At 35.4% G+C, this 144179-nt stretch overlaps 1 protein-coding gene across 3 annotated transcripts; it reads right to left on the minus strand.

Annotated features, from left to right (window-relative positions):
* Positions 1-25193: 25193 nt before the first annotated feature.
* LOC145673353 (transmembrane and coiled-coil domain-containing protein 4-like) lies at positions 25194-102310 on the minus strand. Of its 3 annotated transcripts, none has more exons than XM_081742986.1 (12): positions 101705-102310; positions 87934-88188; positions 83237-83403; positions 78869-79013; positions 71128-71260; positions 62920-63161; positions 50668-50952; positions 46473-46675; positions 41016-41152; positions 35153-35277; positions 33791-33930; positions 25194-27971 (listed from the first exon to the last, which is right to left on the minus strand). In XM_081742986.1, the coding sequence occupies exons 2-12, from the start codon at positions 88031-88033 to the stop codon at positions 27735-27737; spliced, it is 1914 nt and encodes a 637-aa protein (XP_081599112.1). In that variant the 5' UTR covers positions 88034-88188; positions 101705-102310; the 3' UTR covers positions 25194-27734. The 3 variants fall into 3 exon arrangements, with proteins under 3 accessions (XP_081599112.1, XP_081599111.1, XP_081599113.1); XM_081742985.1 differs by lacking the exon at positions 101705-102310 and adding an exon at positions 101337-101683; XM_081742987.1 differs by lacking the exon at positions 101705-102310 and adding an exon at positions 100951-101152.
* Positions 102311-144179: the final 41869 nt, after the last annotated feature.

Here is a 144179-nt window from a genome sequence, read left to right on the forward strand (position 1 = left end):
ATACCGATTAAACTAGCGATGGGTTTTAATAAGTCTCTCCTTTTTCTATATGGTTGTTATTTACAAATATTGCATAGATATTGGCCAAATAGATAATTTTATTTATTTAAAAAAAATAACAAAACGTCGGCAAAATTGAGTCTTTTTGAAAAATATGCAGTCAAATATCGACAATGAAAATGGTGTGAGGTATAAAATGTTAAACAACATTTTCCGATTATAGGGTAATGTATTTTCGTATTGTAGTGGGCCATTCCATTAACGTTATATATATATATATATATATATATATATATATATATATATATATACGCACCCTAATTAAACAAAAATGGAAGTTAGTAAATATGTTGGGTTGTACAAGCAAAACAAATAGTAAAATACTTCAAATATACAAACAAACCCTTTTTATTGCTACACAATTGTTATTAAAAGGAAACTAATAATAGAAATTCGACTTATGAGTCACCATCTGCGTCCGATAGTTGCATTTGATCATTTTTCACTGTTGTCACAATGTTCTTCCTCTGCTCTATATTTGCACAGTTCTGTACATCTAAATGATTGAGCACGGCATTTGCAGTTGACACAATTGACAGCACATCGTCCTTTGACACAACCGCAACGTACGGTACTAATTTTAAAATAGCTTCTGGAGGGCATGATACGTACATAGAAAAATACTCAGTTTCCTTCTGTTCCCATACAAACTTAGATGAGCAGGGAAATCCAGGTGTGGAAGATTAGTCCGTCGCCACTCCATCAATTAGTAGCGAGTTCTTAAGATGTGTTGATGTAAAACTATCCTTGTTGGTGGCAAATTTTCACTTTGAATGTCTACAGCAACCACTGGAGCTCTTACCAATGTCTGCAAATTGTTTGTCTTGTAAATACACGCGACAAATGAACCCTTCTATCAATTTTTCATCTTCAGATGTAAAACTTTCTGGGGAGCCTACTCTATTAAAACCTCTAGAATATTTCCTTCAGAAGATTCAGAAACTTTCTAGAAAGATTGTTTTCCTCTGTTCTTGAAGCAATCTACTGTTACACCCAGATGGGGTCTAATAATGTCTGTACTTGCTTGGGATTTAGGTAACAATAAATACTATTAAGTTCTATTGATCTTCTATTAACTCCAGTCTCGGTCACAAACTGTAACCACCACACTAACAAAACAAACACGTCTGTATCTGGTGAATAGATGTGGAGGGTAGAAGCACGGGCCGACACATGTAAACAGTGTAAAATAAGTTTTGTATCGTGACTACTTCCACGTGACTACTTGCAAGTTGTGTAACATTTCCAACCGAAGATTCGTTCCTCCAACAACTAACAACTAAATTTTGCTTTATATTCTGTGCATGCAATAATACTGTCTGAAGGAGATAAGCTGTCAACTCATCCTTAATGCTGTGACGAGACAGTAAAGACCTCAAGGTTACTTTCTTCATATCTGTGGAATCTGTGATTTTATATTGAATAGGCGTTGTTTGACTATCCCTTTTCTTTCCCATTGAGTTCTTCAGTGAATGTTCGATGTACGTGTCAAACACTAAGTGAGTTTCGTCATATTTCGTTAGATAGCGATCCATTTTCTTGATGAACTCAATTGGCAGGTCCCAACATGTCTTTACACTTGAATCCTTTTTGCATACGGTGTACCTCTGCCATGCCATCAATGACTGCTACAGAGTGTTGTACGAGAATGGTTTGTTTTGACGAAGTTGCTGATTCATTGTATGTAAGTGAAGCTTGTTGATTTGTATTGTCAGAGATTGGCGATATAACGCGTTCAGAGAATTTTCATCAAATTGCTCTTGTTACAAGGTAAAATTATTGACCCCTCTAAATCAAACATTGATCGGGAAACAGTTGAAAACTCTCAACCACTGAGACATTGCTGCAGATCAATGTTGGCTCGACTCCTCGAAAGAATTAGTAACCTAGGGAACAGAGAACGGTCTGCCTTTAACTGCAAGATAGTACCCGACAATTTCGTCAATACAACTTCATGGGCTTTACTACACAATTGAATATTTGCTTTCTCCATGGGTGCCCATAGACTACACTTATCTGATTCAATCTTTCCTTGTTGTGTCGTTCTGGATAAATTCGGGAAAAACTAGTTTTGTTGAGATATTAATTAGTTCTTTTCCTTCAAAAGTTACGGGATTTGTTGTTATCAAAAGAGAGTCATAAGTCTTTTAAGCATCTTTCTGTTGGCGAGACGCTTTGCATGATGTAAGATGATGGTGTTTTGACCTGTTTTCATCCGTCATATCCAACATTTCTCTAGCTTCTGTAGACATCCTAGAAAGTTCTGGAGAAGCTAAGAAAAACGTATTAGAACTGGTTTTGGTTGAGTGATGTTTACCACATCTCCAAGTACTTTCATTACTCTGTTTTCTTGTTCGAGAACTTAATCTGTTCCTAAAGAACGGCATTTTCGTCTTGTTAACAACCCAACTTTCATTACTTATCTCACTCCACACATTAGGGTCTTTCATTTCAAGCTGATTCATTTTTACCAAATACCAAACTAACATATTGTCATAATTCAGAAATTCCAAGGCAAAAAAAGTAGCTACTTCACAAACTCTTCCAAGAATGCAAGATTCAACGTGCAGTTTCCACTCAAACAGATCTAATAAATAGAAGCGTTGTATCAACCACGGTAATATACTTGAGTAAAACTTTAAATGTTGGATTTTCATGGGCTTTACTAGCTTGGAATGCGTCTAGTTTGAACAATACATGAACATTTTTCAAAACCTTCATTATTTCAAAATGAGTAGTTTTAATGTCCTGTATATTTTACCCTTGTAAATCTGTTAATAACTTGTGTGATTTAATGTGTTCGTCTATTTCACGGGTTATCCTTCGCAAACTCATCAAAAAGACACTTGAAAAAGATAGCCTTAGTGATATATGTGCATTGATTGCCCTTTGTACGCACTTTCCAGACAAAATTTGCGATACAATAGTCTTATCACATAGTGTGGTCAACGTAGTGTCTAAACCTGAACCGTCTATAAATTTGCCAATGCATCAAAGCATTGCAGCTCTCCTGGTCTAAGGATCCAGTTTTTTGATAATCCTTTTTTTCCTACATAGATGGCTTCAACATAAGTCTGTACAACCCTATATCGAAAGTTACAACAGTTTTCTTGCCGGCTGTAATATTAGATGTCACTTGTTCCAACTTGCTCATAATAGGAGTTAGGCTAGAATCTATGAAGAACACACATTCTCGTTTCTTTCCTTGCTTTGTCATTTGTAATTGGATTGAAGACTGAACAAGTTGGAATTGAATCCGATAATTTTGAGTTATTCTTTTGTGTCTCAAGTTTTTGGTTCAGGGTCATCCTTCTGTATCTCATGTTCTTGGTTTATAAGAATCAAATTTATGTCTTGGTAATAGTTTACCAGCGAGTCTACATAAGCTGTCAGTGATGAACTTTGTGCTATCAACCAAATGAGATATTCATTTCTGTATGACCACAAATTGTATACACTTTGATCAGAAGGAGATCCTTCTTGGTTTAGCACATAGTTTTTTGGCCTGCATTTGGGAATGCTGCCCGTCCCGTAATAGTTTCAGAAACAAACTGGAGAAGAGTCTGTAAAGAACAAAGTGAGGATTTTCCTAATATTTCTATTGGATTCAGAACGTTTGATGCCTCCTTTGCTTGATAAATAATCATGATTGTACCATGAAACATTCCTTTGTCATATGGAGTATCCTCTTGGAAGTCTACGTTGTCTACAGCACAATACACTAAACTCCCTTTCACCAAGTCAGAGGGAATATACACTCTTCTATTTTCCTCACTGTCACTTAAGCCGAGAAACTATTGAATAATCTATGGATACATCCATTCCATGTAGAGTTTGAATTCCAGTAGAAGTGTACATTGTAAGCCCAACTGCCACTTGCAAAGGTAATTGGCTGGGAAGGTATGTCGACTGGCAATTGCACTTATGTTAGAAGCTTGCCTTGGCGAAAGCATTTCATACATAAAAATGTGTGGCAATTTTAGAGCAGTTCTTGTAATGTTAACGTCCCGATTTTGTGGGGCACTCTTCATGTTTATCTGTCCTTGATAACACTATTTAAAAAGAAGCAACTTTTAGTGGAACAATTTCTACATTAACATAATCAAAACTACCAGTAAATGTCCATTTTTCGCATTTTAGCACAGCCTTCCTTAAAATTGCTGATGCTTCATGAAGAATTCTCATGTCGTTCTCAGCATCCTTGTAATCTTCCTCGATGCTGGCCAACGTAACATCTGCAGTTGTTTTTAGTGGTATCCGTTGCAGCTCGTTTACTCTTTTTGGATTATTAAATACAATACTAAGAGCTTCTAACTCTTCCTCTATAAAACACTTAAGTTGTTTCCTAGACATCCTTTGTTCTTGTAGTCAGCCATTTTGAGAAGTGATTATGTTGTAGAATTTTTCAATTTCACCTGATGTCGTTACATTGCCTTCAAGAAGACGATAGCTGAGAGAGGCTAGAAATTAAATGTTTGTTGCTTGGTAACAAATCGAAGTCAATGGTTCACTTGTAGATGGCTTTGGTTGTAAAACATTAACATGGGTATTCCAGCACCCCTTGTGACTGGGAATATCTCGTGCGTAACAGTCTTCAGAATCAGAGCCATAATTCAGGCGAATCTTCAAATCATCTCTCTGAGACATTTCTACGGCACTTTTCAAATGCATTCCTGCAGAATGAGTTGCCATTTTACGTAACTGATCCCTTTTGGTATCAACTTCGTTGCAAAGAATACACCTGTTCTTGTCATATACAGGGATGTTTGACCTTAAAATTTACTTTGTTTCTACGCATTCAGGGGTTGATGGGATAGGTTTCAGTAATCGTTTTTGGTACAATCTTTCACTTCTTTCCATGTTGCACTTAAGTGTACATTTTTATAGCAGTCTGAATGCCACTTCGCATCCCCGTTTTGTAGACTAGCAGGAGAAAAGTTGCTCAACTGGCTATAGATATTTACATATTCGATTTCGTCCCATTCCGCTCTCTTTATAATGCACTCTAACGCCTTTTCGTACGATTTTGGAACCATTAATGGGCTTACTCTTCTTTCCTTGACACAAAATATACAAGGGAAAGTCCGAGGTCGTCGTCTTCTTCCTTGCTGATGGTGGAAGTTCCAACCTTCAACTTTCTGATGTGAAGGCATTTTATGGTTAGAAATGCAGGTTGTTATTCAAATAATATTACTTGCGTTGTATACTTTTAAAATCTTTTCATAACATCTTCGCTATTATAAGACATCAGTTACGTACATCCTGAAACACACAAAAAAACTGCATTAGAAGGCACAAACTCGTTTGTTTTTTAATATGCAAGTTATTAACACAGACATTAAAGTGTTTTTTTTTTTATGTCTGACAGTTTTTGTTCTTTATGCTATTAAGAATATTTTTTTCACAATTTTCATAAAATCAACCGTAAAGAAGTTATAGCGCTAAAGGGACATCAATGTCAGCATTAGCGGCCATCTTGGAAGTATGACGTCATACACTTGTCATTGAACAACTATGTTATATATAGGTATTTATTATTTCATTATTTGTGGATGCGAGAGTGGACGCGGATCGAGAGGGTTACGGATGCGACATTTTATATCCACGCACAGAGCTCTAACTATTCTGTCACAGAAAGTATGAGATTCCAGTCACGATATTTAAAATGTGAAATAATCTTTTACAAAATAGCATGAACATTTTCAAGTAATTCGTTAGGATAAAGATTACTCTGATTTGAATTAGAACATCCTATTTGCAATTCACAAAATTCAGCACTTCAAATTTTATGATATGCAAAGGGTATTAGAAAAGTTTTGCAATCCAGTTTTTTTTATTATTATTATTTCAAAATAATTTTCATCACATTCAATACACACCTCCATTCTCCGAAACCAATCGTTAAATCAGATCTGCCAAGTTTCACTAGGGAGTAAAGAACACTCATTGACCCAAGCCCTCAGAAGACTCGTCACTGGAAAACCTCATCCCTTTCAGCTTCATTTTCACATACGGAAACAGTGAGAAGTCTCAGGGAGCAAGGTCTGAACTGCAAGGAGGATGCTCTAGAAATTTCAATCTTGTAGTGGTCAAATATTCGGTCCAGGCTTTCGCGCGGTGAACTGGAACATTGTCATGATGGAAGAACCAGGTGTCCATTCTTGCATTTGGTCGCAGGTTTTTCGTAGATTCAATGACTTTAGGCGGCCATTGTTCAGTGTACCAGTTATCTGTGACTGCCTTTTTTGTGTCCGAAAGACACGCTCCACAATTCCACTCGCTTTGAAAAAAATAACTATCATTTTCTTCGTTACTGATCGGGATTATCCGACAGCACAGGAATATCACATCAAAACCCCAAACTTTGTTCTGATTCTTGGTCGACACATCATAATACGAGAGAGGATTAAATGAAAACCTTAAAAGTGCAATACATTTTAAAATGTAACAAGGAAAAGGAAATCTTACCTCTTATTTATCAACATGGTCCCCTTGACGTTGAATGCTAGTATTCCACCTCTTCATAAGTGCATGAATACCACGTTAGAATTCTTTTGGCCGAGACTGTAGCCACTCGTACACCGTATTTTTCACCTCTTCATCAATATTGAAATGCTTGTCACCAATCGCTTCTTAGAGTAGTCCAAACACTTGAAAATCACTGAGGGCAAGGTCTGGTGAATAGGGTGGATGAATAAGACATCAAATTTGATGTCTCAACAGTCAAACGGGCAGTATGTGGTCGGGCCTTGTCATGCAGTAGAAGGACATCTGAGGACAGAAGTCCTCGTCGTTTACGCCCTGATTGCAAGGCGAAGTTGATTTCTCAGCAGGTTTGAATACGAGGCACTGGTTACTGTCACTCTTTTTTCCATGTGCTGTTTCAAAACTATTCCCTTCGCATCCCACAAGAAAATGAGCATGACATTTATTGCTGATGGTTGACCGCCATTCCTTGCTCGCTATTTTTGGTTCCTGGTTGGTGAGAGCGAACCCAGGTCTCATCGCCTGTAACAATCCTCTTCAGAAATGCATCACTCTCGGCGTTGAAACGATGCAATAGTCCTTCATAGGCGTTGACGCGACGATTTTTCAATTCAGCAGTCAACTGACGTGGGACCCATCTTGCAGATACGCTATTGAAATGCAGAACAATGATTATAGCAATTTCTTTCAGCGTAATACGCCTGTTTTCCTTTACAAGCTGTTGTGCTCACGCAATGTCTTCGTCGGTCACTAAGCGGTGAGCCTGTCCCGGTCGAGGAGTATCCTCCACAGATGTTATGCCACTTTTAAACTTCCTACATCAACCGTATATTTGCTGTAGGGACACACACGAATCACCATACTTTGCTGCCATCTTATGATGAATTTCAATTGCAATTAATTTCACTGCTCAACAATCGGATCATCGAACGCTGTTCTAATGCGGTGCATGTGGACAGTAGGGCGGCCATCTTGATACTCACGCTGCCGCGTTCGTCGTTCTTCCAGCAACATTCTGCCACCTGTTGGTCATTAAGTGCAACTCAAGGCATATTACTGCCACGTATCGAAAAAATCGTCCAACTTTACGGCATTTGATTGCATTTTTAAAGTTTTCATTTCATCCTCCCTCGTAGAATCAAGTATCATCACCTCTTATGCAGCATCTCCCGGCACCATGTTACATGTCATGTCATCTGTTCTTCAGTCAGACTACGTGGCACCCAGAGTCGACAAAGTTTTTTCACGTGCAAATGACCATGCAGAATCGAACGAGTTGCTGACGTATTTAAGCCTAAGGTATCCTCAATCTGCCGGTTGATCATTCGCCTGTCTTCGTCAAGCATTTTCCTAACAGCAGTAATGTTTTCCTCTATTACTGACGTTCCTGGCCTTCCTGCTTTCTCAGCGTGCTCTAGAGTTAAATTTCCCCTTTGTAATTTTCTGTACTACCTGAATATAGTCGTACGATGTAGACAGACATCATCCAGTGCAAGATTCACTCCTTCTAAGCACTGGTCTACATTTAAACCACGCGTGCAATTATACCGCAAAACTGCTCTATCTCATTTCGTGACTAAGATGCCATAAAAGTACTTTACACTATCACTGCTAATGAATAAGTCAGCCCATCTACTTCGTGCAGCAGTTTACTGTGCAAGTATGAACATGTTTCAACATGCACCAAGAAACAGACTCCTGCCTCACATGGTTGCGTTATATTGCAAAACTTTCCTAGTACCCTTTGTAAAACAGAGTCTAGTATAAAATTTTAAAAAAGCATTTTTTTATTAAAACAACCAAAAGCTAATGTTTGAAAATAGCTTTATTTGTGGTTAAGGATCAATTACAAACCCTGTACGATAGCAGTTTAATCTAATCCCTGAATTCTACTGCAAACAGCATCACATGAGGGTGGAAGACACGCTATAGTACAAACAACGCACAGAATGCCACTACAGCACTAATGCATGCTCAACATTATTAAAAAACACTTGATCAAACCAGTGCTTAAACTGGAATGAAACAACACTTATTTGTTTAATATGAACAAAGTTATTTTCACATGAATCTAATTCTTTAATATTCTATACTGTTTTTATAATTAAAAATACTTTAAGCACTGGTTAGACATAGAAACATAACATTGTATTTTGCACTGCTCGGAATGAATATTTTTTTCTTATAATACATAGCTTTAAGAAAGTACAACTGCATGTAAACACTAAGCATTGATAATCTAGCTTAGTAAATTCAAAGAGGTAGAATTATAGTAAATTAATTACTTCGTAAGTGCAGTTCAAGAACGATACCTCTTTCTATCAAAAATAGCACACATTCCACTCTATGCCTTTAATATATTTTGTACGCCATATGTAGTTGTTACTTACATTTAAAATGCTCCTTATGCCACAAATTGAGTACTTAAATAAATTATTTACGGTATTTTTTTCCTATTGTTTATAGACAATCTTTACTATTATTACTAATACAATAGTACCGTATTTCTAACATGTTCAAAAATCATCTTATTTCTTTGTACACAAGAGTTGACTTAGTATTTGTTTTTGTACAATTAGAAGTGTAACATACTGACTTATGGAACCATTAATTTGTCAATTTCAAGAAAGAACTGGTATTTAAAGACTATATTTGTATTCAACATCTGCTATAATTTCCTAATATTGTGTACCACGGATTAAAACTTTTATGTTCCCTATATATTTTTGGTACTCAATATATCCTTAAAATATAAAAGACCTTTTTTTCTTTAGGGAAACAAAAAAACTATTTTCACTTATAAAATTTCTTAAGCCATTCGCTATTCATGCCGTTTTCTGATTTTCTTTAAATAACTTTACGAAACTGTCGTCATACAAAAGATTTTATATGTAATTATTTAATGTTATGTACACCTTTCCTTAAAAATCACAAACCATGTTTTAGAACTACTTTTGTAAAGCATATTTATATAAACTTTGCACAGCATATATTTAATAACTTGAAGCATGTTTATACGCACTTTATAAAACACTTATCGGAAATGTACAGAAACAGTTCTGACTTAGAAAATTCAAAAAAAAAAAAAAAAAAATATTCACGTAAACCTATTTCTTTACAATTTTTACGATCTCTGTCTGTTTTCATGTATTTTGGAAAAATACTAGTACTGAATTTCTGCTTTCGAGAGGATATAACAATATAGAAAACTATTACGGAAAGTTTAACTCGTCTTACGTTAGGATTACTTACACATTGAAAAATACGAACTATTTCAGAGTATAAATACATAAAAATATTTTTTAACACTTTGTTCTAAAGAGCAAATGTTTTTCACATAGTAGAAGCTGCGTCTTAAATGTAGATCTTTAAGTGAAGGCAGAATCTAAATCATATGTATCCTAAAAGGGGATAGAATCTTTTTTTTTTCCGTAGCACAGGCACAATCACTAACCATTAAACATTGAAAAGTCTCTCAACATAATCCGAGACACATATAAAAAAGATATTAGCAGAGTATAGTGCTTTTTACTTTAGAAACTGTGCTATGTAATAATAATAATAATAATAATAATAATAATAATAATAATAATAATAATAATAATAATAATAATAATAATAATAATAATACAGAAATGTACTGGAAATTACTATTCGCACAATTAAAACAATACAAGACCGCACTTTAGGAAAAACAACAGCATGTCTGCAAACATTATTACCATTTGAAAATTATTAATGACTTTCGTGAAACTGAAGTGCTATATCTTATCTCAGATAAAAACCTTTTATAAAATAGTTAAAATATTATTATTATTATTATTTGGAAGGTCACATTCAGCAAACTTTTTTACTTCAATAGTAGGAATATCGCACAAATTAAACAGAAAAAAGTTATGATTTTTAACTTAAATAAAATCTGACGGAAGCAAATATATTTACTAATAATCTATATTATTCTCTGCCTCCAGCAGATAATGTATCTGATGAAGTCTATGATAATATTGCCGAAAGTCTAACAAAAAGTAGTAATATAAATGCTTGCTCTGGTCAAAATTTATTTTTATTTAAGAAGTTCGTAGTTCCAAAGCTCGAATGCGCTGCATTCTAATGATTTTAATTATCCATTAGTAATGCTACTCAGTAATGTGTTTATTGGAAGAAAAAAAAAAACACAAAATAAGCCAAAAGAATTTTAAAAACCGCACCAAATCCGACATAAAAAAATGTTCACGATTTATCCACGAGGGAGATTTTGCAAAGGACAGTGAAGAATGTTTAAAATAACGCCAAGCTTCATGACAATAGATATAGGCGAAAATAAAATAGTTGTTAATGTCACAATTGTATATGTAAAACTAACTTTGAAAAAATTTCGGTCTGTAGACAACACGTAGTCAAGTATTAAAAAAAACTACGAAGTTCGCATTTAGCTTCCACCTCAGTAATGAACATATAAACTACAAATTTCCTACAAATATTTCCAAATTTCCAACTCAGAATTTATAGTAGTATCTGAAAATAGAACTCACAATTGTTTCACCATTAGAATACTGATAGCTTGCTACGAAAATATTAGATTTCCCAAGTCACACATACGCAAGAATTTGATTTCAATATATAAGAAACAGGAAATGCTACAGAACTAACATGTAAATATATAAGTAATGCTCATCACTGTAATTGACAATCTGCCAACATTCCGGAAGCATACTGACACCCAGAGACCACACGCAACCGAATCACTGATGCGCTGAGTAACAGCTTTTAACTCATCAACGTTAGTGTTACGCATGGTATTTTTCAGAGGGTCAGTATGCTTCCAGAGCGCTGGCACTGTTCAGTGATGGACACTTTTAGAAACATATGAAAATTTCAGTACTGTAACATTTCCTGTTAATTATGTAATGATTTGGACTCAGATAACCTATTATTTAGCTGGAGAACTAAAGAAAAATCGACATTTTCGTAAGAATATATGACATTTGTAAAACTTTGGACACAATTTTTGTTCTTACAAAATTACAAATTACTATAGTTTCGTAAGTATATATTATTTTTGGCACTATAGACTAAGTTGCACTGTATTTTTCAGCACTAGTATTTTTTTATTGAGAAGAATTTTACTGGTTATAGATAGGAAAATAAGTTTTCCAATTCGTGACAATATACATGGGGATATTAGATTTAATATATTTATATTACACAATATATATATATACACCGCACTTATTAAAATATGAATTTATTCAAGATGTTTTAACTTTCTAGATTTTCTTCCGTGTTAATTTACCACTTATATTTACATAAATATGTTACTATTCTAAAACACAACTTAAATTCTGATAAAATATGAATAATTTTAACACATAAGCGTTATCAAATTTATAGATCCAGAATAATTGGATGCTATAACCTACTTTATACAGAACTGGTTTTCTGATTAATTGCACGTCTTTCTATTGAAACAGAAAATAAAATCTGTACTGTTAGAAACTTACATTAATAGTGTTACTAGTTATGATTTTCTCAAAAAAAGTACGATTTATTTCTTTTCATGTCACTATGAAAGTATTCAAATGCACCAGCTTCCTCATATGCATAATTATATACACACATGTTGTTAAATTCACACAGGTATAGAAAATATAGTGCAAATGTTCTCAAGACATTACAATCAATTTCATCAAACTATCATTGGTATGTTATTCTTCTCTTTGCACGTCAAAAACAGACTGACGGATTCTTATATTTAGGAACAAGTCAGTTAAGTAGCATTTCTGATATGTATGCTTTTACAAGTATTCTTAAAGCATGACTAGAATACTTTGTCAATTTTACTGTATATTCTTTGATATATTAAGCAGAAAATTAGGAGTCAGGAAACAAATTACACATGTATGAATTAATGTGGACATTTTCAATTTTATAAAATCCTGATTGAAAAAACAGAAAAATTAAGAAAAAGCAGCAAAGTAAATGAAAAACAGAAATCTTGTGAATAAGAATAGGGTTCTGAGACGATTGTAATATATGATTTGTTTTCTCCCTACATAAATTTCAACCATGGAACTTATTTTAATGTTTTATTAATAAGTAAATAGTTTTTGATATTTGAGTAGTATTATTAGTGAGGACATGAAGTGCGATCGTGAAATAGAAATGGCGAAAGAAGCAACTAGAGAGAAGTCTATTTTGTGGGTCATTGAATGAAAAGTGAAGAAAAAGACTTAAAAAATGTGGAATATTGCACTCTGTGAGGCAGAAACGCGAACATTTTGCAAAAGTGATGGAAAAGGACTAAGCTTCTGAAATGTCAATGTGGAGAAGAACGGAAAAAAGCAGGTGGGTCGAAATAAAATGAATAAGGAAGTGTTATAAATAGTAGGAAAGAAAAGAACAATTTTAGAAGTAATTAGAAATTGGAACAGACATTATTTGGGACATTGGCTAAAAAGGAACCCTATCATGAGGAAAGTCCTACAAGGTATGATGGCAGGAAGAAGAGAAAGGGGTTACAGTTGATGGGTAGTATTAATACATAGAAAACTTCTACCTGAAGACGAAGAAGTTAGCCAAAGACCGTGGTGCATGGGAAGTTTCTCAGAGCGTCAAGTGATCTGCCAATAATGGCAGAATAACCTATGATAAGAACTGAGAAGTACAAAGTTCTATGTAGTGACCGCTGCCAATAGATGGCAAAGCAGCATTCTTTTATGGTAAAGGATTCTCTGTTCGCACTTTACAGCACTTACATTGCATATTACTTTTAGTGATGCCTAACACTGAATGCAGTGTGTTTATAGGCAACATGGAAAGTATCAAATGACGGAAAGGAAAGCAACTTGAATTTAAAATAATCGAGGAGTTTGAAAGTTTTCTAAGGAGGTTAAAATACAAATGTTTTCTCTCGAACTTATTTCAGATATTACAGTGTGTCGTGACTCCAAAAATAGACTCTAATCCCATTTGAAACTTGAAGAATATAATCTTTCACTTGCTAACATGAAAAGCATTGATTAAATATTTATTATTATTTACTATAAATGTATTACATTAATTTAATGCAGTCATACTACTCTATGTCTGAAGAAATGAAACTTGTATCTTATATAGCTATCATTCAATACTTTTATAAGAGGATTTTACAAAGCACTATTTAATTTCTTACAAAGACTTGAAATTAATACAATTAACTCCCAATTTTCTGCTATTTAAAAACTGTTTTACATATTCTAGTTTCTGGGTTTACATTCATAATATCAACTCATATCCAAATCTAAATATATAATTGCCCTTCTCAATCAATGCCGGTCTTTCATAAAAATATTCACATTCGCAACAATACAGTGTGGCATTATTTTGGAGGCAAAATATAGACAGGAAGCAAATGTATAATTGTACTATTTGACGTTTCATTCGAAATTTGAACTTTTCAATACACACACAAAGCAAAACGACTACCCCACAGCACAATTCACAGAAAGCGAACTAGAAAGCTGTTCCTAAATGCTTCATCCGACAGGAAGAAAAGAAATGTTAAAGAAAACATTAGTAACCGAAGAGCTTACAGGAAGATGGGCCATATTAGTAGTTTTGAATTCAGTGACAAACATTAGCACCGGTAAATCATTTATGTTTCTGACAAACGTGTAATGAACGCGATCAATTGCTCTAAGTTTGTATAATTACTTTTTGTAATAGGCAAATTAATCATATAATGTATTTTATATTGAAACGCGTTCTATGTGGTTAAAGCACAGCTTATTTCTTTCACATAATGTTTAATTGAGAAATACGTAATGAAGTGGAACCCTAGAACTACATCATTAACCACATAGCCCATCACAGTATGCGTTTTGAGAAATCTTAATGATCATTTCAAACGACAGATGTCATCATTTCAAGCGACAGATATCACACAACTTGGAAATCGAATGACTCTACATATGAATTTTCACTTAATGTGCTTGCGAACCTATCCGCTTACCATACTTGCCAGCATGTAGAACGCACTCTATTTTCTGTATTCAATTTTGTGGGAAGAAATACTCTCACTACACATTATAAAGGTTATATTTTAGCAAGGAATATAATATGAAGTTACCGAACTTAACTAAATATACAATTACATATGAGCTTTGGAATGACTGTAGCGTATGCCCGTCCAGAGAAAAGCATACCTACTGTGAGACGTAAATAGAACGATTATATTCGAACTGCATTTACTGAGTCACTGACCCGTACGTAACTGGAATACTGTTCTACGAAGTAAGGAAGATCAAACAATTCAGAATCAAGAAAATTTTTTCAAACCGGTGTATAAGACGCATCCCATTTTCTGGACTTATACTCAAAGAAAGAAAACAAAAGCGTTTAATACATCGGCAAATACGGTAAATTAGAATTTAAGTCTTATTGTAAAATAAATTGTGGTAATATGAATTTTGACTTCAAGCTATTTTCACGAGTCAAGTCTTTTGGGCGTGTATAATTTTCCTTTATATTGACAAAATTAATGATTTTAAGCTCTGCCAAAGTCTCAGTATTGGAAAGGAAAAGTAATGACTTAGTATTTTTACTCTACGAAACGAGCAATAACGTATTTAGCCAATTAAGTTAAAGGCTTATGGTAGCGTACTTGTAAAAAGTGATATCCTGGGCATATCCGTCCATATCACCCTAATATTTTATTGTTCTCTTCGTAAGCTAAAATACTTTGTTATCCTATGCCGTCCCGTCTATGTAATTCTTCTATTCGTGCCTATGCTGAAGAAAATACAATGGTGCTTCTTACAGCTTGAGAAATACTTTACAGATTTTCCTGTCTATCTTTTCGCCTCGGATAAATTCTATTCAAGTTCTTTAATATATATTTTTTTACATGTATGGCATACTGATTCTATAGAATTCATATATTAGATTTAAAAAAAGAAACATTAACTGTTGATAGTCGGTCATAATGAACTATGAATCACAGACTATAATTGACATAGTATCTATGGGCACTACGATTTGTTAATATGCCAACTGTAGCATGAATATTCACGTACATATAAATACACATTTAACATTACCTCTTTCCAGATATATAGACATAATCATTACAAGGCTTACATGTTGAGGCATCTACGACAAAATATATATATATTTCACACTTAATATTGATTAGAATGTTCAAAAATTCATATATAATTTTCATCATCAGGAATTGAGCAGATTGAAGTGACTCCACTTATGTACAAAAATTTAGTACGACATTTAATGCTTACCATAAATTGTATTTCTAACAATGGCATAGATGAGTGAAATTGTTGCATTCTCTTTTAATAGACTCTCCGATCAACTTTTTTTGGATTAAACTATTTTAATCAAAACTTTTGCATCTACCACCACATTAGCCTGAACTGAGAACTCTTCTTCTGTCAAACTATTTTCATCCAAAATGATAACCAATACTCTGTATTCCGAGTTTTCGTGTTTGGGTAGTATCCTTATCCAACACTCAGGTTATAAACAAGGGATCTACTATCAATGTGGACTCCGAACAAAGACCGGCGTTTGGATCCAGTATAATTGACACGAAAACCCATGGGCATCATATTGTCCATCACAAACTTACTTGGCCGGGGATCGAATCGAGGACTCCATGCACCAGATGTAACCGCTCTATCACTGAGCCATTGTGACCCCTACCAGGATTATAAGACAACGTCAACACTGCCGGCTAAAATAATAATAATAATATTTACCAGTCTTACACGCGCATATCCTATATACAGTTAAAAATATAGCCTACTCAAACGAAACCTTAGTTAATAATTTACTACTTGAGTATTGTTAAATAATATAAAACAGAATTCTTTCTTAGTACTCGACAGGAAATAATTCTACAAGAATCTGGTAGTAGTTTTGCTCAAAAAATTAAAATCTGCCATTTACATGTACGAAGCCAATATTGAGATGTACAGAGCGCCACTTTTGAACAACTGAACAAAACTTTCATTTTTTTTTTTTTTTTTTTTTAATAAATATGAGTATATCTTATAGCTGCACAAATTCAATATGGGTGACGCAGGAGGTAGAAACGATCCTTTGAAACCGGCAGTAGTAGCGTCAGTATATAAGGGCCTTCCGTTTTCATAGAGTACAAATCTGTGGTAAACAGCTAGACATAAATTATAAACCGTACGATGTAGGGACACGAAATTTAATATATGAGAATTTTGGTTTCAAACAATTACTGATGTTCTCTATTCGTACGAATTCAATATGGATGACATACGAGTGAGATTAGTCTTTTGGCCCGCAGGGAAACGAACTTCGAACCAAAGAACGTAGCTACATGAAATTTACGATCTGAAATTTTCTTCAAGTGTGTCATTCAATTGTATGAATTAAATATGGATGATATAGGAGATCAAAATGTTTATTTTGAATTGATGGACACAAATTTTAAACCGATGAATGTAAAGACATGAACTTCAGTAAGTGAGCTTTATTTCAGATAATACGAATCTGTTATTTACTTGCACGAATTCAATATGAATGACATAGAGAAAAATTAGTGATCTGAAGGAAACAAACTTTGAAGTAAAGAACGTAGCGAATATATATATATATATATATATATATATATATAACGTCATTCGTTTGTACGAATTCAATATGGATGCCACAGGTGGGGATGACTTGAGTTGAACCGAAGAACGTAGCAACACGAAATTTTCTATCTAAATGGTTGTTACTTAAGAGAATGCAAATTTGTCATTTATTTGCACGAGTTCAACATAAATGACATAGGCGCGGTATGGCCTATGAAGCACGAACGTATTGACACGTACCTACGGTTTCTTGTATCAGAAATTGAATGTCGTTCATTTGTGCGAAATCAGTAGGGATGGGATAGAGAGAGGGGAGAGATTGATTCTTTTCAATTGCTAGACAAAGTTTAAACCGAAGAACGTAATGACATGAAATTTGGTATCTGGAAGCTTATTGTTTCGTAGAATAAGAATCTGCCATTCAGCTGCAAAATTCAAGATGAGTCATGGAGAAGAACGGGGGATAGTATTGACTGCAGTGATACGTGAGCAAATCAGGTAGTATATATATATATCAACCAAAACTATGTGTTATGAACAGTTCACGAAGGATTGTGACTGGATATAGTTTTGTTTGTTGGACAGTGTGTGCCCATCATATTAATTCTTATCATTGGCTTTCTATTTCTTAACCGAAATACCTACCATATATGGTAAATAAATACCGACGCAGAGGTTTCAAATCATTTCCACTGGCGTAACACTATACTTAATATCACCATAAGTTGTACATACTACTAGAAGCGGCTCGCGTACTACGTTAAAAGACCATGCATTAGCGGAAATCGAACCTGAGACTAAAAATACTAACTACTTAATTACACAAGAAACAACCCTCATACAAACACTTTCAAAAATATTCATCTCATATTCAGGCTAATGTGATACGTGAGCAAATTCCACATTCCATTATGTACCTTCGATATTTTATACATAATTAATTCTTATTTCAACTCTAACAAATTAGTACTTACATTCAAGCCTACTTGTTACATTATATTGATTTGTTTAAGTTCGCAAATATGTCCTCTATCTCCGAATAATACAGTAGACATTTCCGAGAAAATTCTATGAGTAGAAAATACTTAATGCGTAGTATATTCTAGAATTACATGGCTAGCAACCACACTATTTGGTCATTAAGGTGAACATGTTGCACATCAAATTATCGTGAAGAACAGAAAAAATGTCCCTCACTTATATATAGATATATATATATGGCATCGGAACGATTGATATCTACAAATAACTAACATCAACATTTTCCAAAGCCCACAGAAAATTCACGAAGAAGATTAAAATAGGTTTTTCAGCAATTTTTAACGCGCAATATGCACACACCCGCACGCACACACACACACACATATATATATATATATATATATATATATATATATATATATATATATATATATATATATATATATATATATATATATATATATATATATATATATATATATATATATATATATATATACACAGTAATTTGAACGTAGATACGATTTCCTTAAAATTTATTTAACACATTTTAAATATCCAATAGTACTTCATCAATAGAAATCTACATTGTTCATAATTTCCTATTCTCGCGATGAATCCACAAACTTTTGCGGTTGAAAATCGATGGCTTACAAAAGGGATTTTTGTGGACTAAGTTTCTCATGAGAAAGGTGCAAAATATTATTCTCATAATTAATTTTGTTATAATTAAGGTAAATGCACGTCTATGTTACTTCATACTATTGGGTATCAAAACTCAAAATCCCTTATATAATGTACCAAACGAGTACCGAGATCACAAATAACGGTTTGTTTGATGCAAACCACCGAACAAAATACGCACGGAAAGTAATCGACTTGAGTTGAGTTTAAGTTTAACGTCCCTTTCTGCAGCGAGGCTATGTGAGACGGGGAAAGTAATCGAAACAGGCATCATAACAACCATAATTCAGATATGAGAGTTCACCGTAATGGATTCCTCCAAATGCTCCTTCATTGTACTATAAGTAGAAATATCAAAGTGTACAAGGGTTAGAAAATACACTACTACAAAATAACCTTTAGATGTAGTAACTAGAAAAAAATACACTGGGTTATAAAAATACTACAAATTTGTTCCGCCTGAAACTGTAATACAATTTTTACAAATCCCTAGGGAGTGGATTTAAGGTATTATCTTTTGAGAAAACATTCTCACATAGGATAACCTCTCATTAAGGACAGCGTGCGTTTAGCAACACATTTAGTAAAAGAATATATATATATATATATATATATATATATATATATAAGGTATATTATGTAAACTACTCTAAGGTCTGTTCTGTGGCATATTTAGTAAAGTAACATACATCGTTTCCGAGTCCCGAGTTACGTGACCACACGAGACAAGAAATAATGTCTTTAATGAACTTATGTACTCCAGATAAACGACGCCGAGCTGCAGATCTACTTTACCTATATAAGATTATCAATGGTAAAATTGATTATGAATTTTTACTGTCGCAGATTAACTTTCGAGTTCCTTCCCGGCGAACTCGTTCTCTTAATTTGCTAGACTAGCGCATGATTACAATACATTGCTAACAGACTGTAATATTTTTATTTCTGAACAAAACTTTAGAACTCAGCTAAAGAGAACACTGTAAATTTAGAGGCGATCCTTCTCTGTTTGTGTTTATTTTTTATCGTTTGTTTCTATTTTATTTTATTTGTTTTTGTTATGTTATTTAATTTTAGTCAATTGGCTTAATACTGTATGAAACTCTGTGAATAAATAAATAAATAAATAAATAAATAAACAAAATGTAATGTTGGCAGTCTCCGGTCGCCGCTTGACAGGCGAACACTGTACTACAAATGCTGCTAGTGGCAGCATATTTTCAACAGTTATTCCTCTTCTAATACTGTTTCATACACTGATGACCGATGAAACCAAATGTATGTACAATATATATTGTTTAATAAGCCATTCAGTAATGGTTCTAAACCAATTCTTCACAGCGAAAGACTATAAAGCATTAAGGAAATAATTTAAAAAATATAAATAACATTTACAACAACAGGTTTTACTGGAAAATTAACTTTCATACATGCTTGCTTATTTATTATTTTGACCTAAAATTATTTGAAGCATGTGACAAAATTAAATACTTAAAAATCTAAAAATCAACATATATATTTTCCGATTATTCAGCCGAGAAACTCGTGTTTCGGAGGAGAGTTTGAGAATATGTTTCGAGCAATATTCTAAAATAATTATTGAAACAGGTTACTGAGAAAACACTGCATTATAACTAGCTCCTATTAAGAACGCGTTTGAAAAAAAAAAAAAAATCTCTTCATACCAGAAATCGAAATAAATAATTCTCTTTCAGTGGCGAGCGCTTTTGTCAGAACTATGTGGTTCGTTACTGCTTACTTACATCCACACAAACAAAATGAAAATACAAAAGATACCTAATAGTAGAAAAATGACAGTTTTACTTTTTCTACTACATACCAGAACAGTAGTAATACAGAACCATTTTAAAAAATCTGTTACTATCTTATATAGAATACGACATATCTTTACACCGGACAAGTAATAGTACAGTGACAGCACGAAATGTGGTAGTGTTGCTTCCGATGCAATATATGTTCCTACAATCACGAGAAAAGCTATATCTAAATATAGTGTTCCACGTACAAAAATTTTAGTATTTCGAATATCTGGAAAAATATATATGGTCTACTATTCGAAGAAAGTCAGGGTAAGAAAAGTATTTCAAAGAATGAAATATTATAAACATTTCAGGATATTCACGCATTTTGCTCGCTTACGGATACCACTAATTTTTGTTTTAATAATGGTATTGCTAAAGCTGAGAGAAATTAATTTTATTTTACGCTTTAAAAAAATATTTTAAAAAACGCATTTAGATAAGACACAGACTATAAATCAGCCTCGGACCGATTGCAGCCCACTAAACTCTTTCATCCGGCCTGCCTGGTCCGTTATTCGAAATGTATTTTTTTTTCCCGTAATTTCTAAACCTGAATTGATTTTTTTTCCTGGATAAAGGTACCCTTCGCGTCGAAACATCCAATTTACCCCCGAATATTGAAAGACTAGTTCATGAAGGACTAAAACATGAAGGATCAAGTTTCCCACTAAAATCTAAGTAAATAAGATTTTTCTTCGTTTCTTTAGTAAGTAAATATTTTGGTTACCGCAATGGCAGTTTTCTGTTTCTGTGGTATTACTGCACGATGATCAAGTTTCTCCACTGAATATGTTATTCAGTTCTTGTGAAAATGTTATACATTGTCTCGTACGACCCCCGACACAAGTAAGTTCTTTGTGATTGGCCCACCCTCTGTTCCAGCTTGCACATACCTGCTATAAATCTTTAGTGTTACATAGATGTCATTTTTGATATACGGAAAAATACGATTGACATACACAAAGATATTTTTAAAAATCGTTCCGGTGCCATTGTAGTTAAGGTCAGAACACCAAGAAATATTTAACACTCGCGATCTACAATCATAAACAACTTTGAACACCGACGACGCTACACTCACGTGGCTATAGAACACGGAATGAGAACACTGATTGGGGAAGTTCAGTAAAAAGTTCATACATGAAGTTATGAATACATATATCAAGTAAGAGTATATCAGAAAATAAGCTTTCTACGTAGTCAGCATTAAACGAGAAAACGGCTCTAACATTTACCATATCAAATATTTTCTCGTCCACCAACAAACACTAGAGACAACCTTATACCGTATAATTCCATACCAACCTTCAACATACGTAATATGTAAGCAACAGAATATTCTTTAACCAAAGACACTGTTTCATACTCGAGTTATCAACATTATAATTATATATGCATCATTTGTTTCACTGACAAAATATAAGGACTGGAATAGCCCGTAAATACAGAAGTAGTATATTGGTAATAAATCTTACATAAACAGTAACTTATGTTACTAAGCAAACTTATATTTATGGAATCACACACATTAGTAAAATTATTTTTAGTCAAAGTGGAATTCATTTCCATTGATCATTATATCTAGAGTAGAGAGATTTATAAATGTAAAGAAGAATGTGATAGATTTCGACAGAACGAAGATTTATTTTATTTAAAAATTAAACTAAATAAATTATACATATGGAACTGAACGTTCCATGGTTATGTTGGCTAGGCTAAAAGAGACGGTGATGATGAGAACTGAATGCAATGGTGGAATGAATAAAGTGGAAGGTAACGGGAGAACCCCGAGGAAACCTACGAACACGGGTTTTTGTCCACTACAAACTTCACTTGGCGCGAGCTGGGATCGAATCAGAGACCCCATGCACCAGAGGTGAACGCTCTACCACTGAGCCACCGTGCCCCCTGACGATACATATGGATCAAAGCTATTACACATGAGTATAATTTACACTGTTAACACTTTCGAAAGCCAAACTTCTGCCAAGCCAAACGGAAGACAAACAGAAAATAAAGAAATAGTAATAAATCACCTATTGGACCTATTTTTCTTTCGTTTTAAATAAAATCTTTAACCTCTTACGATGATGCTCTTTAGGTTAAAAGAGACGAATGACTAATGGAAATAAAATAATTGATGCAATGAAAATGGGGAACGAAACGAAAGGCCCCTGGGAAAACACTCAAAACATGATGCTGTACACCACAACGTCATATAGCCTGGAATCAAATCAGGGATCCTTCGCACCAGAAGTGAGCGTTCCATCATTTAAGCCACCATGCTCCCACATTCATTCAAGCCTTAGTGTGAGCTGCAGCAAATCCAACTTAAAACATTCCGTGGCAAGTCATCTGAATTTATGATCCATCTCACAACACGTGAACATGCACATTTCATTTTCTATTCTTGAACGTTTCAGTAGTAAATGGAACTACCTAACATATCAAGAACATTGAATTTAGATTTTTGTTTCCGACCATGATCTATAGGCTAAATAGAACTGGACACACCCACTGGGAATAAAATTCGAGACCACTTAACATGCGCTAATACCACCAATATATAAGAGATCGAGGGAACGTTCTCATGTTAGGTGGTATGACGAAATCAAGAAATGTTGGTGAATAAAGTGGAAAAGAATTGCTAAGGCAGATGGTTATGGAGTAAAGTTGGAGAGAACTTTATCCAGCATTGATCTGCTTTATATACACACAAAATCAATTATTGTGTGTTCAGTTCTTGTGTGACAAGAATAACTTTACAACAAATGGGAGTAGAAAGAGCGTTTTCTGTTCAATTAAAATACGTGAAATAACAGGTTGGCTTGTTTTAAGGAACATGTAAGATAATATATGTTCATAAACAATCAGATTATTATATAGACGCAAATAAAATACGCCTCATCTCCCTACTCTAGAATTGCAGCTTTAAAAATAAAAGAAAATACGTAAAATTGCAATGCACTTTGTATTTAAAATTACGTAAAGCTGTAATGCATATTGCATTGTCGTAAAATAAATATACATACAATACTACAAAATACCAACATATAATACGAAAAATACCCAAAAATAATTCCAAATTAAGATACAAACTCACTTTGTATTAAATAATGTCTTCTTCTTAACAGTTTCATTAAAACTATCAAAAATGCATCTAGAAATTAATCTTAAAATTTAACATGGTATTCAGGAACTTCCAATTCAGCTTATCAACAAACTATACAAATTATAAGCAACGTCAACCATCATCATCATCAACAAACATTCAAAAAACTATTTCAATAACATTTCGCATATACCCATCTAAGTTCAGGATCCAATCAACGATCGAACTAATAACAAGCATTATATTTTCTTAAAAAATAGAATAACCTTAACATTTTACATTTATACATTTACTATTCTACAAAAATAAATTAGAAATACATACTAGCGCCACAGTATAACTGCATTATGACAATATTAATTAGCGTTAAAAAGTATTCTGTGGCTTTTCTATGAGCCCTTCACCATCCAGCCTCGACTACATACAAATGCAATTTATCATTATTTATCAGGTACATTGTAAAGGGTCTTCAAATTCATTAAAAGCATCAATGACTAGCTGAAAGCATGACGCATTATCACCATGTATCTTACAGCTATTAGTACATACATCGAGCATACAATACCGCAATGCGACTATAATAAAAACCAAAAGGCATTGTAGATGCTGGACGGGGAAACTATATTTGGCATGTTTCTTTTTCTATATTTTTTTTTTCTGTTTTTTAAAAATATTTTTCTTACTTTTTTTCCCACGCTGTTTTACATATAAAGGCATATGTACTATTTGGGGTGAGCAAAAAATGTGTTTTTACGAATTCAACTAACAAGTATTGCGCAAAATGTGCGAAATGAGCTCTCGAAAGTATAACAAGATCTTGGATCATCAATTTGCCCTTCCGTCCCCCCTCTGAATTCTGTGAGTGTGAAATCTTGCAACACACGCCATTTTAATTTCAGTGGGTGCTTTCCATCCAATACAACAATATTTTAACAATGAAGTATCCTCCTGGTGTTGATGTTATAACTATTTTAAATCGAATTTCGTATTTTTATCACTATTAAAATTATTTTGCACTATTTAGAAGATATCACATAGTTTATATTTTAAAACTCAACTATAGTTAAGGTATAGTGTAATATGTAATAGTTCAAAAAAGAAGAAAACTTTTGTTCACAGTTTCAGCAAATAAAAGCGAATGAAATCTTTAGGTGTAAAAGAACAAGAGAAAAAATGAACGAAAATGAAATGAAATCTCTAAATTTTACGTTCCACGGTTATACCGGCTAGGCTAAAGGAGACGGTGATGATGAGAAATGAAGGGAATGGTGGAATGAATAAAGTGAGAGGAAACGGGAGAACCCCGAGAAAACCCACGCACACGGTGTTTTGTCCATCACAAAGTTCACTTGGCGCAAGATGTGATCGAACCAGGAACCCCAAGCACTAGATGTGAACGCTCTACTACTGACCCACCGCAGAGAAAAAACTGAAGAAGGGAAGTTAAAATATACGAAAGAAATAATAACATGAACATTTTAAATAAGTAAAAAAAAAATATACAGGAAAGCAATAGAAAGAAATTTTTTTAAAAAAAGTGTAATTTGAGATGTCGGGACGAAAGAAATACAGGGTGGCCCAAAAGTAGGTATACACCGCTACATTTATCAAGTATAACATTCTAGTTTATGGATTTACTTGCTTCGGCTGTTCGGAGCTTAAGGTAAAAGAAAAAAAGGCATTACAAACAAATAATAAAGAAACTAAATCTACCTGATGGATAACAATAAGAAATGATAAAAATGCAATGAACTGATCAATAGGGTACTCCATAACTACTTTTGGACCACTCTGTATATGCACACCAAAATATTTGTAAATTATGATCAGAATTATTTTTTCCAATTATCCAAACAATGAACAATTGCCTGCTTCAGCTTTAGAACCTGTGTATTATGGGGTTTGTCTACTACAATGATAATCTTTAGTTTAAATATAGATAACAGATGTAATGTTGACGAAATTGTCTATCTTATTTCAGGGATAGTTTTAGCTAACGTTTTTAGGTGTTATTTCAAGAACTTCAGTCACTTTTAAATATTTTTTAATATTTTAATATTTTTACTGATAGCACTTTTTAAGATGGAATAGTTACCTAACTGTCATCTTCCTAAATTAAATTTTTGTTATTGCTATAGAGAATTAAATTATTAATTGTGAAGAAACAATATTTTCGGTAGAAATCAAAATGAAATTATTACACATTTAATGTTAATGAAAGCCGCCTGAAGAAGTGTCTTATAAAATCAAATGGTGCTCATCTTCTGCGTCTCTATCTTGTTACGGATTTACTTAAAATATTATACTAAATGCTAAATTTTCGCTGAATGCTGTCAATATCGTCAATATATTGGTAAGAAGAGGAAGAAGAAGAAGAAAGATTTTAGTAAGAGCAAGATAGATGAGCATTTATTATGCACGTAATAACTATACACGAATATATCAACACTTAAGCACATAGCACTTAAGCAGACTACGGTACTAGAAACCTCAAGATATTTGTCTTTCATGGTGTTGATATGTTAATGTGTATATATAGGGCGTCCGCAAAGTCTCGCAACAAAGGAAAAAGGTGAAAATTACTTTTTCTCGTTTTAGTTGTAGTTAATTATGCTGTCGCAGGATGAACACTGGATTGGTTTAACAGGAATCACTAAATGCACCCCATGCTCACCGTATTCAATCCTATAGACTTTGCTTTCTGGGAGTATGCTAAATAACTGGTGTACAGTGTGAAGATTCGCGATATAGCTCAACTTCGCAGAAGAATGAATGTATGAGAAGCAATTGGCCCAGATAATGTACTTCGTGTGCTCAGCAATTTGCTATTCCACCTACAAACATTTGTGGAACTCACCGGAAAGCACATTAAACAAATAGTGTGAGTTTGCTTACGGTGCAGAACTTTCCATAAACCTTGTGGTTATGACTTATATAATTAATTCCCGTATATCATATCTTCATAAAACTCATTTTTCTTATGTCTTGACAATGATAGCAGCAAGCAGCAAAAATTCAACGCTTGATACGGTCCTTTGAATAAAACCGTAGCAGGATACACGAAAGGTAGAAAAGTACCATATGAATTTATTAATTATAATCCTTGTTATGAGGGAAAGTATTTAATTAGCTTGAATAAGCATCGCTTTATACAATAAGATGACATACGCAATCTACGCAAGATAAATATTTGTAGGCCAAATTTGGGGAGCGAAAGATATGCATTATATATATTTATAGTATTAACAAATCGAAAACGTTACGCCACATCAGTGTGTCATATATTGTGCAATACTGTTAGCTATGTTCGGAAAAACAAACTTTTCACTCAGTTCTAAGAATAAAAACATTATTTTCTAGATTCTTTTGAATTCTTTCTTACAGTACAAAATTGTTAGTGTGGTTACAATGGAATACTCTTTCTTTCTTTCTTTTTTTAAATTATATATAAATCTGATATGTTAGCCAGGCACTAAGTTTCAATTTGCAAATTTATGCAAGTACCGTAACTTCTTTTCAATAATTAACTTTTCTTTCTTAATGACTTGTTAATACATGTATATGAACAATTGCGTGATATGTTATCATTACCCTTATGCAAAATACTGCAGTGAAAATGTAAAATCCGATATTCACTTCTTCAGCAAACTTTCTGACAATTTGAGAATTGACACCGAATGTATCACAGTCACGATCTAAAAGCAAGGTTGTTTTATGTACATATACATATGAATATATGTATGTATGTATATATACATACATATGTATTAAAACATGATTTCATTTTTTTTTTTCTTAACCTACAGTGAGGAATACGATTTGTATTTTGTACAACCAGCTTTGGAAATAGCAACAAGCACTGGAGACAAGATTAAAAAAAAAAAAAGTTACCACTTTACTTATTAGAGCAAGTGAAGTGCTTTTTTTTTTCTCTTTTTTTCTTTTTCAGATGTTACCTGTATACTTAAAATATCCAATGGTTAGTTAAGTTCCTTGGTCCACTTGCTTAGTATCTTCTGAATCACCACTGGCGGCAATCTCACCTCCTTCTTTTGGCTTTACATCAGCAGTTAGCTTCTCGATTTCTTTACTTAAAGCCCGAATGTCATCAGTAACCACTGTGTCATCCGAGAACGTCTGGAAGCTATCCTCACTTTTACCTTCATAGTACTTTTGGAGAACATTATCAGATTTTGATGGTCTCAACGTAAATGCCTCGCTCTAGAATTAAAATAATAAGAGTTTTGTTTACCGTTAAGAATAACTAGTAGTCAAACACTATATCTAAAATAACATTAACAGCTTTTTGCTGAAAATTAATGAAATTTTTGTATTAAAAACACAGGAAACAGTGCGTTTTTTCCCTCACACAAAATCCCACACGACTGAGAATGAAATTAGATTCAAAGGCTAACTAAAACTAACTAACTCTATGGCCTATGGAACCCGGAGGTTCAATGCCGCGTTCACAAAAGCTCTCCACTGACTTCTATCCTTAGCTAACTGCATCCAGTTTCTACTCTGTATTCCAATCTCTGCGAGATCCATCTTAATAGTGTCCTCCCATCTGCGCCGAGGTCTTCCTAATGGTCGTTTTCCGATTGGTCTTCCAGTCAAGACTTTGAAAGCGTTTCTACTTTCTTCCATTTTAGCTACATGACCCGCCCACCTAAGCCTCCTAGACTTGACGACCCTAACAATGTTGGGTGAATCATATAAATTAAGAAGTTCCTCGTTATGAAGTTTCCTCCATTCCCGTTCTTCTTAGGTCCGAATATTCGTCTCAGGATCTTGTTCTCAAATACTTTCAGTCTATGTTCTTCCCTCAGAGTAAGTGACCATGTTTCGCAGCCATACAGAACAACAGGCATGATTATCGTTTTATATATTTTCAGGCTGGAGGAAAAAAAAATACAAATGGAAGAAATAATAGATTTTTCCTCACACAAAACCCTTAGGAGGAAAGAATAGATTTTTTCTCACAGAAAATTCTCTGTAAGTCTGAATTCAATATTCTTAAAGAGTTACAGAAATAAGAAATGGAAGAAATAACAGATTTTTTTTCATACAGAATATTCTTTTTATAGGTGCGAATTGAATGATATTCAAAGAGTGAAAAAAAATATACAGGAAATAACCGATTTTTTTCCCTCGACAAATTCCTCTATAGCTGCGAAGTCAATTTTATTCAAAGAGTGAAAAAAATTAGAAATGAAGGAATTTTTTCCTCATACAAATTCCTCCACAGATGCGAATTTAATGATATACAGAGCAAAAAACAAAAGGAAAAGCCAAAGAAAGAAGACGAACCAACAGGACGATATGAAGAATTTGTGCTTTTAAAATTTATTACAACATCAAGATTATCGGGTCAGCTATAGCTAGTTAATGAATATAATGTCAATTCCCAACACACTGAAGGAATATACAAAAGTTATCATAAAATAACTAATCGACATTTGACAACTCTCCGTAAAACATTGATACGTTTTGCAATATGTACACTCGTTATTCTAGTAACGATTTCATCAGGCCATAGGTGTTTATTATGAGTGTGCTGATTGTTAGGTGAAGCTGAGTGAACGTTGGTTTCTGCATCCCTGCAAGCGTTTGTCGTTTGTTTCTTCAGCAAGAAGTTTCAGTGAAAGAAGAGTAGAGGCGTACTATTAATCTGCCGAAAGATTACAAAGAAGACTACTTAAGAAAATCAACAGGAAACAAGTAACATAAGAAGTTGATGGACGTTCATGAGCTGCCTGCTTTAATCTTGCACAGATGAAGGCCTGCGCTATTATATGACGATATACACTATAAGTTACAATACTCCAAAATACTGTTAGAGCTCGCTTGTGGCTATATAGCTAACATCCGCGCCTTCAGAGTGAGAGACCTAGGCTCAATACCCGGTGCGAGCTCATGTGGTTCGGATATATCACGTTAAAATGTATCTCCACGTCTCATATAACCTTGCTGCTGAAAGGAGCACAAACAAAACAACTCAAATCGAAAATACCGTTAATATTCCAAAGTCATCAATCCATCCAATTTTAATAGAATATTTCGCTATGAAACGCCTGTGCTCAAGCTGGGTTTCCCACTTTTCGACAAAACAACAAATGGTTCCTCAAGATGCAAATGGTGCATGGCGAATCATAAGTCATGGAACCTCTTATGGCAACTGATGAGACATGGTTGCATTATTTTGATTCACACAAGAATGTACACAGCAGCACCTCGAAATTACCTTTATCACCTATGGAAAAAAAAAATAAATAAATAAAAAAGCCAATCAATATGAACTCAAAAAATCCTGTTGACAGCGTTGTTAGACGGTTGAGGTATGATTTATCAATACATTGTTCTTTCAAATACTACAGTAAATGATTATTTCAGAAGAGTGCTGCAGACATTAAGGAAATATGTGGCACAAAAACGATCGCATGAAAACCAACTTAGTGTTGCACCACGATAACGACAGATTCCATACGGCCAATACAGTTCTTTCTTACTTGAAGCGCATATCACAACAACGTAAGAACCTTCATATAGTTCGTCACTGTTTGATTTCTGGCCATTTTCTAATTTAAAAAGTCAGATATGCGAGACTGATCATCCAGTCATAAAAGTTTTGGCATGGGTTCACAAAATTAATTTCAGAAATTATTTGAAAAATGGAAGGAAAGTTGAGACACTTGCATTCGATTCAGTGAAGAACGATGAGTACTTTGTTCCTGACTAAGATGCGTATGGTTTTTCTTTCAACATTTTCTCAGATGTTTTTGAGACGATATTTTTAGTTTTATTATAATTTGGTCATACATTTCATGCTGTTTTCAGTTCATACATTGCGCGAACAGGAAAACATTGTATCTTCGCTACAGAGGAATTTATCAAAATAGCGGGTCACCAATAATCTCACCGTGAATTTCGCATCGGCTTCGCGCTTTGTACAATAATGGAGGCCGCCGCTTGAGTGATGTTTTGTTCAAAATATGTTGATCCAAAATGGCATTGTGTGCTTTTTCCAGAAATTAAAAACTAAATCCATAAATAAGTCTAGTACCTTCTTTGTTTTTAAATTTATTAACTTCCCAATAAGGGAGTTCTTTCTCCCGCACTCTGTAGCAAAACACGAGATGTTTAACGTTTCAGCACCGAAACAGAATCTTGCTCTGACAGTCCTGAGGAACTATAGTATAGTCCTTACCCGTATCACACTGTAGCACATGACATTCACATATCCATTCTTTCTTCCACTCCGCCCCTTATTTTCACTTTTTGCAAATGTAATGTGCTTCAGTGTACTCGTATAAATCAGCTCCTTTTTGGTCTCTTCCTTCTTCTTTTGTTATTATTATTTTAGGTATGGTTTTAGCTTTTTTCTCATTCTTTTCTCTGTCCTTTACGTCGCCTGCAAAGTATGCTTGTTTTTAGACGAGCTCCTGTGCACGGTGTTCATTACCTTGCTTTCTTTCTTTAGTATCTCTCTTTTTTTCTTTTGTTGTTCTGAATTCCACCGTTTCTTATTTATTTTTTCTTTTGCGTAGTTTGCACGTGTGCTTCTCTGCACGTGTATTTATTAGCTTTCTCTTTTCTTAACCTCTTTCTTCTTTTGAAAAAAATGAAATCTTTCAGTTTAACTTCGTACAATTATGCCCTTTACGCTAAGGGAAACAGATGATTGAGGCAAGTAAACGACGATGGAAGAATTGGTGGAATGAGAATATCTGAGAAAACAGGAGTACCCCGAGAAAACCTACGGACACGATGTTGTCTAGTACAAAGTTACTTGGCCGAGGATCGAGCCAGAGACCCCACGCACCAAAGGTAAGCGCTCTACCACTGAGTCACTGTGACCACTTTTTTCTTCTTACTTTTTATGTTCCGCCATTTCTTCTCGTTCTTTTTTCTTGTCTTCTGCAGAAGTGCTTTCGTTCAGACGTGGTTCTCTGCACATGTATTCATCGGTTTTCTCTTTTTAGCTTCTTCTTCTTCTGTTCTGTTCCGTCATTTCTTCTCGTTCTTCTGATTTTTAAATATTCTTACCGTTCCTTACTTAATATTCATTCCATTTTGTAATCATAGTTCTATTTCTTTGTTATATTATCTCTTTATCTTCCCATGATATCTCTTGTCCAGTCTCTTATACTGCATGTATATTGCGTTGTTCTATCTTCTCAATTATCTTTATGTTGTTTAATTCTCTGAATAATTCTTTCCTTTGTTTCTCCTACGTATAGCATTTCACACACTTCTGCACTTGACCATATACATCCTTTTCACTCATTTTTGTTTATCGTATTCTCCCATTTTTTGGCCAACTTATTTGACTAAATTACCATCAAAGAAAGCTTTGAATCAAAATTTAACGGAAAATAATTATGTATTAACGTCAATTACCTACATTACATTGCTGGGTTAAAATGAGAAAAAATAGTGGTATGTTCCGTTAGTCAGTCACTTTCTAATATTGCTGAAGCGCTCTCTGATATCGGTTATTTACGATCATTTTTTATATATACAGGGTGTTTCAAAACAACACTGACAACGTTTGGGAGGTGATTCCTGACAACAAGATAAGACAAGAAGTATAGACCAACTTCGGTGCACAAATGCTTCCTTTCGGAGTTATAGGCTGCTGAAATCATGAAAAATTGAACTTTAAAGATCCATAGTTCCAAAACTATAGGACCCACGACCTACCGTAGTCGAGTCAAGACTTCACTTAGGAACTAGTATGTGCCCTATCCAAATATTCATGTTTCAAAGGGGTCGTTGAGATGAACAGCGGGTCAAGACTTCACTGAGGAACTAGTATGTTCTCTATCCATATATCCATTTTTCAGAATCCTGGGGTACTTCCGCAACAATTTTTATGAGGTAGTTGATGAGTACTTTAAATTATATGCGAGTAGCCAAACTACCTCTATAAAAAAATGTTGCGGAAGTACCTCAGGATTTTGAAACATGGATATTTGGATAGAGAACATACTAGTTCCTCAGTGAAGTCTTGACCCGGCTGCAGTAGATTCTATAGTTTTGGAGCTATGGACCATTGAAGTTCACTTTTTCATGTTTTCGGCAACCTATAACTCCGAAAGGAAGCATTTGTGCACCTAGGTTAGTCTATACTTTTGTCTGATCTTGGTGCCAGGAATCACCTCCCAAACGTTGTCGGTATTGTTTTGAAACACCCTAAGCTGTGGGCCTGAATTTTGATTTAAACGGCATCAGAAGGCTGTTCATCTCAACGACCCCGAAAAACTATGAATTCAGCAGTAATATTGATCATTTTCAATTATATATATATATGCCGTATACGCTTGCGTAATGTCCGCACCCTCAAAATCACAGCTTGAAAATCCAAGTTACGTCTTGTGGTATTTCTAATAGGGTACCAATTTTCGTACTTCTGGCACCAGACACTTTATTTAAAAATTTAAGATTTAAATAATTTGTTTATTGATTTTAAATGCCATAAATTTGTTTCAATTAGTGGTCCTCATTTGTTTTTCATTTAATTATTTACCAATATTATGTAGGAAGTTCAAAATGAAATTTACTTCGAAAAAAATGTGGCTGAAAATTGCGCGTTTTTTGAATGACCCGCGTAATGTCCGCATCTGCATTTTGACACCACGATTTTAGTAAAAAAAAAAAAAAAAAAGTTTGAACATTGGGACATTACGCGAGCGTATGAGCGTATACGATATATATATATATATATATATATACCCTTCTTTTTGCACCGTCAAAATGAAATGATAAAAACCATCCCAGGCCCGAATCTCATCTATGTTGAAAATTTGATCGAGATCGGTCGGGTGGTTCAAGAGTTGTTAAATCAGAAACAAAGACACTTTCATTTTTATAGATAGATAGATAATGGGGTTTATGTTAAGGTTACCAGGAAAAAAAATACACTATTAGATAAGAAATTACTGACACGAGGACATGTATCCGATGAGTACTACCTTTCGTTCATGCTTACACTTAATCAAAATAAGCAAAGTGATAAATGAAAGAAGCAGAAAAAGTACCTCTTTCTTCCCGCACATGAGCGCTGGGTAATCTGAGCAGGACTTCTTTAGTTTGCTTTCCAACTGAGATGCTTCGTCTTTCGTTCGAATGCCGATCACTTTTAAAATAGCGTCAATCTTATGAGCATAATCACTATGACCTACAAGAAAACATATAAATTATAAAGATTACACATCAAAAAGTGTCGCTTACACACTTATATAAGCGATACACGAACTAAAAGACAAAGCGTAGCTTTATTATAAAACATTAAGTTTGTGTGGAAGAACACCTATGTTGTAACTTGTGAAAGCAATACTTAATATGGAATTTGTTGATCTCGGACTCCTATACAGCTTCCATAACGGTGATCCATACTGAAAATAAGGTTATTAACGAGACCTATGGGCAACATAGGTTCGACCTTCGCGAAGAGTCACTTTAGTTTCCGTATGTTTCTGGGAAAGAGCTTCTGTTCTGCTATTCGTCTACTTAGGGCATTTCACATTAAGTTCCATCATATTTAGCCATCCATACTACCTGAACAACATTCTCATTCGCAAGAAGGTCGTCGAGAGCAGCTTTCTGTTTATGGAAATTATAATTTATGAAAACGAATTCACTTTTAAAACTGCTGGACATATTGCTCCAGCATCATATCTCTATTTCTGAGCTGTCAGAAAACCAGCCTCTATGACGTGGAAGTCGATCCTGATGCTTCCCTACATCAGAAAGCTTTATGTTATGATTCCTTTTCCTGCTGTTCGACGGATTGTATTTTGTGTTCGGTTCTTGCTAGATGAGCATTAGTTGTGAATCGATCTGTGGACTGAACCTTACTTTATCAGTATGTTAAAAACACAATACAGCCGACCAGTACTGAGTAGGGTTTAGTCATTATGTTGAAGACACCATTCCAGACATCTTAGTCCAGGAGACAATGGCTGATCTTGTAAAGAGAGATTTTTCATAAAGCCTCCGAGACACAATAGATCTCGACACTCCATTCTGTGATCGCAGCGAGCTCTGAAACCAACTTACGTGTAAATGAAGTGGGATCAGTGTCAGTACTGGGATTATTTTATTTCAGAGAATTTACAAATTATATCATGTGTAATTAATCGTCTTCATTCTGCTGTTTCTTGCGCTGAACACAGCCAGGCAGAGAAAATTCTAGATCTGAATTCGTATTCTGACTGAAATCATTAAACACTTAATTCGACACAAATTATGTTCTTTCCCCAGCATTTGAATTGCCATTTTCAGTTTCATTAATGCTCGAACTCTTAATAAATTTAAATAAAATAACCTAATGGTATACATTTTGTACTCGAAATAAAAAGATTTGAATAAAAGGAAGCATACGAACAACTGATACTAACCAGTTACAATATCACTTAAGTCAACGTTCTGCATTCGTCTATCATCCCATTTAATTGCTTGAAGTCCAGCAATGTTATAAGAAATTGTAGATGTACGGTACAGGAATTTCAGAAGCCAATCTCCTCTGAAAAGGAAGAAGAAAAAAACAGAATATTTACGATTAATTTAAGGAAAATTAAAATTAAATAAATATAAGAACTCTTAAATTACTATCGATTTGTAATTGCTTATATATGGAATCTTTCAATATATATATATATAGTGTCTCAAAAAGTTCCCTGACAGGGTAACTTTGTTATTATCAGTTACAACAAAATGTAAGAGGGAGAAACTGCCTCCAAATATGATGTTTTCAATCTAAAGTGAAGAATTTTTTAAATCGGACGAGCCGTTTGAGCTGAACACTCTTTATGCGCCCAGTGTTAAATGAAAATTCAACGTTGCCATTTACCTGAACCCACAACATAAGTAAATGAAGTTACTGGTTGACATGGGGGCTGGCCATCGACACGTCAGCGTAAAAGACAATAACTTCATTCACTTATGTTGTGGGTCCAGATAAATGGCAACGTTGCATTTTCATTTAACATTGGCACATAAAGAGTGTACAGTCCAAACAGCTCGTCTGATTTTAAAAATTCCTTCATTTTAGATTGAAAACATCGTATTTGGAGGCAGTTTTCCCTTTTACATTTTGTTGTAACTCAGATAAATAACAGAGTTAGGGTATGTCAAAGGACTTTTGAGACACCCTGTATATATATATATATATATATATATATATATATATATATATATATATATATATATATATATATATATATATTACAATTTTTACTTTCAACATCTAATATATGTATGTATGTATAAGCGCCCGTTCTTCGCACGTAGAAAATAGGTTAGCAGAAAATATTTGAAAGGTTGAACCCTCCCGTTAGGATGCGTACTTCAATCGAATTGGATGATAAGAACTCAGCTCGAATCAAGTGTTAAATATATTGAGTCGATGTCTAACCACTTTCCCATGATTTCCTCTTTCTCTGCCTTTTTACGTCTTTTATTATACAAGTTTGCTAGCTTTTCCTTTCTAAGTTTGTTTATTTCCTCGTTGGTATTGCGTAGTTTACGTTAGAACACTCTATTAGGAGCAATAGAAAATATTTCATCATAAGGTTAAACAATGAAAAACGTATAATACTTAAATGCAATAACTAATGAAGTCATTGTCGCAGCGTGAAATATTCTGGTTCTGTTATAAATTTTGAATTCCTACTATTTCTCTTATTATATGCAAATTCAAGGTAGGCACTAACTATGTTAAAAAAGAAAATGTCAATGGGTTTAGATATTTAACTGTGATGCGGTCACAATCAAACTTACATTCATTTTTTATTAATGTATGTAGATGTATATATAATACAAATCTAATTATTGACGGTAGTTCTGTTGAACAATAAAATAACAAATTCTTGTATATGTATCGCATGATGTGAAAATCGAGAATATTCGGGTTTTCAGTTCCAACTGACATAACCTGATCTTCTGGTTTTCAGTAGTCAGCTTATTCTATAAGGAACCTCCAACGATTGTACGAAAGACAAGAATGGTACTTCTCTACTTCTTATTGTACCATAAGACACTAGAAAGATTTCTTGCGAGATACTAGATTCCATTTAATGGGACGACCAATTGATGAAGCCAGACGCTTACACGAGGACCACAACCAATGAGTCGTATATATTCTTATGAAGCGAAATATACTGTAATCTTGGGCCACGGAAAAACGACCATTTTTCTTGGAAAAGGAAAAATTTTCCTCTACCTCCTGTGGCTTAGCAACCGTAAATTTCACTGGAGCTTGCGAAGGAGTCAATGCAGCCAGATTTTTAAACTGAATAACTTTGTTCCTCCCTGTTTGTGGATTTCCATTCTAGATTGTCATATGAGAACAGCAAAAGTACAAAATGATTTTTCAGTTGAACCCAGACATCAACTTGTATTATGTTGATATTCGAAAGTTTTCAATAAACTAGCTCTTTATTTATTGCCCATAAAAGATGTATACACAAAAAATTAAGCTAACGAAGAATCTCGTTTTCTTTTTTCTTTAAAAAAAAAGGATCCTCTTTTTTCAGGATGACAATTAAGAAAAAAAGAAAAAATAAGTGTTAAACGGGGGAATACTACCTTGCAAACGGTAAATATTTATTCTCAATTCCTGCAAGAGGCTTACTTTTAGTGCTACAGTTTACAACTAAAGGCAGCTGGTAGGGTTATTTTCCGTTTTTTTCCCTCTAGTTTTACAGTTTTGCGGATTTTGCAAGCCATAATAAAAGGAATCACATATTTGTAAATTTAAGATTTTTTAAAAATTTTTATAAAGAAAGATGAAAGTATGACTTAGATCACCTTCATCCATGAATAAGCTGCAACATATATAAAGAAGTTAAAAAAAGTTTTTTCCCTACTGTTTTGAAAATTTAGGAGACGAAGTGAAGGAAGTGAAAATCTTACCTTAGAATGTTTTCTCAATAAACTTCGTTTCTTATAGAACGCTTTAATTTATTGTTTATGACCACCAATGTTGTCAATGTTTGTCAGTTGGTAAATTCGAGTTTTCTACTTTTCCTCAGCATTCTGTTCAGTGATAGTACCAGGGTGGAAAAAAATCATGATTTTTTTAATAAAAATCATTTTTGTTGATTTTTTTGATTTAAATCGATTTTTTTGATTTAAATCAAATCTTTCTCCTCGTATAATACAAGTCGCGAACTGGAGAAAAAACATTAGGAATTAATATTAAATGACAATTATGCCATTTAAGTGAAAGTATTTTGGTTTATTTTCGAATTAATCCTCAATCGTTAACCTATTTCAATCCGAAACAATATTTCTTAAGCATTAAGGAAAAAACGTACAGCAACGTTTATCAACATAACACTCTTCTTTTCACGAAAGTTCCTGATATTTGGCAGGAGTATATTTTTTAAAACATCGAAACTATCCAGCGGCACGAAATACATGTAAAGTACATAAATTTCGCCCAAAATTAACTGTTTAACTCTATGGCCTATGGAACCCGGAGGTTCAGTGCCGCGTTCACGGAAACTCTCCACTGACTTCTATCCTTAGCCAATTGGATCCAGTTTCTATTTTGTATTCCTATTTCTGCTAGATTCATCTTAATATTGTCATCCCATCTGCGCCTAGATCTTCCTAATGGTCGTTTTCCGATTGGTCTTCCAGTTAAGAATTTGAAAGTGTTCCTATTTTCTTCCATCCTGGCTACATGACCTGTCCACCTGAGTCTCCTGACCCTAGCAATGTTTGGTAAACCGTAAAAATTAAGTAGTTCCTTGTTATGAAGTTTCCCCCATTCCCACTTCTCTTGGGTCTGAATATTCGTCTCAGGATCTTGTTCTCAAATACTTTCAGTCTACGTTCTTCCCTCATAGTAAGCGACCATGTTTCACAACCATACAGAAGCAGGATGTCTACCAGTCAGGGAAAGTCAGGGAATTTGCAGGGTCAGGGAAAATGTCAGGGAATTTCATTGTGTATCAGGAAAAAATCTTTCTCTGGCTGTGAGGGGTGAAGAAATGCCACTAAAATAGTCATAAATTACAGGTAAATGAATTGGTTCGTTTGTACGTCTGTAGAATATTGTATAAGCATATAAACAATGGTGAAAACTTACAGTTCACTTTAAATATAAGTTGGGGGCGCGGTGGCTCACTGGTAGAGCGTTCACCTCTGGTGCTTGGGTTCCCTGGTTCGGTCCCAGCTTGCACCGTGTGAACTTTGTGGTGGACAAACACCGTGGTCGTGGGTTTTCTCGGGGTTCTCCCGTTTCCTCCCGCTTTCTTCATTTCATTCATTACTCATCATCACCGTCTCCTTTAGCCTAACTGGCATAATCGTAGGACGTACAACTGAAAGATTTCATTTTCATGATTTAAATATAAGTTACTTTTCATGAGTTACTAAGAAAAAAAGAATGACAGAGTCAGGGAAAATTATAATTTTGTCAGGGAAACTCAGGGAATTTGATTATGCTTCCTTCTAGACACCCTGAGAACAACAAGCATATATATTTTAATCTTCAACTTCCTGGACAGAATTCGTGACGACAAGAGATTTTGAACTGAATAATAACACGAATTCTCTGCTTTTAGTCGACATTTAATTTCTTTGTAGATATCGTTTTCGTCTGTTTCAAATATTGATCCTAGATATTTGAAAGAATCCACTTTATCAAAAGTATTATTCGATATTTTAACGCATCCAAAATTTGCCGTATTACGATCCCGAGGAACTTCGTTCTATGTATTTAGTACATAAATTTCGTCTAAAGTTTTATTTATTTATTTATTGTTTCGGAAAGGGGATCGGGCCCCTCTAAATACGCCCCTATTATCTGGAAACAAACAAATAGACGTGGACATAAAAGAATTTTTGTCTTAAATGTCGATGGTGATTTCTCCGTTGGAATAGTTAACGATTTAAAAACCCTATGTAACGAAGAGAAGAAAGCAGGATTCTCCCGTTACCCGTTCAAAACGGGATTTTCCCTAATCATCCTCTGCATGATACTCGTTTTCATACTGTGTTGTACATACATTGGAGTCTCATTGTATTATGAATATTATCTTCCATAATCGAAATAACAGAACAGAAACGGGATTTTACTTATTTTCACTTTAAATTAATTTATTTCGAAATTTGATTTAAATCAACGATTTTTATTAAAAAAATCAAGTGATTTAAATCTTGATTAAAATCGTGATTTAAATCAGACTGATTTAAATCAATTCACCCTGGATAGTACTGTGTTGGTGTCTGAAGTGTTTTCTAGCTGACTGAAAACGTCTAATTTTTTTCGGCCGTGGGTAACTAGCTCAGTGGTACCAGATGATCCGCAGCCTGGCCCTTCTGGCCAAAGGAGGATCTGTACTTGGAAATGTAGCAAAACTGAAGAAATAAAATGTTTACAGTGCGCAATGTACAGAAGTTTATGCGTGGGAGTTGTTCGAACCGGTCGAGGTTTACCCAGCAAAAATGTTACCAAAATCAGACGTTACGCGGACTGGACTCACCGCAACAAAAAATACTTTACAAATTCCAGATTTAAATATTTATCGAACGCGAACAAAGCAACACGTGGACACAAAGCTGTTACCATTCGGCAAAATGGATGATTTTACTCGCGATTTGATAAACGTACAGTATATGAGTGCTTTAAGAAAGGAGTGTCACCTGCTGCAAAAACGCGGTCTCAAATTATGTGCGAGAAGACATCCGAAACGAACTACGAATTTTTTTATTCCATCAGAACATTACGTCGTCTATTGAATAGTACGAAGTTTTCGTATAAATCAGAGTCAAGAAAAAGTGCAAAATCTGAGTCTCATGAAGTTATTGTCTGGAGATTCCGTTATCTGGATGAAATTAAAGCTTATTCATGAGGAAAGTGAGTAAAAACAGTAGCGAAACACGAACAGCAGAGCCTTTGCTTATCAATCTGAGGAACAGTTTTCTATAGAAATGCAAATAGTTGTTTCCAAAGCTGAAAAATCATATATCTAAATATCAAAGACTGAGAAGAAAACTTATGACACTTATTATAAGATAATTTCTTATTATATCTTCAGTTTCTATATAATTAATTTATAGCTCTCAATCTTATATTATGAAAGTTACTTTCTTTCTTTTTATACTTTGTTTCTATACAGACTAATATGCAATACTAAAAATTTGAATGGAATTTGATGACATTAACATTTCTTCTAAATACAGACTTTAATTTTTTTTAAGAAAAATTAATAAAAACTGCAGAAGAAAGAAAGAAGAAAAGTAACATACCTACAATAGCCATTAACGATTTTCCCACACACAACTTTCGACAACTTTTGCCAGTCCTTTGGACTTCCACTCACTGGGGTTCCCAATAAAATTGCATCTTGAACAATACCTTCACAATTTTTCCTTTGAGATAATTCCTGTAAATAATATTGAATGTAATAATTAAGAAAATAGTGATAACATTCATTGACTGAATTTTATTGCCTCTTTTTAATACCAAGTGTATATGAGACGGGATTTACGGTGTAAAGCGGGACGGGACATTCAAATTTTTATTTGAGACCCACTCATCAACAAATATCTACCATGAAAATACAAGAGAATTTAATACCGGTATGTAACAAGTAATAGTGTCACATGTACATCAAGCGAAGGAGTTATATTTGTATTGCGTCATATTTTCTCAATTAATAATGAAACCGGAAGTGGTAGTAGATTTCTACTACTTAAGAGCAGGGTTGGCTGGCTTAAACCAAGGTGGTTTAAATCATAGTTTAAACCAGCTGTTTAAAAAAAAAAAAACAATTGGTTTAAACCAAAAAAAAAAAAAAAAAAAGAACGAAAAATGAAAAATGCTTTAAATCGTGTGAACTTCATGGTGACGTCTCCACATATCAAACAATCTGCATTACGTTTATCTACTTTTCACCTTTTAATCAAGAGGTCTGTGTTCAATTCTCGGTCGAACCACAACCCATCTTTCAAGTGTAAACCAAGTAGTGATTCGAGGTATCCCTTTAAGCGAAAGTCTTCTCCGTGACAACCTTGGTATTTCATAAGGATGTTAAGCCTAAACATACGAAACGAAACCAGATTATATATTTCTGCTTGCCTGAATGCCTGTTGTTTTATAAAGAAGCCAAGATTGCTTAAATATATTGATAGAAATTGGTAAAATGTATCAACTGCCTACGTAGCTTCCAACATCAGCTTGGATTCGACTTTGTTTTAATTTTATTGAAACTAAATACATGGAAGTGCGTCGGGACCGTAATACGGCAAATTGTGGAGGCGTTAAAATATTAAATAATACTTTTGATAAAGTGGATACTTTCAAATATTTAGGATCAATATTAACAGACGAAAATCATATTCACGAAGAAATTAAATGTCGACTAAAAGCAGGGAATTCGTGTTACTATTCGGTTCAAAATCTCTTGTCGTCGCGAATTCTGTCGAGGAATTTGAAGCTTAAAATATATAAAACGTTAATCATGCCTGTTGTTCTGTATGGTTGCGAAACATGGTCGCTCACTCTGAGGGAAGAACATAGACTGAAAGTATTTGAGAACAGGATCCTGAGAAGAATATTCGGACCCAAGAGGAACGAGAATGGGGAATGGCGGAAGCTTCATAACGAGGAACTACATAGTTTATACGGTTTACCCAACATTGTTAGGGTCGTCAAGTCTAGGAGGCTTAGGTGGGCAGGTCATGTAGCTAGAATGGAAGAAAGTAGAAACGCTTTCAAAGTCTTGACTGGTAGACCCATCGGAAAACGACCATTAGGAAGACCTAGGCGCAGATGGGAGGATAATATTAAGATGGATCTCGCAGAGATAGGAATACAAAGTAGAAACTGGATCCAATTAGCTAAGGATAGAAGTCAGTGGAGAGCTTTTGTGAACGCGGCACTGAACCTCCGGGCTCCATAGGCCATAGAGTTAGTTAGTTAGTTAGATATCTACATACCAAATTTGTAATTTAATACCTCAGTTTTAGCGTAGTGATTATGATACGTTGACCTTAAAATTTTACATACAAATACATTTAAAGTAATAACAGGATTTTCCCAATGGCTAAGGCGGGAGTTTCCCGATTTATATATAATTCAGTATTATGTTTTTACTTGTGTAACTGTTTATCATTTTGTCCTTCTGAAATGACTCTTGACAATGATATTAACAACTAGGCCTATGTAAAGATCAGTACAACGTATTTTTATAAGGAGTCCTTTGTGAGTGAGTCGGCAAATGCATTTGTGACTAATTAGTCCCGGTTTCGTGTCGAAATGGACAATTTCTCTTGAATGTAAGCCGAGAAACGGTTTGGATTCTGCTTTAAGCTTATGTGACCCCTTCCAGCATAACCTTGTTGTTGCATAATAACACCAAGGCGAAACAAACTAATTTCTGTCCATATCTAATATAAATACATAGAGTAAATTATTTAAACAAAAAAAAAAAAAAAAAAAAAAAACTGGTTTAAACAAAAAACCGAGTTTAAACCGCAAAAAAACGGGTTTTTTGGTTTTTTCAATAAAAAACATGGTTTTTGCCAACCCTGCTTAAGAGTTTTAGGAGAGAAAGATTAGAGTAGGGACGGACTATATTCTTGGGACGCTTAATTGACTGCAGGAAATCCGCTTTTACTCCATAGTAACCAACGTTAAAACCGGAAGTGGCAGAAATCAGCCACTTCCGGTTTGGACAGAGGGTTAAGAGAGAAGATAGAACCTATTCTTCAAACGTTACACGATCCCAAAAAAAAAGGTTTTCGCTATTTCCTACCGTTTTCGGTCTTTGTAGATCAGTATTGAAAAACAAAAAAATGAAATGAAATCTTTGAGTTTTACGTCCCATGGTTATGTCGGCTAGGCTAAAGGAGACGGTGATTATGAGAAATGAATGAAGTGGTGGAATGAAGAAAGTGGAAGGAAACGGGAGAACTCCGAAGAAACCCAGGCACACGGTGTTTGTCCACCACAAAGTTCACTTGGCGGGAGCTGGGATTGAACCCGGGACCCCTTGCACCAGAGGTGAACGCTCTACCACTGAGCCACCGCGGTCCCCTTATTGAAAAACAAAAAGTTGTAGTGGATTTATATCACTTCCTGTTTTAGCAGAGAGTTAAATATGGATATAGAATGCATTCTTAGGACGCTTAATCGATTCCAAGAAATTACTTCTCGCTATCTATTACCGTTTTATCACTGGTGATTGACGTTAAAACCGGAAATGGTTCATTTTTATCTCTTCCGGTTTCAATATCACCTCCATCAACGAACTCAATTGTTAACTTTTGATCCTGTACATCCTGGACAAAATTAATGGTGATCCATCAAGTAGTTCCTGAGATTATACAAAGTAATGTATAAAGGTAGTCTGGTAAGTTATTTTCTTTAATGAAAGGAAATTCCGTATGAAACAGATCCAAACTTTGGAGCTTAACGGTATTTTAAGTTCTCAGAACTAAAGAAACTAGTCATAACATAATTCGATCAAAAGCAACTTTTATAATAGTTTGAAAAAGTGCTTAATAAATAATACAATATTCTTTTTCTGGTGTGATTTTAAGCAAAACTCTTACACAATTTGAAACGTGCCTCTTATGGCTAGTAATGACGACAGGCTATGATAGAGCATGCATTCAAGGATTATATTTGAAAATTATTTTAAAGATGTAGGTAACAAGAATTATGTTGTAAATATAGTGTGTAGAGCTATTTTCAAAATTTAATAGATACATAGACGGTGACTAATTAAAACTAAGAAGAAGAAAAAAGTAATCTCAAAATGCTGTAGGATCGAATAATACACTAGCTACACGGAGAATGATGGAAAGACAGCAATCTACAATATTTTAGCTCCACTTGCGTGTTTTTAAATCACTGGAAAGAGTCGTATATTGAATTAAATTTCCACAACCCGGATGGGACAGGCGTCGCTTGGGGAGTCTAAAAGCACAAAATCCATTCGGCTGGCATCTTGACTCTTGAGAGGGATGTCAGAGAAGGGAATTGTCGCAATTCCAGTTTCCTGTTCCATACAGTGATAGAATTTCAATGATGTTATCGCGTGTGGCTGGATGCCTTGTCTTGGTACAGTTCAAATTGATGTTCTGTCCGTACAATGCTGAGATTTCATGCCGGTACATTTCAGTTAGGACATGAATCTGGTAATACGCAGCACTGATTTTGACGTCTTGTTCCACCTGTCGGAGACGCAGTTTGCCCCTGTACGAGAAACCGGCCACAGTCATGGACCCATTTGGGGAAACCCTGCGCACTGACAGATTAACGTGCTTGAGACTTTGGCATTAACAGGTCTGTATTTTATGGCACGAACTTTATCACTGTTTTTGAGGTAAATCCACGCAAACAACCTTTCACCGATCACCCGCAAGATGACGTTCATACAACTTCCTACCGTTCCTCTTTTGCTCAGCCATATAACAACGTTTCAGGACACTGCTCTTGTGACCGACCGTGAGGCGTAAATCCCTGTGAATGGCATGGTTGATTGTTGCCTGCGATGTGTGAGGGTTTTCGGAGGTCTCCATACGCCGAACCACACGCAATAGCGGGAGGCTGGTTTCTAGCTGTTCCCGTCGGTGTAGTGGGCCTAGAACTCTGTGCCGCATATTTCTGAATAATACGATTCACAGTAGCAAGACCTACACGCAAATTAAGTACTTCACACATCTTTACGATGCGCGATGCCGCGAACTTAGGGTCGGAAAGGGCTACAACGAATCCCTCTCAGAATCTATTTACTTTCGTCGGCATCAGTCTACGCCCGACCACACTGTTCTACTGCTGACTAACGAGATACTAAAATCTTTATGTTTAACGTCCCACGATTATGGCTAAAGGAGACGATGATAATGAGAAATGAGTGAAATGGTGGAATGAAGAGAGTGGGAGGAAACGGGAAAACCCCGAGAAAACCCACGAGCACGGTGTTTGTCTACCACAAAGTCCACACGGCGCGAGCTGGGATCGAACCAGGGACCCCAAGCACCGGAGGTGAACGCTCTACCACTGAGCCACCGCGCCCCCTCTAACGAGATACTGTTGCTTGCTTCGTGGCAATCTCACGGCGATGGGTTGTGCATGCGCGGTACAGTTTTACATTGGTTTCGGCTCAATATAAATGAATCAAACTCCGTCAATTGAGAGTAAATAATACCTCATTCTAAGATACACAATTACTGTACTTTATTAGACGTCTGGTACATTAACATGTATAATACATCTACCTTAGGTAAAGTACCAAGAAATTATCGCACAAAGAATTTTCAACGAAATTAACACTGTAAAATATTATTTTAATTGTAACTTCACATGTTTTGACAAATAAAACATCAGTAAGTCTATACGTATTTTGTTATTAAGAGCTCAAATTGTAAAATGTAATTAATTCGAGACTATGAAAATAAGGAAGCAATATATATTGAATACAATATATTAAATGTCCTGAATATACAAAAATAATCTTAATTTGAAACAGTGTTGTACCTGGCTACTGCTTTATATTATTATTATTATTATTATTATTATTATTATTATTATTATTATTATTATTATTATTTAAATAAGCAGCGATAGTATTTCTAATCAACAACCTTAATGAAGAATATTTGTCAAGTTTTACATTCTCAAAGCGAAAATAAAACTTTTATTCATATCTATTATATATATATGCAAATTAGACACAATCGCTCTTCGATACTCACCCGTAAACAATAGTATATAACTCGAGCTCCTAAACTAAAACCAATTAGTGTAACTGGTCGCCGACCCTGTTGCCTCGAAATAAGGACATCAGCTAGTTGTTTTCCTACTTCAGCTGACCGTCTACAGCAGACGCCCCAAGGGTTGTCTATTACGGAAGCCAACGTAACCAAAGATGCTGGCCATGCAATTGCTGTAATTATACCTGAAAAGAAAAATTGACAATAAAATGTTTACTCCTGTTTTTATGTCAATTTGTAAATAATAAAGATAAAGATTGACTTTAACACAGACAAAATTTGCCTTATCTTGTTAAGATCAACACTACTTACCTTAGTACTCCGGTAATCGTAAAAGGATCATCATATTCCTAGTATGTTTTCAACAACCAATCTTGTTGCCTTCAAGAGATGGACAGTAATGAAGAACTTCAGCTTCATATTGTTACTCTGTGAAGATTATTAAAATCTAAGAGTGTCAACTCAGAATCCCTGGTTGTCGGTTCTCATTTTACCTAATCTTAGACTCGTTTCTCACAGAATATTATGAGTCACAGACAAAATGAACTGACAAGAATATAAAACTGACAACTGAACCACAAAAAGGTTTTAGTATCATTAGGTGTTCTTATAGCATGTATGAAAGCTATGTTTGAGGTACGAAGCAAGGAATCTAAGACTGTCAAAAAGGTTTAATATGAAAAGGCATTTGCGTTGTGTTCTTCTGTCGCTTGAAGTCAACCTCCAAGGCTCCGCCTCTCCTCGATTTGTGTAGGTATAAACGAAAGGCAAGTTTAGAAAGAAGTGTACACTTGAAGTATAGTGTAGCTGAGTAGGTTTGTTTCACTCTGTTTCAGTTCCTTTCTTCTTCTTTAACTCATTGAAAAGTTGCAACAACTCATACCAATCTACCTATTTACAAATTGCCTATATACAAGTCTGAAACCTACACAATTTAAAGACACAGATGTTTGTGTTTTTGAATGAAGTTGCTGAAGAAATAAAATATGCATGAGGCAAAAGTCAGTAGATACTCTTTTGTTTTGAATAATAAAAACAAATGTTTAACAGTTCATGGGATGCAAATCAAGCTCATGTTTGTGAATAATGAGTACAAAGCTGTACCTTCTTCACTACGACATTTTGAATGTTGAATACTTAGGAAGAGGATCATTGTTATATCAACAGCTAAACAACAACAAATGAAAAACAACATGAAAACTCACAGGAAAGTAAATTATATATTTACAGACTTTATAATTTGCTTTCTCTTCTAATCTCTTTTCATTTTCATTTGCTTTGCAAATACTTAATACTCGTACTATTCCAAAGAATTTCTTTTATCTTTTGAGACAAAAATGTGTATGTATTAAAGTTGGCATGGCAAAATACTTGTTCTTAGATATGAATAGTCTTACCTTGTATCATGAGGTAATTTTATTTTATCAAACAGTTTCAGTGTGCGCTGACATATTCTTGATTACTTCTAAATTTTGCTACACTGCAAAGTGCTTACAGTTTTGAAAAGAGATTGTTTACTTTATCTCTCAGGAACGTTCAACAAAAACCCTCGTATATGAGTCCAGTTTAGCAACACTTTAAAGTAATCGAGAAAGGTGTCAGCGCATACCGAAACCATTTGATTAAAATACAATTACTTCGTGATACATAGCAAGACTGCTCATACTTTGAGATTTCATATGTATCCTATAGCATCCATCAACAGCTAGTTGTTCTCAGACTTATATTGGCATGATAAAAGAGAAATATACTACCTGAATCAAAGAACATGAAAAAGATATGAAATTTGACAATTCATTTGTCTTTGGATTACCTGAACATTTGAGACTGTGAACGCATCACATATCGTCTACTACAGTAATGAAAATACATATATTTTAATAACAGACGGTTGGAACATTCTTCATTAAAGCACAAAATCCAAAGGTTAATAAGATTTAGTTATTTTGAGTAAAAATTGGATACAAATCATTGTTATATACAAACACTTTTGGTTGCAAGATTCAACAGAACTCCTTCGAATATCAAGAGGAAATGTATTTGCAAAATAAATAAAAGGTGAAAAGAAATTGGAAGAGAACTAGATGTTAAAGTTCGAAGGAAAAAAAAAAACGTGCAACGTAAAAATTTATTTTTTGGTTATTGTTACAGTTTTATCTTTACATACGCTATATGTTTAGTTCATATGTTAAAAAATTTTTTATCTTCTTTTCTAACGAGTCTTTTCTTTTCATAGGGGACGCGATGGCTCAGAGGAAGAGCGCTTATCTCTGGTGCGTGGGGTCCCTAGTTCGATCCGGGGAAAGTACAGTGCGGACGGAAAGTATTGACACCTAAAGCTTAGTGTCAATATCTTTCGCGTTTTTACACACCATCCGCGTACTTCCTTAATGACACCACGTAAAATACTCGCTGGCAGGAAACACCCGCCTGTTGTGTTATTTGCTGTAGAGTAAAAAGTTTTAATTTGCTCTGGTGGGTCGACAGGATTACTTGGAGTGTGCACGTGCTCTTGGAATTTCATGCAATTTTGATGCTGCTCTATGTGTGTTGCGATACCATTTCTTTGTGACAAGATGCCTTAGTGCGTTCTGATGCCTAATGAAACTGAGGCGGTGATTGCCCTGTTTACAGCTGGTAAAAAATCAGAGATTTCTTTAGGCAAAGGGTCTCAAGCTGAGAACAGTACAGCATTTGGTAAAACGTTTTAGGGAGGAAAGAGAAGTGAAAATGCCCCGTCCAAAACCAAAGTCTGGTAGGTCTAGGAAAGTGTCTCAAAGAACGCTAAAGATCATGAAAAGGTAGCTGCAAAAGCAACCTTCTTTAACAGCTAGGGAATTAAAAGAAAACAATCCTGCATTGCTTGGTATGTGTCCCTAAGGATGGTGTAGGAGAAATTTCATGACAACTTAGGGCTACGTTATAGAGCTCTCGGAAACACCTTTTTACAAAGGATCATCGTAAGAAAAGACTGGCTTTCTGTAAATAAAAAAAGTTTGAACTGTTAATGACTGGGGAAAAAAAAGTATTGTGGACTGATGAAGCCACGTTTTTCGTTAGTGCCACTAGCTGCCAGCGAATATACTGTCTTCCTTCTGACGATTTCACCCTTCCTCAGCACACATGTCCATCTGTAAAACATCCTGCCACTATCATGGACTTGGGTTCCTTTAGTTATGTTTGTGTAGGCGAGTTAGTTATTCTCTCTCTAGAAACCAGACTATGAATCAGTTTCTCTATTTTGAGCTATTAAACGATGTATTGGAATCGTCCTTTGCAATAAATAAATAAATAACTAAATAAATAAATAAATAAATAAAAATGGAGCGTCTTTTTTATGCAATATAAGCTCCTTGTCATACAGCCAGAAGTGTGGTATCTTGGCTTAAATATGTTTGTGTCTCATTTTTTGAAGATTGGCCAGGGTATAGTCCAGTCTTAAACATCATAGAGAACCTATGGTCTATCATGAAGAGACGTTTACAGGGTATGGACATCTCTACATTGCCTCTGCTGGAAGCTGCCATCAGAGAGGTTCAAGACAATTAGCCACTTGTTAGCCTCCAAACTCTCGTATTGAGTGTTCCAGAGCTACGGAAAGCATGCAAGAAGACGAAAGCAAGTCCAACAAAATACTGACTATTCCATAAGTATTCTAACTTTCATTTTGTAATGTGTTCGGTGTCTTTTTATTTGTGGTACTAGCTTTCACTTGCATCGCGTCAATACTTTCCGCGCGAACTGTAAGTCTGTGGTGGACAACATCGTGTCTGCGGCTTTTCTCGGGGTACTCCCGTTTCCTCCTACATTATCATATCATCACTTCTTCCATCATCATTCATCTGCGGTAATCATTCATCTCCCTTAACCTAAAGGGCATAATCGTCGGACATCAAACTCAAAAATTTCATTTACATTTTTATTTCTTTTTTCTTACTAATACACCAGTGATTATATGTGTAGTTTGACTGATCTGGTGATTTACGATTAACTGTTTTGTTATTGAGGAACATGAAGTATTCTTTATATTATACTTCTTATTTAGTAATATTCCTAGTTTGTTCATGAAAAGATTTTAGTTAAAATAATACCACGCAGATGGCTTCCAAGTATGCGTTATTTATATCAGTAAAACTAAACTTATCATGAATACTGTAACTTGGCTGTCGTTGCTTACCTGATAAAATTGTGTATTTGAGTGCTTCCTGAGCAGCCATTGAAACTGCAAAACTTAAGAGGTAATCGATAGCTTGTCCTAATTCCAGCAGATACTGGGATTCATATCTTAAACAATATTGTTCACGGGAACTCAACAATGTCTTCCATGGTCTTCGGAAATTATCCTCCCTTTCATCTGTAAGCCAACCAGAAACTGCAATTGCTATGTGCAACTGAGATCCTTCAGTCAGGAAGTCAAAGGCGAACTCTTCTATTTCGCCAACACGCTTTTGCATCTTAAACCCTGAAAAAAACAAGCATAAAAATAGTGACATTGACAAACATTGTATTCCTCGATTAAAAATTCACCATAAGCGATAATTATTAAGAATGTCAAGACTCCTTAAAACCTTTCATGAACAAAGATGAATATTTTCCTTAAAATGTGAGAGCAATCGTACATGCTCCCACTTGACAAGCTCAGAGCACCTTCACTAGGTTTTACTACAGTCGGTATTGTTAATCCATTAAGGTGGTAATTTGCAAGTGGGAAAGGGTTAAATACAAAGTATTTCAAAAAGAATCAGCCGATCTCACACGGCTGTATCTTTTACAAGACTAAAGATAGAGCTTAGCGGCAAAAAATTTGTTTCAAAACTTATATACAGTTTCCGTTGGTGCCAGTTGCAGGTTGTCGGTCCACGTGATTGCTGCTAGGAGTTTCCCTACTTAGTTTTCTCGCTCGTCCAGTATACGTCAAGATGGCGACAACACAGTAACAGAGAGTTTTGTTTTCTCAGTTTTAACAACCCTAAGTCTGTTATAACTGTGCAACGTTCGCCTGATCTTACTGTAAATGATTTTTTGTGGTGTTTGTGAGATTCCGCCTACGTTCTTTTCTTCCAACAACTGGGGGCTGCGACGCCGAAAAGCAACAGCACTGGCTGCAGTAACATTATATACATGGTGGCACAAGCATGAAATTCTCTCATTGATTATCGTCTAGATTAGTGGTTCCCACCTTGGGGGGCGCACGCTACTGACAGAAATAAAATTCCTAATTACAAATATTATGTATCTTATAAAGAAAGAGACTTCGAATGGAACAAACACAAAAACTAACGAGTAATAATATGATTTCATTAACACCAAAGCTGCTAAATAACAATAATAATAATAATAATAATAATAATAATAATAATAATAATAATAATAATAATAATAATAATAATACACTATAATGCCCGGATCCCATTAACTAAATGGTAAATTGTTCATCTCTGATACATGAGGTCTCTAGCTCGATTCCAGCTCGTGCCAAATTACTTTTGTGATGGACAAACACCCTGTGTGTGGGTTTTCTCGGGATTTTTCCATTTTCTCCTACTTTTCCTCGTTCCACCATTTCGTTGTCATCATTTCCGTCTTCCTCAGCCTTGGCGCATAATTAACGGACGTAAACCTAGAATTTTCATTTCACTGGTGAGATTATTATTATTATTCAAGATTTAACAATTCAGTGGTACATCTGAAATGGTAAACTGGGTCAAACCAGCGAGAGGTAAGGAGGGGTAGTGTAGGGGTGTTCGATAAGGCTGAGGACCTATCAAACATCGGGAGTGAAAATTTATGGAGTTGTCATCGGTTACTCGAAACCGCTCGAGTATTTGAAGTTATCGAAATTTCGGGTATTATCGAACTTTCGGGTATTATCGAAATTTCGGGTATTATCGAAGTTTCGGGTATTATCGACATTTCCAGTATTATCGAAGTTTTGGGTATTATCGAAGTTTCGGGTATTATCGACATTTCCAGTATTATCGAAGTTACGGGTATTATCGACATTTCAGGTATTATCGAAGTTTCGGGTATTATCAAAAGTACCGGGTATTATCGGTTCCTTCACCTCTCCAATGATTCCTTCTTGCAGCCAAACTAGTCAAACAACTTTTTTTCATCTGATAAGTTATTGCAAAGTAGGGATGGCCAGATCCGGATATCCGGACAATGGATCCGGATCCGAAATTTCGGATCTTTGATCCGGACCCGAAAAACCGGATCTTGGATCCGGATTCGAAACTCCGTGTCAGGAAATTTGGGTGTTCCGAATCAGCAAAATTTTCGAAATTATTGACAAAGTGATTTTCATTCCTATGCTTAAAATAAGATTTTAAGAGACTTTTGGTATCTTATCGTGTGACAGCCTTGCGTTCTCTTCATTCTGTTGATATTTGGTTTTCGTGCCTTAATATGTCACAATTACTCCAAATTTGATTGAGTAAAACTGTCGATTTTGGTGAGAGCAATCTCATTGTCAGATTCGATTCTAGTGGAAATACTTGACCGAAAAGGTAGTAAATCTTTTTTAAAGCGGTCGTCCTGATGGAAATTTGTCCTTTGTTTTCTGTAACACTAGTCAAATGCTGGGATGAAACCTTAGTCTCAAGCCCAAGCTTCTTCATTAGGCTCAGGCTGCTTACTTTTCTAATTCTTTCTGAGTTATTGTGGTCACTGAATGAGGCCATTTCCTAGTCGTGATGGGCTAGGCCATTGCTAATAGAACAGCCCATAAAATGTAGATCAAATCAAATTATTTTAAGTGAGAAGTCCAAATACCAAATTCCATGTTTCTAACCCTTCCTTTTCTTGCTCTTGATGAGCTTTTTTTCTTTCTTTAAAAATGCGTTTCTCTGTGACCGTGCCACTCCAGTTAGAATTAAGAATTGTAGTAGAGATAAAGTTCTAAATTGCAATTAATGTATCAAAATTAATGTATTAATGTACTGTATGTGTATACAAAATACCATATGGAGCCTCGAGCAGTAACACGTACCTTTGTAATTAGTAATCCACTACTATTAACTCTGCATAGGTTGTATAAGGAGCTATATCATTCATGTCAACACATAGGCGGATCCAGGGGGAGGGCGAAAAGTCGTTCGCCCCTACCCAGTGCCACCATTAACAGTGTACTTTAGTAGTAATTTGTGGCAATTTCAAATCATCTAAGTAATTTTTCACTGCTAGCATCCCCAACCGCCCCCTAAGAATCCATCCGCCCCCTCCAGGAGTCCGTTCTGGATTCGCCCCTGCGCAAACATAATATACAACTCACTCAAGAGTACATTTTGGTGGCTTTTTAAAATTTTTATTTTAAAGTATTGTCATTTCTCGTGGGTACTTATGCAATTTTGTCCACAGGCATACATGCAATTTCCAGTCATTACGCAAATACATTTATATACTTAACAGACCTCGAGGTTTCGCCACTAGACCCCCGTTACTAGGGCCTCGCACCACAAAAGCCTCTAATCATAATCAATTTAAAAAGAAATGTCTAGGGATTTGCCCTTAGACCCTCTGATATCTCATTTGATCGGCCTATGACCTCGTACCTCGTAAACCTACAACCATACCGAATCTCAGTTCAAATATCAAGTTGTATGTAATAACATTGCGGTATCACGAGATATACCGAATTTCAGTGCGAGTACATGGGGGCTTCCCCCCCCCCAGCCCACACATTTGCTCGGTCTACGGCCTCGCACATCATACGCCTGCAAACATAACGAATTGTTAAGGGGGCGCGGTGGCTCAGTGATAGAGCGTTCACCTCCGGTGCTTGGGGGCCCTGGTTCGATCCCAGCTCGCGCCGTGTGGACTTTGTGCTGGACAAACACCGTGCTCGTGGGTTTTCTCGGGGTTTTCCCGTTTCCTCCCACTCTCTTCATTTCACCATTTCATTTATTTCTCATAATCACCGTCTCCTTTAGCCTAACCGGCATAAGCGTGGGACGTAAAACTCAAGGATTTCATTTCATAACGAATTTTTGTTCAAATAACAAGTTTCATTTCTCTAACATTCCAGGATTCCGAGATATAAAAGTCTTTTCTCCCCGCCCCTTTTCTTCCCTTCTAAGACATACATCAAAAAACGCTTAAGTACATACCTAATTATTTCAAATGTAAGGTCCAAATACCAAATTCTATGCTCCTAACCTTCAGATGTTCCCAGATATCGACATGTTATTATAATAATTACAATCCCCACCCTCTTTCCTTTCCATCTCTTTTCTTTTCCTTTTTACTAAAACGTCAAAAAACACTGAAACACATGTCAAATTATTTTCAATGAGAAATGCAAATACCAAATTCCAAGTCTCTAACCTTAAAGGATTGAACATATTAATACAATAATTGTAATCCCACTTAATTTTTTTTCTCGCCCTTTTTCTTTCCTTCTGGGCCACATATCAAAAAAACGTTACAATACGTATCTAATTATTTTAAGTGAGAAGTCCAAATACAAAATTCCATGTTTCTAACCCTTTAAGTTTTCGAAATATAGGCATATTATTATACTAATTGCAATAATTGCAATTACCACCCCTTCTTTTACTTTCTACATCTTCCCTGCCCCTTCTAATTTAAATATCAAAAAACACTTAAACAAGTATCAAATTATTTTCAATGAGAAACCCAAATACCAAATTTGAAGTATCTAACGTCAAGAATCATCAATATTTTCCACCCCATTTCCCCCTTCCTCGTCGAATTTCCCAAAGTCCTTCCTTAGTGGTATCCTACGTCACAAAGCCTATAAACTGTTCAAATTTCAAGTTTGTAGCTTAAGCGATTTGGCCTGTACGGTGATCTGTCACTCAGTCACTCAGGACTTTGCCCTTTTTATATAGAGAGATTTAAGATTTTATGAGAAAGCCATGGATTTTGTTCTAAGACCGCCAGTGTCTTAGAAATGTAATAGCTTTGCTATAAACTTTATGCAATCAACTGACTGATCTGCGTCTATATGTATTATGTAAAATACCGCTTATAATATTTATTTTGCTCGTAATAAAAAAAATAGAAATGATGACGAAAATTCAAAGACATCCATGATTTTAGCGTAATGCTGCAGGAGTTCAGATCATTGGATTAATCATACGAGCCGACTGTATAAGATAGACTACATTAATTTCCAATGTGGCACAAAGAAAATATGCAGCATTACTATTCAGTTTTTCAACGCTATAACTCATTCTGAAAATATTATCATAGGTCTCACAAACAATCGAATTTAAATCCTAACTCGATTAATATATAACAAAAGGCAGATCTATACAACTACTGACATTGAGATGAAAGTGGCATACTTGTAGTACGTTTAAAGATATACTAAAGACTAAATGATGGGGTGTGCGCAACAGTGGTCTAACCCCGAAAAATGTGAAAATGAGATTTTGATGTAATCTTTTGCCATTTAAATGGAATTGTCTTCCCACTGAGTTAGATAAAATTCACCTAGTAAATTTTATACATATGGATATTTTAGTTCTGGGTCTCAATCTGGTCTAAAATATTCAAAACAGTAGTCCGAATCTGAACTTGGAAATTTCGGGTGTGGTTCCAGGAACCGGATATCCGGATCCGGATCCAATATCCAAAACTTCGGATCCGGATCCAATATCCAAAACTTCGGATCCGGATCCAATATCCAAAACTTCGGATCCGGCCAATATCCAAAACTTCGGATCCGGATCCAAGATCCGAAATTCCGGACCCGGATCCAAGATCCGAAACTGAACTTCGAAATTTCGGGTGTGGATCCAGGAACCGGATATCTGGATCCGGATCTTATAGAGTCCGGATCCGGATCTTATAGGAAGCGGATATCCGAGATCCGGATCCGGATCTTATAGGAAGCGGATATCCGAGATCCGGATCCGTCTGGCCATCCCTATTGCAAAGTTATATTTGTCGAAATCATAGGTAAAATTATTTTTGTGCCTGCCCCGTTATTGGCGCAATCGGCAAAGTGACTATTAGTAGACTAACGTTGTCTTGGATTCCAATTCCATTCGGATGATGCATGTTTTCTCTTTCTCTCTTCTGACAGACTGCTTAAACCTTGTACAGATCTGTGGGGTAAAAACTTTTCCTTCACTTCATTGCTAAGGAGAGAAGTTTTAATATGAACACCCTGCATATATGTAATACATATTATATACAACTACGATAACCTCGAATGCATGGTTTCTTCCGAACACTCCGATAATCCCGAACTTTTCAAAATATTCAAGCGACTCGACAAATGCGATCATATTGATATATTTCTGTATTTGCTGCTTTCAAATAATTCGACTCTCGAACAGTTCGAGTGTCTCGAAGTTGTCTAATGTTTCTTACATTTCGAGTGCCTCAAACACCTCGAGAGTCCCGAACACCTCGAGAGTCCCGAACACTTCGGGAGTCTCGATCATTTCGAGAGTCTCAAACATTTCGGGAGTCCTGAAAGTTCGATAATTCGATAAAATTAAAATTCTTTATCGATGAAACGGTTTTGAAATTTTATCGAATTGTTATCGATTACTCGATTATCGGAACAGCCCTAGGGTAGTGTCGGGCTGGCCAAGTTGAGGGCCCTTGGCGCTGATCCTTCAGGTTTCCCACCCATATTATATATATAACTTAAGACATCAGTTGTAAAACTTGATAAGCGAAAAATCATATTTTCTGCATTGAATAAATATGTAGTGCAAAACAGATCGCAAAAACAAAAAGTTACAATAATACTAAGACCATCAAACGTAATCGTGAAGTTCCTTTAATTTTTTTTAACGAAGTTTTTTACCTGATGAGACAATCAAATTAATTACGTTTCCTCTGTTTACATTCTAGAATAAATCTTTTTGTGTAAACATAAATACTAAAAGAGACAAATGGTTTTGGCTTGTCGTACATCTGAGTCTAGTTTTAACAATTTTCAACTTAGAAAATGCCCTCTCACATCATGTGACTTGAGTGTCCTCTCACAAGAAAACTTAGGCTTACCCAACCTTTTTAGTACGAAGGCCCAAGAAAGCATTTGCGATCTCGAAAATTGGACGAAGGCCGACAGGTCCTGCGCCTCGTGATCCCTGCAGGGCCCCTCGGACCTCTGTCTCTTGGCGATCTCCAAGTAGCCAATGTGGCCAGTCCGGCACTGAGGAGGTGGACACATGAAGTATGTAGGATTCACGAAGTGGGCACCAAGTAAACAAGGTTAGGAACCACTGAACTAGGTATATATAGTGCGTTCGATGGAGGGTACATTGAACATTTGTGAAACCTAAATAAATATATTAGATTCCTAAAAATATTACTTTAAAACTTACTCCAAGTTTTTATATGCATGGCTGTATCAGATGTAGCCTTGTAAAATCGGATGATTCTTTTTGAAGCACGGTGTATCCTGCTTCTATACCTAACAATAATTATTTAGTAGTTGATAATATTAAATATAGCAACTTTAAATCTTGGGACTGAGAATTGTAAGAAGAAATCTCTTCGTAACTATATTAGGATCTTAGGGTTATATCTAAATAATACTTTAATCCAACACCAAATCAATAATTACGATATAAAAAATTATCGATGTATTCTGTAATCTGCCTTTTGAATAAACCATCTTAATTTGAGCGTACATAAATTTTACAGCTCAGTTATTATTGAATTTTCAGACAGCTTACAAAATTCTTCCAAAATACCGTGATTATAAACAACTACAAAAATACTTGTTTTATATACCTCCTATCTCGGTATGTTCACCTAGAAAACATTCAAGATAAAATTTATATCATTATTTAAATTCTCAACAGATACTTTATAACTTATATTGTTATAGGGATTGAGTTTTTATGCCTGATTCATAAAACAGTAATGTCTTCCTATCAGTTAATAATTGATTCTTACGATTTACTGAAGGCTCACAATCTCCCATTACTTCTAGTCTACGGTGGTTGATAACATTTTTTCGGAGAGGGATAACTGGTTGCACGATTGGGCGAAGCCAACTTCCAGTTACACAGGTTAAGAGGGAAGTCACTATCTGATTTTAAATGGTTGTAGTTCTGTGAATTTTTAATGGATTCTCATAATTGCTGTTTTATATTATTCAAAGTTCCCTGAGAAACCAGGAACATAATCGCAGTGACATCTAGCGTAAATGATCGAGTGACTAACGATGATGGTGGAGAAACTGCAGTTTGCGTTTTGAAAGAATTTCTCGGGAATATTCTTGACGTAAGAGTGATACGGTCCTACAATTCCTCCAAACTGCATGGTTTTATTCAGTAGATTTTGTCCTTAGCCCGACCCTCCCCCCCCCAAAAAAAATCTCATGGGACTCTTGTTCATATTATTATCTGAAATATGTACTGTAAGATACCTTTAAAAAAACATTACAGAAAAAGTACGTCTCAGAATAAAAATACAGTATTGTATATATTTTAAGATAAATTTTATAATGTCTAACTTCATTGCAGAAAATTTAAAATAATGTACACTGTACAGTATGAATCCAGAGGTTGATTCACTTATATTGAGCCGAATTTAAATGTGCCATTTACCTAGGAAATGCTGTGTTTCCACTAGCGGTTGTTCGATTTGCAGGCCGTCTCTACTGGCTATTATTAGGCATCGGATTTTCCATTACAGAAGATTGTGTTGCAGCTAGACCATGGGTACTGCACCCTACTCCTCTTAAACAGGCTTTCCACAGGCAGGTAATGATGTAGACTCGACCCTCAAAGCATAACACATCGGATTTTCCTTACAAAAGATTGCGTTGCAGCTGGACCATGGGTACTGCACCCTACTCCTCTTAAACAGGCTTTCCACAGGCAGGTAATGATGTAGACTCGACCCTCAAAGCATAACACATCGGATTTTCCATTACAGAAGATTGCGTTGCAGCTGGACCATGGGTACTGCACCCTACTCCTCTTAAACAGGCTTTCCACAGGCAGGTAATGATGTAGACTCGACCCTCAAAGCATAACACATCGGATTTTCCATTACAGAAGATTGCGTTGCAGCTGGACCATGGGTACTGCACTCTACTCCTCTTGAACAGGTTTTCCACAGGCAGGTAATGATGTAGACTCGACCCTCAAAGCATAACACATCGGATTTTCCATTACAGAAGATTGCGTTGCAGCTGGACCATGGGTACTGCACCCTACTCCTCTTAAACAGGCTTTCCACAGACAGGTAATGATGTAGACTCGACCCTCAAAGCATAACACATCGGATTTTCCATTACAGAAGATTGCGTTGCAGCTGGACCATGGGTACTGCACCCTACTCCTCTTAAACAAGTTTTCCATAGGCAGGTAATGATGCAGACTCGACCCTCAAAGCATAACAGCTCATCTGAACTCTTGACAGCGATATCAAGAGAAAGGAATCGCCAATATTCCAGTTTTCTGTTCCACACAGTGGTAGAATTCCAGCTATGTTTTCACCGTGTGTCTGGATTGTTTGGTGCAGTTCAACCTGGTTCACGTCTTGACCGTGCAATGCTGGATTTCATGTTGGTACTTTTAAGGCAGAACATGAAACTGGTAATACGCAGCACTGATTTTGACGTTTTCCTCCCTCTTTCGGAAATGCAGTTTGCCTCTGTACGAAAAACAAACTACAATCATGAACCTTTGGGGAAATGGGTCTAGCTGCTTCCGTCGATGAGATGAACTCTGTATCGCATATTTCCGTATAATACGATTCACAATGACACGACCTACACAAATATTACGCACTTAACACATTTTTACGAAGCGTAACGCCGTAAACTTAGCGTCGGAAAGGATCACAATGAACCCATCCATGAATTTGTTCAGTTTTGGCGGTATCACATTACGCTTAATCACACTATTTTACTATGAAGATCTTAGGCAGCAATTGAGGCGAACAGTCGCCAGACATATGAGGAACTGGGACTGGCACTGGGTGGAGAAACCATTCGGTAGCACCTCCATCCACTTGGGAAGCACTACAAGTTGGGTCGATGGGTCTCCCACATAATCTGACTCCGGGCCAGAAGGCAACGAGAGCAGACACCCGTGTTTCTTTGCTGTCTCGTCCGATGAAGGAGCCGTTTTTGGACAGGGTGTTGACATGTGATGAGAAGTGGGTCCTGTACGAAGCTCCACGGCGCCGTCATTATTGGTTAGCATCCCAAGAACCAGTTCCAAAACAGCGGAAACCAGCACTGCACCAGAAGAAAGTCCTCGTGTGTGTTTGGTGGACTGCTCGCGGCATCGTGCATCGGAAACCGCTACCAGCTGGTCAGAGCAACAATACAACTGTGTACTGTCAGCAGTCCAGCCATGTTCAAGAAAAACTCAAAACTCTAGAGAAAGCACTTTTGATTCGCAAGGGGGTTTTCCTGTTACAGGACAACGCTAAGCCTCACGTGGTTAGGAAGACCCGGCACACATTCTACGCCTTGGATGGGAAACACTATTGCATCTGCAATATTCCCCGGACATTACACCGTCCGATTATCACCTGTTCCCTTTCTTGGACAATCATCTTAGAGGAAATCAGTTCAAATACCTAGTAGAAGTGCAAAATGCACTTGATACCTTTGCTTCACGGCCCACCAAGTTCTATCGCGATGGAATCCATGGCCTCCCAGAACGTTGGCAGAAGGTCGTCGATGCTGACGGGAACTACTTTTTATCTCCAGTTACTTCTTAGGTGGCATATCGATGTTCGAAGATAGTGGGTGAAAAAGCGAAGAACTTTCTTGGTTACCTTTACCAACATATTCCCCCTCTTTCTCTATCTCCCCCTAATATGCATATGATATAGAATATCTGTCCAAATACTGATTACTTCTGAAGCTACACTGATTATCTCCGATTACATCTGATATTCATGATGAGATTAAGCATACGCTACCAGAATGTTAGCCCCGAGATTTTACAGCAGTTTGGATTAACAACATTATTTTATAATTACTGCTCTCAATCTTTTCTTTCTTAAATACTGGCATTATTACCGATCTTTGTTGTATTAAGTAGATTCATCTGAGGATTTCTTTCCTAGACTTGATATTCCAGCTGGAACCAAATCAGTTCCTAGTGATTTGTACTCTGATTTTTTTTTTTTTTTTTTTAATAGCTGATTTTATTTGTAGGAAGGACGGATTTTCGATCCCAAGTTCCTTGGCCTGTTCTAATGCCACTTTGCCTTATCTTCCATGTGTATGTTCAGCAAAGATTTCGAATACAGCTTCTACCTACCTAAAATACGAGGGTCGTTCCGAAATTAATGCCTCCTATTTTTTTGTGTTGACTTTGTATGTCCGTGCCAGATGTCGTTGGTTTAGTGCTAATGCTTGAACCTTTCTCTTCTATTTGCGGCTGGTCCCATTGTTCTGCGGTACTTGGCGCCAGGATAGGATTATTCCAAAATGGAGCCTGATATGGACGTGCGTATAAAACAATGATGTGTGATTGAATTTCTCACTGCTGAAGGAATTGCGCCGATTGAAATCCATCGACGCTTGGTAAAGGTTTATGGAAACGATACAATAGACGTGAGCAATATGAGGCGATGGGTACGGCATTTCAAGGCGGTGAAAAGGGTGTTCATGACAAGCCACGGCCCGGTCGACCCTGCACAGCTGTCATCCCTTGCAATGAAGAGCGTTCTGATCAACTCATCCGTGCTGATCGCCGGATAACGACCAGGAAATTGTGTACAAAGCTTAATGTCGGCTGTAATGCTTTGGAAAAAATACTAGAACATGGTTACCGCAAAGTCTGTGCGACATGGGGGCCGCGGATGCTTACAGAAGATCACAAAACTCAGCGAATGGAAATTTGTCGGGACCTGCTGGACCAATACGAAGCTGAACGTGACAATTTCCTGGATAGCATCGTCACTGGAAGCTGTTGTCAAAGCTGTAAGGAAGTGGTTAGCTTCAGCTGGTTCCGAGTTTTACAAGCGTGGCATGCAGGCTCTGGTTCATCGTTGGCAAAGTTCATAACGAATGGTGGAAACTACGTGGAAAAATGACAGTCTGTAGTTGAAATATTGCTCTGTTTAGCTGTGCTATTGTTATTTATATATCTTCATTAGTTTCCATGAAAAAAATAGGAGGCGTTATTTTCGAAACTAGCCTCGTATTATCAGAATGTGCTAACATTTTTTCGTTTCCCATCCTGAGGGCCTTGATTTTAATTGTAATTTATAATTTTACCTTTGGGGGACCTAGAAGAATGTAATGTATCCAAGAACCTAGCTACGCTGAAGGATCATAGTGAAAAAATGACAGTAGCATATGCAATCCCCACAAACACACTGACTGACGTTGCTCACACTACTGCTCGCCGTTGTGATATGTGTCTGACCGCTAACAACAACCACCTTTACCACCTTCAGTAACTATTTAATTTGAAGGACTGTGTTTCTAATTTCAACATTTGAATTATTCACGTACCTGTAAGCCCAGCTCCTGCCATTCCAAACAAAGAACCAACAATAGCAATGCCTGCCGTTGAACCTATAGCTGCCGCACTTGCACCACCAAGAATGGTTCCAACTCCAGCACCAATCAAAGGAGCAGCAAGACCACCAGTCAAACCTAATACTGCACCGCCACCCAACGTAGCCAATCCAATTAATGCATATCGTTTAATCTTCTTATTTCGTTGGCGGCGATCTGCTTCCTTCTTTTCTTCCCTTAAAAAAGTAAGGAATATATTATGTAGCACAAGGAACATAGACAAAATAAAAAAAAAACTTAGGTGATTTTAAAGTCCTGCCAGATTTGGAAGAGTCATGGATTCTAAACGGAGAATTTAAATCAAGCTGAAATGACTTGAAATGATTGTGATAATTTCAAATTTTATTATTGACAACGTTATGAAAGTCTCAGCAACTCACGATGTCTGAGCATCAGCTTCAAGACTGATAGAATGTAAGGCTGTTTAGGAAACGTACTTAGTGTATGGTTAATGCATCGGCACGGCAAGCTGAAGAAGAGAGATGGCCAGTTTGCAACCAGAACTCACTTGGGTTCAGGCTCATTATATTGAATGGATCTCGCCCTCACTAATTTTAATGAGGCTCACACTTGTCCAGACTTGCATTCGATCGAGCCTGCATTCACTGTCCTCAATCGCGCGTTTGTTAATCTCATCAGGCTCGGACTCTCTGTTTTCAATAAGCCTCGCGCGCTCAGACTAGAGCTACGGCTCGCTATTTACTAAAGGGATTAGTGATCAAATGTCCTGGCACTTGTGCCGATTGAGCCCGAGATTTTGAATCACGAGTTTGGATATCTCTGCGTGAAAACTTGGGTTCTATTCTCGAGCTAGTCGTGCATTTTTCACTTTTTGTATGAACAATCAGTTGATTACATACAAGAGGGAGACAGTTAATGAGAAATCGAAGTGTGCGTTTTGTGGCTTGCTAAATTTAAACAGTCATATACAAAGCTCTGAATAACAAGAGCATTAAAAGATGGTTTAAGAACTTACGAGAATCCGGAAATGTCGCTGAATTGCTACTTAGTGGTGGACCTGCAGCCAGCATGAAGTGGTTGAATGAGAATGAGTATTCTTAGGAATCCTAAAACTTCTGAGAGCTGAATTACGCTTCTTTCACACTGATCCAGCGATTTGCCGCTGCCGTTTCCGGCAGTTTGCCGGATGAGAACTGTACCCTTTCATATTACCCGCGTTTTGCCGTGGATGAAAAATATAGAGACACATATATGGGTTCATCCTTTTTTTTTTTTTTTTAGAGAGAGAGAGAGAGAGAGAAAGAGAGAGAGAGAGAGAGAGAGAAGTGGTATCTTAAAGATTTTTCTATACTGTTTCCACAATTGATAGACTTGAGCAAAATAGCGGCCAGGTTCTGGATATTTAAAATACCATTCCGGTATTCACCTGTTGTGACTGGGAAAATCAGGATAAACTCCTTTCAGGATAGTCGGTGGTTGAGATCTATCCTAGAATCCAGTGGCGGATTTAGAAAGTTACAACTGGGGGGGACTGCCATACCCCAAACTATGAGAAGTAAATCATTACTTTACTATAAATTTTCAAAAATATATAAATAATAGCTTAAATTATTTACGTCAATCTGAAAACAATCTGAAAACGGACGGCCCCGGGCTAGATCCGTCATTGCCAGAATGCCAAGTCAACACTCAACCACTGAGCCCAAGGCTGATCTGTAGGCATTATTATTATTATTATTATTATTATTATTATTATTATTATTATTATTATTATTATTATTATTATAGTATTTTGGGTTTATTCTTTTGTTTTAAGCGTACCGACTATTGACTCAAGTCTCTTTAAAGCACTACTCTAGTCCCTGTATTCAAAGGACTATTCAAGAAATTACAACCATGGAAGTGTTAAATATAATTATAGAATATATAAAGTACGGTATATTTATCAAATATCTTGCTCTTGCTTTGCGAAAGTACATAAAGATATTATTACTAAATATGTAATATTGTTGAAATATTTGATAGTGTATATTTCAATTTTGGAGCACCACAAATTTATAGAATTACAAGCTCATTTGTCCAGTGCTACCCGGACATTTATTTCTCCCAATCTTCTACTACATAGAAAAAAAAATAATTTATATTGATTTGGACTCCTTGATCAACGACCTATGGATTCGACACTTCGGTAGCATCGGTCGTTTTTGATTTTTTTACATCATCTTTTCCCATATATTGTATGTAACAAGTTTGGTGAAAATTACTCCAGGTGTATTGGGGTAGAACATAACCACGTACACAAACACACTCCACATACACACACACACACACACATATCTATATTATAAAAGAGAACGTACAAATCCTTTGTTCCCTCATCACGCTAATACGGCTGAACCAATTTCTTTTATTTTTGGGGGGTTATTAGGATTTGGACCCTAGATGGTTTTTATCATATCACTTTAATTTTTAATTACCAGTGTCTTGAGATAATTGACCATTCAAGTGTCCATAACGTACAAATCCTTTGTTAGTTCATCATAGGTATAAAAATAAACGTATTTATATGCAACCCGCATGACCGTGTCACTCGGCGGGTTAACATAAATGACAGGCGCTATAATGTTAACATTTACTGCAATTTGAAAGCGAAAAAGTAAAAATTATCTAAGTAACAAAGTTTATTGCGTTCCGGGGTGACCGCAGCGAAGCGGGGTGAACGCTGCTAGTATATATATATATATATATATATATATATATATATATATATATAACACACGCATCCATATTATCGCAGCCACTCTCTACTCTTTCCTGGCAACACTTGTTCCTTTCCCCAACACGCATCCGGCAGATTGCCGCGTATATGTGAAGAGCTTCATTGCTTGTGATGTCCCGCTTGGCTATATACGGCAATCTGCCGCGCCGGATTCTAGCAGGGAGATTCGGCTGGTTTTGCTCGCCATAAATGGACGGCGACGTGAAAAGCTCCATTTCTTGCAATGTCTTTCTACCCTGTCCGGTAATTTGCCGTCGCCGTACACGGCAGTTCGCCGGATAATAAGAAAGGCTCTTAGGATTTACGAATAACTGTTAATACAGTATGTATGGTAATGAACGAAAAATATAAACTGTTGTAAGGTCCTGGTTCGTATCTTAAGTTAATCTTCAAAATAATCCAAAGCGTTTAACACTTTCTTAACTAGTTTTTAATATTTGACCATGAGAAGTGTACATAATTAACTTTTCTGCACATCCAACAAAATATCTAGGCCTTTATACATACACTTATTTACTCGACAAGATGTCTACGTACATGTGTATTTTATTTACATCGTTGCTATAGTAACAACAGCTCTTATTTTAGTTACCGATTACACAAATAATATTTCGAAATCTCTATATGTCTTTCTTTTTCTTTATACATTATACTGCTCACATAATTCGCCTCTGATCCCTTTCTGTAAATAGGCACAGATTGCTAATGTTACATACAACGTTATCGTTGTACTGTAAACGATATGAATGGCACAGGTAGCCTCCAATTTTCTGAGACAGGCCATATAATCAACAGGTGGTGTGAAACTTCCACACATTCTTGATCTCGTACGAAATAATGTGGTCACCACCATGTTCTGGTTGCTTTCACCGATTAGTTTTCCCCAGGCGCAAATTTGACGAAGGCTGGGCAACATTTTTAAAAAAGTATTTGAGAGAAAATAGACCGGTAGGAATAAACTTTGCCTCCACCGAGAATCTAACCCAGATCATCTATATAGTAGTAGGCACCATGCCGACCATATCATCGTGGATCAATAATAAGAATGTTAGAAGATTTGAACGAAGAATTTTGCAAAATGATACTTAATCGGATACAAAATGATGCCCCAATGCTGAGTTTGTATCAGATGAGGCTATTTTCCATACATATTCTCGGTGAAGTGCATAGATGTAACTGTAGAATTTACGATAGAAACTATAGAATTTAGGACGAAGTCTAAATACATGAACCAGACAGCCACTAGATAAATGCCATTTCCTTGCAACATTTAATAGGTGCACTCTTCTTCGAAGAAGATAGCCTTGAAAAAGTGCACTTGTAATTATCATAAGCATTTATAATTCTTGATTTAAACAAACAAGGCGCGAATTATATTTAATACTCAGTAACATTTCTGATGTGCCATGGGAAGAAGTTATTGGATGTTAATCTTTAGAAAATACATAATAGTATCTTCCCCCTTTCTTTCCCAATTATAATATATAAATAGCATTTAATTACTGCACTGCGATCGGTCTCGGGTTCGATTCCCGGTGGAGCCACTCGGTCGAAAAAGTGAAGAGAGCTTTTCCAGGCCAGCCATCCTGAATGAGGTTTTCCTGAGTTTTCCTCATTCACACCAGGCAAATGCCGGGGTGGTACCTAACATATAGGTCCCAGGCCGCTTCCTTCCTTCCCTTTCCATGGATAGTATGCTCGTAAAGGGACGTCATCCCTCAAACGTGACGGGCTAACATAGCCATAGATGCCGAAAGCCCGGAAATCTAAATTACTGCATTCTAAAGAAAGAAAAAAGTATAATAATCAAGGATAATCGATCACTCGACAGCAAAAGAAAAGGGCAAATCAGTGAACGTAATAGGGTTTCTAATTCGAATGAATTGTTTGCAGAGCTTTTAGAGAAATATTTTACAAAAGAAATGTTTTAGCGAAAATTTAATGTTTGCAATAACTGTTATCAAAAAGTAGTAGTCAGACTTAGTGGAACAAAATTATCATTTGGAATGTATGCGTAAACTAAAATGTCAGATTTACTGAGCTAATATGTGGCTTTGCGTTAAGCAATAGCATTTATTGAGGCCTTTAAAATTCCAGAAAAAAAATTAGAAATGCTACATTTAAGTTCCCCATTTCATACATATTATTACAATATAAAGAAATAAAGAATAAATTCTGTACATAAAGAACATTTACTATTGTTAAACTAACATCACATCCAAAATGGTAATTTATAGCTTTAATTTCATAACCTGAGCTTATGTTAAGTTCTAGTTTAATATCTGAACCACACAGTAGAGTATTTTCAGAAATGAGAAGCAGATATCAGCAAAATTAAACGAAATAAGAGATATAAGCGAAGTATAACCAAAACAAATATTTGTTTCTTGACTGTATCTGTCTTATATTCTCGGTTTGTATGTGCTTCTTGTTGTGGGTTTGTATCTGTTTCTTGTTCTGGGTTTGCATCTGTTTCTTGTTCTGGATTTGTATCTATTTCTTGTTGTGGGTTTGTATCTATTTCTTGTTGTGGGTTTGTATCTATTTCTTGTTCTGGGTTTGTATCTATTTCTTGTTCTGGGTTTGTATCTATTTCTTGTTGTGGGTTTGTATCTGTTTCTTGTTCTAGGTTTGTATGTGTTTCATGTTCTGGGTTTGTATCTGTTTCTTGCTATGGGTTTGCTAGTTTATGTTCTTTTTTTTCTGTCTGCAGTTTGAATTCAGGAATTTCGTCTAACAGATGATACGATATATAACTTTTAAGAACTTGATAAGGTAGTTAGGCAAGCAACATCTCTTTCATCTCTTTTATTCTTTCATCTCTACGCTGCCCCCATCATAATCATAACCCAACACACTTCGGTCTTCAAGTGATACATTATCTGGACGAACAATTTAATGGAAGATGGATTGTAGCAGATAACCTATTTCTTGACCCACTTGACGCCAGATGACTTCCGGTTATGACGGAGATGTTAAAACAAGTGTAAGCTGAAAACCGTCTAAAATGTACACGATTTAAAAGAGAAAATGATATAATAATTCATGGCATTCCAAATGAGGATTATTAACGTGGCATTTTGAGATTTTGGTAATGACCGAAAGTGTGTTTTGACGTGTATGAAGCACAACTGCAGGTCTAGATTAAACAATTGTATATCGTCGTCAAAACTTAAAGCTTAAGGTTTAGAATCCACGGCGCTTAGAAACTCAGGTGGACTTCAAAAACACCGTGCACAAGAAATACGCATGAACACTGATAAAAACAATTGTTACTTAGTAGGCTTTAAGAATCATTATGTCTACCACCGTGAATACTCACAAATATTTTAAAACGAAAATGACACACCAACTAGCACAAAATAGAAAATTATTATTATTTTTAATATATTTCTTAATTTCTTCTATTAGAGATGGAACTTACGACCCGTGGCCCCCACAAGTGGGAAAGAAGGGTAAGGAATACGGTATACGCGGAACATGAAGAAGTGATCAGTTTCAGTAATCTTGGAGTTTTCTTTAATCAAAGATTTATTATTCAAGTTATACTGAGCTTTTCCAAGTGAGAGAGAAGTTCCTTAGCAAAATTTGCTTTCTGCAAAATACGTGAAAAATGTTTTCTTATTAATTTTTTTACATATGAATGTTGTCTACATGGTGATGTGAATATTTTTGGGAGGACGCTTAAGAATAATTTCACCTTCACCTTAAATATGCTAAAATCTGAGATTTATCTTCTAATGTCCACTTAACTTTTTTTTCATTCTTTCACACCTTTCTTTTTTTTTTCTTTCAGAAAGCAAAAATGAAATGAAATGAAATTTTTGAGTTTTACGTTCCACGGTTATGCCGGTTAGGCTAAAGGAGACGGTGATGATGAGAGATGAATGAAATGGTGGAATGAAGAAAGTGGGAGGACACGGGAGAACCCCGAGAAAACTCACGCTTCAGAAAGCAAGTTTTGCAAAACTAGTTCTCAACATCTTCCACACTTCTTATCTCAGCACTTTCAAGATATTGTATCATCGCCATACACAACTGAAATATGTCTATGAATTTTAACTAGATATTCAAAATTTTCTTTTAAAGCTCTTGGTTCCAGAATTTCGCATTTGGTGAGATACTGGATCATTTCAAATTAACGTCACCTCGTTCTATTTTTGCAGTTTTTATCTCATGCTTCTCACAGTACGTGATATATCACGATTAATGTTACTATAGTCAGACACGCCAAACTTTCTTCGTGGTTTAAACGCGAATGTCGCTACAAGTGTGAGCAAAGGTCCTTTGAAAGTACATTACTCGTCGTTTGAACCACGTAAATAATAGAAAAAGAATACATTTGTGTTCGAACTGTATTAAATCGGTGCATAAGTTTATATCGTTTTGTTCATGAGTTGACAATTATGCATTGTTAGAGGTTGTTCCTCCGTTATTCCATTGTTATTGCTTAGTTCATTGTTTCGTGAGAGTACATTGTATTTTTATTCTGCACATAATTTGTATATTTTGCAGTCGAACCAAGATGAAGTGTCAAATGGACGAAGTTAAATATTTCAGCCACATTCTGCTCTTCGACTTTACCAAACCAAAAGAAGCAGAATCGCTTAAAACAATGGACTGTGTATGGAGGTAATCCAACTGCTAAAAGTGCGGCAAGGAAATACTTTTCCCGCTTCCGGGAAACTGATTTGATTTATCTAATGTTTCACGGTTAGGACAACCATCAAGACTTGATGAAGATCCCTTAAATGAAATTCTTAAGGAGAATTTTCGTCAAACAAGTCGGGTTGGCACAAGTTATGAATTGTGGCCACTCAACCATTGTGTGTCATTTGCATTTTATGGGTAAGGTGCAAAAATTGGGTGCATAACACAACATTCGACAAAATTGACCAAAAAAGTTACTGAAGAACATAGCCTCGAAACTTTCCCGCACCATCCTCATTCTCTTGACCATGCGACTACAATTCCCCCCCCCCTCTCTCTCTCTCTCTGCAACTACATTCAGGGAGAAAAGTTTCCTGATTAATTTCCTCTTAAAACTTAACTTATTGATTTCTTCCATACAACACAACAGCAAAGCACTTAAAAACAGTACGGTATTGAAATCTATCAGCAACGTTAGCAGATGATCATTCACAATGGAAGTGAATTCATCTCTGACTGCTGAGTGAATGAATGACGTGTGTTGTCATGCGAAAAAAAATACAATTTAGTTTTCATTTAACCGCCTGTACTTGTATTAATTAACCACATTATGGTACTATAAACGTACGTGAATAAGTATGTGTTGATTTACAACTTATTAGTATCTATTGGTTTATAAACTTATGTATTGATCCAACACTAAAACGTGACAGAGATTTAATTAAGAAAAGAGAGAAAAAAAAAATACTAACTCTGTTTGCTCTTTCTGTTCCTCTGTAAGATACTCTACGACAGATTCCTCATACAGCTCCAAAAGATCCATAGGTACATGCATCAACCATGCAACATGTCGAATCAAGACTCTCATCCTTGCATCATAATCCCCTGAAATATAGAGTTTTAAATTATCAACAAACAAATGGAATATTCTCTTCCTCAACAATCAAATTAAAACTGAATTTCTGATGCTAGACTTTAAGAAGGGACATCGTTGGCCAATGGCGGCTTTCAATTGGATGAAAAGTGTTCAGCATATCAGCTCCCATTAGTTTTTTTTTTTTTCTCACTGGGATTCGCTAACTCTAATTCAAGTAGTCCCCCAACTCTAATGAGTCTGGGACAAAATCGAAAACCAAATGCTTCCACTATAAATCGAACTTGCACCACATGCATCCTAACAATCCACTCAGCTATACCCGTATAACAGAATGTGTCCAAAAAGTCTCTCTACGGTGGACTGGGTACTTGTTATGGTAAACATACATTTTTGTCCTTGTGTCTGTGTATGCTACGTTGTGCGAAGAGACTAGACTTTAACCTTCAACTTAACAGAGACTTATAGTGCGCAATTAAGACGGTAGCGGAGTGCTTCCATGTATTTTACTGCCGTAATCCATTGCGAAAACACTTTTTGAATGCATTGTACGTATGTACTAAAACTAAACTAAATTCCTGGTGAACCAGCGCTGAGGGGATCAGTACCTACCATCCAGCTTGTGGCACTCATGCCTTTGGAGTGATGTGTGCTCAGCACATCGAATCCCCTCGCTGTTAATGATAGCTTTCTATACCGGAGTTCGCTACATCTTTCTACCAAGTAGCTCTTCATGTATCCTCACGACGCTGGGTGGACTCCGATATGCCAACTGGTATGTACAAATGGTCACCCATTTTCCCTCTGATCCAAATCTGGCACTGCCTAACTTCGCTGATTCACGAGAAGCGGTACATCAGTGTAATTAGGGAGCTGACTATAGTGTATACTACCAATAATAAATATGTAATTTATTTATATGAATGATATATTGCAGTCTATACCATATGAGACCATACGAGGTCCACGAACTAGATGGAAGTAACTTTCCACAGTTACTAGACTTCGGCAACACCATACTTCACCTGCCTTTTCCCAGAATTCACCAGGGTAAACTCCACAGCTGCATTGGAACGAGAAATAATTTCCGCCTCCATCCCCGGGCACCAAACCCAGGCCTCCCAATTAGTAGGTAGATGCCTTACAGAATACGCCACCATCGCTCTAATTTATTTATATACATATACTAAAAGCAGAACACCTTCATACTAACGATCACTCTTTTTCCCCATCCACATAAAAAAAAAAAGACAAAATAGGTAATAAAAAATATTTGCTGACTTTGATTGATTTGTGTTAACGCCCTTTGCTAGCAGCGAAATTCCTGCAGCTTGAAGTGCGATCTCGCCGCGTATCGCACCCAAGACCTTGTGCACAAAAGGCACGCGTGCTAACCATCATATCAGGAAGAAGAGCTTCCTGTTGGCGAAAAGAGCTAAACCACCCGGCCATTACTTTATCTTTAGCAGTTTGTTGAACTATTACAGGAAGTATGTGTGTCATTGTTCGGAGAAAGCAAAAAACAAAAACAACAACAACAAATGCATCTGCTATCTGCTATTTCATACCTATATACATTTCATAAATAGTGTACATTTTTATAAATAAATAATCTATTCCACCAAAATAAAAATCAATCTATCAAATGCATCAGATTGGCAATGAAAGAAATACATTTTAGTGCTAGAAAATTTTGTTTTTCTCAAAACTTACGCATGAGAATTCATCCTCAAACACGTCATTTTCTTCAGCTCGATGTGATCCAATAGCTTTAAACAATATTTTGGTTCAACAGACATTAAGGTGTAAATGCTAATGATCATTTTCAACTGCATTTCATTAACTATACTATGTTCTGTCGTTTTGCTAGCGTCATAAGAAAGCGGTTGATGAGGGTAAATTTGAGTATTAGTTTCCCCTTAATAGATAACAGGGTTCGTATGCACCATCCTTTTATAGGTTTTCGAAGAATTATTTTTTCCCGAACGTTGATATATGTATGAGGTGTGATCAAAAAATGCGGTGAACAATTTTATTAGAAAAAAAATAATAAGCTTACATGGAATCTCCTTCAAAGTACTGTTCTTAGCAAGCAATGCACTTATCCTAATGTGAATCCATGACTGGAAAGGCTTATTTTGAAAGGCCATTTAGTTGCTCTGTCGTGGCTCTCTCAATATTAAGAATGGTCGAAGCGTTTTCCTTTCAGCACGGTTTTAGTTCCTGGGAAGAGCCAAAAGTCGCATGGTGCTACATCTGGCGAGTAAAGCGGATACTAACAGATAAGAATTTTTTTCAGCCCAAAACTCGCGTATCAAAAGCAATGTGTGGTATGGTGCGTTTTCGTGATGAAGAAGAAAGTCATTTGCCCATTTAATCAATGGTTAGAATGTTTTTCACGGTCCCGTACAAGATGTTTAGTTCTTCGGAAAGCTCTCGTATATAGTCATTCGCCTATGTGAATGAGTGCCACTTTTTGGACGTTTTAATCTGTTTTTGACGTCGGAGGGCGTCCCAATCGTTGTTAGTTTTCAACCGACTCCTTGCTACTTTGAATCGCTTATACCACTTGTAAACAGTTTTAATATCACAGCTTCATCGCCATAACTGATTTTTAACATTTTGAGAGCTTCTTTGGCATTTTTTCGCAGCTTAAAACAAAACTTCATGTTGACACGCGACAGACACACACAATATTTCTTTGCTGTTATGCCTAGGGTGGCCAGAAGGCAAGGATTAAAAAGCCGGACACGGGTTGACTTAGAAAGCCGGACTTGTAAACCTTTTCCCCCACATATGACAATTCAATTCATTATTTACATTTAGGCATCTGGCTTAAGAAAACTGGAAAAGCTACATTTACAAATAGCAACATTTACATGTTAAAATTCTTTTCTCATTGATATTTCTTTGCTACTCGAGCGACTTTCAATAGACCCTTGTTCTGCAGGAATTCTTTAAATACTGCACTGCATGTTCTATTCTCACTTTCTCCTTCAAACCTAAAGTTCGGACTTAACTGTGGATATATTAAGTCGGTTGCGTCCTTCTGTCCAAGCAGCATTCATTAATGAAAATACCCGTTCGCTTCGAGTAAGCATTAATACTTTGTATGAAAAGAGTAAATGAAACAACTTTCTTCAAATTCTCAAAATTTTTTCGCTTGGTGTATCCGCACGTTCAAAAAGTGTTAAATGCCTTTCTTTAATAGTTGTACAGTTCTTGAACATATCTGAGTCTGCTACTTCTTGAAACACCTTAAATTGTTCGTAAAATCCATCCATGTCAATGGATTTAATATTGCACGCCTCAACAGAATTAACTAAATCTTCAAAAGAACAGTCAGGATTTCCAAGCGAAAGCAACGAGTCTCTCTTATGCAAATTTGTTTTCACTGACATCATACCGCTCGCGAATGTATTGACGAGCCCGTTTATAAGAATTCAAAAGATTAGATTTGCACTTTGTTTTACCACAAGGAACTAATGGTTTCATCTTAGAATTAACAACGTATCCAAAGAATTTGAGATGTTATTCTATATGTAAGCTTTTTAATCTAGATCATTTAACATTGAATAAAGTACAAGTATAACTTTCGAGAGTTTCGATGAGAGGAGAAAATAATTTGAGAATCCCTAAACTTTTCTTACTTTACAACTTACAAAAATGTACTAATAATAATTTGCAAATTCTGAGTGTGTGAGACTGGGGCCATCGAAATAATGGAAAATTAAACATTTATAATGAGACAACTGAAAAGCAGGACAAATGAGCGTCCGGCTCGACCACTAAGCCGGATACGGGACATGACCTCCAAAAGCCGAAAGCAGGACATCTGGCCACCCTAGTTCTCCCTCTATAGAATCCAAGTGACACGTCACAATTTGTTCAAACTCGAAACTAACTATCCCAAAGGTTCAGGCTATCGGGCTTACTTGTTGAAATGGATAAAACGTCGATAGGTAGTGCTGTGCAATTACATTCATCGTACTTTCTCATCACACCTTTTACATACATACATACATATTATATATATATATATATATATATATATATATATATATATATATATATATATATATAATTTTGTTCAGCTCAACGAAATCAGTCGATTGGTATATATCTCATCTTTGGTCAATTTCCCTTAAATATTATTATTATTATTTCAAATTAAATCCATGTTACTATCGTAACATTCTTCTACTATCCTACTAGCAAGTGAGTGCGCGTATGTGATGAATTACCGCGAAACATGGTGTTTACACAATGGTGTTCATGTATGTAATGACTTACAGCAATACATGGTGTTTACAGAATGGTGCTCGTGTATGTTATGACTTACTGCAACACATACTGATTACACAATTTGTGTTCGTGTATGTGATAACATGATGAATAAGTTTGTTTATATTATTATTTCACGTACACACTACTTTTATTCAGTTAACTATACAGGTGCAATGAATATTTGATATATTTAATAGTTACCAAAATTAATCTGAGCATGAAAAGTAAAATGTATATTATCATCATCACAACAGTATCATACAGAAAAAATAAAAGAAATTAATCGAAATCTTGGAGTTTTACGTCCCATGATTATGCCGGCTAGGCTAAAGCAGACGGTGATGATGAGAAATGAAAGATATGGTGGAATAAAGAAAGTGAAAGGAAACGGAAGAACCCCAGAAAACCCACGCACACAGTGTTTATCTCCAACAAAGTTCAGTTGGTGCGAGCTGGGATCGAACCAGGGATCCCAAGCACAACAAACAAAAGATATTGATATGAAACAATATACTAAAAACTACACTAAAACCTCGTAAGATTTACATGAAATGGAGAGATGCACTGTGTCAACAGAATACTTAATTGTTTCAACTACCTACTACCATCAGCCTGTACCTAAATTATAAATTTGCCTTCCTAATCAATCGTTTCCTTTTCCTTATTCACTTACAAGAAAACAGAAATTATTCTAAAAAACAATATTTACCTGTCGCCAATCCTTGAGTAGCAACGATGAAACAATAATGATTAGTGCCAAATTTATATACAACTGTACAACAACTTTATATTTATCAAAGCAATGTGCTTTCCTACATTTACACACAAATAAACAAATTACAATGCCATGCATACATCACGAATAGTAGAAACAATTTAATCGGTTCTATTTATATTATTCTTATTCTGAAAACGTACATTTTCTCCTAGTAAACTATTTGTAAAATTGATATTATTTTGAATGTGAAAACAAGCCAAACCATTAATAAATTTTTACGCGTCTGATTTATTTGTGCAGGCAACAAGATTGCAAACTACACTCAGATCAAAATAAGAAACGAACTGACATTTGAAAGAGCAAGTGTTGCGCGCCGGTCTTTTCAGACATAAGAAAACGATAGCAAAAATCACTTCATGCACAGATAGATTCCTTCCATCTGAACTGTCACATACTTCTGAACGTCTGTTACAACGAGGCAACATTAGAATGTTGTTGTCTCTCTTCCTGAAGAAACTTGTAACTATCACTGTCACGTTTATGATTGGTAACCTTAATAATCCCCGTGATGTATAATATTTCCTTCTCAACACAACTTTAACAGTTCAAAACCACGTGCAAATTCGTTTCTAATTTTGCTCTAAGTATAATTTGGCTGTTTACAAAATCACGTCAGACATATGGCAATGTGGCCAGAGGTACTGGTTCTACGTGAAATTTCCCGTAAGCACAGCAGTTTGTCAAGAAAGCAAAAACAACAAGCTGAATCTTATCACATTTGTGTGAGAGCAGTGACGTACGTTCTTTAAAGTGATTTTGCGTTGAATATGTGAATGCTATTTAGATCGGATCAAAAATTAAACCAAATGTCCTATTTGAAAAAGAAGTTTAAAGTGTATATATATATATATATATATATATATATATATATATATATATATATAAATTGAAAAGTTTTATTGAAGGTTTTATTATTCCAACCAAAATAATCACTTTGCATTTTTTTCTTTGACCAGAGTATATAATTATTTATTAATTATAACAACGCCTGATTGTTACTTTTTTTTATGGAAAATATTTTAAAATTTATTTCATGTTCATGGAAATAAAATGAAAATGTATTTTAAAATTACAGTAATAACTAAGCAACATGAACATAGTATATACACTGTATAGTTCTTTAATTCCCCTCTTAAGCTATTAATTAATTCAATGCAGAATGTTCAATTGTTGAAGTTTATATATATATATATATATATATATATATATATATATATATATATATATATTAGAAAAAGAAAAGCATTAATGTTAACACGTCTAGCTACAATACATTGTTTTTCTTCTTTATAGAAATCTAATATTTTATACATAATTCCTCTAGCATCAAACCGGAATACTTTGTGTGGCAAATTTTCTGATGTTTTGATTTTCTTCTTCAAAACACAACACTAAGAAAACAAAACGAGAAATAGAGCATGTCTATTGACTAGTACTGCTTGTATTGTCAATCCTGGACAATAACACAGAAAACCATCCGCATCTATCCTCCCAACACTCTTACCCCTCGTAACTCAGATAAACGCAACAGTAGTGATTCCACAACATGCATGCAGTAACTCATCAGAGCCGTAGTAGTTAATGGTTTTCAACACATATAAACAAACTAGGTCGTTTCTTTTATCGCGTCTGAAAAGAAATCATGGACTATCTGGCAGGAACCACAACTGAAACAGATTTCCATATTTTGCATCGTCTTGGCAAACTCAAATCTTTTCTTGCAGTTATATATCGTCAGCGTTCAGGCAGAAGTCACTAACTCCAAAAACAAACGAATGGAGTTATGTACTTCTTCCAGTAGGATAATGAAACACAAGGTGAAATACAAGACTTTCTAACATTGTGAGGCTAAATGTAGCAGGTGAAATTGTGATGCTAAGCGTAATTATCCTTAGGATAACAATGTAATCTGCTCATCTAGCCAGACAATGTTAGAACGTCTTGTATTTCACCTTGTGAATCGTTATCCTACCGGAAAAAGTACTTAACTCCATTCGTTTGTTTCTGGAGTTAGTGACTTTTGCCTGAACGCCGACGGCACATAATTTTTTTTTTTTTTTATGTCACTTGAAAAAGTTCTAGCGATTAAATAAAACCAGAACAAATTAATCTAATATAGGAACATTCAATAGAATATTCCAGAAAGTGGTTCCTTTCAGTTATTTAACATACAATATATATATATATATATATATATATATATATATATTAGATATAATACTAAGATCTTCGGTCATCAAGGGATCGTCTTCAAACTATACAAAAAGAAGAGAAGGTTGATGCCCTAGACTAACATACGGTTTGACTTTCTGTACATCTATAAAATTTCCTTATTTCTTTCTCTTTTTCTACATGTACTCTGAGAATGTTTGTGTGTACTTCGAAACGCCTGCATATATTGTCAATGTTTTCATACATGCGATATTCAAGATATCTACGTAATAGCTTATAAGTATTTTAATTTTTCAAGCCTTTCGCTGAATTCTCTATGTTCCATTTAGTTAAGTTTAAAAGAATATAAATAGAAAATTCAATTATAATATACTCTTCTCACCTCCCTGTACGGCAAAGAGAATAAGATCCTCTAAGACAAGCAGCCCATTTCCATTTAAGGGCTTTTCACTCAAAAGGAGTTCAATATAAGCATCTGGTGATTGTCCACCTTGTCCTTCTAGAAGACTGATCATCACCGGTTCAACCTCAAAAATAAAAAAAAAGTAATTATTTTCAATGTAAGAAACAAACATTTAATGATTTCAAGGTAAAAAGGCTGCAACTGAAAACAGAGTTAGTCTTTGTCTACCTACATTCTTTTGCCTGGTACAGCAGATCCGAGTTTGATTCCTGGCGGGTGCACTAAGTTATTCGGAATCCACATTACACTGTAGGTCCACGCCTCACAAAGCTTCGCTGCTACAAGATATGTTAAACTCTAATACAATAAACCAACCTTTTTCCTGGTGTGTATTGTCTACATAACCAATAACATTTTACTGCTTCTTCATGAGTTCAAAAAGCACACTATATCGCATGACAGTATAAACCGTCCTGGCTACTATGAAACTGTGGTTTTCTGTTGACAGAACAAAATCGATTTTCTCTTTCACCACATTTTTCAGAGGTGCAAATTCTCTGAAATGACAAGGATAAGGAAAACGACTGAGCCACGAATCGAACCTGGATCTCCGAGTTACAGTGCAAGTGCATTAACCACTACTCTATCCATCTCGTTGGTACTCAGTCGTTTAGACCAAACAGATTGTAAAACTCCTGCTATGCTTGGAAAATCTAGATAAAAGGTAGGTCCACATTTATGGAAACAAAATCGAGAGCCTTGCACTAGAACATGAAACCGTGTTTTCACCAGCGATTGTATTTTGTAAGATAGTACTGACTGTAGACAAAATCTCAACACTGGAATTTTCATTGGAGACTGATAAACTTGGTCAAACTCTCCCTGGCACACTTTCCACAAACCAAACGCTGAACGTGGACGTGGTTTTGTGACTACTTTCTTCAAAAAACCAAATGCATAAAAATGCATTCTTATTGTATCCGGAGATTCCACAGGATGTCCAAATACGGTACAGCCCAAATAACAATTTCACGTGAAATGCGTACCATGTATACGACGGCTGTTCGAGCCATGGCTGGGTGCTTGTCTTGATGAATGTACACCTTTGATATTTCAACACCGTACAAAGAAGAATTATCTCGCCAACACGGACGCTTGCAGACATCTGTTGACAACACGATACATTTGTCTTGACATTTTACGAAAATCTGTGCAGCGAAAGTTTATCTTTATAGTAAAGTCCTCTCACCACCGTAAATCTGCTGAGATACATTTCGAAGCAAATGTGAACCCAGTTTTCCAGGTCCTTGGCACCCTTGAGATGGTAGTAAAATGACACAGATCTGTTTGAAAGTTGAGAAGTTCATCCAGGCCTCATATAGTCACAACATATTGTTTTGTCACTCGATACATACTGTCATAAAGCCGTTGCAGTGCACTCTCCATTCTTACATGTTATGATTGGTGAGAGAGTGAACACCCAGCTTATGTTTTACTTCCAGTTGCAAATTCTGACTAATGATTCCTTAAAGGGCTGTTACACTTTTCTTACACTCTTGACAAAGACTATGTATGTATTTGCATTCTTCGTGCTAGCCACATCAAAGTATGTTTCGATATAGGGCATTTTCTTCTTTCCACTGTAGAACAGCCTGCTTGCTCTGGCAGTACATCCTAGTCACGTTCGAACATTTCCATAATATCCTTCTAAAATATGGAAAACCCCTCAATGAACACTGTTGCTTGATTGTACTAGGGCAACTGTACCCTTTATTAAAGGATTGTAGCTTGTCTCTCCCAACAATGTTTTTTCGGAAATATTTTAACCCCAAGGATCGTTCAAACTCGACTCTATACTTGTAAATGTACCAACCACTGTATTGATAAACACCTGTTGCAGTTAAATTAAATTTAAATTGCAAACAACTCATCTTCTCTTTATTAACAAAGCTATTTTGCCCCTTCGTCAGCAAGATACATTCTGCTGTAACCATAGAAAAGTCACCAAATTGTATGACACCTATCTTTCGTTGTAGGTACAGAACTCTGGACAAGAACTTACATCTAATGCATGACATATAGTAACGGATAGCGTTTCCTGATATTAGAACCACTAAGTAGAAAGTACGGCGAAATGCACTGAAATTCTAAATTTTTGAGGAAATGACTACTGTGTTTTTAAATAGAGAAAGTGTGGCCTTTCGAGTGGTAAAAGAGAACTCAACAAAGACTTGCTTCCTGAAAATACACTCTGATCAGTCAAAATAGTCAATTTATTTGAAACTGCATTTTCTAAGGGAAAGAGAGCGACTTCTTCAAACTACATATATAGGCACGAGAACTGGCTGCTACAGAGCAGTTGGGTATTACTACCCGAACACCTCAAATGTAATTTCCGAGCATTAGATTACACCAGATTTTTTTTAAAGTTCGTCCTTACTACTCAGGACGCCTCATATATATTCTGTTATTCAATTATGCACAAAGAGTGAAAAATTTACGACTAGTCCAAGTTCAATTCTCGATCCAGTTATACATTTTTTTTTTTTCAATCCCTTTATATCAATGAATTCGGATCTATACAGAAATTAATTATATATAGAATTAGCTATTTCCTCAATTTATCATACATAAATCCACACAGTTAGAGTGTTATACAATACAGATACTAGGTTGTCCATGATGAGAGTCAAGAATGGTTGAATGTATGGGTATTCAGTGATCGGAATAGGTAGCGTAGTAGATACCATATCGGTACGGAAAATCTGGTTATATTAACGGACCAGTCGTGCATCTTTTCACTCTTTGTATATAATTGAGTTTACTCATATACGGCAGTGATATAAAATCAATTATTTCTTCAGTTCATCATATGTAATATAAGCACCCTGGACAAAAGATTACGAAATGTGTGCATCCTAGGAGCCTTGTGGAAAGTGATCTGGCATAGCAATATGCTTGTAGATACAACGAAAGTGAATATTGTATGTTACTTGTGACAGTTTGCGGCTGGTAAGATGTATGCTGATACGGTATCATTTCATTTCAGGTTGAGCCATGGGCCGAGTGACAAAAGGGAGCCATTGTTTTCGGGCGTGAACATGTGCATATTATGCGAGAAGTGGTGCAGTTTGTTGGCGTATCTGAATCCACGCTCAGTACTGTCCATGTAAAGTGGAAGGCGTCTGGCAGAGACCAATCCTCTCGGAGCAACAGTGGCAGGAAACCCATCATGTCCAAGCGCGACAGTAGACATATAGGGAGATTAGCAACCTATAAACCATTTCAAACCTAGTAGGAACTGCTGCAGGAGTACAGTGCAGGAACCAGTCATTAAGTCTCTGAGTGAACCCTGCGACGAGAGCTGTGTGGTGTAAACATATTCAGGCGCGTTGCCAAGGTACGTCCCAGGGTGACTGCCATACAGAATAAAACTGACCTGTTATGGCGAGGGAACAGGCGAACGCATCCTCTGGTCAGGCGAATCCCGGTTCTGCCTCTATTCCAATGACGGCCGCTCCAGGATGATGTAGCGAGAAAAAGAAGCCTATAAAGCTGTGTGTGTGTAAAGAGCTGTACAAAAGAGAGGTTACAGTTGTGGGGGTATATTTCGGGTGCTGATGTGGGCCCCTTAAAGCGGTGGATTACGTATCAATTCTGGATAATGAAGTGTTGCTATTTGTCCAGTTTCTGCGAGATGGTCACCTCCCAGAGTCCCAATATTAAAACAACAACTACACCGTTTACCGAGCAAGGATTGTATGGGATTAGTTTGCTGAACATAAGAGAGACACCCAACATTTCACCTGGCCCGCGAATTCGCCAGATCTTGACGTTATCGAGAAAATTTTGGACATGTTCGAACGGTACGTGGAGAGGGGATATCAAAATCCCTCCACGTTGGCCGCTCTGCAGGTGCAGTTGTTCCAGCAATGGATCAAACTGGACTTGAACGTAATCCTCTCCCACATCGACAGCATTTCACAGAAAACAAAAGCTATAATCTGCGCCTGTAGTGATGTAACGCATTATTGACCAATAAAGTACGCACTTCGTAAATTTTTGTCCGGGGTGCTTATAATTCAATGAGAGGCGTTCTGGAATGTCTAAACACAAGCACGAGTTGTGATGCAGTACATGTGCTCTTAATGACTGAGCACCCGATCTCATGAATGGTAGAGTGTACGATTGTTCGGGAAGAGAACTTGGTTACGTGGTAGTTACCTCATCAGCACAGTAGGTCGGACACAGGTTCGATTCTCACTCCAGTCTGCATTTCTTTCTCTCTTTACATATGTCAAGATTTAAGTTTATCTTCTAAAACAAAGTAATTTCTAGGTTACTTACTTGAGATGGTAGTTGTAAATATTGAAGGAGCAGATGGATGCATCGCTGGCTGAACGGTCTGTCCCACTCATTATCAAAAAGTTCATGTAATGCTAAGGCACATATGGCAGCATAAGAGTAAGTTCCTGCATCGGACAGCAAACTTCTTAATTGACGTGGATCATGATCTGAAGAAAGAAAAAGAAAAGTTATATAAATCCGATAAAAAAAAAATTAAAAATTAGTTCATCATTTAAAATTTGAACTTTTCGAAAGAAGGAAATGTACACCTAATTTGTGGCCTGTTTTATAAAGAACTATAAAACACTCATACATAATATTGTATGTAACTATTTTAACTATCTTGTTTGAAGAAAAGATTGGCTTTGCTCGAAAAACGGAAAGAAACACTGAACTGAATTATATTACGTAATTAGCCATACGGTATAATATATATAATATAGCTGATCGTAAGAACTTCGAAATCCATAGATACGTTTTGTCATCCATAGGTACGATTTTTTTTTTTAATCAAAAGATCCAATATATTTGGTCTAGGAATTAATTCGTGCTGTTGGTACGCACACATTGAAGCTGTAGTACAAACACAAAATACATAAATACCTTAAGAAAAATATTGTCCATCGCTAGCCACCACTTTCGCCCATCTGTCAGGCAATGTACGGATTCCGTGGCGAAAGAAGTCCTCATCCTTGGAAGCGATCCAGTCAGAGACCCATGTTTCGATATCTTCTGAAGAAGTAAACCGCTGTCCAATCAAATCGTTGTTCATGCAATCGAACAAGTAGTAGTCCGAAGGAGCAACGTCTGGTGAATACGGCGGGTGGGGTAAAACTTCCCATCCGACATTTCCTAAATAGGTTTTGACCGGTTTTGCGACATGTGGGCGAGCGTTATCATGTTGAACAATAAGTTTATCATGTCTGTTCTCCCATTCTGGTCGTGTTCTGGCCAGAGCTTGCTTCAAACGCATTAATTGTCGTCGATAACATTCTCCATTCATAGTTTCACCCGGTTGCAGCAGCTCATAGTACACCACACCTTTCATATCCCACCATATGCACAGCATAACCTTTGCACAGTGAATATCTCGTTTTGGTTGTGATGGACCTGGTTCACCTGGTTTCACCCAGGCCTTTTTTCGTTTAGGGTTCTCGTAATGGATCCACTTCTCATCACCCGTAATAATTCGATGCAAAAACCCCTTTCTGCTCTGTCGTTGAAGCAGCAATTCGCAAATGGTTTTTCGTCTTTCAACGTCTCTGTCTTTCAATTCATGTGGAACCCAATGTGACATCTTTTGAATCATCCCCATGGCTTTCAAGCGTTTGGAGACTGTTGTTTGATCAACGCCTAATGCTGCTGCAAGTTGTTCCTGCGTTTGACACGAATCCTGCTCGAGCAATGCTGTCAATTCTTCGTCTTGAAATTTTTTTGGCTGTCCAGCTCGCTCTTGGTCTGCCAAGCCGAAATCATCACTTCTAAACCGTGCAAACCACTTCTGACACGTTCGCTCAGCTAGAGCATGGTCACCATACACTTCCACCAAAATACGATGACTTTCAGTCGCACTTTTCTGCATGTTAAAGTAATGCAGCAGAACACCCCGCAAAAACACTTTATCAGGCACAAATTGCGCCATGTTCACTTAACTACAAACTGGTGTTGTTGACGCTTTAATCCACTGCCCTATACTACGAACGATACGCGATGACAGGGGTTTGCAACACATGTGTGGATACACGGAACTGTGGGACGCTCCGTTCGTTGCGCCATCTCTTGTCCACCCGCACGAATTAATTCCTAGACCAAATATTTCAGGCAAAAATTTTCTTGGAGGCCTTATATCTGGAGAACTACATATAGTGTAGCCAAACGCAAACTATCACTTAACTCAGTATGATGTGCTTATTCCGTAAATAAATACTAAAACTCGATTTAGGGGCCGTTCAAAACTTTTGTGGTTCCTGGTCCAAAAACTAATTATTAGCCAAGATCGCAATCTTTTGATCCATTTTTGGATCATTCCTATAATTCTTGTTCTTACAGTAATTTTCTAGAAAACGTATTCTTTTTTTTTTTTTTTTTTTTACTTCTTACTACGTTTTGTTTTATTTATTACTTTTTAGTATAATTGTATTTTTTTTTTAAACTAAGCAAAGCATGCTTTAAAAATATTCAAATCTTCAAGTATTCAATATGCATCCTATAGCTACTATTTGCAAATACTGCTACTTATTATCATCTTCCTTTAAAGGCCAAGTCTTATTGCTACAACCATAGACTGTCTCATATGGTTTAATGCTACTCTTTTCATGTTCTAGTACGACCTGCAGAGTATTTCATTCCACGTATTCTTTACGTATGAAAATCTTGGTGATTATCTACACTTGTTTCCTTCCACAGCATTTGCTACGAGAAGGATACATCTTATCAGATGACCGATCACAACTTTTTTCTTCCCTGTAATTTCCATTATATCTGATGTAGTAAAAAGTAATCCAAATTATTTTGCCAATAGATGACTTCAGTGATCTCGCGTTGTATAAGTCCGATCGGGTTCAACGAGATGGCGTTCAAACGATGAAATTGCGTACTACAAACACTGTTCAGATAGTTGTGATGAGTTGACTCAGTGTTGTGTGAGCGCGAGTCAAAATGGACACTAGCAAATAGAAAATACGCTATATTTTACAGTTTTTCTTCGATAAAGGCGAAAACGCAAGCCAGGCGGCTGCAAATGTGAATAGTGTTTATGGTCCTGATACTGTAACATCCAATCACGCGCAATTTTGGTTTCGTCGATTCCGTTCCGGTAATTCTGACGTCAAAGATGCACCACACATTGGAAGGCCAAGTGTCGAAAATGTCGATAAAATGTCATGGACATTGTCGCGTCCGACCGTCATGTACGCACTGTGTCGATTGCCCAAGAGTTAAACATTGCACAAACCGTGCGGAACAATTTGCATAAGGCTGGATACAAAAAGAAGCTTGATGTATGGGTGCCACACAAGTTAACGCAAAAAAACCTCATGGACCGAATTTCCATCTGCGAATCGCTGCTGAATCGCAACAAAATCGACCCATTTCTGAAGCAGTTGGTGACTGGCGATCAAAAGTGGATCACTTACGACGTCGTCACGCGAAAACGGTCGTGGTCGAAGCGCGGTGAGCCGGCGCAAACGGTGTCCAAGCCAGGATTGACGGCCAGGAAGGTTTTGTTGTGTGTTTAGTGAGATTGGCAGGGAATTATCTACTATGAGCTGCTCCCCTACGACCAAACCCTTAACTCGGAACTGTACTGTCAACAATTGACCGTCTGAAGGCAGCAATCGCCCAGAAGCGGCCAGCTTTGGCCAATAGGAGAGGCATTGTGTTCCACCAGGACAACGCCAGGCCACACATATCGATAGAAGCTCCGGGAGCTTGGTTGGGAAGTTCTTATGCATCCACCTTATAGTCCGGACCTGGCACCGAGTGATTACCATCTGTTCCTGTCCATGGCGAACACGTTTGCTGGTGAAAAAGTCGCTTCAAGAGAGGCTTGTGAAAATCGACTGTCTCAATTTTTTGCCACTAGGGACAAGGGCTTCTATGAAAGAGGCATCATGATATTACCTTCCAAATGGCAACACGTTATCGAACAAAACAGCGCATATGGGACCTAAATCGGATCATTCTAACTATGGTAAGTCAAGCCTTCAACGTCATGCCAAAATAATGGATTACTTTTTACTACTTCTGTTTCATCTACGCCTTTAAGTACATCTATGTTGCTCTTCTTTTCTATCTAATCACCTGGTCCTATTAAATCTTAAAAAAAAAAAAAAAAAAAAAAAAGCATTTCAGCAGCTTTCAAATGCAGATGCTTCATTTCCATATATCATCAAAAGATTCAACACGCTGTTCTTTTATAAACTGTTTTCTTGGTTCGAAGGTTTAAATTCGTACTTATAATAGTACTTCTCTTGTTTTGGAAGACCAATTTTGTCATTACAATCTTTGCTTTCACTTCTCTCGTGTATCTACTTTTATTTGTAATAATGCTGCCAGGATAACAAAATTCATCCATTTCTTCTACGCTATGCCTTCCCACTAGAAAATTTAATTTAAAGCACTAATTTTGCATAATCTTTAAAGGATGACCTGAAGCGTCGAAAAAAGAAAAAAATAAAAACTTATAGACGTGAGAACTAAGATAAATTAGTTGACACTGAGAAAAATATTCAAATCTTTCAGTGTACCGTCCCACGATGATTAAGGCAAGTGTATGATGATGAAAGTGTAGGTGGAATGAGAATGCGGGAGGAAACGCGAGTAAACAAGAAAAGCAACGCACACAATGTTGTCAATTTACTTGGCCGGGGATCGAACCATGAACTCCACACACCAGAGGTAAGCGCTCTACCACTGAGTCACTGTGCCCCCCCCCCCCCAACACCGAGAAAAAATTATAATCCGTGATAGGGAAAGTAATATTAAATAAACCAAAGGAGCTTAGTATGCATGAAAACTCAATTCGGCGGCAAATTGTCTGCAAAAGACAGAAGATTATCATTGATAACAGTCTGCTTACTACTATAAAATATGTCGCCACTCTTTACCTAACCTATAACAACAAAAGGCTTTCATTAGTGTAATTTCATGCACTATATATAATAAGCAAAATAAATTTTAAAAAAAAGTATACTCACGTGTTCCTTGAGCAACTTTGTTCTGCTGCTCATCTGTAATAAGGGAAGCATCAATACCCTGCTCCACTTCAGAGTCTGACCCTGAGTCCTTTGTAGCCATCGCTGAAGCGCCAAGGAACGTCACCGAACTGGAGAATCTTTATACAAAATATTCCAATAGTGATAGTGGATTGAGCACCGTTGTGATATGTACAGTTGCAGTTCTTGATTTAGTTTCTTTGAATTGGAAGGAGTGGGCCTGTTTTGTGCATTAACCTGTAAATAAATAAATAAATAAATAAAATAAGTTTACTGTAATACTATTACGAGTACCTCTTACTCCCACAGGAAAAATAAGATTTAACGAATATAAAACAATAATTTTGAATATAGTACAATTAGTTCCCTTTCCTACTTCAGAAGTGGAGCTCTTGAAAAGGCAGCAACTCATATTTTATGGTTCACTGAAATTCTGCTATAGATCTCCCTGAATTATAATTACCATTAAGTTTAAGTAAATTTTTGTTTAAGCAAATTTTTCCTGATCCATGACACCATGAACACTATCACTTATGATTAGATTTGGAAAAAAAAAATTAAATATATATTCTTTAATCAGCCTCCACCATTCCCGTAGTCAATCAACGCTCTCCTTTTCATTTTCTAAATACCGTATACTTTCTTACTGTAAATACTTATTATAAGCAAAGTAAAAGCATCTAAGCCTCTTTCCTATTCTAATTACTTCTTATAAGTCAAAGTATACTTTCTTACTGTAAATACTTATTATAAGCAAAGTAAAAGCATCTACGCCTCTTTCCTATTCTAATTACTTCTTATAAGTCAAAGTATACTTTCTTACTGTAAATACTTATTATAAGCAAAGTAAAAGCATATAGGCATCTTTCCTATTCTAATTACTTCTTATATGTCAAAGTATACTCTCTTACTGTAAATACTTATTATAAGCAAAGTAAAAGCATCTAAGCATTTTCCTATTCTAATTACTTCCTATAAGTCAAAGTATACTTTCTTACTGTAAATACCTATTATAAGCAAAGTATACGCATACTTTCTTATTGTAAATTCTTATTATAAATCAAAGTATAAGCATACTTTCTTACTGTAAATACTCATTATAAATCAAACTTACTGTATTTGGAATACAAAAAACATTAGTGCCAAACAATAATTATACACTAGCGATAACAATTCAGCATTCTGAATACACTCATACACATAAACACGTAAACATACATCATAATTTGGCCTATATATGATTGTCTACAACCAATAAACGTTACTTAAGTTTCTTCTTCTGTAATATCTGAGTTTTTTGGTTAACTTTCAAATCTTGAAGTTTCAACACTTTTACATGCTTCTCAAGTTCCTTCTTTTCTAAATATAATTATCTTTTTAGAGTCTCTTTATTAATATATATTTTTAATGAGCATTGAAATTTTGGGTTTTCCATATCTTATGTAAATAGTTGTAATGCCTGTTAACACTGTTTGGGTAATAGGAACTTTCTGAATACTTTCGTGAAATTCGATTGCATTCTCCTTGACTCTTCTGTGGAATATAGCAGATTTCCCTTACTCTCGATGTATTTTGAAGCATTTATCTGACTACGTTTACTTAAGATGAGTGTGAACGCTGTATCCCGTTATTTTTCATGAAGAGTTTATACAGGGTGTTTCAAAATAACATCGACAACGTTTGGGAGGTGATTCCTGACACCAAGATAAGACAAAAAGTATAGACCAACTTGGGTGCATAAATGCTTCCTTTCGGAGTTATAGGCTGCCGAAATCACGAAAAATTGAACTTTATAGGTCCATAGTTCTAAAACTATCGAACCTACCGAAGTCGGGTCAAGACTTCCCTTAGGAACTGTCATGTGCTCTATCCAAATATCCATGTTTCAGAATCCTGCGGTACTTCCACAATAGTTTTTATATAGGGACTTTAGCTACTGGCATATAATTAGAAGTACTAACCAACTACCTCTATAAAAATGGTTGTGGAAGTACCGCAGTATTCTGAAACATGGATATTTGGATAGAGCACATGACAGTTCCTAAATGAAGTCTTGACCCGACTTCAGTACGTCCCATAGTTTTGGAGCTATGGACTTTAAAGTTCAATTTTTCGTGATTTCGGCAGCCCATAACTCCGAAATGAAGCATTTGTGCACCCAAGTTGGTCTATACTTTTTGTCTTATCTTGGTGTCAGGTATCACCTCCCAAACGTTGTCGATGTTATTTTGAAACACCCTGTATAAACTCTTCATGAAAAATAAGGGGACACAGCGTTCACACTCATCTTAAGTAAACGTAGTCAGATAAATGCTTCAAAATACATCGAGAGTAAGGGAAATCTGCTATATTCCACAGAAGAGTCAAGGAGAATGCAATCGAATTTCACGAAAGTATTCAGAAAGTTCCTATTACCCAAACAGTGTTAACAGGCATTATAACTATTTACATAAGATATGAAAAACCCAAAATCATTTTTATAATTTGACCAAACATCAAGTCCCTCAGAAATTGGATGAGATTTTTAATAAAGGCTTTAAATTTAGTCTGTACAGTTCGAAACTTTCAATACCGAAATTCATCTGTTCTATTGAGAAAAAGACAAATTTTATCGAGGTATTACAGGACGAGAAAAAGCACTGAACAACTGTGAATTTGTAATAGCTTTCAATTTAAAAAATTAAGAAAAAAAAAAAACGAAACCGCAAACCACATCTAAACAAACTTTTCACTGAGTTTAGACATAGAATTCAAAAGAAAGAAGAAAAAAAACCACTGGTGCCTGAAGTCCGACATTCACCGTCATCGATAAATATAACTACAGGGAAAAATGATTAATAAAAATTAACATGTCATTTTCCAAAGTTAGAAATTCGCTCAACGAGGTCATCAGAAAAGTAAACCACTGTTCTCCAAGAATCTTGAGTTATTGACTAGAGCATAGCTAAATTCCTAAAAGTAGACGCTTCATCTTTATTCTTTATTTTCGGAACTTCCGAAAATTCACAAAAGAAACGTTCCTCTCACAATTATCATCTCAGGTAGAAATTATCCTACGTATAATTTGGCTAAGTGATTATATTTGCCAAATATAAACTTCTTATATTTCTGAAAACAATCAGCTTCAAACACTTCGTCAGAAACAATTGGAAGTCATTTCGTATATCAAACCTTTGATTAATACAAATGAATTACCTTTGGCTTCGTTGGATGTCAATGCTTACATAAGTTTTTAATTCAATGCCAATCAATTTAGCAATAACCTGCACACAACACAAGATAACACAACAACGTATCAGATCTCATCATCTACGAAATACCTAAACTTCTAGAATGCTGTTTCCATAACAGCTATTTCCAATCTGAAGAGAAAATTTATAAACAAAAAGATGGTCTAAGAATGGGCAACCAATTATCTCCTCTCCTTGCTAATATAGAACAGATCAATTCGAAACCCAAATCCTCAGGAAAGAAAAGTAGAAATTCATCAGGTTCTTTCGCTATGCTGACGACTGTTTGATCATCAAAAAAAAAAAAAAAAAAAAATCCGATCTCGTTAGACTCAAGCAGTATTAACAAAAGCATAAAAATCTGCTACAGAAAAAGTAAGCAAATGGTCTTAATTTTCTAGATATTCACGTATACTGAAGAATAAATTCTACACCCCAGTCTTTAATTTTTTTTATTTCTTTACAAAATTTCGGAATATTCACATCTCACCTAGGCAAATGCTTGGAAAAGTTTCTTTCTGAGAGACTTCAGGTATTCTACAGAAGAAACAGATCTTCGGAAACACTCTAAAAACTGTTTGACTTAGGAACAAAAAATAATTTCGGCTTGCACACCTTGAAAAATGGAAAAGACCAGCATAGGAATTTTCAATAGACCAGTTAACATCAGAAAGTCGACAAGAAATAGTATTCTTACCCCTATGGCCAGGGATCTCAGAAAGGCTTAATGGGGGGACACGGTGGCTCAGTGGTAGAACGCTTACTTCTGCTGCGTAAGGTCCTGGTTCTATTCCCGGCCAAGTAAGTAGGTTTGTGGTAGACAACATTATGTCCGTGACTCTCGTTTCCTCCCACATTCTCATTCCACGAATTCTTCCACCATCATTCATTTGCCTTAATCATCGTCTCATTTAGTCTCATGGACATAATCATGGGATATTAAACTGAAATAATTCATTTTCAGAAAAGGCTCAAGAAAACAGGCAGCACCTCTCAAGTTAATTCATTGGTAAAATTTGGCAACAGTTTCGAAAGTGATTTATCAACACACAGAAAGTACTTCAAGAATGAATAAGCTTCACCAGGATTTACAGCATTTCTTGCAACTATAATAATACACAGGCATTGACTACGAGAAACATTTCTACCACAATCAAAGAGCATCACAGAGACCCTAAGGGTGAAGAACTCACTTTCGGCATGTCGAGACATCTACAGGAAACAGGACACACCATTGAAATTACTATCTTTTATACCCTTGTTCCAACAATTAAAGAAATGTTTCTCAGTCATTTTTCATTAGAACCAAGGGATGCAAACTTAATTTAGATAGGGGTAAACTTGACCACAGATTGGATAATATAATCCTGTGAATATTTAGATAAACACAATACAAAATGTGTGATAATTTATTAAAACTTTTGTATTATTATTATTATTAATAATAATAATAAACTTTTCATACAATTTCTACAGTTAAGAACCAGTGTTATCCTTTTTTCAGCAAACAACACGAGATCACATGTGAAGGGCAGACCTTCATGTTATAGCTTGCATATTAATATTTTAATTAACTGAGGGAATATATATGTAAATTATGGTCAATTACATATGTTTATTATTCATAAATGCATATAGTTCGTAAAAATATTTAAAAGTTGCTGTATTCATTTACAATTCGTATGATAAGGAACTACGTTATAAAAAAAATCTTCAGCTTAGGTGAAAATCTATACAGATAGAGAAGCTAGCTATCCTCATAATGCTAGAAGTTCACTGAAGTATTGAATTCCAACTGTTTCCATCTATGAAACTTGGGCAAAAAGCTCTAAGGTTTCTGCTGTGTATAAGAAAACAATACTTAGTAGGGCATAGTAATACTTTCCCATAGGTAAATGACTTGTAAGCTGGAGACATACATCCTGGAGCTTCTTGCTGCCTCCGACTTCTCAAAGCAATACTAAAACTGTTATAAATCATACAGGAGGACGCTATGAGCTGACAAAAGCCGTAACCGTCACTATTTGATTGTCTAGCGAGCCCTCTGAACTCGACACTACTTTTGACATTTTGTTTGAAAATATTCTTCTTATCGAAAATTTTGTATGAAGAACATACGTAAACCAGAATTACTCATGGAATAACATGCAGTCCCATTCCACCTTTATTCTAAATTATTTAATAGCTAATTTAGAAAGATAAATACAACCCTAGCATCTGGCAGTGCAAAATGACGACCTGACATTCTGGTCGAAGAAAAAAAAACCGTCCGAAGGTAAACAACAGCTGAATATAACAAAGGCATCTGATCTCATCCACTATTTAGAATTGTAAAATATATACAGGGTGTTTCGAAACAACACCGACAACGTTTGGGAGGTGATTCGTGATACCAAGATAAGACAAAAAGTATAGATCAATCTGGATGCATAAATGCTTCCTTTCGGAGTTATAGGCTCCCGAAAACATAAAAGAATGAACTTTAAAGGTCCATAGCTCCAATACTATGGGACCTACCGTAGCCGGGTCAAAACTTCACTGAGGAACTAATATGTACCCATCCAAAAATTCATGTTTAGAGTCCTGCGGTACTCACGCAACAATTTTTATAGATGGAGTTTGGCTACGGGCATATAATTTGAAGTACTCACCAACTATCTCTATAAAAATTGTTGCGGAAGTACCACAAGATTCTAAAACATGGATATTTGGATAGGGCACATATTAGTTCCTAAGTGAAGTTTTGACCCGACTACGGTAGGTCTCATAGTGTTGAAGCTATGGACCTTTAAAGTTTATTTTTTTTCATGTTTTCGGCAGCCTATAACTCCGAAAAGAAGCATTTGTGCACCCAAGTTGGTCTATACTTTTTGTCTTGTCTTGTTGTCAGGAATCACCTCCCAATAGTTGTCGTTGCTGTTTTGAAACACTTTGTATATATCATGATTATAAGATGTTGTCTTTATGTAAATATAAACTATATTATTCTTATAAAAATGTAATATTCGTCATAGGAAGATCTGTTTATATGTCATGCACTACAAGTACGTACCGATGCTTGATTCACAATTTCTCACTAGAGGCAGCACCTATCGGATCCTCGGTGATGAAATATCAATACTCAATGAATAGGATAAAAACTAAATTTTCATAAATTTTACGTATTTAGGGAAAAGATTTTGAGTAGGTTGAAATACAAAAATCTAGTTAATAACATAATCTAGTATGGGTGCAGTTTTAATTCAAATGGCATTCTCATATAAAGTGAAGAAACCTTAAAAACTTGATAGTGTTAAGGTGTAAACAAGCTTTTAAAGTCACAAGTGTGCCATAAGGAAACTGCTACGTTGGGAAAGCATCCCAGTAGTTTTGGATACAAAACTCTTCAGCAGGTTAGGCGAAGGACACTTGGATATTGACGTTAGGAGAAACAAGTGAAGTCCATGATAGAACGTGTAGTAGAAACGTGGGTTTGGCGACTACCATCACCTACGAATTAGGCATGTGTCACAACTACTCTTAGTGAACATGGTAACAAGACTGTAGTGTGCATATAAAACGGTGATACGGGCGGATATCCTTCTTTATTGATCTGGGGAACTTACAAAATTTTATGCTTTTATAATGTAAATGAAGATATTACTACGACTGAAAGAAATATACTCATAAAATGATTCATATACTTTTCGTTGAGTATTGATTGTGTTTTTAAGGGTCTTCACTACAGCGAAATTAAAGTATCGCTAATTTGAGAGTTTTTCTGTAAATATCTTCAAAACAAACAAAAATATTCGAAAAACAGAAACGTAGTGAACTAGACAATACGCAAAAAATGAAATGAAATCTTTTAAGTTTTACGTCCCACGGTTATGCCTAGACAATACGGTTTTGCATGGATATCTTTACCACAATTCACTATCTGCTTTTGGTATGCCGCTATTTACAGAAACCGCAAAAAATCTATCTACAGTTGCAAATTGAAAGCAGATAGATGAGTTGTGATAACGGTATCACATTCAAAATCGTATTGTCTAGTTCACTACGTTTCTGCTTTTCGAATATTTGTATTTGTTTTGAAGATATTAAGTACAGAAAAACTCTAAAATTAGCGGTAGTTTAATTTCGCTGTAGTGAAGACCCTTAAACGACATTGGTACACAACACTTAAAATCTGTTAATATTTCCGCTCACGAAGAAAATGTATACAATTTGTTCTTGCAAGACCTTTTACATAGACCTATAAAATTAACTATTAATCAATGAAACGGAACGATATAAAACATGACTTGTGATTAGCTGCAAACGCTTAAAAAGGTGAAAGACCTTGCTATTGATTGTTACCTCAGCGAAGAGTTGATGTAATTATATTGCTGTTAAATACGGAAGTCTACAACTATCGAAAAGAATTCTAGCAACGTTTAATCGCAATTACAGTATAAGGAACTACACTGTGAATGATCTGGAACGTTATTTCTATCAAGATTAAGAGTGTGAATATAAACTAAATATATGTACTTTTAAATATATTGTAAGTGCGGAGTATCTGTAGTAGGATGCTAGTACTGGTAGTGTTTCAGAATATACTCACATGTTTGGTGTTAATAAATTAGTTATAATCATTTTGGAAGTAAGATTACAATTCCAAGAACCTGTACTTTACAATCGGCAGTTTGGTAAGTACAGACATAAGATATGATTATGTTCGTTCTATTGCAGGAATGGGATGTTGTTGTTTATCTTACAGATGTTAAAGCAACTTAAACGTGTCTGAGTGTCATTAGTTTTCAGTAGCAGAGATGGTTGGTCTTAATGACTGTAAATTCATGTTGCTCACCACTAGGGCTACTGACTTAAAATATTGAACCATAGTTATAAATAGTAGAGACGTGAAAACTCTGTCCCATTTTAGTTTGCAAGCCCTCCATGAAGTAGTCAAGGTCATCTTCACTAGAAGGCTTGGCGCTTCTTACACACCAAAAAGTTCTGGAAAATCATCATCTATCTATTAAAATGCTACAATAGCAATTAAAAACGCTTGAACTCCAACTTATAACTTTGGTTTTCAAATCTTTTATTTACGGTTATATGTGATTCCACGTTTAACAAAGACAAACATTTTAAGTGTGTGTACTTTAAATAAATTATTTAAATAGATCTTTTTCATAAAGTTTATGTTTTAAAATTATTGTTCAAAGCCTTTAAGCCTTCTCCAAAAGCAATGCAAATGAACTGTGCTGCCATCTTTGGAGTTCTTTTAGACTATATGTTTGTGGCCAATCCTTTCGACAATTAGATCTCGGAAACTACAGGCTCTAGAAAGATGACGTTTTTACTGATCGATTGCAAATTTTGCGTAGATTGCCCAGTTCTAACTGAATATTTAAAAATAATTAAAAAAAAACATGGCCATTATTTCTTTATTACATTTTTACGGGTACACTGGAAGTGTTGAAATTTAAAAAAAAAAAAAACCTAAAGCATCATATCCTATGCATTATACATTCCAACACCACATAGTTGTATATTGGGGTTGTATATGTCTCAGGCGTTTGTTTCATGGCCAAGTAATAATGAAAAAGGAAGGATAACCATTTCTTCAGTCTTAATATGAATCTTTATTTTTGGAGTGTTTTGCCCAATGAACACTATATATAATTGACGTTATAATTGTGTATAATGTATTTGCTTCTTACATACCGCAGACAAGAAGAGAGAATACACTTATCATACATGAATTAGAAACTTCAACCGGAAGTAGGCTCAAATCTTGAAAACGGTCCGAGATTGAAAAAATAGTCGAAAAAAAATCTCCCTTTTATAGTATCCTTTGCCGATTTTTACCACGACATCCCTAACTTTTGTCTGTAAAGGGACATGTACAGATGTTGTGAGGAATGGCAAGGAGATTCATGCTCATATGCGAATGATGCGTTGTGTAGAGAGCGCAGGTTCAGCTAGTCTATATATTACAATCCTAGGTTTATGTTCGTCTCCAATCCTTTCGACAATCGGATCTCGAAAACCACAAGTGCTAGAAACTAGCTGTTTTAACTGGTCGATTTCAAATTTTGTGTAGATTTTGTCCAGTTATCATTCAAATTTTCAAAAATCGTGTCGTTATCGTTCTATTCAACATTTTAGGGACCATTTTGAGACCATGAAATTAACATTGTCAGGCCGAAAGAATGATGTCAGGTAACCAGTAGAGAAGTTACGTATGGCGAATTGACGCAGATTGCAGGTGCTTTGCTTAAATCTGAATGGCAAAACCTATTCCATGCTGGCAACTTCAAAGGCCTCAAGAGACGCAATGAGGCGTACTCGGACGGATATGGATTTATTAGAAAAAAAAATCCAATTGATATCGTGTTACTTCTACAAATTCACTACAAACTCACTCCAACATCTATACATAGCAATTCGCTTCCTTTGTGAGTCTGTTGTCCTTTACTTATGTGAGTAAGGAGTCATGCAGAGAGGGAAGGAGATTCATGGTCATAACCGAACGATGCGCTGAGTAGACAGCGCAGGTTCAGTTAGTTACTCTTTAAAAGATGGATTTCGCAACAAGAAGCACTAATATTTTGAGAATAAGATTTTAGGACACTTAACTTACACACAGTTAACAAAAACAAAGAAAACAGTTTAAGCGTATCATATACATTCATTGGAAGAAGTCCTATATTCCCATTTATATATATATATATTCATAGGAATAAGTGTGCACAATAATCACAAAAGTGAAATTAAGTGAAAATTTCATTAGTAACACAAAGAAAAAGACAAGTGTGGTATTGCACAAAACCTGTAATTGATTCAACCAGTTTTGTACATAAAAGAGTGGATACATAAAATTATGGTTTCAGTGAATAGATGAAAGTATAAATCGCAACAAAGTTTACGAAATACTTCCCGAACAATCGTATTTTTAAGTAAGATCAAAACCACATTAGAAAATGTAGAGTTCGGTAAAAAAGAATCAGCCGATGATGAAGATTATCTCCATGTAGGTCAAAATATCCAATTAATGAAAGAAGAAGAGTACAAAGTAAGCCAACATTCTTAAGTACAGTCATAATGGATAAGAAGACACCTGAGAATTTAAATTATTTGTATACAGCAGCTATGTTACAGATAATTTGATTCTTCTAGCAACGTAAAATTACCTTCGTACTGATGACAGCGAGAAGTCTTCGCTGAAACGTTTATGGTTAAAATGCCCATCTTGACCATTTGGGTGCTTCGGTGAGTACAAACTGCACCAATAATCACTTACATGTTCTCACAAAATGCAAAGTATTGTTACTGAATGGTTTAAAGTACGCAGCTTTTAAAGGAAAATAAAAATTGAAACCTATCCAACGTTAAATTCTAATATATTGGAAAAAAAAAGTTATATGCTCTCTTTTTAAATAAGAACAGTTTACAAAACACCGCGCAGGTTTATTTTGATAGAAATAATATAGATAGAGTCTTAAAAACTCTAATTGTACCATACTTCACTTAGTAAGGTATTCGCTATCAGGAGCAGTTTTAAAATTTAAAAATTTTGCAAAAACTATACTAATTGCGTTACACGTGTGTGTGTCATTACCAAAGTGTTATCACTGACGAACTACTATATACCATATACGAATTTCTCAGAGCTAACTGGAAGCATCTTATTTCCCTCTACCAGTGGTTCTCAACCGATACTGGTCGAGACACTGGTGTGTCACGCAGCCCCCTAAGGTGTGTCCCGAAATTTTAGAATTTAAAAACCATGAAGAACTTAATAATAATTAGTTAAAATCGAAACAGACTACACCAGTCAACAACTCCAGCGCCAGCGATAATGCTCAGTGCTATATAGAGTCATTATAAAAACTAATACGTTTCACTAGTAGGTCTATAATAGATATTATTATTATTATTATTTAAAATAATAATATCAAACAAGTATGTTGCGATGTCCTGAAAGTTCAGTAAAGTGTGTTGTCAGTTAAAAAAAAATAAGTATCTAGCTACAAGCTACTAGCATATAATACGGTTTAGGGCAGAGACGCAGCAAAGTGACTCCGGGGTTTATAAGGAAGCGGCTCGCGCGTTAATGATACTGGGTGCACAAATGCATGTCCATTTTATTAGTTAGAGCTGTTACTTTATTGTTTATTTCCCACTCCTACGTATATTTTCAGTTCCTTGTTTCAGAGCTGTCTAGTGTCAAATTAGCCCCCGTCAATTCTTAGTTTACCGTCCTATGGTTGTGTCCTTTAAAGCTAAAGGAGATGAATGATTGATGAAAATAAATATTGTGAAACATAATATGTTTTATGCTCTCCCATCCAGAATCAAACCCTGAGCTGTGTACACCAGAGACAAATGCACTAGCCACTAGATACCAAGGAGAGCTGAGATAGTGTACGGGCTATATTGTGAAGTTTGATCATCTTGTATGGTGATCTCTGTATCCGCCGCTGCATCGGAAACAAGTCCCAGTCGTGGTTAATACTACGTTCTAACCTTCATAGCCTCGGTGTTGATCAAGGACGCAAAACACAACCAAAACCAAATCAAATCTTACGCTTTGATGAATTTTTCAGCGTTTCTTTGAAAATACTTTTAAAATCCATTTAAAATTTACCATTAATAATACCCGTACAAAGAAAAGGCAAAGAAATTATATAATTATGTACGTTACAAATCAGGTCAGGGCATAAGCTTTCGAATGGATGCTCGGCTGTGTGACACTAGATTCACTTCAGTTTTGAAATTATTTTGATATGATAAACAAATTTTTTCATACCATTATTCAAATTTGGACTCCACTAAAGTCATTTTTCACCCTGAAATTCACATTTCCTAAAATCCTAGTATAGGGTTGAGTTGATTTTGAGTTTAACGTCCTGTTCAGCAGCGAGGCTATATCAGGCATGGACCTACTCCAATCAACACAATACAATCAACAATACAATCAACACAAATGAAGCTCACAAAGTATGTATAAAGAGTGTGAAAAGATAACAGAAAGAAATCTGCCTGGTGTCCCTGGTATTCCGAATTCCGATTTGTTGTGTTTAACAGGCCCTAAATATTACACCAATTCTATCGACACACTTTTCCATTTATGATTGAAGAGATAATTTTTGTTTTCCTTTGTTGCGTCTTCATTTGAGTCAGAAATACTACCTTCCGTTTTTATGTGAGACATACTAGTTCTTGCAGGTTGATTTTTATTTCAATCTAAAGAACGAAAGCCGGGACAAACAGGCGTCCCGAAAGCCTTTTTCGGAACAGTTAATTCTTTCATTGGAAACCGGGACGTCTGGCAACCCGAAATTAGTGAGATTTTTGCTTTATACTCTTATGGATCGTAAGTATAAAGAGCGAAACGTACAATTAAAACAAAACTTTAACTACCGCTTAGGATCTTCAGTACATTTTACTTCGAGCAGGATCTGAACCTGTGACCACACACCTTGACAGCAGGTGTGCTTGCCGTAAGCTATGGCTTAGAAACTGATTGAGTTACTTAATTATCAAACACACACAAAATATATACCACTCAAATTAATTTTAAAGAAGTAAATTGATTGTCAACTTAAAATTTCCTTTGCCATGTTACCGGTATATCGACAGTGCCTATATTTTACACAATCATGAAAAATAATTAGTCTTCAAATTTATATCTTACTAGCTTCAAATGACCTTGCCACACACATAATAAGAAATTACACTTTATCACTTGTAAATACACCCAAAATTCTGACTGCATCCAACGTCAACTTACGAATACTTCATGGTTATAAATTCCCGGGAGTGACAGCTTGTTCCAAGAACACGGAGGGTGTAACGCATGCAATGCGAATCGTATGCTTGAATAGATCGCTGTGTATTTCCGTAATGTTACTTGTCAGGCGCTTCTATCGACACAAAATGTCAATAAATATATTTAGTTAAAGAATTACACATATCTAAGAGATCTCTTTTCTAGTTGGACTGCATATAAATATTTTATTTCCACACTGACAGCAAGCCACCATGATTCTTTCAATGAGGAAGGATCACTTACCTGAATTACCTTAAAATTCAATTACCTGAACCACTTGCTACATGTACATGTAATTCTTATACGTAATTAACATTCACACGTAATTATTATTCATTAAATATTACCTGTAATGATTATCCTGATCTTATAATTGCTCCCATCCTGCTCCACGTATTTCTATTAGTTTAGGCCTACGCTTTTTAGTTGTGTTTTGTTTCCAGCTGATAAAAGTGTACAGTATAGAACAAAATCAAGTCCGTGCACTTACATATTTCTCACGTGAAAATTCTATGATATACATGAACTCGTGTTGATAAAATAAGTTGACATTAGTTGGTAGATTTTATTGGTGTAAAATTCTGTCTTCTTTACAGAGAATTTGATGTGGTAATAGTTAAGAACAGCTACTTCTCGTCTCCCGTGCACGAGGATACATCTTACTGTTGCACTACCTAAACACCCTAAGTACAAGGGCAAGAACTCAGTCTATTACCTGCTTTTTAACATCCTAGATAGTCAATGAATAATTCCTGAAAGTATGGCGTTTCTCGTCCTTCCCTAAATGGAAGTACGGCTCCTTAACTATAACCTTTGATGTTTTGTAAGCAAAATTGTAGTATCCTTTTTCTGCTTCATAAACAGCTGAGAGTCAGAGATATATCAACTTTCCTTTAACAAAATCGAAACTCTGCCTTAATTGAATTTAAAATTTGTATAGCAATAAGTATCGAGAAATTGAAATCGAATATTCGAAAAATCGTATAAAATTAAAATCAAAACATTTATAATTTACAGTATAAGTTCCATTGCATTAAGAATTTGAAATATGTAATTGAGAATTGTGTAGAAAAGTTTTAAAAATAAAACTCTTGCAATGGAAGTTTACAATTTCTTGACGTAAAATATTTGTAACAGCGTGTAGTCGAAAGAACATGGCATTCAAGTAATATTTACATGTAACTAAATAGACTAATTTCAACTGTGCCCTTGCTGGCACTGCTGTCAATATGTGATTTCCCGTACCTCCCTCGAAAGAGGAGGAATAAGTTGCTGCGGCCGAGATTTTTCAATTATTGGATGCGGAAGCGTTGCCACAATGAATTATTTCACGGACTTCGCTGCGCTCTATCTTGTTAGCCACTCTAAGTAGTCTACGATCTTCACTCGTCAAGACCACACGACTGAATCACAAATTGGCAATACCTTAGATCATTCACTTATTTTTCCTACGTAAAGGGAGGGTTTCATCCGCTAGGGGGGTGAAGTATAGTTAGCATAGTTTCCGGGGGCACAGATGAAATAGACATGCTTCTAGTTATTCAATCGTTTTAAACCTAAGGTTTCAATGAAATCTTTGCAATGAAATCTTGGAGTTTTACGTTCCACGGTTATGCCGGTTAGGCTAAAGGAGGCGGTGATGATGAGAAACGAATGAAATGGTGGAATGAAGAAAGTGGGAGGAAACGGGAGAACCCCGAAGAAAACCACGAGCACGTCCACCACAAAGTCCACACGGCCCGAGCTGGGATCTAACCAGGCACAGCAAGCGCCGGAGGTGAACGCTCTACCACTGAGCCACCGTACCTCCCACCTAAGGTTTCAATGTATTATATACATAATCATAAATTAATTCACCCAAACTCAACCAAATTTTTGGGACTCTGGCTAAATCACAATATCTCCTAGAAAACGCATATATTTTCACTGGCCCAAAAGCTCAATAAAATGCTCTATGCATTAAAATTAATCAAACTTGTTTTACAACCAGACACGATTCGTAACTTATATTTCGGGCTCTTTCAGTCTTTACTTACGTATGGCATAATCTTCTGGGAAAATTCCCCAAAAAAAAGTAATATGCTGCTCGTGATTCAAGAAAGGGTTTTCAGAACTATAGTAGGGGCCAAAATAAACAACACATGTAGGCCAATATTTAAGGAACTTAAAATATTGCCTTTTCCCTCGCTTTACATATTTCGAATGTTACTCTTTGTTAATTAAAAACAACATTGACTTATTTTAACACACCATCAAACTACAAATATGATACTATGCGTAAGGATGAAATCTCCAGCAAACAGCACGAACAAAAATCCAATGGTTATAGGCAGGCCCGTATCCAGAAGGGGTCTAGGGGGCGCCCCCCTAAATTTTTGCGGGCCCCCCTAAAATTTTCACGGTAGGCTTGGAAAGGAACTATAATATGGTGATGAACTATAATATTTTTGGATCCCCCCCCCTACATTTTTGGGCTGGCTACCGGCCTGGTTATGGGTACCATATTATATAATAATCTTCCTCAATACATTCAATGAACAGAACAAAAAGGAAGAGATTAAAGAAAGCATATCTGTTGCAGCACTGCTTTTATTCCAAAAATGAATTTTCAGATGTGTGTGAATGAATTTGCCTACTCATAGCATTGAAAACATATTTTTTGTACTCTTCTTATATCGTAGATGTATAGTTTAATTCAACCGGTATGTATTTGTCATAACTATGTATGTATGTTTTATATCTTTATACCCTCGACGAGTCTAATTCATAAGCGCACGTACTTGTGCAATATGTATGATTAAAAAGACGAAATAAATAAATTTGAAAACGCCCTCTTTCCCTCTTCTTCTAATGTCCTCTCTCTCTCTCTCCACTTCCTCTCCCACATTTTTTGGGGTGGCTGAGATAACGGTGACACTTCCGATGCCATGACCCGCAACATGGGGGTACTAAACACATGAGATACGGAGTTGTGCAGTAAAATTTTCATTTCAACCCAGCGAAGCGGGTAATATATGCTAGTATTGGTATAAAATTGAAATTGTCCGTTAAAATATTTCTTCAAACACTTTTCAATATTTTGAGATATCAGAGAGAGAAATACCGTCTAAGTTTATTGCGAGAAAACACAAGTTTGATGGTCCATGTCATAGGTGTATTTCCTTAAGATGCCTGCCTTTGCCCAGCATGGAAGGTGTGAAGTAATGCATAATTATGGATTTATACAATATTACAGAGAACGAATACTATATAGTTTGGAAGGAATATTTCTGGAATTTGGTTAATCAAGTTTACCCGTTGTAAATTTTAATTCTTTACACGCAATACCGATTTTTTCCTCCCTCAAACCTCTATTAAAGCTATCACTTTACTATCATACCATTGGCATGCCATGATAGTCTATTATTTAGCCAACAACTTAAAGTGAAATAAAAGGAGAAAAGACGAAGAGGTACATGAACTGTCTAAATGTAGAATTTTTCTTAAACTATTCGAAATTCCTGCCAAAATTGGTCTGTTGCCCCATGAGCTCTACGTGCGGTTCTACCTATACATGCGGCAGTTCGAAAGATGAAGGGGTGAATAATAGGGGTAAGTTTAACTCTTCATTTATGGTCAAATTTGCAAAACTTCGTGTTATCCAAATCATAATTTCAAATTCTTAAGACAGCACTAAGAAATTAGGAAATATTATAAACGATGAGAAAACTTTCAACTAATTTTTCCCTTTGGGTTACATTTTGCATAGCTCCACCTTATCTATAATGCTCATTCGTGGTCTAGTGACCAACGCACACATATATTTTGTGCAAGTTTGCCGGGTTCGATCCCCGTAAAGATGCTTGAATGGGATACAAACGCAAGTATCTCTTCGATCATGTCCTGTAATGCGAATATACTGGAAGCTTAGTCTCCCTTATTTTTCCCTGGCAGAAGGGCCAGGTCCAGGGGTACCTTAGACAAACCTATTTAAATTTTGGTGTTGGCACGTTGGTTCACTACTTAATTTTAGAGAAGAGTACATAAAACCCCTTCTTCAAGTCTTCTATTTTATCCTCTGAGACGGGGCCGCGGTGTCTCACAAGGAAGGGTCACGAAGTGGCTCCGCTGAGATCCGAACGAGACAATTGTGTTTGCATTTGATATGTTATAATTAGACGAATCTCAAAGTTATACGTGCCACCGGACGGGACATCGTGAGTTACAACATATTTTGTAATGTAAAAGCTACAAAAAATTATCTGGGAGAATATTTGAATCGTCATTTGTTCGGAAACTGTTGGGTAAACGGAAAACTCGGAGAACACATATCCCATCATTTTCAATGACACACTTTTGGGGGTAAAAAAACTTTGCCCCAGAAGAGGTCCAACTCAAAATTTTCAAATGGCAAGGGGGGGGGTTAAGTAGCACATCGCTTGAAAGCTGGTATAAAATGAAAGAAAATGGAGCAAGTCTCGACTCTCTACGACAAACCTGTGCAAAATGGCTGAGGGTCAAAATGTAAACAAAAACTTAATTGAAAAGTCCATGGCCACCCCTATAAATCGGAAACAATGAGGCAAATGTGTAAACAGGGAACCAAACGTGGCATTATTTTCATAGTACAACGATTTAAGTAAAAACATCTTGTCCCAGGGACCCCACAGGGTCCCAGGTGGGATCCAACTAAAAAGTTTCAAATGGCAAGAGGGGTTAAGTACATCGTTTGAAAGCTGTTGTTAAATGAAAGAAGATGCAGCAAGACTCGACTCTTTACAACCCTGTGCAAAATGGCGGGCGGATCAAAATGTAAACAAAGAGTTAATTGAAAATCTATAGCCACCTTGAGTCCAAGATGGTCGCTTAAAACATATATCGAAAGGGTAGGCATACCAAACTGCTGAAGCTAGGAAAACCAAATTTGGCATGAATGTTGATCAGTAAGTGACGAAAAGATGCGAAATATTAAAAAACGCAACATCTTGAGTTCAAAATACCGTACTATGTATCGAACGCATGTCCAACTTAAATTACTGGTGTTGCATAAGCGAAATGTGGTATTTACGTTTATGGTTAACAGCAAACATCCACAAAATATCAAAGAGTATCATCTGTAACTCAATATAGCTGCCAGCGTGAAAAATGCGTTTGCATATAAATATGCTATTTCTTGGAATATCGTAACGAACATTGAGCAGCTTGATACACTGAAATGATTTACACGTGATTTGGTACTGCTCGCCAATCTTGTAAACGAATGTTTTTTGTATATTTGGTATTGCTTGAAATATTGCGAGCAAACCAACGAATGGTATACAAATGTAACCATCACGAATACGTTACAATAGAGCCTCCAACCTGACTGGTGCAGCAAGTCCTTTATGTATGAACTACGTATAACAAAATTTTAAAAAATACCCGAAGTAATTCAACTTTTGTTTAGCAGTATGAATAGGAAGTCAGAGTTGTGTGTTCATCGTATATTCGTTCTATTCACGTAAATGATATCGAGAGAACCATGACGAACGTCCATTAGGAACAAAACATATATGTGTTGTTAGGGAATGAAATAATAGTTGAAGTGAATCGAAATTCAATTGTTCTCTAGTCTTCCTATTGTTTCTAAATACATAATAGAGAAAAATAGAGATTTAGTTTTGTACTATTGGTATGAATGACATAGGTTTTATAGGTTTTAAGCGGCCATCTTGGATTCAAGGTGGACATAGATTTTCAATTAAGCTTTTGTTTACATTTTGACCCGCCGCCATTTTGCACAGGGTTATTGTAGAGAGTGGGACTTGCTCCATTTTTTTTTCATTTTACAACAGTTTTCAAACGATGTGCTACTTAACCCCACTTGCCATTTAAACATTTTGAGTTGGATCCCGTCTGGAACCCTGCAAGGGACCCTGGGGCAAAGTTTTTTTTTTGTCCCAAAAAGTGTGTCCTTGAAAATGATCGGATACGTGTTGGCCGAGCTTTCCATTTATCCAACTTTTTCCGGGCAAATGACGATTCAAACTATTCTGCCAGGTAATTTTTTGTAGCTTTTACATTACAAAATATGTTGTGACTCACGATATCCCGTCCGGTGGCACCAGTGGCGGCGGTTGGACGTTAAAAGTGGGGGGGCAAGACATGATCTGAATATTTGTATATAAATGTTAGTTTTCCTGGTTGTTCCTAACACTTTGTTTTACGAAAGGTTGTATAACTAATAGGATACCATATTTTTCAGTTAAAATACAGTATATCTTATTTCATATTTTGATATATATTTCATAAATTGAGAAGAGCAACGCAAGTAGATACTAGCCCTTTGTATTCTTAAACAACGAAAGTGTAAGAAGAAATTTGATTTCTTGCTCATGAACATCTTAAAATTCTGTCTGGAAAATTGCGTGATCAGATTATTTAATAACAAATTTGCAAAACAAATAAATAGAAAGGATAATATTAATCATAGTAATGAATAATGATGTTTGTTTTGCAAGTTACATTGAAACTAGGGATTAGTGAACAACTTAATTTTTAATTCCACACATGCTATTAAGTGTATGTTATTACTCTTAGAAAATGAAAGACAGTAAAATACTACAAGCATATGCTACAACATTTAAAGAAATATTTGCTTTTGGAACATTCCGAAACATGTGCGTTGTTATTAGGTGCAGTTTTCACTTTCTTTTAACTCATCAACATACAACAATACTTAGAATCACTCCACACTCCAGTTATACAAAATAATCCTAAAACCTAGAACTATATTGAATTCACTAAATTTAATTGTATATACACTCGTACACCCCTAAACACAACACTTCGCTCGTATATTACACTGCAAAACAATGGAAAAAGTAGAAGTTGGTTCTTATTACTTTCTTTTTAATTAATATGCCTTACTTTAGAAAGAAGAAAAGATATTTTAGGAACTGTAAAATTTTGTGCCATTAAAGAATAACTTGTGAAATACTTCTTTTTCTGCGAAATGTTCTCTCAATTAGAACCAAAGCGGCTGACTAACATGTCGAGCCCTTGTAAGAAGAAGTGAAAATATACTAGAATTGTTGTGCTCCAATAGGTTAATTTCTGTAGCAATTAAAACGCAATTCCTGTAGCTTCCTTTACTCCACGGATAGACAACCAATACCTACTCATGCAACGGCAAATGTTATATGGCATTATTTATTCTATTAACCAGTAATACATACAAAAACTTTACATTTCCAAATGAAACTATATACATTAATGGGTTACTTCAAAAAAAGTGAGGGGGGGGGGCAACTGCCCTCCTTTGCCCCCCCTAATCGCCGCCCATGGGTGGCACGTATAGCTTTGGGATTCGTCTAGTTATAACATATCAAATGCAAACACAATTATCTCGTTCGGATCTCAACGGAGCCACTTCATGACCCTCCCTTACTCTGGTGCATGAGTTCCTTGGTTCGATCCCAGCTCGCGCCAAATGTGCTTTGTAGTGGACAAACACCGTGTGCATGAGTTTTCTCGGGGTTCTACCGTTTCCTCCCACTTTCTTCATTCCACCATTTAACTCATTTCTCATCATCACCGTCTGCTTTAGTCTAGCCGGCAATAACCGTGGGACGTAAAGCTTAAACATTTCATTTCATCCCATTTTATCCTCTAAGACGAAGATTTATTGCGTCATATGATCTCATGGATGGTACATTGGTCCAATTTCTGTCATATACCCGTTTGAAATTTTGGTAGAGGTACCAAATTTGAGAATTGAAAGAAAATAAAATTTTGTAAATATTCTATACGACTAAGATATATGCTTCTGTAAATTTGAATGGTCCATCTTGTCTCCATGCATGGGTAAAATATTGCAAAGGTATATATAATCAAAACGTTTTCCACATGGACTGTTTTCCTCCTAATCTATGCTCTAAGATGGTGTTTTATTCCACCATATAGTCATACGTGTGAGTACATGGGCCTATTCTCTTGAGTATGACATGGGTACCTTAAAAATGCTCATGTGAAAACATATTGATTACATATATTGTTTCCAGTTTTTTTTTCATGGAAGGAGACAAGAAGATCATCCCTACCTTGTCCTATACATTTTATCTTTATTATTATTATTATTCTCAAATTTAAAGGATAGACCAACACAGTCCATCCGAAATTGGGAGAGGTGTATTAACCCTTTTAGGATTCCCAATTGCTGAGGTAAATTTTAGACTTTCAGTCAAACAGCTACTATTTCTTTGAAAAACGTCACGTCCCTCCGCCGTCACTTGGCAACGCCACCCGGTTCCAAAACGGGTCTGAGGTGTTCTTTGGTCCATGCTTGACTTGACCAATAAAAAAAAATCCGGCTTAAATACCTGTTATAGAACCTAAATAAGCGGTCCAAGACAACACTACGCCATGGTAAGAAAAAATAATATAAATCCTAAAAGGGTTAACCAGTTATTCTCTAACTAAGATGAGGCTTTACTAAGCACAAGCTCATATAAATGGAAATATTGATTCTTCCTTTGTTATTGGACAGAAGTACTATAGTGCACCTCTCTCAAAATTGGCAGCGGTATCTTGGACCAATGTTAATTGCCAAAACATAAAAATTAATAAATGTTGTAAGTGATTCATCTTGTTCCCTTCAATGATTAAGAATATTATTTTGGAATGGGTATGTTATGATTCACTCATTAATTGGAAACAGTATTTCTGCTTATGATAGGTTGAATGTTAGGTCTCTGGAAGATAGTACTATGGATACATACTTTGGTAAAAGAACTAATTTTGTCACTTGTAAAAGTGCCCGCGCTTGAATAAATTTTTAAGCCCGCTTTTCATATTAATTTAATGATATTGAATCTAATGATATTGTATATAAATGCCTTCAGAATTATTGATTCTTTGTTAATCCAGAAAATTTACTTGTACCAATGCTAGGAGCTGACAGAGAACATAACCATTTCAGTCAGAGAAAGGGATTTTAAAAAAATGAAAAAAAATAGATACAATTAAAGATTTAGGTGTGATATTTAACAAAAAAATAACCTTTTCGCATCATGTGGCAAATATTACGAAGGATGCATATAGAAATCTTGGATTTCTTATCAGAACAACCAATGAATTTACGAATGTTAACTCTTGGAAAACGCTTTACTTTTCTTACGTAAGATCCAAACTTGCCTCACTTATTTGGAACACTTCTGTGAAAACACGTAGTGAAAAAATTGAAAAGTTACAAAGCAAATTCATACGTTTTCTCACATACAAAAGGACAGGATTTTATCCAAAATATGAATCATATGATAATTTACTTGGAAACTTTACACTTCAGACGACACTTGAACAAAGACAGACGTTGAACGACCTCATTTTCGTACACAGACTTTTGTATATACAACAAAATAGACTGTACAGACATAATTGCGAAGATAATTATCCAGGTTCCAATCCTCAAAACACGCAAGGGAAATAGTGGCTTGTTTGACTACAGGAAGGCACGTACAGCGGCGGACACTTCTAAATGGTACACCTTACCCGTAAATCTCCATATGGCTGTACCATTTAGAAGTGTCCGCCGCTGTACAAATGCACTACATATGTCACCTAAATGGAGAATTTGTGGTACATACAATAAAATCAGTAAGGATTACAAAGATGTAGATATCTATATTATAAAATTGAAAGTGACTATGTTTGTGACTCTTAATCTCTTGAGCCGCCAGACCGATCTCGATCAAATTTTTAACGTAGATGCGGTTCTGGCCTGGAAGTGTTTTTATCTATTTACTTTGACAGTAAAACTTAGGGGAGGGGGACATAAAAAAATTAATAAAACTTAATAACTCTTGAACCACCAGACCGATCTTGATCAAATTTTCAATGTAGATGAGGTTTGGGACTGGAATTATTTTTATCATTTGATTTTGACGAGCAACGTAGGGGGAAATATATAAAAATCAATAGATATAAAAATAAAAGTGACTATGTTTGTGAATTAATAACTCTTGAACCACACGATCGATCTCAATCAAATTTTCAACATATATGAAGTTCAAACCTGGGAAGTTTTTTATCATTTCATTTTGACAGTAGATCTTAGGGAAGGGGGAGGAGAGGAGGGGAAATATATGAAAATGAATAAAATTTAATAACTCTTGAACCACCCTACCGATCTCGATCTAATTTTCAACATAGATAAGGTTTGGGCCTGGGATGCTTTCTTCATTTCACTTTTACAGTACACCGAAGGGGAGGGGGAGAGGGGAGATATATGTCAAAAAAGTCAAAATAAAAGTGACTGTCTTTGTGACTTCATCACGCTTAAACCACCCAACTGATCTTAACCAAATTCTTCACATAGATGAAGTTCAGACTTGGGGTGGTTTCTATCATATCAGTTTAACTGTAAAGCTTAGGGGAGGGGGAGGGGACAAATATATAAAATAAATAAAAATAACTCTTAAACCACCCCACAGATGTCGATCAAACTTTCAACATAGATAAAGTTCGGGCGTGGGATGTTTTCTTCATTTCACTTTTACAGTGCAACGAAGTGGAGGGGGAGGGGCAAGATATATGTAAAAAAAAAAGTAAAAATAAAAGTGACTGTCTTTGTGACTTCATCACGCTTAAACCACCCAACCGATCTTTTAAGAAAATCAACATAGATGAGGTTCGGACCTGAGGTGGTTTTTATCATATCATTTTAACGGTAGAACTTAGGGGAGGGGAGGGGAAGGGAAGAATCTATAAAAAATAAATTAAACTTAATGACTCTTGAACCACCAGACCGATCTTGATCAAACTTTCAACATAGATAGGGTTCGGACCTGGGATGTTTTTGTCACTTCACTTTTACGGTGCAACCTAGGGGAGGGGGAGGGAGGAGATATATAAAAATCAATTTATATAAGACTGAAAGTGACTATTTTTGTAACTTAACAACTCTTGAACTATCCGACCGATCTCAATCAAATTTTCAAGATACATGATTTTCGGATCTGAAAACATATTTGCAATTTCACTTTAACGGTAGATCCTAGCGGAGGGGGAGTGGAGGGGGACGTATAAATAAAAAAAATCTCAATCAAATTTTCAACATACATGAGTTTAGGGGCAGGGATTGCCTTAGACTATTCACTTTGACGATGGATTGCTTTAGGGGAGGGGGAAGGGAAGGGTAATTTCAAAATGATCGAAAATGACCAATATTAGTGTCAAATCCATAGTTTTCGGGATCATTCAGATGGACAGTGACATTTCCGATCCGGTTTAAATCTAAAATCAGCCCAGCCACTTGGGAGAGGGGAAGAAAGAGATATATAAAAATGATCGAAAATGGCCACTATCAGTGTCGAATTTATAGTTTTCTGGATCCCTTAGATGAACAGTGGTACTTTCGATCCAGTTTAAATTCAAATCCAAACCCACAACTCGGTGGAGGGGGAGGAAGAGATATTTAAAAATAATCGAAAATAACCGAAATTAGTGCTGAATCCACATTTCTGGGGGTTCGTTGAGATGAACGGTGACACTTCCGATGCCATGGCCTGCAATATGGGGGTGGGGGAAATATATATATGTATATATATAAATGGTCAAAAACGACAGATACTACTGTTGAATCTATAGTTCTTGTGGTCGCCGAAATGAACAGTGACACTTCTGATGCTGTTTAAGTCAATTTTCAGCCCTGACACTTGGGGTATGAGGAGGGATTACATACATTAAAATGATTCAAAATGAGCAATATCAGTGTGCATTTAAATTATGTATTTCAACCCAGCGAAGCGGGTAATATATGCTAGTATTTAATAGTTCTGAAAAGTTGTTCAAAAGATTAATATTGCGTATTATAAAAATCAAATAATAATAATAATAATAATAATAATAATAATAATAATAATAATAATAATAATAATAATAATAATAATAATAATAATAAAATAAGAATCAAGGAAACTGTATTATTTTAATTAACACTTTAAGCGCCATGTGCATATGTTCCTGTTCCTGGGGGCCATTGCATATATCTTATGCACACTTTTGTTTTCTGCTGGAGGCCAATGCATAAATTTAATTTTTTCTGTTTCGTTTCTCTCTTTTTTATTCTTTGTTTGTTAAAAAATATTAATATTGTTGGTGTTCTATACATTTGATTATATTTTATGATGACTTTTGCGAAAATACGAGTATGCATAAATTATGTCCACATGGCCCCTGGGATAAAACTGAGAAGTAAATTTTCATGTTATTGAAATTTACGATAAATTTATTTCAAAAGTTTGGCTAAATAAGTCCTTATAATGCTCGAAATTTAGAAGTATTTGGAGATAACATTTCAAACAAGTACATTTTTCTTATTTTTTTCTAAATATTTATTCTTAGCTTTTATAAACCAAGAGGTAACAAAGATTTTCTGATAAGAAAATATAAGAACAAATGGCAGTTTATCTCAAGAGTTAGCAGGGAAATCACCATTTGTTTCAGTTTTCCAAACGTACAGTGTGGTTTTCAAAAACGCAATCTTGGCAAATCGCTTTGTCCTCTGAACACCCGGGACACATGGTTGAAACTTGCTTAGAATGTTTCGCTGCATGTGCTCTTTCAAAGCTCTGAGACAGCTTGGTATATCATTCTGTACAACGACGCATTTTCTTATCTGATGTTTGGAGAATGTGTTTTCTTGAAGAAGGTTGCCCATCGGGATGAACTGTGTCTTCTTTCTTACCAAATATCAAAGCAAGGGAAAGCTTTTCACGAAAGTCAGTAATTAGGTAAGTTTCGCCCGTCACCTTTTTGAAAATTGCGTGCGCATTAACTACAGCCGCGTTAGTAAGTAGTTCTATTGCCACTTTTCGGTACCATTTCACTCTCTTCCGTGTTATTGTTGCATAAGAAGCCATCTGGTCGGATACATCAATATACGACTTTGCTTCATTGTATTCCAAAATCGTGGAAGGTTTTTTGTTGTGCTTGTATGTAACTTCTGCCATGGTTGGCACATCTTTGGTGGAAAGGAATAAAACATCACGCTTATCCCTCCACTTCCCCACAATCACATTGGTATTGCTTTGCAGAGCGATCATTTCACCTTTTTGGAGTTTCGCTGAAACTATTGGTTTTGGATTTCCTTTCCGTTTTTCCCTCAAGAGTCCTATCAAATGTGTTTGATTGCTGTTGAGTTCGTGAGCCAAAGCAACACTGGTATAAAACTTGTCTCTGAACAACGTTCTACCGGCATTCAATAATGGACTCATCATTTCCATCACTATCTTTGTTGACACAGCTTGCTTTGTTGATATGGCCTCCTTTCCTCCGTAGAGTTTTACGTACCAAGTGTATCCACCCTTGACACAAAGCTTGAATAATTTCAGTCCGTATTTGTGTCTCTTACCTGGTATGTACTGCTTGAAACTAAGTCTTCCTCGAAACGGTACCATTGTCTCATCAATACATACATTTTGTTCGGGTATGTACACAGTCTTGAATTTTTCATTCAGCATGGCAATAAGGGGGTTGATCTTATGCATTCGGTTAGATTTGTTTTCCACTGATTCGTTATCAGAGAAATGAAACATACTAAGTAGTAGTTCAAACCGGTTTCGAGGCATACACTTACTAATATTGTTTTCATATAGTGGGCTTTTAGACCAGTATTTCCTGATATTTGGGCCGTGTCCAAAAGATACAAGTGTGCATTCGAAGTACGCTTATTTCCGGAACTGACGTCACCTAGTGTGCGTCAAAAGGTCCAAGTTCACAAGTCTGCGAGTGCATAGTACGTAGTGTGCGAGGATGTACACTACGTTAGCACACTTGCGTACTTAAGATGGGAGTTCTTCGTCGTAGGAACAAAAATAATGTCAAAGTGACTTAATAAAATTTTAAAAGACATATATTTAATATTTTTGTTGAGGTGAATATATTTGTGGGCTGATCTAATAATAGTTTACTTGATAAATATACAAATTAGTGATTTTACGAGTGGAATATAAAAATGTTACGCAAATAACAAACGTATTTACGTTGTGTTCTATGAATATGCAATGGAATTTAAAATAGTATAGGGAAAGCAACCAAATAGTTTCTTTAATAATGCTATAAATTCATTTGTGTTTAAATATTACATGGTTTATGTAGCTTAATTGAAATAACTATCGGTAATGGAGCTATTTGCACGTAAATGACAAATTTTAATGGCGTATGAATTAAAATGTTAAACTCTATCATAGAATAATGAATACCTAGCTTATTCATTTATCTATACCTACAGCTACAGTTGCAGCTGCAAATATTAATTCGTAGGTAGATAGGCCTAATTTTCTAGTTTTGATTCTAAACAAATTCCTTTCAAAGCTACCATATTTCCTTGCACTTAAGAGACTGTAATATACCAATTACCACACATTTTGCTTTTTTGACAGCTGCCAAAAAATGAAATACAGATAAAAAAAATTCTTTCTCCACATTTATCAAAGATTTCACAAATTCCTCTTGGTAAGTCTTTACTTTTTTTTTTTTTTTTTTTTTGATTCTTCGATTCAGCGATTTAATCTTTTGGTTCCGGTTTTGAGAACTTGCCTCTTAGTTCATATATATATATATATATATATATATATATATATATATATATATAAGTTAATAACTAGGTTCCTTTCTATACCAAAGCTTAATATTTAATACTCATATTATTGCCGAGCGAGCGTTAGCGAGTGAAGGCAGGTCAGAGGCTCGCAGGGGATGTTCTTTTCAGTCTTGGTTACGAATGGGTTCATTGAACGATTCATTGAATGAAATGGCCAAAGTAAAGACTTGCCTTCCTTTTAATTTATATAATCCCATTACGGTGCCCATTATGAATTGATTATGAACAAATAATTCCTTCCGTATAGTTGAACAATGAGAGCCACTACATTGCATACTGTATTTTTTCATAAAACCGTCTCTTAATTTTCATAAAATTCTTATTAGATTAATAGTAGCTTTTTAGGATTATATTTGGACGAGGCGATTTGTTTCGTTACTGAGTAACCATTTTCGTAGTGGGAAGCATGTAGGAGACACAGCGGGTATATTTCAAGAAAGATATAGGACGCCGAAAGCATAGTGAAGTGCACGCAAATGTTGAAGTGTATACAATGTACAGAACTCATTCAAGCGGGCTTATAAAATAGTAATCTTTTATTTTTTAACATATTTTAATTAGGGTTATCAACCTTGAGTACACGTGATCCTTATAAATTGGTATTTCGTAGTGACATAATAGCTTTTTCCTGTAAATTTTGGTCTTCATGTTGTTCAACTCCACCACTTCTTTCCTTGTCATCCTTATAAGTGTTAACTTTTGGTATAGATTAAGAATATTGAGGCACTGTTTTGAAGATTTACGGGTAAAATCTATATATTCACAAAGAAAGGGTAACATATAAGGAACTTCAACATTAGCACAATATGGTAGAAATAGTTTAATCAGTATGCCTGTAACTGAAGCAATAGAGTATAACGACGACAATTATAGTGTCATTGTTGTGTATCTACCGTACATAAAGGAATTATACCCAATATGAACTCTCTCCGAAAGTAGTTATGAGCCACATTATTGTTAATAGCACTCTCCTCGGTACCTTCGGTGTCCTAACGCTCTTGCAAATTACCTACTTTCACCTGCAATAAAGGCTACTTTGCATCAGTGTCATCAGCGCCCTAACCACCAGTGGTACTTTTCTTCCGGGGGATTAATAAATATTCCCTCTCGCAAGCATGCCTAATAAAATAGGACATTGCCAATAGTTTAGTAGTGGTTTTTATGCTGATAAATATTTGCAGATACGGCAAAGCTGAACCTCTTGGCATACATGAAAGAAACTCTTAAGTCATTTTATGGTTATCCCATATTGTCAATCTGTACGATATATTTATATTTAATATAACTGGAAAATCATTCATCTTTAAAAAAAAAAGCATGTTAATTTTTTCTAGTACTCGAGATTCTTACTTCTTTTGTTATCAATGTTCAACATTCCACCACGATGAGGCGCTGTAAACAAGTGTGGATCAAAAGCTAATTTGACGAAGTGTACACTATTTAGTATGCACTCCATTTGTAGACTTCGAGTGTGCATCCTCCAAGTGTTCACTATGCGCTTTTGGACACGGCCTTGGTTTTTTATCCAACCCATCCATAAAATCAAACCTAGGAACTGGAGTATTTCACTCTTATCTGTATCATACCACATGGACAATCGTGCATGATTAGTTGACGTTTCGTTTTCAATATGAGAAATAATACATTGCTGTGCGTATCTGTTCTTTCAGTTATAATTAAGTCCAATACTGAGTCATCAACAAATAGCTCATAATATTTTAGAACGTCTTTTGTATCTTGCAAAATGTCAATAACCTCGCCCGTCACATCACTATCGAAATCACATTCGAACTTACACAAGTTTCCAGACACTGGATACCACACAATTTCTTTTGTGGAACTAGTCCCAGATTCGGTTTCCTTTGGATCTGTTTCGGAATCACTGACTTGATGGCCACTAAATATTGATTCACCATTCTCTGATCTACGTCTTCTTTTCCGGCATGACTTAAGGATATCTTCGTATTCTTCACTGCTAGAAGAATCACTGACAGTCTTGGGTGGTGAAAAAGGAGGATCATCAGAATTAGTAATGTTACTAAATACATCTTCACTCAAGTCACTTTCCATTCCTTGGAAAATATCTCTTATTGCGTCCTCGTTTGCCATATTGAGGTGAAAAAGAATTGTTACACGGAGCAGGTGCTTCTCACAACAGCGTAATGTTAACCGAAATGCACTACAATCTAGCTTTTAACAACAATGAACTTTGACTGCCTGCAATGGTACCAACTTTCGACTAATTAACGGCCTATCGCTATATGCTGTTCCCAGGGGCCAGTACTAAATATTAGTATATCTGTTTCAACGATAAATGTATAGAAAATTTCTACACAAGCCCATAATCAGTACACTGAATCACGCAGAAAATATATGCACATGGCCCACAGGTAAAAACTTTTTGTACATACAATTTATGCACATGGCCAAATAAGGGAAAATAGAAAATATGTAGTTGGTCCCAAGAGGAAAATTCTGATTTTGACCCTTGGCGCTTAAAGTGTTAAAGTCTTATTATTATTGTAATTTAAAATTATGTATTATGTAGACACTGTAATTGGACAGTAATGCCTGTTGTGTTGATAAATAAATAAATAAATAAAAAGATTTGAGATCCCTTCCATAAACTTTGCTGCTTCTTATTATAAATTTGATTTGTTGACTTGATCTGGATGTAACTGAACCGCCCCTGACAAAACATTTAACCAATAATGACTTATAAAGGTTATTAAGAAATGGAAGTAATTCTATTGCCTCTGAATCTCTAATTCTTGGATTGCCAACTCACACTAACCGAATCTTCAAAAATAGTTTGTGACTATATCATAAGAGAAAACCTAATAAAAATAAGAATGCTTGACCACAGAATACGTCCTCTTTTTGACAAAAAAAAAAAAAAAAAAAAATTAAGCTTCATAAGCTTGTGCGCGAATAATTGAAAGATTGGGAAGAGTACGAGTGAACTCGACACGCAACCACTTCCCTGTGGTAAGTCCTGAACGGTTCAACAAGAACTAGCGAAGAATAGTATATGAGTTGTAGCTATCTATAATGAGAAGATACCTAGTTAAACGTAAAAGTACCAAAATCAAGAAAAATGTTAAAATTTCGACCGTAGACCTACGCTATGAGAAAAGTATTTTTGAATGGACTTTCTGTAGTGTTTAGTCGCTACCCAAAAACGTTTTACTATTTTCAGATCGTGGGATTTAAAAAAAAAAAAAGAAGAAAAAAGGAAAGAAAGGTAGTCACTAATTTGAGCAAAAGTATCAAACTTTAAACCTAATGTGCGACCTGAAGACCACTTCCAAAAACATTAAAATTTTACAGTATTGTTGTTGGGCCTAATACACAACTATTGACGGGTACCAATTTTCGAAAATCCTATTTCGTTTTTTTTTTTTTTTTTTTTCGCTCCATCCTATGTGCATCCATGACCACTGACGACAAGCATTATACAGACTGCATACATATGCAAGTTACAGTTTACAATTTCCAAATTAATTCTTTAAAAAATACATTCGTCCAGCAGCACATTTCAATGCATATTTCACTAACTGTATTACACTTGTAAATCGGGTCCATCCTGTTTGTAATAGGTATTCGATTTTGCGTAATACATGCGTTGTCCTTTTCTTCCGTAAAAGCATCATTTTTTTTTTTTTTTTTTTTTTACCATGCACTTTACGTAGCTCTATTTCATTGTTTGTACCTAATGATTTAACGATTATCACTTCCAGCTCACTGCTAAAATATTCCCTAATATGATAGACTATCATAAGCTTAATCATTTCTCAATGTTAGTCTTTACACTAAACAGTTCTGCTTGTCTCCATCCTAATACTGGTTCAAATCATGTATTAGTTTCATACCGACAGCAGCATTGAGATGTGTTCAATAGATAATAGCCAGCGAACAGAAATTCTTTATTAATTTTAACGCTAGAGGTTCACATGTATACAACCAGAATGCTATTAAGGTTGGTTTAAAGGGACAAGTTTTGCAGATAGATGGCACTAAAGTCTTTGTATCTCTCCCATGTATTTTTTTACCTTTCACGAAAATTCACAATTTCTCTTACAAATTTCAACCTAGATACTTCAAACTTTTAGAAAAAGAACTTCATAATCTAGCGAAGGCAATAATCCGTGCCGATTTTTTGTTTAGAATTTTCTTTATTGTTGAAATGGCTTGATTGTTGAAATGGTTATCTAAATCTTTAACAATGGATCCGTTTCAACAATAAAGAAGGTTCTAAATAAAAAATCGGCACGGATTGTTCCCATTGATAGGTTATGAAGTTCCTTCTCTAAAAATTTGAAGTCTCTAGGCTGGAATTTGTAAGAGAAATTGTAAATTTTCGTGAAAGGTAAAAAATACAGGGGAGAGATACGAAGATTGTAGTGACATCTATCGACAAAACTTGTCCCTTTACAATAACCTTAATCGAATGCCTACATCATGAACAAGACTGCTAACGTTCACCGATTTCATTTAGATGAATACAGTGTTGATCAGTGTTTCTTTCAGACCTATTTTTTCGGGGGGGAACTGCTCCCTGGAGCTCTGAGAATGCCCCCCGAAGCAGACCAAAATAATACGTTTATAATATAATAATAATAAATTGAATAGCATCAGAAGTTCCCTCCCGGAATACTAAGTGTGCCCCCCCCCCGCAACATTATTTCTGAAAGAAACACTGGTGTTGATAAGGTTATGCTCAGGGTTAAGATACATGTTTAACGATCATCGTTGTATATATCAGTTACAAGCAGGGCCGTGCTGGGATACTAATGAGGGCGGTGGACAAGTCTACTAAAAGGGCGCCTATACAAACGGGAATATATAACGGGGATAACAACCAGGGCCTAGAGTTGAACGGCATTCACCAGGTTATGGCATATGCTGATGATGTAAATTTAATAGGGGATGATAGGAGAACAGTAGAAATAAATGCAGAGATATTATTAAACGCTTGCAGGGACATGGGTTTAGAAGTAAATGCAGAGAAAACTAAATACATGGAAGTGCGTCGGGACCGTAATACGGCAAATTGTGGAGGCGTTAAAATATTAAATAATACTTTTGATAAAGTGGATACTTTCAAATATTTAGGATCAATATTAACAGAGGAAAATCATATTCACGAAGAAATTAAATGTCGACTAAAAGCAGGGAATTCGTGTTACTATTCGGTTCAAAATCTCTTGTCGTCGCGAATTCTGTCGAGGAATTTGAAGCTTAAAATATATAAAACGATAATCATGCCTGTTGTTCTGTATGGTTGCGAAACATGGTCGCTTACTCTGAGGGAAGAACATAGACTGAAAGTATTTGAGAACAGGATCCTGAGACGAATATTCGGACCCAAGAGGAACGAGAATGGGGAATGGCGGAAGCTTCATAACGAGCAACTACATAGTTTATACGGTTTACCCAACATTGTTAGGGTCGTCAAGTCTAGGAGGCTTAGGTGGGCAGGTCATGCAGCTAGAATGGAAGAAAGTAGAAACACTTTCAAAGTCTTGACTGGAAGACCAATCGGAAAACGACCATTAGGAAGACCTAGGCGCAGATGGGAGGATAATATTAAGATGGATCTCGCAGAGATAGGAATACAAAGTAGAAACTGGATCCAATTAGCTAAGGATAGAAGTCAGTGGAGAGCTTTTGTGAACGCGGCACTGAACCTCCGGGTTCCATAGGCCATAGAGTTAGTTAGTTAGTTAGTTATATATATATATATATATATATATATATATATATATATATATATATATATATATATATATATATATATATATACAGAGAGAGAGAGGGAGAGAGAAAGAGAGACTTTGAAAGAAAGTATGGGTGCCATTTTATATCAAAATCCCCACCAAATTTGTTTTAGTATTAACGTAAATAGCTAACCTCGAATCGAAATCCTCTTTACTAGAGAAAAACTGTTTAGTTTCTGTGATAACATTTCTGTCAAATAAAAAGAAGCTGAATGTATCAACAACTTAATATAGCGCGCCTATGGACGCAAGAGGCTCATTGCCGCGTTTACAAAAGCTCTCCATTGATTTATGTCCTTAGAAAACTGAACTCAGTTTCTATTTTATATTTCAATCTCTGCGAGAACCATTTTAATACTGTCCTCCCATCTGCGCCTTGATCTTCCTAACGGTCATTTTTCTATTTGGATTTCCAGTTACAACTTCGAAAGCGTTTCTAATTTCTTCCATTCTGGCTACATAAAATGACCATTTGAGCCTCCTAGACTTGATGACCCTAACAATGTTTGGTAAACGGTACAAAATTATGCAGTTCCTCCTTATGAAGTTTCCACCTTTCCCCATTCCCGTTCATTTTGGAGTTCGAATATTGGTTTAAGAATCTTGTTTTCAAATACTTTCAGTCTGCTGCGATTTTCCCTCAGTCAGTTACCATGTTTCGCAACCACACAACACAACAGGCATGATTATCGTTTTATATTTTGAGCTACAAATTTCTCAACAGAATTAGCGACAACAAAAGATTTTTAACTGAATAATAGCACGAAATCTCTGTTTTCAGTTGACATATTTCTTTTTTTAGTGATTATAGTTTTGGTCTGTTAATAATGATCCTAGATATTTGAATGTATCCACTTTGCCGAAAGAAAATATTATTTGGTATTTTAACGCATCAATAAAATGCAGTATTACGATCCTGACAAACTTCCATTTATTCAGGTTTCTCTGCATTTACTTTTAAGCCTATATCCCTGCAAGCGTTAATTAAGATTTCTGCATTCCTTTCTATTATTCTATCATTACTTATTAAATTTACATCATCAGCATACGCCATAACCTCTCAAATACAATTCAGCTCTAGGACCTGATTGCTGTCTCTGTTCTCCAGAACAAAGTTAAATAATAATGACGACAACGCATCTCCTTGTTTCAGGTCATTCTCAACGTGAAAGCTCGTGAACAAGAATTTCTCTACTCGAACCTTACTTTGGGATTCATTTAAACATATCTTAATTAATCTATCTTTTTCGGTATTGCAAGTTCTGTAAGCATGTTGTACAATGTTTCCCTCCTACCAGAGTCTAAAGTCAATGATTGATGTGCCAGGATGTTGTATTCTCTCATTTTTTCAAGTATTAGTCGAATGGTAAATATCTGGTCGATATTTGATCGATTTTACCTAAATCCGTTCTGATAATCTCCAATAATTTAATCTGCGTATGGAGTCAATCTTGCTAACACAATGTTTAAGAGGATTTATTGGATATTGACAGAAGAGAAATGTCTCGATAACTAAATCTGCTTTGTTGCTTTTCTTCTGAACTGGAACAATGATTGATTCTCTTCAATCTTGTGGTAATTCTTCCTTGTTCCAGATAATGAGTTTGTGTATCTTGCTCTACAATTTTCCCCCTCCAGCTAAAATTAAGTCAACCAGAATTTCGTCTACACCCGGAGATGTGTGTTTATTTTTTTTAAATAGCGATTTCAATTTCTGTATGGGTAGGTTCTGGAATATACGGTTATGCTGCATGCATTTCACTTTCTCCCCACGCATTATTTTTTGGCTATGTGTGCAGCAAATCGTCAAAGAAATCTTTCCATCTGTTTAAGGTGCTATCTGTATCAGTGAGAACTGTTCCTTTAGGTTTCTTTAATATATAAGCACGAAGTTGATAGCCCTTCTTAAGTTCGTTGATGCATTTATACATGTCCCGAATGTTTTTGTTTTCACTATTATCTTCAAGTTAATTAATTTTAACTTTCAAAAGTCGCATTTCTTTGTTCTAAAAGTTTTAGAAGTTTTAGAAGTCACTGCCGGATGACAATGAAATTTTATGTAGTTATTTCGTTCGGATTTTGTAGCCAACGCAGTTTCTTCTGTTTTCTCTTCTCTGCTACTTTAGTACATTCCTGGTTGAACCATGAATGCGTGCTACGTATTTATGCGTGCTCCAATATTTCTTTTGCTGAAATTTTAATGTTATCTCTAATTTCAACGAAGTATCGTGAACACTAGTGCACTCCGAACCGTCTAAAACAGAGAATCTATTCGACATTTCAATCTGGCTCCCTCTCACCTGACTCTCCTCTAATTTCTTTAAATTAAACCGCTCCGTCTTCAGATATTGAATATTTCCTTTATTCAACGATAGTCTCTCTCTTATTATCGCTACTACCATGTGGTAATAAGTATCACAATCACCTCCTTTGAACGACCGAATATCAGTTGTGCAAGACTGTTTACTTCTGTCTAATAAAACGTGATCAGTTTGAATATGTGTTTTTCCAACTGATGAAGTCCAAGTATATTTATGAATGTCGCGATGTTGGAATTTTGTAATCTTCACGATAAGGTTTCTTCATATTGCACGGTTCACGAGTCTAACGCCATTGTCACAACCTTCCTATTGCCTATAATCGGTTTGAAAATACCCTCTCGTCCTACTTTCGCATTGAAACCGCCTAATAGAATTTTCATATAGTATTGCAGGAGATGATCAAATACCCGTTCTATTCTTTCGTAAAAACTGTATTTTTTAAATCGCCATTCTTATTTTCTGTTGAGGCATGTGCATTTAAAATAATATTACACCACCGACCCTTTAGAGAAGTAAAAGAAAATATATCATTAATAAATTCAACCTATGTAATTGCTGATATTACGTATTTGTTTGTGAACGGAAAGCCCTGTTTCTAGTTGGTAATTTTTAATTTGTTCCCCGTAAAAGAACGTAAAATTTCCCGATTTGACTCCTACATTTCCTTCTCATCTAACTTTCTGATATCCCCTAGATCCAACCTCTATTTCTAAACTCATTTATAACAAATTTTAACGCGCCTGACATATAGAGACTTCTTACATTTCATGTTCCAAATCTTATGTCGATTTTACTTTGCGGAATTCGTGCTAAGTTATCAGTTCTGATCCTAGGATTCTGCGAACTTATCTGAACAATCTTTTTTTTTTTTTTTTTTTTTTTTTTTTTTTTTTTTTTTTTTTTTTTTTTTACAGAATGAGGTTGTTAGCCTCATACCAAATTCTCAAGCTGGATTATCACCCCAAGTCTGTCCGCGACTGCTTATTCAGTATATTCGCAGTTAACCTCTATATCCCAGAGGCCTTCTCCTCGATCCACAACCTGAGGACGCGCCGTGCCGTGATAACAGGAAGACCACATTTTACGGAAATTAATACAGCTATATTTCAGAAATACAACAGGTACTGATTATCCGAACACTGCTTTAAAACACACAGGAACAATCAATATGCTCGGATATATGGATGAATATTAAGACTGTGAAAGTTTCGATGCCGTAAAAATCGTAAAATAGAGACTAGTGTCAGTATAGTATTACATAAATGCATCGTACGTTTGACTATCCGAACTATTCTTGATGTATCACATCGTTTCGTTTTATAGCTATATAACTTTATAATATTTTTTTAAGTGATTATACTCTTTACCTGTTCTCTGCCAATAGCAACTGTATGAATTCATAATACAAAACTGAAATACAGAAGAATAAAATAAAAAATAATAATGTGATATTTCGCAGGGCATTCTATGTAAAGGGCGCCTTGTATTCTTCACAGGTTCTGTACTACCAGTCGGTATTTGAATTTATTAAACAAAGTTGGTATACAGGATAACTAAAACCACTTATCTATAATGTGATGTTTCATAGGGCGCCTTATGTAAAGGGCGCACTGTACCTTTCACGGGTTCTTCGCCAACAGTAACTGTGTGTATTTATTGTACAGAACTGTGCTATACAGAATAGTAAATAAAATTCATCTTTGATGTGGTCTCGGAAGGGCGCCTTATGTAAAGGGCGCACTGTACCTTTCACGGGTTCTTCCCCAACAGTAACTGTGTGTATTTATTGTACAAAACTGTGCTATACAGAAGAGTAAATAAAATCGTTCATCTTTGATGTGGTCTCGGAAGGGCGCCTAATGTAAAGGGCGCACTGCACCTTTCACGGGTTCTTTCCCAATAAAACTGTAAGAATTTATTACTAAAAACTTGTACCATTATTTATAGTGTGATATTTCGGAGGGCGCACGGGCCTGGTTACAGGTAATAAAATTTAAACTAAAGTTTAAAAGTTCAAAGTAAGTTGTATTGCTGACATACAGAAAATGTTGCACATACACTTATATGGAATTCATTAGGCATTCTTTGCGAGTTTAATATATGTGGTATCTCGTTTGATTGTGTGCTGAAACATAATTGGTGATATCTTCCATCTAATCTTTTGTAGAATAAATATACGATACTAAATTAGTACGGTACTATAACAAAATTAGTAGTACTTGCTGTTTTGGGGTTTCCTTGGGATACCTTAAAGTCTTTCGTACCCATCAAGCTAAGAAAATATCATTTTGTTGTCACTCTGAGTTTATATCTATATCTATATCTATCTATCTATCTATCTATTTATCTATCTATCTATCTATCTATCTATCTATCTATCTATAGATAGATAGATGCATGAGGTTTATTCATGCCAAAAAGGTCCTGCTAAGACCGGTTTTTCCAAGCACTCAAATACCTATGAGGTCTATGCCGAACTTCACTGGTCTATTTCGGTCCTCGTGAGGTCTAACGCGGTCCTCGCGAGGTCTAAGTAGGTCCTTTGAGGTCTAAATGTGACTTCAGGGCTGCCAACATACTTTAAAACAACTTCAAAAATCAAAATAAAGATATTGTGTAAAATGCAACATATTAAATAATTTTGCATTTTACACAAACAAAAATCGCTGAAATTTCGTACCATGGAAATATTAACAGGGAGATATTGTTTGATGTATTATTTAGTACAACAAAATTAACAGTGTTGCCATCCCAATAACAAGATTTTTCAAATAACACTAAGCAATGTTTTTCTATATTTCAAATTTGCATGTTAAACGAAAACTTACTGCCTTTATTGTTTAATGCTGCAAACCGAAGGCGTTACAGTATCGAAAACATTAAATTTCAAAGGTCTCTACTACAATAATATGGCAAGTGAATTGCAAGGGAAAATGCATATTGGAAGTACCTTAGTGTCGAATACTGCGATGACAATACGAAGAAATGGAAACAATGATACATCAAATTCTTTATTTTGAAAAAGGTACTAACTATAACAACCAAGCGCATAATGGTTTTCAATAGACACAAAGATTACAATGCCGTTTACAACAATTTGATAAACCAATCCGTACTTACATATGAAAAAACGTTGTTAAAGATTGTTGTATTGCATAAAATGACGTATCTGTAGGAACCTTTTAAAACACTGTTGAATTCCTTTGCTTCCATGACATTATATCGATTGTTTTTGAAAATTGTATTTATAACAAATTGAGCAAGAAGATGATGGTCGCCAGATTAGTACACAAGCTTAAAAAACTCATAGTTTTTAAAGATTTTTATAGTTTCTAACTATTTCAATTTTAGATTCTTTTTACTTTGGTATGATCTTTATGTTATTTAGAAAAATTTCAATTTATCTGGCGTCATCGACAAAGTTTATTTACCACAATTTCTTATTTTAAACTTAAGACCAAGCTATTCGGATCCATGTCCAGGCAATTTTGTTAACAGTTTATGTTGTAGCTATTGTATCTCTTATATTATAAGCAATTACATCATAACAATCTTAGTGGTAAAGTGTGCTTGGCTATAAGGGTTCGACTATTATTATTATTATTATTATTATTATTATTATTATTATTATTATTATTATTATTATTATTATTATTATTATTATTATTATTATTTATTGTTGTTGTTATAACACGAATTGGTTAAAAAAATACAGAAAATTTTCGGAATTACATAATTCTCAGCATTGTTGCAAGCTTATCTCCATTATTTATCACATCTCCGGAACAATTTGAGATACCAAATTGCTCTATACTACATTATGATCTTTATATCCATTTAAAAATATATATGATTGAACGTAGTATTTTCCAAAGCGGCTTTAAGAAATAAAACATGTTTGATATAATATCGTTCAATACTGTACTTTGAACATGAATTCCCTTCATTTAATAGTTTTAACGCATTAATGAAACGATACGGCAATTCGTAATTTTCCATCGACTTCATTTTCTACGTCGTAAACAAAATAAACGTTTCAATTATTGGTTGAAACCAGCACTCGATCCAGTTCTTCCAAAACATCGATGTTAGAAAAAAAAGTTACAAGTCACAAACACATTTAATACAAACTGCAAAAACTTTCTTGTATTTTCATGTAGCATAGGCTTCAAGAACAAAATGAAATGTAGGAAAAGAAAGATGAAATCAACACTTGGAGAATATATTATCTATTCTTGTACAGTCGTGCATTTTTCTTTTTATTAATGTATCTTCCTTTTACCCTTCCCTGTAACTTGTTTTTATTTTAAAGTTGACTGCGTGATAAGAGTTAAAGCTGTCTCGTCTCTAGAAGGTGTTGTGGAAAGGATGTCTTGTTTCGGAAAATCTATTATTTTCATTTGGAGGAGCGCTGTCTCGTCTCGTATCACGTCACGAATACTCTGTATCGTCCCGTCTCGTGAGAAACCCTAGTTGCATGAAGATACAAGTTAAAAGGTGTTAACACATACGTAACTGAGTGTTCCAGCACAAACCTAAAATTTTGTATATTCAACCAAAGTTAGTAACGAGGCCCTCAACGGTAGGTGGTAGAGCGCTCACTTCCGGTGTATGAGATTCCAAGTTCAATCCTAGCTCCTACCCAAGTGGGAATTGTGGAGGGAAAGTTTTGTGTATGAGTTTTCTCGGTGTTCTTCCGTTTTCTGCTAATTTCTTCATTTCACAAGTTTGTTCGGTCTCGTCACTACTGTCTCCTTTAGACTCGTCTGGGACGTTCAAGCCAGAAAGAAGGAAAAGAACTTCAAAGATGCTGCGGCATTCAAGACATATATAATAATAATACTTAGGAGACATCAATATTTTTGCTCAACGATTGAAGTTGAGCACCCTATTCAACAGCGAGCCTGTTTGAGACGGAGACCTACCGTTTAACGTAGACTCTGAACCTCAAGAGCTCCCGCCGGGGCTTTTCCGTCCCAAAGACGCGTATGCTAACTATGTACCACAAGTTAGCTCGTTCGTTGTTATATACAATGTTTGAATTCGTTTATCGACATTGCGGGTAAGTAAAATAACGCTCAACATGACACAGACTTCTAAAGATGCAATTACTCAAAATGATACATCGTTTTCTTAACCTCTCCCGCTCTAGTAACAGTCGTGAAAATAAAACTTTTAAATTAATAATTTTGACAACAGCTAAATTAATGACGTATATTGTGAGATACCTACAAGTAATCTTTCCGAACGTTCGAGTAAAGTAATGAATGTGTCTAACAAGATATGTACAATGTCAGACATCTGCAACTCCATAAACGACTTCGTTAAAAGAGTTAATATAATATCGTCATACAAATTCACTTACGATGACAAACTGAAGGATTTAAGAACACAGTTACAACTATAGGGACTATACAATACTTCAAGTGGGCAACGATAAAAAAAAAAAAAAAAAAAAAAAAAAATAGAAAATATTATAAATTGTAGTTAGTTTTGAGTTAAAATTAGAAGTCAAAAGTTTACATATTCCGTTCTGAAATACAACTAACAGATTAAAATTATATGAAAAAAACAAATTCAGTGGAATATTTTCGAACTTGAAACCACTAAACACGATTTGAGGAGGGAAGAAAGCAAACATTCCCACAAGGAATGTTTCAGTTAGTTTCTTTGGAGATCATTCAAATGGGATTGAGGGGGAATATCTCTCTCATTCTCCAGTAATTCGCACCCTGGTTGTAAATATTAGGGTACTCTTTAGTTTTCGACTTCCGTTTTTTTTTCTATCTCACCTAGAATGGTTCCATATCAGACCAAAGCAACTCATGAGAAAAATTAGTTCAGTTGAATAATTTTAAATGGTTCCAAAACCGACCTCAAGTTTCAAATGTATTTACAACACACAATATGAGGCAAAAGTAGCCTACCTTATAAATTTGGAAAGACAAATGTAAGTTAACAACCATATATTATGAAAGTAATACGTGTTAAATATTTATAGATAAGAAGGAAACAACATCAGACGTGTGTTCTGGTTAAACGCACCCCAAAACATGTCATATGACACTTTTCAATTAAAAATTTTGCACTTGAACCTAAGATGGAGGACTTCGAGATGGCAATCATGATGGTACTATACAGTAATAAATGCGATTCTACCTTAATTGTCCTTATTCAAGATATGATATCACTTCTTCTAACCGTTAGAAACTTACAAGGTACTTTTGTCTCGCATTGTATATTGTAAAACATTGAAAACTTGCGGTCAATTTGGGCACCATTTAATATTATTCAATTGAGCTTATTTTCCTCATGGGTTACTTTGGTATAACATAATATGAAACCATTTTAGGAGTTGAGATTCAAAGAACCTCGGAAGTTGAAAAGTAAGGACCACCCAATATGAATACAGGGTATTAATGAATTACACCGACAAACAGTAAGAGGTGATTCCTCAGATCAAAAAAGTCAAAAAGTTTCTATGGACCTGTGGGAAAAGCGCATAGTTTCAGAGATAGAGCTGTCCAAAATAGAGAAAAAGACAAATTTCAAGAGACCCTATTACGAATTCGAGAAATCGTGGAGTGGTGGTCTTCATCAGCATAAAGAAAGTCATGCATACGCAATCCAAAATGCATAATTCATTAATGTTCAATGGGTGTGTAGAGTATTCTCTAAAGGGTGAAATTCCCAGACATGCCATCAACCAAATATGTCCTGACTTATGATTCGTCCAAAGTAGGCAAATGATCAGCCTTTACTGCAGTGAACACTAAATCCTTTGGCGCGATACGGAAGTGTTAAGAATCGTCAACAGCACGGACTCTCGTACTCGAGAAAAAGCATACTGTGGTGTTTTCTTTCATGCTTATAAGTGAAGAAAACGTGAAATATACCGTGACGAAATACATCGCATTACACGTTATTACGGACACTAAAAACATGGAACTGCAGGTTCCTAACACTTCTGACTTCCCTCCGAAGTACTGGATGTCGATTATTGTCAAGGCTTATCTCCTGCCTACTTTGTACCCTCCTTGAAATCAAAGTATATCTGAAAACTCTATTGAGAACATATTTGAGAATTATATCCTGTACAGAATACACTGCAAACCCATTGAAAATTGACGTAATATGTATTTTTGGATTGTGTGTGCGTGACTTTCTTTACGCTGATAAGAATCACCATCCACAGTTTTTGGAATTCGAAATAGGGCTTGTTGAAATTTAGCTTTTCGCGATTTTGGACAGCCCTAGATCTAGAACTATGCACTTTTCGCAATAGATCCATATGGAACTTTTTCTCCCATATATATATATATATATAAATGCGTGTGCGTGTGTATAAATGAAGCGAGAGAGAAACTTTTACCTCCTGATGTTATGCGAGTAATTATAAGCTGTGCAAGATAGTGAAAAGGAAAGTGAGTTATAAAGTGTAAATAAATGTTAGTTTTTTAAGGAAGTTTACGCACATATAATGTAACCATATACGTAATTGCGCAGTCTGGTATTAAACTAACGCTTTCAGGCCCAAGAAGTCAAAAAATATGTAGAACTCTTGGTATTACGAATAGAGTAATATAATATATGCAGGTACATTCTCAAACACGTAGGAAAACAATCCATTTATCATGTGGACCTAAAGCGTTCAATTAAAAATTGACATATATGGTTCACCCCAGAAAGTGGGCATTAAAGAAATAACGATCATGTCAGTAGTGTAAAATACCCACGTTTGGAAAATTTTCTAATTATGTTTTTGAAAACTAATTTCATGATGCTGAGTCCAATTATGTTATTTTTTAAAAAAATAAATGTAAAAAATACCTGCAGTCCTCTATAGACCTCATGGTATTTGAATGCCTTGGAAAAGAGGTCGAAACGGGCCTATAACGTCCCGTCTAGACCTCATGTGGGTATTTATCTACATCTATTTACGAACCAGACTTAAAATTGGACATTTTTTGTTACCCATAAACCTTTAGTTGAGGGCAGGGATACACCCACGGGGACAAATTGGGGCTCGACCTCCCGCATGACTTCCTGTTCCCCAAATGAAGTTCGACTGTTAGGTCTTTACTTCAACATGTTTATTAAAGCAAAATAATGCATATAATAGAACAACTAGAAGTGTCAATTCTTCACATGGGACGAATAAGGTTTAAATGAACATAAAAGTGGAAATTTGAATGTTATGGACACTGCCCCACTATAGAAACTGCCGAAGTTTTGGAAGGGCTGAAATACGTTTTTGGTTAATTTCAATTAAAAGCTTATGTACTAGACTTCTTACCTCTAACTTTAACAAATACTCACATAAAGTTTTATTAATAAAAAATTGGAAATTTGAATATTATAGAAATTATTCCCTTTCCCCAATGTAACCTGAACACTCGAAACATGTATTCTCCTATTTTTGATTAAAAGTTTAAATATCGAATCCCTCTCCTCTATCTCACATTTAGCAGTTTCACAATAAAGAGTCGAAGTTCGTAAAATAGAATTTACCCTACTTTCGCTATTTCAGAGCGGAATTTTCTGAAAGCACGGAAATTCAACTTCAGTTAATTTTAATGGAGAGCTCAAATGCCAGGTTTTGTTTTTCCTAATGTCAGATACTTCATTCTTTGAAAAAAAGATTTGAACCCCTTACATACATATTTTTAAAAATACCTTCTTATGATTTGTTTTCGTGACGGAGTCACGTGTCCAAATTTTGTTTCTACCTATAAGTATTCCTTTATGTTTATGAGTGAATTACTTATACTATCGTATTTAATAATATTGATCTGAAGGAAAAATCTAAACAACGTCAACTCATAACAATTATGAATTTCCCAAATTCAATAATTAGTACAAACAATACTGATCAGTGGCATAGCCATAAATATACTATACCAAAGAAAGTACTCATTATTGCATAACGAAAAAAAAACGCTTACACACACACACACACACACACACACACACACACACACGTACACGTACACATACAGCAAACATTATGTGACGTTATCGGTTGAAATGTGGGACATATGGTCAGCCAGAGTGCTTCATGGGCTTTTGTGACACGAATTTTAGTATTGTATTTCACCATATAGAGGTGAGGCGAATTGCAGGTGAGACAGATAAGAAAGAAGTTAAATTGTTTCCAGTTTTCTGTAGTTACACAGTGTTGAAATACTGATGAACTTTGGTAAATAATAAATTAAACTTCCTGACGCTACAGCCATGAAAGACTATGACTAGCCACATGGCTCACATTCAACTGGGTGAGGAGTGACAGCGTATCGGTTCCCAGGCGCCATTATTTGCGGCTTTCTAGATCACAGTTCGCCATCTCTTAATTCACTAACAATGAGGTTAAACTAGATCTAAATAATAATACTATTTTTAAAGAAAAATAAACACCCACCTTCTTTTTAAGTGGTATCTACTCGTATCTGCAGATGGTAAATTTTGATGGCTATTGTAACGAAAAATTGTTTTAAAAAATTAAGACTGTTATATATAACACTGAAATCATATGTAGGGTTAAAAATATAGTGTATGAGAAGTAAGTTTTTCTCTAAACATCTCGTGTAGAGCTTGTTTCTCATGACAAATTATCTGCATAAAAGAATCTTAACAATTCTAAATAAAAGAGTCACAAATGAAACACACTACATGAAAGCAGAATCTATTTCAGTATGGGAGTGGATTTGGGCCGAATCAACTCTCTGCCTACGTCTTTGATACTGATTAATTCATCAATTTTGTTGCCCTCCTTTACCTAACTGGATGCAGACAGTTTACTATCGCATCCTTTTCTTTTCTTCCTTTACTATCCTTTCCTACGATTTTTCTCCATTTTCACTTACAAGTGTCGATAGGAAAAAAGAAAGTATGGTGATCGTAAAACGACTAAGATTTTGTTCATATGTCATTTATAACTCTACAATGTTGTACTAATCACTCGTTAGGAAAATGTTTAAAAGGGTTCGTATTTATTGTTCATATTATTTACTATATCGTCAAATATGACTCATGCGATTTTACTGACATTACATTAACAAATTCCATAAATAACTACTACTTGCTAATCATTTGCAATTACAAAGTCTACCTACGGTAGTCTGATTTGAGGGTGTTTTCTTCGAACAAAGTTTTGATAAAAAAAAAAGAAAGAAAGAAGTGAAAAGAAAGAAATGTTCATATTTCACAAATGTTTCAATAATACCTGTAGCATAACATATTTTTGTTTAAGAAATCAGAGCGAAAAAGTTCAGTACGGTGGCCCGTAAGCAGTAAATATATACCATGGGGGTGATTGGGTGTAAATAAAGAAAACTAAAGCTTTGTTTTGGTGTAAATAACTTATATTCCACTTAAAAACTACTAGTTTTATGTAGCTTAGAAAAATATACCTTTGTTTACGCAAAATAAAAAGTAACTTATTTCTAAATCTCAATGATATTTGAATGCCTTTTCAAGTCTTCCAGTTATTGTTTATAGCATAGCAGATTGTCCTGTGAATTTAATCTAAAATGTATCACATACGAAAAAACTATAAGCGGTCAAAAGTTTAGCCAAAAACGAAAAAAAAAAGCCAAGAGATCAGGCCCTGATATTCAAACAAACATAGGAGAAGGTAATAAGACTAACACTAAATAACTATAAACTATTGCAATAGAACAAGTGTTGGAACTCTGGATAGATAAGCAGATCCTATTTACAGCTTCAGCACTATTGGCATACGCAACGGCCACTGGAGACTTAAGTTGAACAAAATAGCTTAATAAACACAATGCACTATGACGTCAGGACGACGTGAGAATTCAGGGGGGCATGATGGGCCTAACAGAGAGACAGATGCCCTGCTATAAGCGTTTTGAATCCTAGATCTTGCGGATACAGGTTCAACATGGCAAGAAAATATTACAACTTAATTATAATTATTCTATTAAAAATGGGAAAACTCATGGGAAAATGATGTTGCCCACCAGAAATTCATATGATTTGGGATCGAAGGGCCTCTCAGACCAGATGTGAGCGTTTTACCACTGAGCTACCGCGTTCTCTCCTCCTCCTTCTTAGGTTTGACCTTCTGATGCACCTTTAGCGTTACCTACAAGACCATCGATTTTCTTATGACCCATAGGTTGCTTCTGATGAAATACGTGTACCCACTTACACGCATCCAATTCTAATAGTTTTCAGAGCTTTACTCATCAGCGGTACCTCTTTTTATGCCTCTACTTTTTTATCTGGAAGGAAGACTTCGATTCTTTCTTCATTTCGTGGATTTTTTTCTTGTTTTCGTTTTCTTCAACTTGTGAATTTGTCAAATGATAAAGATTGGTCAAATGATATTCTGCGTTAATAATGATTTGCAATTAAATTTATTTATTATTATTATTATTATTATTATTATTATTATTATTATTTTTTTTTTTTTTTTTTTTTTTTTTTTTTTTTTTTTTTTTTTTGGTAGACAATATTTTTCTAACAAGGTCACGAAAGGGGGAAACGAAACTCACCTAAACAATTTATATCTATCCCAATATAATTAATATCATCGTCCGAATTTTTTTAGAGATGATCGCAGAAATGTAAACTGAAGTTTATTACTATTGTTATTTTATGAAATAAACTATTCCGATAAATATAGCGAAATAATACCAAATAAGATTTTTTCTGAATCTATCATATATTATTACTATTAATGTACAAATTGTTAACAGTGAGCTTGATTATCAACAGTTATTAAGATTCTACATGTCGCCTTTCGTGAAAGTTCTACCCAAAACCCAAATGCAGGCTCCAATCTATTTACCTAATGTAAGTAGGAGCGAATATAGCAAAAGCGGGAGTTTGTCTCTGAAAAGATTATCATTTACTCATCAACGCCAAGGGCATACTTCTTGCTCTTAATTTATGTTAATTAAAACTTGTTTTTAGTTTATGTTAGTGAGTGTTCTTGGACATTGAATAAAACAATTTTAAATTATACAATATTTTGAGGAAGGGACATGGACGTTTGGATCTTTCTGGGTAGCTCCTGATATTGACAGAATCTACGAACATCTGGGAAACGAAATAAATAAAATTTGTGTTTCATTTCAAAAAGGAAATTTAAAAAAAAAAATTAGGAACAGTTTTGATAGATGTTCGAGTGCTAAGGAGGCAAAAATAACTTTTCCCAATTTTCAAGAAATATCCTAAAAATCAACTTTGTGACCTTCAACTTTGAAGGCAGTATATTAAAAGTTTGAGTGATATTATACTTAACTCCATTTATACAATAGGTTGTTAAGTAACATTGTTTATTTCAGTTTCTTTTTTTCTCGTATTATAATTATGAAGATCTTTACTATTTATCAGATGTAAATTATTATTTATATTACGTGTATGTACATTGTGCACATACATACAAGAATGAATTATTATTAGTAACTCAAACAGCAGTAGAGCGCCTTCGTGTCTAAGCGGTTAGCGTACGCGCCCTTGGCGTGGAAGACCCACGTTCGATTCCCTGCGGTAGCCCATGTGGTTCGGATTCCACGTTAATCAGTAGGTCCCGTCTCATATAGCTTCGGTGCTGAAATGAACGTTTAACTCAAAGCCAAGTCAACTCAACTCAAATAGTAGTATATTTGATTCCACATACTAACCCTTTATTTCGGTAGTACATAGCTATTATGGCTTTCTTTTGCAATATTGAGATTTTGCAATATGCTAGTTATTATAATTATGCAGGTAGACCTGGCACTACTCGCCAGTTACCATGTAATTAAAAGCGCATACATTTATTATTTTTCATTGTTGCTTCTGCGCAATTGATGAATCGTCATATGAAAGCTACTTTTTGGATGATTCTTCATTTATTTCCCCTTCAACTTTTGGAAACGGTTACACTGTCTCTTCAGTAAAGACGTTCTTCATAGTATTTACTTTCCAATATCGTAGATAGTCTGTTATTTTTTAATAGGCTGTATTCTCATTCAAATGAAGACCAAACAAGGAAAGAAACAGAAATGAATTATCCAAAGTTGAATACATACTACCGAGCAGTTGGTGAACACAATATTTTCTAATGAAAAGAGTCTATAAAATTAGAACAGACTGTTCTATTAAGAAATTTGGTTTTCCAAAACTCCTTCATACGTATATTACCCTGTTCGTTTGTGCGTTCATCCGTACGGAAGAAGAAAAGAATGAATAAAAATAAGAATAAAAATAAAAACTAATTTCTCATTAGCTACTTGATGGATCACCACGAACTTTCGTCGGGATGTAGAGGTTCGAAAATTAGCAATCGAGTTCGTTGAGGTGATATTTAAACAGAAAGTGATAGAAATTAGTCAGTTTCGATTTTAACATTGATCACTATAGAACTTAAAAAAAAAAAAAGAATAGATGGCTAGAAACAGTTCCCTGCAACCGATAAAGTGTCTCAAGAACTCATTTTATTTCCCTCCTTAAGTCTCTACTAAAACCAAAAGTGATATAAATACATATATGACAATGTCCGTTTCAATATTGATAAACATTGAGCAACGGATAAGATATAGCGAGAAGTGGTTTCTGAAATAGATTTAGTGTTCTAAGAACATGTACTCTTTTCTCTCTTAACCCCCTTTCCTAACAAGAAGTGCCAAAAGTCAACCACGTCCGGTTTTAACGTTGATCGCTATGGAGTAAAAACGTAAAAGAGAGCGAGAAGCAGTTTCCAGTAGTTTCCTTAATTAAGCGTCCTAATAATATATTTCATTTCCACTCTTAATTTCTCTGTTTCAGCTGAAAGCGGTACATATCTGCTACCACTTCGGGTTTCAATATTAATTGGAAAAATCACGCTATAAAATCCAAATTCCTTCACGTGGTGTACACGTGACAGTACTACTTGTTTTTATGTACTGTACACAGACCTGTAAAATAAGGTATTGAATATGAAAGATCATACAATTTTTAATAAGTGTATGTGAGAAAATTTCGATGTGTGGAATACAGTGTCGTCCTTCGCATCTTACTTTCTCCATGCGACGCAGTCGTATGCAAAGTAAAACCAATGGCGTATTTGATTTAATGATTCATTTTAAAAAGAAAACACTACTGGTTTCTGATTTCGATAAATATAAAATTAAAAGAAAGGAACAAATAACACAGAACTGGATGATACTTAAAAAAAAGGTTGGTAAAATATATCCGTGATAAATGTAGTTCGATTCTCACATGGAGTCCTTTCAAGTATTCCTAAAAATGTAACAAATATTCAAATTTTACATAATGGGATTTACCATATATGAGAAGTTCATTTCTTTTTCTTTCTTTTTTTTAACACGATTACTCGGAGAAAGATGTGACACATACGTAGCTTGGGATCCCCAGTACTATACCCTAAAGCAAGTAATTATTGATTGGCGTTACCTTTTAAATTTGATCTAGAAAATAGTCCTATCGATTTTCATTAAATCTGGTGAAAATTTGTCTTTGAGTAAACGAAGAAAAATGGGTTAAGAGGTTCAAGAACCTCATACGAAACCTAAATAAATAAATAAATAAATAAAATAAGGAGCAAGAGCGTCATAATAGAAGTGACCTCGTAGAATTATGGATTTCCGAAATACTGTTTACTTAGTATTTGAAAAATACAATATAATTTGATTTTAATACTTAAGCAATCTGCAAAATATCTTACACTAAACATTAAATAAAAAAGTTTTCCATGGATTTGATTGTAAAAAATTTAAGACGCAATTCTATTATTAGTAGCAAATGTTTTTTTTTTTTTTTTTTTTAATTTGCTATGGATCAAGTAAGTAAGTGTTTTAATAATGTAAACTTCAATATAGATTACATGCATATTATAAAAGTGGCTTCAAAATATGCTTTCAATAGTAAATGGCTTTATTTATAGAAGAACTTATAGGCAAGTTCTACATATTCAGTTTTCAGTGACTGATAGATCTTTTTCAATCAGAGAATTAAAACTACATATTACGTGAGACTAAATTAAGTTCTTTTTTAAAATTTTATTTTGGTGTAGGTAGCTGTGAAAATAGCTAAAACTTATGCAGTTTGTTTCAAACTTCATATGTATGAAATGTTGGATTCATTGCTTTTTTATTTAACTCGAGAAATACTCTTTTATAGTTGTCCATTTTCTTTCTTAAAAGAAAAATCTTCCTTTGTATGTAGTATCGTTACAAAGTAAACAGTCTTCTAAAGAAATTAAATGAGAGAGAGATCTCCAAATAAAACTTCTGGTCATTATATCTCCTTAGTTACCTGTCTTACAAGATAATTCAGAGACACAAGAGAGAGAGAGACTTTCTACGTATCTTTCCAACATATTGTACAAATGCGTAAAAATGTGGCGCAAGTGGACATAGACTTTTTATTTATTTCGTATAAGGAATATCTACTTTATGTTGATAATGACAGAAAATTAACATCGAAGAAAATTGAAAATTAGCTTACAAGCGTATATCTCCTTCTCTATAGGATTGCTAGAAGTCTGGATTTTTAGCACGATCATCCATTTTGAACGAATTATGTATCACCTATGTGATTTCCAACCGAATGTATTATCAGTGTCATCTTCAAACTCATTTACAATGAATCTTTACATTTTGTTTCCCGTCAAATTTCGACTTCTAATCGTTGCTTCTCCCTCCTTACGTTTAACATATTTACTGTATGATTAATCGTAAAGTGGTTACGCTTGGTTATGATCTACTAAATCCCGAAATTATCTTTACAGTACGCTTTCTAGGGTTTCCAAATCCACAGTTATATATACACAGTTTGTAATAACATGTAGGATTACGAAATGCACAATACTTATTTGAATATTATAATTTTATATATAGTAAATAAATGGGAATTTTTTTAAACCATTGAATACAGGGATGTACGCATAAACTTATTTCAGAAAGGGTCCAAATTCAATATGACTATAAATTACATTAAAACTTATCAAGTCACTTCTAAATTTAGACTAAATTTTCGAAAAGTAGGGATTTCAGAAGAATCAGAACTCCAGGAACCACTCGCTGCGAATGCCCCTGTTTGGGTAGTAAATCTTCTCAATATACTGATTATTCGAACCTTATTTACATAACCTTGTAAATTATTGATTTCATTTGAGTTAAGCTACCCTTTCTGCAGCAAGGCTATATGAGACGTGGACCTACCGCTTAACGTGAAATCCGAACTACATGAATTATCATCAGGAATCAAACTCGGATCAACCGCGCCTATTGACTGAGGATGTTATTCAGCTATCTCTTGGCATTAGAAGACAGTTCTTTGGCCTTCTCAGAAATTAAAAAAAAAATGGCTGCCATTGGCTCAGATTGGCTTAAATCAACAAACGCGGAAGAATATCAGAACCTATGGAAAAACAATATTCTTGTCAGGAACTGGATACTGAAGAATGAACAATTATAATAAAAAATAACAACATGTGACACAGTTGAATTGTAAGGTTGAGTTGCAAGTAATATATGCGTAAAGGAGTGTAAAAGACAAACATTAATAAATAGATCTAAAATTTCCTAGTTAAGACTTCATTTTACTACGCATGTAATACAATAATAATTTATGTCAGAAAATAAAAATCAGTTATTATCTTATATATAAAAGAGAACGTACAAATCCTTTGTTCCCTCATCACGCTAATACGGCTGAACCAATTTCTTTCATTTTTGGGGGGTTATTAGGATTTGGACCCTAGATGGTTTTTATCATATCACTTTATTTTTTAATTACCAGCGTCTTGAGATAATTGACCATTCAAGTGTCCATAACGTACAAATCCTTTGTTAGTTCATCATAGGTAAAAATAAACGTATTTATATGCAACCCGCATGACCGTGTCACTCGGCGGGTTAACATAAATGACAGGCGATATAATGTTAACATTAGTGCAATCTACTATGGTTTTTATCATATCACTTGAAAGCGAAAAAGTAAAAATTATCTAAGTAACAAAGTTTATTGCGTTCCGGGGTGACCGCAGCGAAGCGGGGCGGGTTAACATAAATGACAGGCGATATAATGTTAACATTTACTGCAATCTTCTATGGTTTTTATCATATCACTTGAAAGCGAAAAAGTAAAAATTATCTAAGTAACAAAGTTTATTGCGTTCCGGGGTGACCGCAGCGAAGCGGGGTGAACGCTGCTAGTTGGAAATAAACGACGCAATTTCTAGAGTCGTAAATCCTCTTTTCGTTTACCTTGAAAACTACGAATGAGAACTTATCATTGACACATGATTTTATTTAGGTCGATATAGTATATCAATTCATATATTTTATATGAAATACACAATATTACAAAGAAACATATGTTAAAGTTCATGTTAATAATAACTTTGGGATATAAATCTCATTAATCATCTTGCTAAGGTCGTAATGAAGAGTTTAATAAATGTATATTTCAGTATCACATTCATCTCAATAAGTATCATGTTTCTTCTATATCATTTTTTAAGTTTACAAAGTTTCTTTTACAAAAAAAAAAAAAAAAAAAAAATAGGTATGAGCTTTTTACCTCAGGCATACTATTTTGCCCAGTTCCATTAGATGTTTCGATTGACACTTTACCTTTGGATTTTTTTTAAAGGTAATAATATTTTAAAATTTTAAAGAAAGACTGACTCTATATTTGTGCTTCCGTAACAGAGGCGAGCACTAAAAACAGGAGCCAGTGCATCCGAAACTTCAGAATTATACACACATTTGCGAGACTGTTGAATACTATGTTTAATAAACGTACGAAAGGAGATTTAAATTTATCAAAGGAATCTAACAAACGGTTTTCTCAAAGTTTCCATTTTTCAGATTGTGTAAAATCACAATTATCAAATTCAATTATTCAGATTAAAACAGTATTTACACAACACACCTCTATAATATAAACTTTTGGTATCCATCTTGCTATCAATCGTTATGCAATGGAAAGTACATCCAGGGTCTAGCCAACACCCCGTAAGAAACTATATAATACGGAGTTCTACATATTGACATGAAATATGAATCTTATGAGTTATTACAGAAGACAAGATTTCTTCTTAGTTAACCGCAATACAATTCTAATTAGTGTGTTATTTAGGTGACCCCCCCACTTGGCCCCCCACTTGACACACCAACGATAAAATTAGTGTTAATCGTTAGTGCATCTTAGTGCACCAATCCCTAACGTTAGTGCTTCATTAGTCTAGGAGCTACAAGTAAAAAACTTTTGGGGTGCCAAGTTCACGCTGCTCCTCCCCACTTCAAGCACTACCAAAATACCTAGTGCCATGACCACTGACGTTAGTGCTTCATTAGTGTAGGCTCTAGAGCCAAAACAATGGTACACGCTGCCCCCCCACTTCAAGCAATAAGGAAATAAATAATGCCGTTCGTTAGCGTATCGTTAGTGCTTCTAGAAAATACTAGTAGTTTCGTTAGTGCTTCACTATTAGAGTAGATATAGCCAATTATAAGTCACGAAACTCCCTTACGAAATGCATGGGGAATTTTTCATTGCGTCAAATTAGCGCCAAATTCAAAAGCACTAATAACCTCTTCTAGTGCAATCGTTAGTGCATCGCTAGTGCTTCTTATTGCACCAACCGTAAACGTTAGTGCTTCATTAGTGTAGGTACTATAAGTAAAAAACATTTGGGGGCCAAGTTCACGCTACCCCCTACTTCAAGCACTCACGATAAAATTAGTACCATTCGTTAGTGCATCCTTAGTGCTTCTAGAAAACAGTTATAGTTGCGTTAGTGCTTTAATATTAGCGTGATTATGGCTAATTACATTTGACGAAACTCCCATGAGAAATGAATGGGGAATTTTTCATTGCGTCGAATTACCGCCAAATTCAAAAATACTAATGATATCTTTTAATGCAATCGTTAGTGCATCCTTAGTGCTTCTTAGAGCACCAACCTTAACGTTAGTGCTTCATTAGTGTAGGAACTGCAAGTAAAAAACCCTTTGGGCCTAGCGTGAACTTGGCTCCCCCACTTTGAGTACTAACGAAAAGATTAGTGCCATTTGTTAGTGTATCGTTAGTGTTTGTAGGAAATACTAACAGTTTCCTTAGTGTTTCACTATTAGTGTAGATATAGCCAATTATAAGTCACGAAAGTCTAATAAGAAATGCATGGGGAATTTTTCATTGCGTTAAATTACCGCCAAATTCAAAAACAGTAGTGGTCTCTCCTAGTGGCATCGTTAGTATTTCGTTATTGCTTGCTAGTGCACCAGGACCGAACACTAATGCTTCTCATCGTGAATGCTTTTATGGACTAGCGTATAATTAGCTTCCCCTAAGTTTTATTTTCTACCGTCCGTACCGTTCAGGCACTAATGTTAGGAGTTCTGCAATAAAAGCTACTAACACTACACTATACTATAACTATTACACTATATGTGGTTATTAGTGCTTTTAAATATGGGGGAATTTTACAAAATGAAAAATGCCATGTGTCTAAATTTAGCCCAGCACGCTTCTCAAGAGCTACGAAAACTATTTACATATTTAGTGCCTCGTTATTGCACATTAGTACACTAAACTCTAAAATTAGCACTATCATACTTTAGAAGTTATTAATGAATAACTCGGGCGGGGCTAACTTTAGATTTTTCTACTTTTACACAATTTTTTAGTAATTGTGCCACAAAAGTGGGACTAACACCAGTGGTTAGTACATTAATAGAGCTCTATAAAACACTGAGTGCTGTCATAGTTTAGGAGTTATAAGTGAATAAACAATCGGGCTAAATTTAAATTTATCGAAGTTTAAAATAATTGTCTCACAAAGATTTAATAAACGTCAAAGGTTAGTACAGCGTTAATACTACAAAAAGCTCTAACGTTAATGCTACCTTAGCTCTAACGTTAATGCTACCTTAGCTCTAACGTTAATGCTACCTTAGCTCTAACGTTAATGCTACCTTAGCTCTGACGTTAGTGAAATCGTAGTTTGGGAATTATTAATGAATAACTCGGACGAGACTGAATTTAAAATTATCGAGTTAACACTAATTTTCTCACAAAGGTAGGACAAAGGCTAAAGGTTAGTGCATCCTTAAATCTTCAAAAAATAATGAGTACTAACGTTAGTGCTATCATATTTTAGTACTTATTAATGAATAACTCAACCCTGTCTAACTAGATTTTTCAACTTAAACAATTTTACACTAATTGTCCCACAAAAGTGGGACAAACACAAGCGTTTACTGCATTGCTAGAGCTCTATAAAACACTAATCATTGTCGTTAGTGCTTTTATGAATAATCCGGATAGGATTGAATTTAAATTTATCGAACTTCATACTAATTGTCAAACAAAGGTAAGATAACCACCGAAGATTAGTTCACTGTTAGTGCTTCATGAAACACTAATCATTTAACTTCAGTGACGTCACAGTTTGGGAGGTTTAACAAATAACTCGAGCGGGGCTAACTTCAGGTTTTTCAA

This window comes from Thermobia domestica, chromosome 16 (genome assembly GCF_964235325.1).
Source record: "Thermobia domestica chromosome 16, izTheDome1.hap1.1, whole genome shotgun sequence".
Lineage (NCBI taxonomy): Eukaryota > Metazoa > Arthropoda > Insecta > Zygentoma > Lepismatidae > Thermobia > Thermobia domestica.

Coding starts and splice junctions, on each gene's coding strand:
- LOC145673353 (XM_081742986.1), bottom strand. CDS start 88,033: ATGGCTACAAAGGACTCAGGGTCAGACTCTGAAGTGGAGCAGGGTATT. Junction 83,404..87,933: donor CAAAGTTGCTCAAGGAACAC/GTGAGTATACTT, acceptor TTCTTTCTTCAG/ATCATGATCCACGTCAATTA. Junction 50,953..62,919: donor GGCAGGAGCTGGGCTTACAG/GTACGTGAATAA, acceptor TGTTTTTTTCAG/GGTTTAAGATGCAAAAGCGT.